The sequence below is a fragment of the Ovis canadensis genome, chromosome 14, assembly GCF_042477335.2.
Source record: "Ovis canadensis isolate MfBH-ARS-UI-01 breed Bighorn chromosome 14, ARS-UI_OviCan_v2, whole genome shotgun sequence".
Taxonomy (NCBI): Eukaryota; Metazoa; Chordata; class Mammalia; order Artiodactyla; family Bovidae; genus Ovis; species Ovis canadensis.
This window is the reverse complement of record NC_091258.1, coordinates 71273819-71410116: the sequence shown is the minus strand read 5'-3', so window position 1 is coordinate 71410116 and position 136298 is coordinate 71273819. Positions and strand designations below refer to the sequence as shown.

Here is a 136298-nt window from a genome sequence, read left to right as displayed (position 1 = left end):
GGGTGCGGGGAACTCCCCTGCCCCGACACACACACACACAGACACACAGACACACACACACACAGACACACACACACACACACACACACACGGGGCGAGGCACGGGAGCTCCAGGCTGACTTTCTTCTTCTGCCTAGTACCCCTAGCTCAGCGCCTGGAACTGCGGCAGACTGTGACAGTACGGGAGGGCCTGTGTGTCCTCCTACCCTGCAGATTTTCCCACCCCTGGGTTTCCTTTGGAAAGTTCTACATGTTTTGGTTCCGGGAAGGGGCAGATACAAAACGCGATCCCCCGGTGGCCACGAACAAGCCAGAACAGAAGCTGCATGAGGGGACGCAGGGGCGATTCTCCATCCCCGGGGAGCCCCAGGCCAGAAACTGCAGCCTGAGCATCACGGATGTCAACGCAGGGGACAGCGGGACATACTTCTTTCAAGTCGAGACACACTTCAGGACACTCCCATATCTAAACAAGATGCTCTTTCTGAACGTGACAGGTACGGTAGGGGCACTCAGGGAAAGAAAGGGGCATGGGAAACCAGGGCTGGGGTGGGGACACCACGACAAGACCCCGGGGCAGGCTAACAAGATGCCAAGGGGGCCCGCCCTATCCTCTCTGTCCTCACCAGCCCTCACCCACCAGCCCCAAGTCCTCAGCCCGGGGGCCCTGGAGCCCGGCCGCCTGGGGAACCTGACCTGCTCTGTGCCCTGGGCCTGTGAGCGGGCCACGCCCCCCATCTTCTCCTGGCCGTCAGCTGCCCCCAGCTCCCTGGGCCCCAGGACCCCCTTCTAGTCGGTGCTCACCCTCACCCCACGGCCCCAGGACCACGGCACCAGGCTCACCTGTCAGGTGAAGCTGCTCACAAGCGGGGCGATGGCAGAGCGGACCATCCTGCTCAATGTCACCTGTGAGTGAGGGGCGAGGACACCCAGGGGGCCTGAGGGTGTGCGGGCAGGGGGAGCTGGGGTGGGGCTTGACATCCGGGTCTTGCAGCTGAACAGGAACGGCCGCCCGCTTGGTTGTTTCCATGGCACCAAGGCCCGCCCACTCCCTCCCCACGAGTGTTGATCCTGCTTATCCTTCTGTCACAGACGCTCCACAGCACGTGGCCATCAGCATCTTTCAAGGAAACAGGACAGGTAGGAAGAAACCTCTTCCCTCCAGACTGGGGATGGAACCCAGGTCTCTGCCAGGACAGAGTTTCATTGGACCTCAGAGGACTTTCTGCTCAGTCCTGTTAGACTCTTTGCTACCCCATGGACTGTAGCCAACCAGGCTCCTCTGTCCATGAGATTTCCCAGGCAAGAATGCTTGGAGTAGGTTGCCATTTCCTCCTCCAGGGGATCTTCCCCACCCAGGGACTGAACCCATGACTCCTGCGTCTTCTGCAGTAGCAGGTGGATTCTTTACCACTAGTCCCACCTGGGAAGTCCCCTCAGAGGACTAAGTGGAATAGCCCAGCTATTGAGGTCAGACACGGGAGAGCTGGGGGGTGGGGTGTAGAATCCCGAAAGCTCAGCTCCCTGAAGTTAACCTTCAGCTCACCCACGGCTTTCTTTGGCTAAATTCAAAGGAAGCTGTCACATTCCTTTTGCTTTCTCTCTGACTTTTTTTTTGGCGGGGGGAGCGGGGGAGCTGGTCAGCAGTTGGCCACACAATGCACCATGCAGGATCTTAGTTCCCTGACCAGGGATCGAACCCGTGTCCCCTGCAGTGGAAGTGTGGAGTCCTAACCACTGGACCACCAAAGAAATCCCTCTCTGATGTTTTACCGCCTTCTGTTTTCTCTTCTTTGTCCCATAACTGCGTTTGCTCACTGTATCCTTGTCCACCAGGTCTTCCCTGGTGGCTCAGATGGTAAAGAACCTGCCCACAATACGGGAGACCCGGGTTCAATCCCTGGGTCAGGAAGATTCCCTGAAGGAGGGCATGGAAACCCACTCCAGTATTCTTGCCTGGAGAATCCCTTGGACAGAGGAGCCTGGAGGGCTACAGTCCATGGAGTCACAAAGAGTCGAACGTGACTGAGCGTCTCAAACACACACATCCTTGTCCTGAACCCTCTATGCCCCATCTGATGTACTGTCTGGGCAGCTCCAGGTAAACTGCTGGGGCTTCTTCTGAATTCCTGTGGTTCAGACTCTGCCAGTCCTCTCCCCAGAGCTAGTGTGGACATCGCAGGAGGAGAGAGGTGCCAGCTTTGCCCAGCCCATCTCTTTGTCTCTGCCCTTCTCTTCCCCCGAAGCCCTCAAGATTCTGCAGACCACCTCGTTCCTTCCCGTCCAGGAGGGCCAGGCGCTGCAGGTGCTCTGTGTTGCTGACAGCAACCCCCCTGCACAGCTGAGCTGGTTCCGGGGGTCTCCGGCCCTGGAGGCCACCCCCATCTCAAGCACCGGGGTCCTGGAGCTGCCTTGTGTAGGGGCAGCAGAAGAAGGAGAGTTCACCTGCCGGGCTCAGAACCCACTGGGCTCCCAAAATATCTCCCTGAGCCTCTTCGTGGTCTGTGAGTGTGGGGTCCCCTGGGGACAGGATGCTGGGGTTCCAGGGAGGGGAGGGGCACCCCTGATCCCTCCCATCTCTCCCCACAGCACCCCCACAGCTGCTGGGCCCCTCCTGCTCCCAGGAGGACGAGGGTCTGCGCTGCAGCTGCTCCTCCCGAGCCTGGCCGGCCCCCTCCCTGCGCTGGCGGCTGGGCGAGGGGCTGCTGGAGGAGAACTTCAGTAACGCCTCCCTCGAGGTCCGCTCCAGCTCCGCCAGGCCCTGGGCCAACAGCTCCCTGAGCCTCCGCGAGGGGCTCAGCTCCGGCCTGAGCCTCAGCTGTGAGGCCCTGAACGTCCACGGGGCCCGGAGCGGGTCTGTCCTGCTGCTGCCAGGTCAGGGGTCTGCCGAGGGGTGATGCCCAAGAGAAGAGGAGCCTGGGTCCTTATATGAGTCTGCTAGGGTAGCCAGAACAAAGCACCTCCAACTGGGGGCTTAAAAAGATACGCCTCCCAGTTCTGGAGGCTGGAAGCCTGGGATCGAGGTGTCAGCAGGGTTGATTTCATCGCAGGCTGTGAGATTTGTTCCAGGCCTCTCCCCCACGACTTCTGGAAGTTTTGCTGGCAACCTTTGGTGTTCCTTGGCTCGTAGGAGCATCACCCCCATCTCTGCTTTCGTGTTTGTGTCTGTGAGTGCTCAGTCGCTTCAGTCATGTTCGACTCCTTGTGACCCCATGGACTGCAGCCCGCCAGGCTCCTCTGTCCATCGGATTCTCCAGGCGAGAATACTGGAATGGGTTGCCATGCCCTCCTCCAGGGGAATCTTCCTGACCCTGGGATCGAACCCACAGCACCCCCGTGGCTGCTGAACCCCTCCTGCACTGGAGGGCAGGTTCTGCCTGGATGAGGGTCTCCTGCATTGGGGGGCAGGTTCTTTTTCATTAGCGCCACCTGGGAAGCCTCCCCACCCCCGCTTTCATGTTTACATGGCATTATTCTGCCTGCCTGTGTCTGTGTCCAAATTTCCCCTTTTTAGGACATCAGTCATATCGGATTAGCCCCTGCTGATCTCATGTTTTTTAATTAAATAATTTATCTCTGGCTGTGCTGGGTCTTCGTTGCTATGGGGGCTTTCTCTAATTGTGGAGAGCAGGGGCTACTCTTGAGTTGTGGTGCTTGCTGAGGTGGCTTCTCCTGTTGCAGAGCACGGGCTCTAGGGAGCAAGGGCTTCAGTCGTTACAGCTCTCGGGCTCTAGAGGACAGACTTAGTAGTTGTGGCGCAGGGGCTTAGCTGCTCTGAGGCATGTGAGATCTTCCTGGACCAGGGATCGATCCCACATTGGCTGGCACACTGCTTCCCACTGAGCCACCAGGGGGCCCTGCTGGGCCTTCATTTTAACTTGACTACTTCAGTAAAGGTCTCCTCTCCAAATACGGTGACATTCTGAGTGACTAGGAGTGAGGGGAATTCAACATATGAACTTGGGAGAAGGAAGCACAAGTCAACCTGAACGGCCCCAGAGGGATGGAGCTCGGAGGAGGGGCACCCCAGGGCCCCAGCTGGCATGGCTGGTGGTGGAAGATTCTCAGTCCTGAGTCCAGGGGAAGGGGCTGGCCCCAGGGTCTACAGGGCGATGGAAACGTCCAGTGACTGAGTCTTGGATGGGAAGTCAAGGGCGAGGCGGGTACACTAACAACACAGAGAGGGGTGGGCTGTTGGGAAGATGCCATGTATTGGGGTTGGAGTTTAAACAAGATTCAAATTGTCTACAGGTAAACCACAGCCCAGGGCTGGCAAGGTCCTGGGAGCAGGTGGGGGAGCTAGCGTCACAGTCCTGCTTTCTCTCTGCCTGTATCTCATCTTCAGGTGAGAGGGGGCTCCATGGTGGAGGGAGAAGCCCAGGGTGGGAAGGGCTCAGGGTCACTGAATCTCAGAAAACTGGAGCTGGAGGGCCGGGGACTGGTTGGAAAGCCCCGAGACAGAGAATGAAAGCTGAGTGATGGCGTGAATCAGCCCGTAAGCAACTGGACCAAGCCTGGAGGTTTCTTCCCCAGCCCTAGTCCAGCTCTTGGGTTGTCCACGTGGCAGCACCTGGACACTGGATCCACTGCCACCTCCTCCCTCATTCTGTGCTCTTCGTAGGGAGGAGGGGATGGTCTGCCTACCCCATGACCCAAATTAGCAGGCTGAAACGCCCGGGGCTGTTCCTTTAGAGTGAAGACCCGCAGAAAGACCCAGCCAGTGCAAAGCATGGATGATACGAACCAGGCCGTGGGCTCAGGCTCCAGGGTGAGTAATGGGGCAGGCAGTCCCATTCAGTTTATCCCTTGTGGGTGGTATCCCTGGTCCGAGCCCTTGGCATTTCCCTATTAACATCCAGCACTCCCTGGAATTCCACGTGGGGTTGTTTAAAACTACTGATTCAACTACTCTAGCACTGCTGCTTCTGATGAAATATGTAGGCAGTTTAGTTGGTTGGTTGGGGGGTATTTTGCTTGGTATGTCAGATTATCATATTCTCCTAGAGCTTTAGCCTTTTCTTCTCACGTTGATTATGGGGAAGAGAATTGGCCCAAACCTAGCCTATGTCAGACTCACTGAAGATAGGAAGTAGCTAGACAGCCTGATGCACCCCAGCGCCACAGTGCATCACTCCTGATGGGTATCTTTCAAATCTACCACCCTGTTATTTACTTTCAATTTTAATGAGACATTGTCGTGTAGTCACGAACTTGTGTCTGACTCTTTTGCGACCCCATGGACCATAGCTCGCCAGGCTCCTCTGTCCATAGGATTCTCCAGGCAAGAATACTGGAGTGGGTTGCCATTTCCCTTTCCAGAGGATCTTCCCCACCCAGGGATCAAACCCATGTCTCCTGCAGTGGCAGGCAAATTCTTTACCATTGAGTCACCAGGGAAGCCCATATAGAGGTATTAACACCATTTAAGTATGAAGTTATACAAACTTTGACAGACGCATACATCTTGTAACCATGTTCCCAGTCAAGATAGGGAACATTTCCATCAGGGCCCCCAATTCTTTTATTCCCCTTCTCATTCAACCCCACCCCTTTCCAACAGTCACTGATTTCTATCATTATTGATTGATTTTGTCCATTCTCGAGTGTCATATAAATGGAATCACGTAATGCTCACTCTCTGTATATGGCCTCTAGTGATTTATTAAAAGATGTAAAATCCTACGTGTGGATGCCCTCAATAATGGAGCATTGTCTCTCAAAATAAATCAACGAATGCAGATAGAGTTGCAGAGAGAAATAGGCACATCCACAGTTAGGGCTGATTATCTCAAAACTCCTCTCTCAGGAACTGGCAGAACAAGAAGACAGAAAATCAGGTTTTAAATTTAGTTTACATATTTCCCCCTGCAGTTTCTTCTTGGTTAATCTTGGGTAATGGAATCCTTAGTGTGTGTTCAATCCCTATCTTGTCAGAAATCATGAGATATCTTTTCTGTTATTTTACTTTCAAATTTTCAGTAACCTTCTTTTTATCTTTTTTTTGATGAGTATCTCATTGAGTCAGTATAGCATCATGGTTCAAAACATGTACTCTGGAGCTGGACTGCTTGCATTCAAATCCTATCTTATTTATAAGCTGTGTGACCTTGGACAAATGATGTCCTCTTTCTGACCTCTATTTATTTCCTGTGACATGGGAATATTATTAATATTGGGACTTCCCTGGTGGTCCAGTGGTTAAAACTTATTGTAACAAGGCAAGAATACTGGAGCAGGTAGCCATTCCCTTTTCCAGGGGATCTTCCTGACCCAGGAATCAAACCCAGGTCTCCCTCACTGCCTGCAGATTCTATACCATCTGAGCCACCAGGGAAGAGCAGAGTAGTTATGAGGCATGATTAGAAGAGTCTCTGGTGTGTATGAAGCAAGTTCTCCTGATAACCAATCAGAACCTTTCCCTCCTCTAGTAAGTCCCAAAGGCAGTTTGTTGCTGTTGTTATTACTTTATTCCCTGTTGTCTTCCCAACACCTAGAGCAACGCCTAGCTCGTAACTCACAGTAGGTGATTCCAATATTCCTGGAATAAATCATGCATTAACTATGTAGTTAAATTGCATTTGCTAATAAAAGTCGTTGTCTCTATCTTTTGATTGGTGAGGTTCATCTGTATACAGATACTTCAGTCACAGTTATTAACAGACACATTTTTTTCCTTTCTGTGTTTTGGCTATAGTAGATTTAAACTATTAACTTACTCATTTTCACCTTGCTTTTCCTTAATATGGGCAGCCTTCTCCCTATCTTCTAAAATAGCCATTTTCATGGGAATTCCCTGGTGGCCCAGTGGTTAGGATTTGGCACTTTCACTGCAGGGGGCGGGGCTGGGTTTGACCCCTGGTCAGGGGAACTCAGATCCTGCAAGCCGGGTGGCATGGCCAAAAAAATAAAGTAAAATAACAATTTTCTCGGACTTCCCAGGTGGCTTAGCCGGTAAAAAATCCACCTGCAATGTGGGAGACCCAGGTTCGGTCCCCAGTTTGGGAAGATCCCCTGGAGAAGGGAACTGCTACCCACTCTGGTATTCCAGCCTGGAGAATTCCATGGATTATAGTCCATGGGGTCGCAAAGAGTTGGACACAACTGAGCAACTCTCACTTTCCCAGGTGGCTCAGTGGTAAAGAATCTGCCTGCCAGGGCAGGAGATGCAGGTTCAATCCCTGGGTCAGGAAGATCCCCTGGAAGAGGAAAGGGCAATCCACTCTGCTATTCTTGCCTGGAAAATCCCATGGACAGAGGAGCCTGGCAGGCTACAGTTCACAGGGTCACAAAAGAATCATGACTTAGTGACTAAACGACAACAGCAACCATTTTCTCCTAATCTGAGGATGATTTGTCTGCCTCTCTTTGCTGCTGTTCGAGGGTTTCTAGTTCATGCTCCTATAGCCTGAGGGTGTTGCAGGCGGGGAGCAGATATGAGTGAGGGGATCTGGTTGCCATTTTTATTGCAGGATCTGATCTCTACTCTGTCTTCTAGAACCTGCCCACCCCCACCCTTGCTTTACGTTTCAAAATATCTCCTATCAAATTTAGACCTTGAAGTGTATTTGTCTATTAACTGCCTCGCCTAGAAAACCATAAGCAGGATTTCCCTGAGGTCCAATGCTTAAGACTCCAAGCTTTCATGGCACGGGGCATCCATTTGATCCTTGGTCAAGGAACTAAGATTTCACAAGCTGTGTGGTATGGCAAAAACAAACAAAACCACCCCCTCAAAAGAAAAACACACACACACACATAAAACAACACACTGCATAATCTGAGCGACTATGTCTCCTTTTTTCATCACTCCGCACACAGCGCTTCCTACACACACAGCCTGAACAAAGCACAGCACCCTAGCTGGAAAGAACTGGTTTCAAGTCCTGGCTCAGGGGTGCATCTATAGAGGTGTGTCTTCAGGAAAACAATGTGTATAATCTCTCTTAGCCTTAGTTTTACTATTTCTAAGACACATATGACAATAGTATTCTCTCCTAGCATTTTTAAACAATATAACGTGGTTCATGTAAACACTCACGAAGGGCTGGTCAATCTGAATTAACTATGTTTGAACAAATGAATGGGCAAATGATAAAAGTTCCATCAGTTCCAATTCCATTCCATCTTCTTTGACTCCATAGTTCTCCCAGACCCTGTTGCCTGGATCTGAATCCTTTCTCCTCCTTCCTCTCAGGAACGCCAGCCCCAGTTCTGGACAGACACCCCTGCAGACCACCCCAGCCCCGATGGGGCTGGCCCCATCTCAAGAAATGAACAAGAGCCTCACTATGCTTTCCTCCGATTTCACAAGCCGAAGCCTCAGGAACAGGAAGGCTCTCACACTGAGTACTCAGAGATCAAGATACACAAGTGAGGAATTCTTTTCTCGTGGTCTGGAGCCTGGAAGTCTGAGGTCAAGGTGTCAGCCGGCTTGGTTCCCTCCGAGCCCTCTCTCCTTGGCTTGGAGATAGTTGTCTTCCCCCCATGTCCTCATACGGCCTCCCCTTTGTGTGTTTCTGTGTCCTAATTCATTCTTCTTATAAGGACAAGAGTTTTCAGCCTGTAACACTCAGTCTCCAATCATTTAAAAACAAATGGCCTTCTTGGCGGTGGTCAGAATCCCCTGGTATGGGTGGAAGACCATACGACTTGTGACCAAAAGTTGTTGTTGGTCAGCTGCTAAAATCGTGTCCAACTCTTTGCAATTTCGTGAACTGCAACACACCAGGCTTCCCTGGCTATCTTCCCTAACTATCTTCTTGAGCTTGCTCAAACTCATGTCCATTGAGTCGTTGATGCCATCCAACCATCTCATTCTGTGTCACCCCCTTCTCCTCCTGCCCTCAATCTTTCCCAGCATCAAGATCTTTCCCAATGAGTCAGTTCTTTGCATCAAGTGGCCAAAGTATTGGAGCTTCAGCTTCAGCATCAGTCCTTCCAATGAATATTCAGGGTTGATTTCCTTTAGGATGAACTGATTTGATCTCCTTGCAGTCCAAGGGACTCTCAAGAGTCTTCTCCAGCACCACAGTTCAAAAGCATTCATTCTTCGGTGCTCTGCCTTCTTTATGATCACATCCGTACATGACTGCTGGGAAAACCACAGCTTTGACTAGACGGACCTTTGTTCAATCTGCTGCCCAGGAGTGGAGGGCTGTGACCAAAAGAACTGAGTTCACATTCATTTGTGTCACTCATCAAATGAGTCACTTTGTCTCTCTGTGCCTCACTTGACTGTTCTGTGAGCAGGGACACCATTCCTGTCTAGCTAGACTGTTGTGAAAGAGCAGTGAAAGTATACACAGAAAACAGGCAATGAAGATCCTGACACAAAGTTTTTGTGGACTCAGAACACATAATTTTTTTGCTGACAACTTCTCCTAAGGCTTGGAGGGGCCAGTCCCAGAAGTCACAGAACTGGAAATCAGGCAATGATGGCTGCTCTTACAACTTCTATTAAGCAATATATTGTAGATTCTCTTCAGTGCAATAAATGCAAGAAGCAGAAATAAGAATTAGCCGATTCATAAAAGAACTAAAACAGTCTTTATTCACAGATGATGTAATAATTGTGTGCCTAGAAATTCTAAGATTATCTGCCAAGAAACTGCTAACACCAAGCATAGAGTTTGTTTCTGTTTAGTTGCTTAGTTGTGTCTGACTCGTTTGTGTCCTAATGGACTGTAGCCTGCCAGGCTCCTCTGTCCATGGGATTTCCCAGGCAAGAGTACTGGATTGGGTTGCCATTTCCTTCTCCAGGGGATCTTACCAACTCAGGGATCAAACCTGCGTCTTCTGCATTGGCAGGCAGATTCTTTGCCACTGAGCCACCTGGGAAGCCCGGATAGAGTTCAGCCAGGTGTTAAGGTACTTATTCAAATTGCAAAGTTCCTTTGTAATTCTATGTATTGGCCAAAGGCAATTAGAAATTGAATATTTTTTTAAAGATGCAGTTTACAGTTACATGAAATGTGAAATGAATTGAAATGTATGTAAGTCCTGTATATTGAGCACCTTAAAATATTGCTTAAAGAAATGAAAGAAGACCTAAATAAATGGAGCTATGTACCATGTTCATGGATTGGAAGACTCAATATTGTTAGGAGGTCAGATGGATAAATTCAAGGCAATCTCAAATTCTGAGTGAGAGCTCTGGTAGAACTCAATGAGCTGGATTCTAAAATGTACATGGAATACATTGCATCATAGGTCATTAGAGCTGGGAAGGAGCTTAACACGATTTTACACAATCCTCTCATTCGTAGGTACCCTCAGTATTACAAAGTCCCAGGCCCTAGAGAGGGGACCACAGATACTTCGAAGAGGAATGCTTTATGTGTTCTTCATACCAAGCATAGTTTCCTGAGGATTAAATTCTATTTTCACTCTTTGCATTGTATTTAAGAGGAGCAGTTCATGGAGAAAGGAGTACAGTTGGCTTGGGGAGAAGGGAATAGAGAAGGATCTTGGAAAATGGCAGAGGGGATAAAAACACTCTGTATCTAAGGAAAGGATTGTGCATTATAAACTCAAGAGAAGACAAAGCAACCTGTTTCAGAAAAATAAAGAAAGCAAGCAATGGGAATGTCCTAAGACATTATGGAAACCGACAATAAACCCATTTAATGGGCCTCCTCTCCAGTGCCTGTCCTACTTTCCCACCGCTTCCTCCACACCCACCAGCTACACAAGAGGAACGTTCTTGCCCGTATTCAGGAGCAAGACTCTCGCCCAGTAGATTCCGATGGTTCCCACTGGTGGGTGGTTCCCAGCCTGGCAGTCCTAATTCTATGTGTCCTGAGCACCAAAGCCCCCCAGCAGAGGGGTTTGCACGAGCAAAGCCGGAGAGGCAGGGCAGAGCCTGTCATGTACTGGAACAGTGAGAGGAAGTAACTCTGGGGAAAGGCGGAAGGGCTGTGTGGCAACTAGTCACAGAGGCATGGGGGCAACTGTGGTAACCCGACAACCCCAACCCACAAAAACAATCACAGCCGCCTCCAAGGGCTCACCATATTCTAGACACTCTGCTGGGTTAAGCGCACTATCCCACTTACCTCTCGTGACCTCCCACCCTGAGGCTCCTGGCCACACCCCTCCTGCCAACTCCAAGTTTTCCAGGCTCCTGATGCCCCGCCCAGCTCCCTGCTGGAGGGTGAGGAGAAAGTCTTGGTGTGTCAAGTTCACCTTGCTCTCTCCTCTCAGGAGCAAGCAGAGTACATCCGTGTGCTTTTGGAGGAATGAAGGACAGGACAAATGAAGGAAATCTGTCTCCCCATATTTACAGGAAACATTACTAGAACTTAAGGATTCAGAAAGTTTGAAACGAGATGTCAGAAGATACATGGTACAAGTACTAAGCATGAAAAGCTGACGTCGTTATCCTAACATAAGATGGAGAAGGTTTTTTGCTGTTGACGTTCGTTTGTTTGTTTTGTTTTAGCCATGCTGTGCAGCTTGCAGGGATCTTAGTTTCCCAACCAGGGATTGAACCCTAGTCCTGGGCAATGATAGTCCTAACCACTGGACCACCAAGGAATTCCTTGGGTGAGTTTTCGATGCCAAAGGCATTAAGAAGGAGCACGTCGTGAAGAGCAAAGGTTTAATTCACTCTCCCCCTCAAATATAAAATTTTAAACATGTATGCATCTACAAATGAAGCCTCAAAATCCATAAAACAAATATTCACAGAATTACAATTCCTCTTCACAGGGAGCTCCAAACGCTGGGACACTTACTGGCTCTCCACTGGACGGTGCCTCAAGGGTGTGTGACACTGAGGGAGGATACGCAGTTGACCTCCTCGCCCCCACCTCCCATGTCCTTAGGTCCCACCCTGGCTGGACCGATCTTCACAAACACCTACAAGCTGTGACTCAGGGGGTCTGGCCAGAAGGGACTCTTTGTGGCTTTTCAGAAAATGATCCCCGAGGGGAAGGGCATTGACAGGGAGGCGGGAGGCGGGGCTCTGGCCCAACTTGGGGTGTGAATCTGTGCAAGTCTCTCGCTTTCCTTGGCCCAGCGTCCCCAGGAGTGGACGTGAGGTGGTGGGTGGGTGTCGGATCCCTCAGGGCTCTTCCGCTGCCAGCGTTCTCTGGTGTGAAGTTCCTCCTCTGACAGAGGTTCCTTCTGACCTCACCCTCGTCTTCCTGCTGGTGCCTCCTCTAGATCTCGCAACTTCCATTTCCTGCGAAATGAACCTTAAGAAAGAGGCTTGCCCTGAGGGAATCTGCCACCGCCCACTACAGACATGCTGCTACTGCCGCTGCTGGTGGCCCTGCTCTGGCGGAGGGAGGGAGCCGAGGGCCAGATGGGGCCTGAGGAGAACTACAAGCTGCAGGTGCCGGAGCTGGTGACGGTGGAGGAGGGCCTGTGTGTCCTCGTGCCCTGCTCCTTCTCCTACCCCTGGGATGTCTGGGCCATTTTTACCTCAACTCTGGGCTACTGGTTTCGGGAAGGGGCGGCGACATCCAAGGATGCTCCTGTGGCCACAAACAACCCAGACACAGAAGTGCAGGAGGAGACCCAGGGACGATTCCATCTCCTCGGGGACACCCGGGCCTACAACTGCGCCTTGGAGATCAGGGACGCCAAGAGGAGGGACAATGGTTCATACTTTTTTAGGATGGAACGAGGAAATGTGAAAAACAATTTTATGTCTAACCAGCTCTCTTTGCATGTGACAGGTAAGGTGGGCTGTGGGGGGAGGTCCAGGAGAGGTCCCAGGGAGGGTCCCAGGGCAGGGCTGGGATGGGAGCTCCTCCTGGGAGGGCATCTGGGGTAAAGTGGCAGCCCAGGGGGAGAGACTGGACCGAAGTCTGAGGCTTCTCTGGGGCCACACCCCAAACCCTCCTCCTGATCCCCTGTCTCCCCCCTCCTCTCATCAGCCCTCACCCACACACCTGACATCCTCATTTCGGGGACCTTGGTGTCTGGCCGCCCCGGGAACCTGACCTGCTCTGTGCCCTGGGCCTGTGAGCGGGGCACGCCCCCCATCTTCTCCTGGAAGGGGGCCACCGTCTCTTCCCAGGTTCTCACGACAAGTCTCTCATCGGTGCTCACCCTGACTCCACGACCCCAGGACCACGGCACCAAGCTCACCTGTCAGGTGACCTTGCCTGGAGCTGAAGTGACCACAGCGAGGGTCGTCCGCCTCAACGTGTCCTGTGAGAGCTGGGCCAGGACACCCGGGTCTCTGATGGGGTCAAAGGGCAGAGGGGAAGGGGGCACCAGGGCCTCAGACACCGGGTTCTGGAATCCAGGCTGGGAGGGGGGTAGGAGGATGCCCGCCCCCCCACCCTTTCCCCGTTTCTGCAGCTCCTGGGGACACTGGGCCCAGGTCCACCAAGGCCTCACCAGTGACGTGGATCCGCCATGTCTCTCTGTCCCAGACCCTCCACAGAACTTGACTGTGACTGTCTTCCAAGGAAACAACACAGGTAGGAAGGAGGTCCCCTCCTGGGCTGTCGGGAGAGAGGCTGCTTCCGGCTCAGGGCTGGGCTGCTCTCTGCTGGTCCCTGCCTCACTCTGGACCCACCCCAGTGACCAGAGCCTCCTAGTGGGTGAACCCAGGGGTCCCTGCCCCTCCTCTGCCCCCGTGGCCACTATGCCCAGCTGTCCCCACCTCCCCTCACTCCCCTGGGACTTGTCCACTTCCTCCTCTGCTCCCCAAGAGCAGGGCGACATCCACAGGGCAGAGCCCACCCCTCAAAGCGTCTCACCACCCACGACCTGACTCCTCCAGCTCTGCTCTTTATTTTCTCCCAATAGTTTTACATTTTAAAACATTTTTTATTTGAATACTTTTACATTTAAAATTTTATTTTTCGCTGCACTGGGTCTTCGTTGCTGCACAGGCTTTTCTCTAGTTGTGTCAAGCAGGGGCTACTCTCTGCTTTCGGTGTAGGGGTTCTCACTGCGGTGGCTTCTCTTGTTGCAGAGCATGGATTCTAGGTGTTCAGGCTGCAGTAGTTGCAGTGCGTGGGCTCAGTAGTTGCAGCTCCCGGGCTCTAGAGCACAGGCTCAGTAGTTGTAGCACATGGGCTTAGTTGCCCTGCAGCATGTGGGATCCTCCTGGACCAGGTATCAAACTTATGTTTCCTGCATTGGCAGGTGGATTCTTTACTGCTGGACCACCAGGGAAGTGCTCTCCCAATAGTTTGTAATTTACATCTATTTTGACAGGTTATGTATTGTTGTTCAGTCACTCAGTCATGTCCAACTCTTTGCAACCCCATGAACTGCAGCACGCCAGGCTTCCCTGTCCTTCACTATCTCTTGGAGTTTTTGCAAACTCATGTCTCTTGAGTCAGTGATGCCATCCAACCATCTCATCCTCTGTCGCCCCCTTCTCCTCCTGCCTTCAGTCATTCCCAGGTCTTTTCCATTGAGTCAGCTCTTTGCATCAGGTGGCAAAAGTATTGGAGCTTCAGCTTCAGCATCAGTCCTTCCAATGAATACTCAGTGTTGGTTTCCTTTAGGATTGACTGGTTTGATCTCCTTGCAGTCTACAGGATTCTCAAGAGTCTTCTCTAGCACCACAGTTCGAAAGCATCAATTCTTCAGTGCTCAGCCTTCTTTATGGTCCAACTCTCACATCTGTACATGACTAGTGGAGACACCATAGCTTTGACTATATGGACCTTTGTCAGCAAAGTGATGTCTCTGCTTTTTAATATGCTGTCTAGGCTTGTCATATGTATTTCACAGGATCAAAAATTCAAAATGTTCAGCAGAGTCTGTCCTCAGATGCCCAGTCCCCTTGTGGGAAGTTACCTGTGTCCATGAGCTGCTCTGAGCCTTGGTTTGCTTGCCTAAAGCATCTTAGGCATCCTTTGATAGCAGTAGTTCAGACATCCCTATTCTTCTTCAGGACTGTGGAGTACTTCAGTGCATGGATGAATTCTGAATCCCTGTGCATCTATCTAAAATCCACAATTTTCCTGTGGGAAATTGTGGTGTTCGTTTTATTTTACTAACTGAAACACTGCACGAGTAATCTTGTAACTATTGTAATATTCTTTTATATTCTTTCCATTATGCTTTATCACGGGATATTGAATATAGTGGGCTTCTCTGGTGGCTCAGATGGTAAAGAGTCCACCTGCAATGTGGAAGACCTGGGTTCGATCCCTGGGTTAGGAAGATGCCCTGGAGAAGGGAATGCCAATCCACTCCAGTATTCCTGCCTAGAGAATCTCCATGGACAGAGGAACCTGGTGGACTACAGTCCATGGGGTCGCAAAGAGTCAAATATGACTGAGCAACTGAGCATACATACACAGTGATTTTTACAGTGCTTAGACGGATAGGCTACCCATTCCAGTATTCTTGGGCTTCCCTGGTGGCTCAGATGGTAAGGAATCTGCCTGTGGCTCAATGGTAAGGAATCATTGACCTGGGTTCAATCCCTGGATTGGGAAGACTCCTGGAGGAGAGTATGGCAACCCACTCTGGTATTCTTGCCTGGAGAATCCCATGGACAGAGGAACCTGGTTGGCTAATCCATAGAGTTGCAAAGAGTTGGACACGACTGAAGTGACTTAGCATGTATGCATACCCACAGCTACATTTATCAGTCACATTTGCTTCTCCCACTTTCAGTTTAAAAAAACAAATGCCACTGTTTGTCCTGTGGCCCCATTTCTGAAGGCCCCCCACACCCACCCCAACCCCTTCCCTCCAGACTTGCAAGTCTGTGTGCTTTTTCCCGATATGCACAGGCCTTGGTCATCTCTGCAAGCTCTGTTCCTCCTTCCCTTAATGCCCTTCCAACCCTTCATCATCATCTCGCCATCCTTGCTTTCCTTTTTACACTTGACTGCCGATGTAGCCTTCTGCAGGATGCCCTCCTGGGCCTGACAGTAGCATTCACATTACCATACACAGGGGCCCTCGCCGCCCAGAGTCACTGCCAGCAGAAGTATTATGTGGTGTTGTGAGCCCCTGTTCCTGGGCCCGAGTTCCTCACCAGGCTGTTTCTAAGAGTGAGCATCCTTGTCTAGTTGCTATCACTAAGTCATGTCTTAACTCTTTTGTGACCCCACGGACTTTAGCCCACCAGGCTCCACTGTTCATGGGATTCTCCAGGAAAGAATACTTGAGTGGGTTGCCATTTCCTCCTCCAGGAGATCTTCCCAACCCAAGGAATGAACTCAAATCTCCAGCACTGGCAGGCAGGTTCTTTACCACTGAGCCACCAGGGAAGCCTGAGCCTCCTTGGAGACAGCTTGTTAAATCAGTAAATTGGTGTCAAGTAAAACCATGAATAAGGGACAAGAGTTTTCAGGGTCCATGTGGGTTCTAAACGAAGGGCATGTGGAATTAACAGCAGGGCTGAGAGCACTTAGGGGTGTCCTGTGTAGGCCAAGAGCCTCCCTGTTTGCTTCGTGGGGACTGGATCCACCAGGCAGAGCCCATTGGCACGGACTGAGCACACAGCAGTGCTGAGGGACCACGCTCACTCTCTCCCTCTGGATCCCTCTCACAGAGTCTGTGGTTCTCCCAGTCAGTGTCTGTGGGCCGCTCCCTCTCAGCCCTCTTCCAAGTGTATCTTCCTCTTCCTCCCAGTCTCTGGGTCTCTCTGACCCTCGGTCTCCTTTCCTCTAGCATCCATAGCCCAGGAAAACGGATCCTCTCTTTCAGTCTCGGAGGGCCAGTCCCTGCGCCTGGTCTGCGTCGTCGACAGCAACCCCCCCGCCAGGATCAGCTGGGCCCGGGGGAGCCTGACCCTCCGCGCCTCGCCGCCCAGCCACCCGGAGGTGCTGGAGCTGCCACGGGTGCTCGTGGGAGACGAAGGGGAGTTCACCTGCCGCGCTCAGCACGCCCTGGGCTCCCAGCACGTCTCCCTGAGGCTCTCGCTGCAGAGTGAGTGTCCGGGGGCGGCCTGCGGAGGCCCACACCCACCGGCAGGCCCTGAGTGCCCCCGACGACAGCTGCTGGGCGGGCAGATGGCGGGGTGGGGGGAGGCGGGCACGTGGGGTCCTCCATCCGGTGAGTGGGGGGAGCCTGGAAGGCCAGGGACCGCAGTCCACCTGGGAGCGGGAGGACGAGGCTGAGGACCAGCGGGTGACGCGGCCTCGTCCGCTCTCCCGCAGGGCGGTCAGCGCGCCCTGCAGAGGCGGTCCTGGTAGCCACCTGGGAAGCGGCTGTCAAGACTCTGCTCCTCCTCCTCTGTCTCCTGGGCCTCCTGTGAGCACTGCCCCGGGAGAGGAGGCTGAGGGGAGGGCAGGAGGCTGAAGGGAAGGAGGGTGGGCAGGGGCACCTGAGGATTCCGCTTGGGGACCGGCTTCACCGCACCGCCCCCCCGCCCCAGCCCACTGTCAGGGATGGAGGTCCCTGCTGTTCTCCAGGAGGTCTGTGGGGCCAACCGCCCTGTCCCACCCCTCCTGTCCCTGAACCACGGCTGGGGCGGGGGGTGGGTGAGTCCAATCCCCGTTGAATCCCAATCTGAAAAGACTCAAGAGCCTGGTCTGCCCTGCAGAGTGAGGCGCTGCACAAGGAAGTCAGCCAGGCCGGCAGGGGGCGTGTCAGAGGCAAAGGAAACCCCGTCTTTAACCCCTCAGGTGAGTGATGGGGCATCTCACCACCAACATCCCAGTGCACACCTCCACTGGGATGGCTCCTGGGATTGTTACACTCGGGGCGGCCAAAACTCAGCTGCTATTTTCTTCCTCAAAGCCGTTGCTCTACTGGGTTTATTGTGCCGTTGATGAGAGCCCCCATCTGAAGGCCAGAAGGGGATGGGGCGCAAGGGGGGTGAGGGGGGCGGGGTGAGAGGCAAGGCGGGGGAGGGTGCTAGGCGAAATTGCCAGCCTTTAATCCCTGCCCCCTTCTACGGATCCAACAAATCACTGAAGGCTCCCCAACCTTCCTCCTAAGCACAGCTCATCTTGAAGCCCGTCTCCTCCCCGTCGTGACCCTGGTCCTTCCAGCAGCCTCATCTCTTCCCTGAGTCACTGAACCCAAGCATCTCCTGCTTCCTCTCGCTGGGAAACACGGCCCTCGGGTCAGAGGACTCACCAGAGACGCTTCCCGTCCACTTCCCGCACAGTCGGAGCAGCTGTTTCCTCCCCACGCAGGGGACGGAGGGGCCCACACCACGGGCTGGATTCAAAGTCCTGGCGGGCTCTCCCCTGCTGACTCTCCACCCAGAGTTTCTGTTTGGGATGATGAAAGCATTCTGGAAACAATGGTGATGGTTGCACTAACATAGTGATGTACTTACTGCCACTCAGGTGTAACATGTTGTTTAGTTGCTGAGTCATGTCCATTTTCTTCAATGCCGTGGACTGCAGCCCTCCAGGCTCCTCTGTCCATGCAGGCTCCTCTGTCCACTGCAGTGAGTTGCCATGCCCTCCTCCAAGGGATCTTCCTGACCCAGAGACCCAACCCAACTCTCCTGCTTGGCAGGCAGATTCTTTACCACTGAGCCACCTGGGATTCCCCCCAAGTGTCCCCTATGCAGTCTTAAAAATAATTTTTATTCTGTGAATATTTTACAGAAATAAAGGGAATGAGGAGCACTTCTGTCATCATGGTGCTGTCATTATGTGGACCTGAATTTTAAAAAATATATTAAAAATAAAATTAGACCACATCAGCTGCTGACATGTTTAGAGGAACATCACACAAGGAAAGGAGCAGAATCCCAATGGCTGTTACAACAGAATCAGCCCTAAAGTGTTAGCCTCTCAGTCATGTCCAGCTCTTTGTGACCCCATGGACTGTAGCCAGCCACACTCCTCTGTCCATAAGGAATTACCAGGCAAGAATACTGGAGGGGGTTGCCGCTCCCTTCTCCAGGGGATCTTCCCCACCCAGGGAGTGAACCCAGGTCTCCTGCATTGCAGGTGGATTCTTTACTTTCAGAACCACCAGGAGACCCCAGAAAGATCCAGGGCAGCAAGAAAGAGTTGTGGCAAGAGTGCTGGGCACCCCAGGCAGGAAGTGATGCTGCGATGGCCCAGGGAGGTCATGTAGACAGGGAGCGTATATTTGGATCTATTGTGAAGGTCAAGCTAGTGGAGTTTCTTTTCTTTTTAAAAACCTTTACTTATTTATTTGCCTGGCCAGGTCTTAGTTGCAGCATATGGGATCTTCAGGGACGGTGTGTGACTCTTAGTTGTAGCCCATGGGATCTAGCTCCCTGACTGGGGTATCAAACCCAGGCTGCTAGTCTAGGGAGCAGGGAGTTTAGCCACTAGACCACCAGGGAAGTACCTGAGATTTTTTAGTGGAGGTGGTAAGTGAGGGAGAAAGAGGAGCTAAGATGATGCTGGAACAAAGATGTTGTTCAAATGTTTCTTCTGAACAACTGGGCAGATGGAGTTGTGTCACATGGAGGGCTTCAGAGTAGGACTTTGAAATGCCAAGTTTTTCCTGTGAAGCCCTTAGATATGCAACTATGATGCCAGGGAGAGAGCTGGACAGGAATGTCTAGAGATCAGGAGAGGGGTCCAAGATAAACACCTTCAAACGTATAGTTAGTGTAAGTTGATCACAGCCGCGGTTAAGTCAGGGGGCAGCAGGTCGGTGAGATGGTAAGATAATGGTACTTCCTCAGAAATTAAATATATTATTAGCATGATCCAGCCATTCTGCCTGTGATTATCTCCAAGGAGAATTGAGAGGATGGACTCTTGGAGACATTATTAGCACACTTGTGTTTCTCGTAGTGTGTTCACGACAGCCAGACAATGGAAGCAATCCAAGCACCCCTCAGCCGATGAATGGATCAACAACCATGGAAAATTATTCAGCCTGGAAAAGGAAGGAGTTTCTATTCATTTCTGCCTGTGCTGAGTCTTTGTTGCTGCACGTGGGCTTTCTCTGGTTGCAGCCAGCTAGGGTTACAGTCTGGTTGTGGCGTGTGGATTTGTCATTGTGGTGGCTTTTGTCCTTGTGCAGCCCAGTTTCCAGGGCAGGCAGGCAGGTAATTGTGTGGCACAGGCTTAGGTGCTCTCCAGCATGTAGGATGCTTCCTGACCGAGGCTCAAACCCGTGCCCCCTGCATCGTCAGGCGGATTCTAAACCACTGAGCTACCAGGGAAATCGAGGAGGGAATCTCTGACACATGCCACCACATGGATGAACTCTAGGGATATTATGGTACCTTCAATAACCCAGTCACAAAAAGCCAAATAGTGTATGATTCCACATCTACGAGGTATCAAAGGTGTCAATTTCCTAAAGACTGAAAATTAGAACTGGGGTGGCCAGGAGATGGTAAAAAGAGAAATAAGGATTTGTTGTTGAGAGTTGCAAGTTTCTCTATTGGAAAAGAGTAGTTTTTTTATTGGAGTGAGAGAAATCATATTCACTCAAAAAAAGACCCAGAATGCTGCCGGGACACATGGCCGTGTCACCAGCGAAAGCTGGTAAGACCCAGCAGTGCTGTGTGGGGGGAGGAAGTGAGGGCCCCGGGCGGGGGGCATCTGGCCGGCCGGGACCAGGTGAATCGTATCCCTTATGGCCTCCAGGTCACCACCCAGAGACGCTCACTGCTGGGGGGATGTGTGAATGGGTGGCTGGCTGCTGCCTTCACTCCACCCAGGAGCCCCTTCTTGTCTTCTGCTCCAGACACTCCCACAGACCGTAAAGAGCCCTGCATCTCGCAGGAATGACCACCCGAGGGTCTCCGTGAGGCTGTGACTCTCCAGGTCAAGAGTGGAGTTGAGCAGCGCCCTGGTGTAGACAGTGGAGCTCGGATGGGAGAACCTTAGGAGGGCACCTGAGTCCCAGCCCTCGGTGTCTTTACAGGTCCAAGCTCTGGTGCTGGAGGGACAAGCCCCAGATGGGGGTCAGGACAGGGGTCCCCTGCTTGTCTGCTCCTCTCTGGGCAGGTCTCCGGGGTCTCTGGGCCCAGGGGTGTCCCGGCCGCTGTGTGTGGAGCGGGAGGAGCTCCGGCTCTGAAGTTCCTCTTCTGTGAACAGTCTCTTGCTCCTCCCCAGCTCCCCTCGCGTCTCCCCGCAGCCCTACCTCCCTCTCCCTTCCCTTCTCTTTTCACACACTGGACGCCCAGACACCCTCCTGCTCAGACATGCTGCCGCTGCTGCCGCCGCTGCTATGGGCGGGTGAGTGGACGGCGGGGCGGGGGTCGGCGGGGCGGGGGCTCGGCTGATCCTCGATTCCTTGCAGGGTCCCTGGCTCAGGATCCAAATTACTGGCTGAAAGCACCGCGGTCTGTGTCGGTGCAGAAGGGCCTGTGTGTCCACGTGCCCTGCTCTGTCTCCTATCCCCAGAAAGGCTGGAACAACTCTGACCCAGAGTTCCAAAAACCGGCTGCTGGTTCCAAAAACCGGCCCGTGACTACGGAGATCTGGCAGTGGCCACAAACAACCCAGAGCATGCAGTGCTCAGTGAGACCCAGGGCCAATTCCTCCTCCTTGGAGATCCCCGGACCAAGGACTGCTCCCTGGACATCAGAGACGCCCAGAGGAGGGACACAGGAGTATACTTCTTTAGGTTGGAGAGAGGGCCTACTGTGAGATATAAATTATAAATGGCGTCCGCTCTCCATCCGTGTGACAGGTAAGGATGGAGTCAAGGGGAGGACACACATACAGGGGTCCTGAGGGTCCCCAGGGCAGGGTGGGAGGGGAACCCTGTCTTCTCATCCTGGGGGGGACCCAGGGGTACAGGATGCTGGGGAACACACTGCTCTGAGGGGCACACAGAGGTCCCCCCTGCAGTCCTGGGTCTGCGTCTCCGCCTCTCCAGCTCTGACAGACGCACCTGACGTCCACGTCCAGGGGACCCTAGCATCCGGCCGCCCCACCAACCTCACCTGTGCGGTGCCATGGGCCTGTGAGAGGGGGACGCCCCCCACCTTCTCCTGGACCAGGGTCGCCCTCACCTCCCCGCACCCCAAGAGTCCCCACTCCTCGGTGCTCACCCTCACCCCGAGGCCCCAGGACCACGGCACCAACCTCACGTGTCGTGTGACCTTCCCTGGAGCTGGTGTGAGCACAGAGGCGACCATGAGGCTCAATGTGTCCTGTGAGTGGGGAGCCAAGAACCTGAGTCATGGAGGATGCAGGGGAAAGAGATGAAGGGTCCTGGGTGGGACACTCAGGGACTCTTCTTGGAGACAAGCTGGGGTGAAGACACGGAGACTTCTGCCTCATCCCTTACTCCTGACCCCCTCCATCACAATGCAGCAGGATTTTTATTCCTTTCTCTTCCAGATGCCCCGCAGAACCTGGATATTCGGGTCTTCTGGGAAAACAGCACAGGTGTGAGATCCCTGGGCAGCATGGAGGTCAGATGGGGGGATGCTGTGAAGACTGAACAGAATCAGGCCCCTCATCACTCATCCCCTCTTGGCTCCTACGTCTCCCCTCCCCAGTCCCCCACTCTGTCCCCTGGCAGGCCTCTCTCTGAGGCCACTGTGGACTCCTAGGTGACTATTCACTGTCATCTCCCCTTGTTCCCTCTCTTCCCACCTCTCCTCACCACTCAGTTTGCCATGCCATCCTTTCCCTGATTCTCTGTCAGTTTCCTGACTGTGCCATCTCCACCTCCCAGGAGGAGACTGAGTTCCCAAGCTGGTTACCAGGCCGCTGGTCTTCCCTTGTGGCTCAGATGGTAAAGAATCCACCTGCAATGCAGGAGACCCAGGTTCGATCTGGAGAAGGGAGTGGCTACCCACTCCAGTATTCTCACCTGGAGACTTCCATGGACAGAGGAGCCTGGCAGGCTACAGTCCATGGAGTTTCAAAGAGTCAGAGATGACTGGGTGACTAACGCTAACTAACACCAGGTTCCTGCCCATTTGTGCAGGAGGGCAAGGTCAAGTTCATTCACCCTGGAGTTTTCTAGCCTCCACACTGAAGACCCTCACAAATCTCTGTCCTGAGTGTCCTCCACTTCCCCTTGGTCGGGACCCTCCAACCTGAGTAATCAGAGTCTACATCTCAGAAATTCCTTTAGACTATATCTCACCCAACCCTCCCCAAGACTTAGTTTGCAAGCTTGGCTTTCTGGAAATGCCTCATGTCTTCCCCTTCTCCACCTCCGTGACCACAGCCTCACAGCTCAGGCCTGCATTCTCTCTCTCATCTGGACTTGGAGCAGCCTCCCCTCTGGCCTGTCAGCCTCTAGTCATGCCTTGTCCAGCCTGCCATAATTGGGGCCACAGAGCGCTGTCCGCAGGCCCAGAGCTGACCCTCCTCCTTCCCTCCGTGTCTCCCTTCTCCTTCATCACCTGTGTGCAAGCCTGCATGTGGCCAGACCCACACGTGTCCATGTCCAGCCCGTGGTCACACATCAGAGGCCACCTCCTTGGATATTATCTCCCAGGTTGAGAAAACATCTTCTAACATCCATCCCCCTGTCCTGGGTTCACCTAGTCGCCTCTCCTCCCCTTGCCCCTGACCTCCGGGGTGGGGGCCTTCACCCCTACTTGCCCTTGCCTGTGATGAAATCTCAGGGCCACTGTCCTATATCTGGGAGGACAGAGAGGGGAGAAGGGCCTCTCAGCCCTGCACTTCCTGCTCTCTCTGTCTTCCCAGTCCCCAAGATCCTGGGCAATGCCACCTCCCTGAGAGTCTGGGAGGGCCAGTCCCTGCGCCTGGTCTGTGTTAGCGACAGCAACCCCCCCACCAATGTAAGCTGGTCCCGGGGGAGCCTGACCCTGAGCCCCTCCCAGCCTTTGGATACTGGGGTCCTAGAGCTGCCCCAGGTGGTCTTAGGGGATGGAGGAGAGGTCACCTGCAGAGCTCAGCACCCGAGCGGCTCCAGCCATGTGTACTGAGTTGTACTGAGTGAGTAGAAGCAAGGATGCCCCAGTTCTCTATTTTTTGGCTGCGTTGGGTTTTCACTGCTGCATAAGATCTTTCTCTGGTTGCTTTGCTCGGGCTTCTTATTGCAGTGGGTTCTCTAGTTGCGGAGCCCAGGCTCTATGCGCATGGGCTCAGTAGTTGTGGCACACGGGCTTAGTTGCTTTGCAGCAAGTGTGATCTTCCTGGACCAGGGATGGAATGGGTGTCCCCTGCATTGGCAGGTGGATTCTTAACCACTGAACCACTAGGGACATCCGGATGCTCTCTTTCAGAGCTGGGGCCGTAAGCGGGGCTAAGGTGTGAACTCACACCTCACTTCTACCTTCTTCCTCTCTTCCTCCTGTAGGTGTCTCCTCTTTCTGCCCCCAAGATTTTGGGGGAGAATCAGGGCTCCTGGCCCCTGGTCCTCACCCTGCTTAGGGGTGCCCTGATGGGAGCTGGTTTCCTTCTTACCTGTGGCCTCAGCTGGATCTACTACACCAGGTGAGAAGCACTTTCAAGGTGTCCCTGGATTTGGGGGAGGGGGAAAGGGACACCTCCTGTGGCCTTCTGTCTTGTCCTTTCCAGAGCAAACCCTCCATGAAACTGACTCCAACACATCCGGTAAAGAAACCGACAAGCTGACCTCTTATTTCTGACCTGTGTTTCCCTTACAGGTTCAGAAGGTCACGGGGGAGTGGGGCTAGGAGGTGTGAGTAAGCCTGGTCCTTCCTGGGGGTGCTCCAGAGGCCTGTGGACAAGGAAGTGCTAGAGGACCTGGCCCCAAGCCCTACCCAGGAATAACACCTCATCACATCTGGTCTCCAGGTGTCTTGCTGATAGTTCTACAGGAATGGTTGGGAAGGCAAGGAAGAAATAGATGTTCTTATTACAAAATTGAACTATGCCTCATGTAATAGGTTTTCTTCTGTGTGCTTACCTTGGAGTGGTTTTGATATGCCCATAACGCGACCCATAAAAACATAATGTGTGAAAGTGTTAGTTGCTCAGTCATGTCCGATTCTTTACAATCGAATGGGCTGTAGCCTGCCAGGCTCCTCTGTCCATGGGATTTCCCAGGCAAGAATACTGGAGTTGGTAGCCATTCCCTCCTCCAGGGGATCTTCCCAATCCAAAGATCGAACCTGGGTCTCCTGCATTGGCAGGTGGGTTCTTTACCAGCTGAACCACCAGTGAAGCCCCCTTGTTCCTGTTTTCTGATTTTTGGCCATGAGGCAAGTGAGATCTCAGCTTACTGACCAAGGATCCAACCCACACCCCCTGCACTAGAAGGTGAACTCTTAACCACTAGCCCATGAAGGAAGTCCCAAAGGAGATTTTTTTTTTAATTAGAAAAATTAACTCTTTTATGTTTAAGCATATATGAATCATTTCAGTTGCTCTTCATTATTTTATTGTAAAAACAACCTCCCCTAAGGGGGCTTCCCAGGTGGCTCAGTGGTAAAGAATCCACCTGCCAATGCAGGAGACACAGGAGACGTGGGTTCAATTCCTGGGTCAGGCAGGTCCCCTGAAGAAGGGAATAGCACCCCACTGCAGTATTTTTGCCTGGAGAATCCCATGGGTCGCAAACAGTTGGACTTGATCGAGCCACTAACACTTTCACACAAGGAAGAGTAAACATAAGAGGCTTTTCCTGTGGAGAGAACATGGAAAATGGGCCCACTGTGGCTAACAGGGACCCCAAATAAACTGGAGCCAGGCAGGCACGACAGACATAGGGTTCAGCCACGTACACTGTGTTCTTAGAAAAACCACAAACAAAAACGGTAAGAACTTCTGATTGTGCTAAGACTTTTACCAGAAAAACCACTCAGGACATGCTCTGCTGACAGCCACCATCGGAAACTACAGGTCAGCCAGCAAGGACTTGTGGCCGGTCTGCCAGGGCCAGCCAGTCTCTTTTTGCAAGTCCTATTGCTTCTATGGTTTGTGCTTTTCAAAGTCCCTCACCCCTTCACCTCCAAGGAACATACTTTGGGTTACAGCCAAAGGCCTCTTATCCCTGGTATGCAAACCTCGTGAACAATAAAGCTGCCCTTTCGCTTTAAGGTAACCTGCTTCGTTTCTCAGAGTTACTTGTAATTTAAGACGAGAGTATAGTTGCTCTGGGCTTCCCAGGTGGCTCAGTGGTAAAGAATCCATCTACTGATGCAGGACATGCGGAGATGCGGGTTTGATTCCTGTGTCAGGAAGAGGCTCTGGAGAAGGAAATGGCAAGCTGCTCCAGTATTCTTGCCTGAAGAATCCCCATGGACAGAGGAGCCTGACAGGCTACAGTTCATGGGGTCACAAAAGAGTCGAACACAACTTAGCAACTAAACAAAAACCAAATATTTTCTCTATAGTATCATTTTCCTTTTACCTGAAGGTCTTTCCCTATATTTTTGTAGTGTAGGCATGTTGGTAATGAATTCTCTCGGCCATTGTTTGCCTATCAGTTTTTGCCTAAGATACTTTTATTGGATTAGGAATTCTAGGTTAAATTTTCCTCCTTTCTGTTGTTCAAATTATTTTGGCTCGCTTAGTTTCTTATGAGAATTCTGCTGTTACTTTCATCTTTCTTTGTAGTTTACATCTTTCTCTGGCTGGTTTTAACATTTTCTCTTTTTCACTGGGTTTAAAAAAACTTGATTAAGGGAATTCTCTGGCCATCCAGTGGTTAGGACTCCCCACTTTCATTGCCAAGGGCATGGGTTCAGTCCCTAGTTGGGGAACTAAGATCCCACAAGCCATGAGGCATGGTTTAAAAATAAATTAAATAATTAAATTAATATGTGCCGTGGTGTGTAAATGTGTATGTATGTGTGTGTGAGCGAGAGGGAGACAGACAGAGATTATGCTACTTGGAGTGTGTTAAGTATCTTGAATCTGAAATTTTATACTTGTGATCAAATTTGTGAAATTAAGTCAGTTTATATATATTTGTATTATATATATTTCTATTCTTTTATATGTGTGTATATATTTCTAGTCTTCCTGTCTCTATTCTCCTATTCTCCTCTGTATCTCCAATTTTACATATGATCTCATTCTTGGTCCTGAGCATCTGTTCACCATTTCCAGTCTTTTTTCTCTATATTCTTCCGTTTGAATAGGATCTGTTCTATATCTTCAAGTTTACTGATTATTCTTCCACAATGTTGAATCAGCTCTTAGTCTCATTCGGTGAAATTCTCACCTCAGATCATTTATTTTCATCTCCAGAAGTTCATTCCTTAGTTTTTGATCTCATATTTCTTCTTTTATCATGTTAATTTTTTCCTCTATGTCCTTGAGTATGCGGATCATATTTGTAAGAAATGCTCTAATGTATCTGCTAGGTCTGTTTCCTCTGTCACGCCTCATTGAGCAATTTTTCTTTCACTAAGTGTCATATGCTCCTACTTCTTTATGTCTAGTAATTTTTCACTGATTGCTGGACATTGTCAGTTTTATGTGGTTGATGACGTGGTCTTGTATTTCTTTAAATAACACTAGTCTTTTTCTTGATGGCAGTTAAGTTGTTTGTATGTTGGGTCAATATTTTAAGGGCTTTTTAATTTTTATTGAAATAGCATTGATGTACAATATTGTGTTAGTTTCAGGGGTGCTATATAGTGATTCGACGTTTGCATACATTATGAACTGATCATCACGGTAAGTCTAGTCACCACTCGTCCCAACACAAAGTTATGAGAGTATCATTGACCATATTCCTTATGTTGTTTATTGCATCCTTATGGCTTATTGTTTTTATAAGTGGTGGTTTGCACTTAATCTCCTTTGCCTGTTTTGCCTCACCACCACCACTTCCTCCCCTCCAGCAACCACCCATTTGTTTTCTGAGCCTGTTTTCATTTTGTTTTGTGTGTATGCTTTATTTGTTAGATTCCATGTGCAGGATCATATGGTATTCGTATTTCTGTACCTGACTTATTCCACTTAGCGTAATATGCCCTGCATGCCTGTGTGCTAAGTCACTTCAGTCATGTCCAACTCTGCAGTCCTATGGATCATCACCCACCAGGCTCCTCTGTCCATGGGATTCTCCAGGCAAGAATTCTGCACTGAGTTGCCATACCTTTCTCCAGGGGATCTTCCTGACTCAGGGATCAAACCTGAGTCTCCTGCATTGCAGACAGACTGTTTACCCTCTGAGCCACCAGGGAAGCCCCCTTAATATGCTGTAGATTCATCCAAATTGTCAAAAATGGCAAGATTTCATTTTTATGTCTGAGCATATTGTAATGTCATATGCATATTATATGCTCATTCATCTATCAATGGACCATTAAGCTGCTTTCATATCTTGACTATTGTAAATAATGCTGCAGTGAACATTGGTGTGCATATATATTGTCAACTTGTTGTTTTTATTTTCTTTGAGTAAATAAATACTCCAAAGTGAAACTGCTGGATCATATGGCAATTCTATTTTTAATTTTTTGAGGGACCTCTGTACTGTTCCCATAACAGCTACACCAATTTACAGTTCTAACAACAGTGCACAAAGTTTCCCTTTTATCCACATCTTTGTTATTTGTTGTCTTTTTTATAACAGCTATTCTGACAGGTGTGAGGTGGTAGCTCATTCTGGTTTTGATGTGCTTTCCTCGAAGATGAGTGGTGCTGAGCATCTTTTCTTGTGTCTCTCGGCCATGTGTTTGTCTTCTTTGGAAAAATGTTTACTCATGTCCTCTGCCTATGTTTAGTCAGAGTGCTTTTTTTTCTTTTTGATGTTGAGTCGCATGAGGCTTTTGTGTATTTTGAATATTAACCCCTTACCGGATATACTGTTTGCAAATATCTTCTCCCATATAGTAGGCTGTGTTTTTGTTTTGTCCTTCACTGTGGAAAAGCTTTTTAGTTTCTTAGAGTTTCATTGATTTATTTTTGCTTTTGTTTCTCTTGCTTGAGGAGACAAAATGATGTCTTTAAGACCAATGTCAAAGAGACTACTGCCTATATTTTCTTCTAAGAGTTTCATGATTTCAGATCTTGCTTTTGGTATGTCTAATACAGCAGCAGGAACAGACTGAAACGCCACAGGAACATTTTCTGGTGTAGACATCACAGGTTTGATGTGTCTCGGTGGAAGTCACTTGAGAATGACACTGTGAAAGTGTGTGGGGGGTAGATATTGAGGTTTTTTAAATTTCAGGAAGGGTGAGGGCAGTGAGGTGGTTGTGGTAACTAAGTGCTTGCTTTGATATGCTCCCTCCAGCAGAGACTTGGCTGTACTGAGGTTCAGTGAGAGGAGCAGACTCCTTGTTCCTAGGTTCAGTGAGTATGAATGCACCCTTGTTGGGCAAGCATCATTTGCAAATGTGTCCAGAACCTGGGAAACATTCCTGAGGGAGCTGCAGTTCTTCAGGACTCTGGACAGCACAGATCGTGGTGACTGGGGCACAGGGGTCAGTCTGCGCCGGGGGAAGTGGAGCGCCCTCTGGGGACAGCGTTATGAACTGCAGTACAAGCGCTGTGGGTGGGAACTGACAGAGACAGGTGTATCTGAATGACACCAAGATGCCAGCTAGGGGGTGTCTAGCTTCGCAGGTGGGCTTCTCTGGTGGCTCAGACTAAAGAATCCGCCTGCAGTGCGGGAGACCTCGGTTTGATCCCTGGGTTGGGAGGATCCCCTAGAGGAGGGCATGGCAACCCAGTCCAGTATTCTTGCCTGGAGAATCCCACATGAACAGAGAAGCCTGGCAGGCTACAGTCCACGGGGTCGCAAAGAGTCGAAAACGACTGCATGACTAAGCACAACAGCTTCCCAGGTGGCGCAGTAGGTAAACAATCTGCCTGTCAATGCAGGAGATGCCAGAGACGCTAGTTCGATCCCTGGGTACGGAAGATCCCCTGGAGGAGGAAATGGCAACCCGCTTCAGTATTCTTGTCTGGAAATTCCATGGGCAGAGGAGCCTGGTGGACTACAGTCCATGGAGCCACAAAGAGTCGGATGCAACTGATCACATAGCGGGTGTCTAAGATAGCCCCTTTCCCCCAACCAAGGGTCCTCAGCACCCCCAGGGACTCAAATATAGCCAGACTCGGATTCTCCATTCACCCCTGGAATGCTTCCCTACATCCGTTTCATTCATCCATCCTGAGTCCAGTCCTCAAACCCTCACCCAGCATCCTTCCTAGGACAGAATCTTAAGCTGCCTACCCACCTACCTACACGGACACACGCATACCTACTGACCTCTCTTCTTCCTCCTTAACCTCCCCAACCCCATACCTATCCACCCACCCCTCTCTCACTTCCCCTCAGTATCTGTCTTTGCCCTTGTGACCTCAGAGGCAGACAGCAGGTGCTCAACATCTGTTGAATTCCAGAAGGAAACCAGAAGCTTGCAGAGTGTTTTTTGTTTGTTTGTTTGTTCGTAAGGAATAGGCTCAGAGACAATCTGAACATTCTTAGGCAGAGAAGACAGATACAAGGATGACTGAAAAAAGGTTCCTGCAGACTCGGGTAACCCCTCATCTGCTGTATGGCCAAGGGTGGGGGAGGGTGGCTTGGATGAGAAGGCAATTGCAAAGAAGAGTGGGGAGGTGCTCTGGTCACACGGAGGAGAGGTGGAAAGCTCAGAGGAGGTCCAAGGAATCACCAGAAATATGCGAGTTGGGGGGAAAAAAGTGTACAGGTGGGGAAATGTTGGGGCACCTTCATTGTAACTTCAGGGAAAACATTTCAGAAGAGAGGGCCTCTGAGTTGAAAACGGTGAAAAAGGGTGCCAGCCACAAGAAGAGCATTCCTGGAAGAGGGGACAGCTAGCATCATGTTTTTGAGGCAGAAACAAATTTGGTAAATGTGAGAAACAGAGGAGGTAGGTATCATTGGAGAGAATGCGGGAAATAAAGTGAAGTGGATTCAAAATGAGTTTGCAGTGTTCATTGGGGGTTACACCTGGTCAAGTTCGGTGAGTTGAGGTGATTCGTTTAGATTTTTCTCAAATAGAGTGAAATGCCATTGAAATGTTTGAGTAAGAGGGTGACTTGACCTTATCTATATTTTAACAGTAACTCTGGCTGCTGTGTTGAAATGGCATTAGGGAAGGAGCAAAAACAATGGAAGCAGAGAACCACAGTCAGTATCCAGTGATAAACCATAACGGAAAAAGAATGCACATATACGTACAATGGACTCACTTTGCCGCACAGCAGAAATTAACACGTTGTAATTCAACTATATGTCAATCATTTTTTTAAAAAAAGGAAGCAAGGAGAATCACTGATAGATTTTTGTCAAACAGATGAGTGGTAACGTGACTAGGACCTAAATAGTCATTCTCAATCAAGGGTAATTTTGTCGACAGGTGACAATGCCCGGAGACGTTTTTATTGTCGAACCTGGGATGGGAAGGAGGGGAGTAAAGAGCAGTGAGTAGAGAGGCCAGGAATGCTCCTCAATACTCTACACAACGTGTAGCGCAGCTTCTACTCACCAAGGACTATCTGACTCAAAATGTCAGTTGTGTTGTCCATTGTGTTCCCATTAGACTAGGGTAACGAGTGAAAGTGGGGATGGGGATAAGTGAGCACATTTTTTTTTAAAAAATATTTAAAAAGTTGAGGGCTTCCCTGGTGGCTCAGTGGTAAAGAATTCACTTGGCATCACAGGAGACACAGGTTCGATCCCTGGTCTGGGAAGATCCCACATGCCTTGAAGCAACTAAGACTGAGCACCAAACTACTGAGCCCGTGCTCTAGAGCCAGGAGCCACAACTGGTGAGGCCTCGGTGCCCGAGAGCCCGTGCTCTGCATCTAGAGAAGCAGCTGCACTGAGAAGCCCGCACATTGCAACTAGAGAGTAGCCCCCGCTCACTGCAGCTAGAGAAAAGCCCATGCAGCAACAAAGACCCAGTGCAGCCGAAAATAAACAAAATTATTATTTTTTTTAAAGTTGAACTGATGGGTCATGAAGATAGATTGTACATGGGGCTGAGGCAAAGACATCAGGGTGATGCTAGGATATGGGCAGATATTGGTACCAGAAACCATGACCTTTGGACCCCTGTAAAGCAGAAGAGCTCAGAGAAGCAGGCTATTGCTGAGGTTACTGGCTTATTTTAAAAGGACATGTAACTCAGAATAGTCAGATGGAAAAGGTGCACAGGGAAAAACGTATGGGGAGAGGGCTCAGGGCTTCCATGCCTTCTGTTTGGGGACAAGTACCACTCTTCCCAAGTCTTCACATATTCCCTGACCTGAAAACCTTCTGAACCCCATACTTTTTTTTTTTTTTTTTTTTTTACTGGAGGCTTTATTCCATAGGCACAGATGATTAGATAAGTGGCCATGGGGACTGATTCAATTTCTAGCTCCTCTCCCCTCCTGGGAGGTCAGAGATTGAACGCAAAATTCTAACCTTCTAGTCACAGGGTTCATTCCCCCTGCCAACCAGCCCTCATCTGTTTGTGTTTTCCAAAAGTCACCCCATTAACAAAAACTCTGGTGTGGTGGAAAGGGGTTTGTTAAGAATAACAAGACACCCATTTCTAGCTCCAAAGTGTTTTCAGAAATTGAGGACAAGAGATCAAAAAAAATTTTTTTTAACAAAAGATGCTCCTATTGCTCTTCTCACTCAGGAAATTCCAAGGGTTTGGGGAACTGTGGGCCAGGAAACATGAACAAAGACCAAAATATGTATTTACTGCAAGTCACAATATCACACACAGCAAAGGTTTCTAAGGTCATGGAGGAAATGGGACATCTTGGGAGAGCGATCCTGATGCATTCTAAGATTTAGGAGTCAGGGGAAGAGGCAGAACTATGAAAGATGAGGAAGAGTGTCTAGAAAGGTTGGAGGAAAACCAGGAAAGTATGGACCTGGGCTCGATCCCAGGGTCGGGAAGATCCCCCTGGAGAAGGGAATGGTGCCCCACTCCAGTATTCTTGCCAGGAGAATTCCATGGACAGAGGGGCATACATTCCACAGGGTCACAAAGAGGGAGACACGACTGAGCAACCAATACAGCAACAACGGTGTCTTCTGCAGCCCAGCTCCTGCAGGTGCCTTCAGAGGCCAGACTGAACCAGCGCTTCAAGAAGCAGGCGGGCAGGGGCCGACCGAGCACATCAAATGCTGCTGGGTGGGCAGCATCCAAGTGAGATGAGAACATAATTTACCTAGGGCTTTTAAGCGTTTGAGGTCTTCGGCGATCTTGACAGGAAGAGTTTGAGTGACATGAGGATGGAGGCAAGATGGGACCAGGAAAAGGAGGATGGGCAGGAAAGAAAGGGCAGGTCCTGTGACTGGAAATACTTTTCCTGTGATGAGAAGAGTGGACCCTCAGCGTTTCCAGGAAAGCGGAGGAGGGGAGCTGATGGTCTCAGGACCGCCTCCAGGAACCTCTTGGCAGCTGCCTGCGGAAGGGGATGGATTGGTCCGCAAGCAGGGTCACTGAAGGGTCCTCTGGCCCCTCTCAGTTTCCACCTGCCTCTGCCCACCTGGCTATGGATGTAAAGCTGCCCAGATGATCTCACCTGGTACAGGAGGCCTCACCTCCACATCTCAGGGATCAGCGCTGAGGTTCGAAGGCATATCTAACCCCGCAGTGGCTCATGTTCATTGACAGGAGAATGGGAGACCTCTGGGTTGGTTCAGAGGAACAGGGTAGCCACAGGTTGGTATCTTTTTGGCCCCAGGGTAGCAGAGGGTCCTCTCTCTCTCCCTTTTTGGGCTGACGGAGCAGCATGGAAGAATGCGGAGAAAGCCACGGAAGGCCTGAGATGTTGCCACCCTCCTGGTTCCTGCTCCTGTTAGCCTCAGAGAGGCATGCAGATGCTCCAAGGTGGGGGCAAGACTGGATCTAAACTTTGAAGGTGGGGAACTTCAGTTCTCGGCTCCTTCAGGGCAAGCCCCCAGCAGGATCCAGGCTTCTTCTCTCCTTTTCACTCCACCCTCTGGGAGGCCCTTCTGCCTTTGTCCCTGGACGCAAGGGCATCCCCAAGAGAAAGCTCAGGATGGGCAGTGGGGACCTGGAAGGAGATGAAGAGGAGGGTGGATGTTATGAGCTGAATTGCGCTCCCTCGGCCTCCAAGTTCATTTGTTGACGCCTTAACCCCCAGTGTCTCAGAATATACAATTGGAGATAGAATCTTTAAAGAACTAATTCAGTTGAAATGAGGTCACAGGGTAGAGTCCCAGTCCAATATGACTGCTGTCCTTATGAAGGACACACACACACAAGCCAGACCAGCTGAAGACTCGGAGAGAAGACGGCCGTCTCCAAGTCAAGGAAAGAGACCTTGGAAGAAATCAACCCTACTGACACCTTGACCTTGAACTTGCAGCCTCCAGAACAGTGAGGAAGTACATCTCTCTTGTTTAAGCCACTCATTCTGTGTGGTTTTATGACGGCAGATTAACACAGCAGATCCAAAGACAGGGATAGCTACATGTCACTCCCTCCAGGAAGCCCCTCCTGACTCCGCCAGGAGGAAGTGAACACCCTTTCCCCAGGGCCAGGCGGGGACATCTGTCTTAGTGTATGGGGCGGGGCATTTATGAACACTTCAGCCTTTTCCGTTTCTAAGGCTCTTTACCAAGCTGGGATCCCCCGAGGTCAGACACTGTCTGATTTACCTATGTGTCTTCCCCCTCCCCCATTCACAGCAGGACACTTGCCACATACAAGGTCCCAGGGAGTGGAGGTCAAGAGGGCAAACTTGGCATTTCTATGTGACCAAAACAGAGAATCAATTTCAAGGTGAAGGGAACAATAGTCAAGATCTGGGGCAGTTACACTGACTCACTGCACAGCTCCCATGCCTCTTACACTGCCAGAGATGCCACCATCGGCATCACCCTGGCTGGGGTGGTGGTTTAGTCTCTAAGTCAAATTTGACTTTTGTCGTCCCATGGGCTATAGCCCTCCAGGCTCCTCTGTCCAGGGAATTCTCCAGGCAAGAATACTGGAGTGGGTTGCCGTTTCCTTTTCCAGGGGATCTTCCCAACACAGGGATTGAACCTGAGTCTCCTGCCTTGCAGGCAGATTCTTTACCACTGAGCCGTTAGGGATCCTGAGTTTTTTTCACAGCAGGTGTTACAAATGTATGTCATCCAACTGTGGGACAGAAGGGGAGATTGGGAAGCAGACAGAGATCTTGGGAGACAGGCTCCAGTGAGCCCATCAGGGAGGGTGAAGGGGTAGGGACAGAGACCAGCCTGGGATTGCCAGATGTAGCCAAGAAAAATGCAAAGTGCTCAGTTAAAGGTGAATTTCAGATCTAAACAGTGAATAATTTTAGTAGAAGCATATCTCATGCATGGGCTTCCCCGGTAGCTCAGCAATAAAGAATCTGCCTGCAATGCAGGAGACATAAGAGTCTCGGGGTTTGATCCCTGGGTCAGGAAGATCCTCTGGAGGAGGGCATGGCAACCCACTCCAGTGTTCTTGCCTGGGAAATCTCACGGATGGAGGAGCCTGGTGGGCCACAGTCCATAGGGTCACAAAGAGTCAGGCACGACTGAAGCGACTGAGCACGCACGCATGAATATCTCATGCTTATACTTCTAAGACATACTTATACTAAAAAAATATATATTATTAATCTGAAAGCCAATTTTAACTGGGCATCCTGCCTTTTATCTGGCAAGACCAGCCCTGCACCACCACCACCTTCTGCCCCAGAAATCCACTGCAGTCACCAGGGGCCCCTGGAAGGGCTTAGTGGGGACTTTCACTTCTGCTTCCGTAACGACTCAGGGTCCAGTGGGAGAGCCCCCAGCCTCCACCCACCCAAAGCCAGGCCCCAAGGTTAGACACATGCCCTCCAGCCCCTCCCCCAGAGATGACTGGGAAAGGCGACCAGCTCAGGGAGCCCAGACACCAGGTGAGCTCCCCAGAGTGAATTCAAGTGGGTGCCAGGTGGCGGTGGGGAGAGTCCAGAAAAGGAAAAAGAGTCGTGTGGGTCTGTGCACCAGAAGCGCATTTCATGCATCAGTCCCCCAGGGCTCAGCTTCCGCCTTCTGCCCTTACCCACTGCCCGTCAAAGCATCTGGGGAATGAGTGTGTCCCAGGAAGGTCCAAGTGCCTGAGATGTTCCTGCCACTGTTCTTGGCCATGCTGTGGGGCGGTGAGTGGAAGGGGGTGGCCAGGAGGGGCCCGGGGGCTGGGGGGGGTGGTCTGGGCTGGGCTTGCAGCTTGAACCTCTGTCTCCCTCATAGGGTCTCAGGCTCTGGACTCATTCAAGCTGCAGATGCAGGAGTTTGTGATGGTGCAAGAAGGCCTGTGCGTGGTGGTGCCCTGCTCTGTCTTCTACCCCTCCAGAGGATGGAGTTCCACCACCCCAGCTTACGGCTTCTGGTTCAGAGACAAGACCCCCAAGCCTAGTCTGCCAGTGGCCACCAACAAGCCAGGTCAGGACGTGGACACAGACACCCAGGGCCGATTCCAGCTCCTTGGCGATCCCAATCAGAGCTGCTCCTTGCTCATCAGAGAGGCACACCTGGAGGACAGCGCACTGTACTTCTTCCGGTTTGAGAGAGGCGATTATGTGAAATATAATTTCATGGAATACAAGTTCTATCTGGAGGTGACAGGTATGGAACTGGCTCGAACTGGAAGGGGGCGCGGTGGGGGGGACCTCTCCCCCACCTTCTCATACTGGGGAGGGGCTGTAGAGAACAGACCATACGTGGCTTCCCAAGGGTACCCCCCAATCCGGGGCTGGCATCCCACCCTCTCTCGGTCCATCCCAGCCCTGACACTGAAGCCGGAGATCTACGTCCCTGAGGTCTTGCAGCCCGGGCACCAGGTGACGCTCTTCTGTGCGTTTAACTGGATCTTTGACGAATGTCCAGTCCCTACTCTCTCTTGGATCGGGAACACCGTCTCCCCCCACAAGGCCAGCCCGAGAACTTCCTACTTCTCAGAGCTCACCTTCACACCCAGACCCCAGGACCACAACACTGAGCTCACCTGCAGAGTGGACTTCTTCGGAGAGGGTGTGAGCGCGGAGAACACCGTCCGACTTAGCGTGGCCTGTGAGTCTGAGGGCGGGAAGGACGGTGCGCTCCAGGCTCGGGGGATGGGGAGGTGGAGAGAGGCGGCCGGGCGATGACCGATGACCGATGACCGAAAGCTCTCGGCAGCCCGCGGGGCAGGAAGGCGCGGAGTCTCGCGATGCTGGGCTCGGCCCTAGGAAGGGAACGCGGCTGCCATGTGGTCCTCTGTCCGCAAGCGCATCTTGGGCACTCATGCGTCGCCTGTCTTCCCGGGGGACTGTCACGCTTTCTTTTCCCTGATGGGGTGTTCTCTGGCGGTGGGGAATGTATCATTCCTCCCCAAAGCCGGGCTTCCCTGATAGCTCGGCTGGTAAAGAACCCACCTGCAATGCAGGAGACCCCGGTTGGATTCCTGGGTCCGGAGGACCCGCTGGAGAAGGGATAGGCTACCCACGCCAGTATTCCTGGGCTTCCCTTGTGGTTCAGCTGGGATAGAATCCGCCTGCGATACGAGAGTCCTGGGTTTGATCCCTGGGTTGGGAAGATTCTCCAGAGAAGGGAAAGGCTACCCACTCCAGTATTGTGGCCTGGAGATTTCCGCGGACTATACAGTCCGTGGGATCGCAAAGAGTCGGACACGACTGAACGACTTTCACTTTCCCCAAAGCCAACTCCCAATCCTGTTAACAGATGCCCCCAAAGACCTGGTTATCAGCGTCTCCCACACGGATGAGCCAGGTACTGAGGGCCACTTGGGGGTGCAGGAGGGCGGGGGGAGTGGCGTTTCCCCCTGCGGTCCTTCTCTTGCTGTCTCTCTTTCTCTCTCTGCAGCTCTGGAGCCCGGGGGAGAGAGCCCACACCTGGAAGTCCAGAAAGGCCAGTCCCTGCGGCTGCTCTGTACTGCGGACAGTTTGCCGCTGGCCACACTGAGCTGGACCCTGCAGGACAGAGTCCTCTCTTGGTCCCACCCCTTGGGCTCCACAGCTCTGGAGCTGGCGCTGCCCAGGGTGAAAGCCGAGGATGCGGGTCGCTATGCCTGCCGGGCTGAGAACAGGCTTGGCTTCCTGAGCCGCAGCCTGGACCTCTCAGTGCAGTGTGAGTGTGATCAGCAGGGGCCTGGGTTGGGGGCCAGGGAGGAGGCAGGGGGGCTGGGGGGAGAGTCCCAGGGCTCCATGGGGACCTGGAGCCCCAGGCCAACTTAAGATTCTGCTTCCAGCTCTGATCGGAGGAGCCGGGTGGGGGGCTAGTGGAGGGGGTGGGATTTTCCCCACACCACCAAGCAATTCTCCCACATCAGCAGGCTGTCTTACAGCTCAGCTCGGTTCTGATCCTGTCTACCCGGAGAGAGCATCAGTCAGATCCCCGAAGGTTAAGGGATGGGGCCCACCAAACTGGCCCCGCCCCCACCTCAGCTGCCAGCGACAAGTCCAGAGTGTCATTTGTGCTTCTGACCCACCAGTAATTGGGGATTCCCATGATCTCCTCCTTGGGTTCCATGAATTTGCTTGAGCTGCTCAGAGAAATAGTTTGCTCACTAGATTACTGGTTTATTATAACAGACTAACTCAGGAACAGCCAGATGGAAGCGATGCTTAGGGCAAGGTATGGGGAAGGGGCACCTACCCTCCATGCCCTCTTCCTGGGCACCACGTTCCCCAAATTTCCATCTGTTCACCCCATTTGGGGAGGTGGTTATGGAGGCTTCGTTACATTTGCGACCCCATGGACTGTAGCCCTCCAGGCTCCTCTGTCCCTCGGATTTCCCAGGCAAGAATACTAGGGTGAGTTGCCACTTCCTTCTCCAGGGGATCTTCCCCACCCAGGGATTGAACTTGGGTCTCCTGCATTAGCAGACAGATTCTGTACCACTGAGTCACCTGGGAAGCCCCTGGTACATAGTCACTTTTGATTAAATCAGCCATTAGTGATTAAACTCAATCTCCAATCTCCTTTCTTTCCCCTCCTCAGAGGTCAGGGGGTGGGACTGGAAGTTTCAACCCTCAAACCACATGGCCGGTCCCCCCCACCCCCACCCCGCAACAAGCCCTCAGCCTTGGGCACTTCCAAAAGTGGCTTCAATAATGGTATACTCAGGGATGGTGGAAAGGGGTTTGTTATTTAACAAGACACCTTTATCATGCTTACCATTCAGGAAATCCAGGAGTTTCAGAAGCTCTGTTTGTGGAGTAGGGACGAAGACCAAAGACCTATTTCTATTACATAGCATGGGTTCCTCTTCAGAGAATCACTCAGAGGGTGATTTAACCCTCCTCCCCCTCCGAGCCCTTCATCCCTGGGGACATTCACTTGGCCCAGAAGGAAACCCCTGCCTGTTTACAGCCAAGCCCCCCGTTTCTGTTTCAGATGCCCCGGAGAACCTGAAAGTGATGGTCTCGAAAGCAAACCGCACAGGTAAGGAAGGGCATCAGAGCCAGGCTTCTGGGTGCCACACTGCTGCATGGACGTCTGGCATATCAACAGGCAGATGGGTTCCTGTGCCCTCCTCTCTTCATCCATCCTGCCTCTTCTCTCCCTAGCCCTGGAAAACTTGGAGAGTGGCGCATCTCTTCAGGTCCTGGAGGGCCAAAGCCTGCGTCTCCTCTGTGTCGCTCACAGCAACCCCCCCGCCCGGTTGAGCTGGGCCCGACAGGGACGGACTGTGAGCCCCTCCCAGCCCTCAGATCCCGGGGTCCTGGAGCTGCCTCAGATACAAACAGAGCTTGAAGGGGAGTTCACCTGCCTGGCTCAGAACCTGCTAGGCTCCCAAAATATCTCCCTGAGCCTCTCCGTGGTTTGTGAGTGTGGGGTCCCCTGGGGACAGGAGGCCGGGGTTCCAGAGAGGGGAGGGGCGCCCCTGATCCCTCCCATCTCTCCCCACAGCCCCCCCGCAGCTGCTAGGCCCCTCCTGCTCCCAGGAGGACGAGGGTCTGCGCTGCAGCTGCTCCTCCCGAGCCCGGCCGGCCCCCTCCCTGCGCTGGCGGCTCGGGGAGGGCCTGCTGGAGGGGGAGTTCAGCAACGCCTCCTTTGAGGTCGCCTCCAGCTCTTCGGGGCCCTGGGCCAACAGTTCGCTGAGCCTCCGCGAGGGGCTCAGCTCCGGCCTCAGACTCAGCTGCGAGGCCCTGAACGGCCACGGGGCCCAGAGCGGGTCTGTCCTGCTGCTGCCAGGTCAGGGGTCAACTGGACGCCCCCGTGGAGGCGGGGGTTGAAAGGGACCAGGGCTGGGCCTTGCGGTTGGATCAGGAGCTGGGGGAGGGCGGGGACACGCCGGCGCGTTAGCCCTTCAGTCCTGTCCGACTCTTTGCAGCCCCATGGAATGTATAGCCCACCAGGCTCCTCTGTCCATGGGATTCTCCAGGCATGAATACTGGAGTAGGTTGCCATTTCCTTCTCCAGGGGATCTTCCCCACCCAGAGATCGAACCCAGGTCTCCCGCATTGCAGACGGATTCTTTACCGTCTGAGCCACCAAGGAAGCCCCTTGGGATGCAGAGGGGAAGTTTAAATCGGGAAGCCTGATATCTGGGCTTGAGGTGTAGTGGAATTTCCAAGAAGTCGATGGGAAGGGGCTGCAGGGGAAAACCTCTGGCATGGGAGCCGGAAGACTGAGCGCCTAGTGGCGGGCGGACGTGAGGACCCACGTGAATGGGACGGGCTCAGAGACGGCTGACCGTTTCCGCGCAGATGAGAAGGGACTCGCCTCCGGGGCCTTCTCCAGCGGAATCTCTCTAGGGATTGGCGTCACCACTCTCCTCTTCCTCTGCTTCATCCTGATCTTGTGAGTTAGGAGCGAGGCGGGCAGCGAGGGATGGGGCGTGAAATCTGGGGCACCCTGGCAAAGGGGGCGGGACCCGGGCGCACACCAAGGAGGCAGTGGGGTGTTTCCTCAGAGTGAGGACTCTGAGGAAGAAATGGACCCAGGGAGAGGTCCCGGCCCCGGCCCCGGCCCCCGGAGAGGCTCCGCGGTCCAGGTTCTCACGCAGGAGCACGATCCTGGATTACATCAACGTGATCCCTAAGGCCGGCCCCCTGGTGAGTGCTCCCAAGCCGCTGCCTCTTGTTCCCCTTCTCTGACTCCCATATGCGCTCCTCTCCAGCCCCGTCCCCGATTTTCCTCACAGTGGAAAAGGCCCGGGTGTTGGATTCAAACCCTGATTCTGACACATAACTTCTAGGAGACCTTGACCATATCCTTCCTTCCTGCTGAGCCTCTGTTGCTTCCTCCTTGAGAGCCGGTTTGAGGATTACAACACATGTTATTGCTTGATAGATGGCAATAACTATTTCACTATCACCACTACCAACGACATGACTAAGTATAATTAATGATGCCACAATGATTAATATCACTGAGGGTCCGTATGTCCTAGTGATGAATAAGGGCAGGGCTTTGAAGTCAGGCTGCTGGGGTTCCTTTCTGCTTTCCATGCTGTGTGTTCTGGGATGAGTCACTTAACTTCTCTGTGCCTCGATTTAACTGTAAAAAGGGGATAATAGTAGTACAGACCATGTAGGCTCATTCTGGGTATTTGATAGACTCATTTTCTACCCATAAAACATTGAGTACCAGGCACCTAATAATAAGTGTTGGTTTAAATGCTGGATATTTTCAGGAGTGAACATGTAGATGCTGATGACTCCAAAATTTACATTTCCCAGACTCATTCCTCAACTCTAGACTCACAGCCAACTCTCTAAGCTGCGTCTCTATTCGGATGTCCAACAGTCATCTCAGACTTTGCCTATCCAGAATCAAACCTGTGACTAAGTACCACTTAAATCCCTTCTCCTCCACCCTCTGCATCTCAGCAAAGAGCCCACATTGGCCCAATTGCTCAAGCCTCCATCCTTAAAGTCACTTCTTGCTCTTCTCTATTTTATCCTCCCACAATCAATCCATCAGCACATTTCTTCCCAAATCCATCCAAACCACTTCTCCCCACCTCGGTTGGATAGAGCTTAGGGACCAAGAAAAAAAAAGCGGCCAATTTCAAATGGTCACCTACACGGGGTGTTACGACTGTAGAGATAGAGGACAGGTTAGTAGTTGTGAGGGGTCCAGGATGGGAGGAGATGAGAAGGGAGGTTATGGATATGGGAGGGAGATGGATGTGATGATGGAGCGCTTCAGTGTTTTGTGGTGGTCCTCACACCAACCTACCTGCATTAGTCAGTTCACTAGGGCAGCCATAGCAAAGAGCACAGGCTGGAGGCTTAAACAACAGACTTCTGTTTATAGTTTGTTCCTGTCCCGAGACAAGAGGTGAGCTCAGGGAGGGCAGAGTCATTGTTTCACTGCCTGATGTAACCCCAGTTCCTTAATTAGTACCTGGCACTGGGCAGGTGCTCAAGTATTTTTTGAATGAAGGAAGGCAGGATGGTTGGTTTTTTCTTTACCCCCCTTATGCTCAGAAACAGAAAGCCAAACCAAGCAGTCCTTCCCAGCCTCCTCCTCCAGATGGTCACTCCCCGGAAGCCAGAAAGAACCAAAAGGAGCTCCATCTCGTCTCCCACAACTGTCCAGGACCCAAGTCATCCCCACAAGCCTCAGAAGCAGAGAACAACCAAGAGGAGCTCCATTACGCTGTCCTCAACTTCCCAGGCCTCAGACCATGGGAGACCCAGAGACCGGAGGGCACGCACCCAGAGTACGCTGAAATCCAGTTCCACTGAGGGTCGGCTGGGCCGGAGGACTCAGATGCAGGCCAGGGAGAGAGGCAGAGCAATTGGGACGAGAACAGAGTGTGGTCTGTCTGTCTCTCTCTTTTTAATCCTCTGAGGATGGGTCATCCCATCCCAGACCCTGGAGCAGCTTGATGAATGTCTCCAGACTTGTTCAGTAGCTCAGTCGTATCGGACTCTTTGCGACCCCATGGACTGTAGCCCTCCAGGCTTCCTTGTCCTTCACCATCTCCTGGAGTTTTCTCGGACTCATGTCCACTGAGTCGGTGATGCCATCCAATCATCTCATCCTCTGTTGCCCCCTTCTCCTCCTGCCCTCACTTCTCCAAATACACTCTTCTGAGCAAGGAAAAGATTCTTCTCGGAGAAGCCCAGGCCCCACCCCAGCTGATTACTCACAGTCTGTTTCTCAACGGTTTGGGGGTGGGGGGGTGGGGGGCGGTTTAGACAGGATTAAGCACGCCTGTTTGTGAGGTCGCCGAGACAACCTCACGGGTCAAGTCTGGGCCGCTGTCGGCTTTGATGGCACCTGTGAGCCGAGAGTGTTTTTTACATTTTAAATGGTTCAGGGGTTAAAAAAAAAAAAATCAAAAGAAGGATGTTTTATGATGCATGGAAATAACTTGAGATTCAAATTTCAGTGTCCCTAAATAAAGCTTTATTGAAGCGCAGTCATGCCCTTTTTTTTTTTTTTTTCTGTATTGCCTATGACTGATTTCAGGAAGAATGGAGTTGTTGCCTTGCTAAGCCTAAGAAAGCTAGCCTTCAATTAGGAAAAGTTTGTTGTTTAGTTGCTTTCCTGGTTCTTCTGCTTCTTCTTTTGGAATGGTAGGCACCTTTAAACAAATTTTTTTTTTAATTACAGTATAGTTGGTTTACAATGTTGTGTTAGTTTCAAGTGTAGATCACAGTGATTCAGTTATATATATATATGGAAAAGAATATGAAAAAGAATACATATACGTATGAGTCACTGTTGTACAGCAGAAATTAAACACAACATTATAAATGAACTCTATTTGAATAAAATAAAAAAAGACTTTCTAAAGACAATAAGAGGACTTGGAGTAAGTAAACTTTTATATGACATCTATAAGGTCAAGTTCATGTAGCCCTTCAAGTAAGCATGATTATAACCTATAGAAAATAAACTCCTCCAACATATAGTATGATTCTAGTGTTAAGTTTTTAGTGAGTTTTCAGTAAATAACTGATGAAAACTTTTTTAAAAAAGGTTATTATGACAAAGAGGCAGCACAAGAGAATGTGGAGGAATGATAAAAACACGCTGGATCTTGTTAGCCGTGACAGTTACACTGCTCTACACATCTGTCAAAACTCGGAACTGCACACCAAAACGAATGAATTTTACTGTACTTGAAAGAAGGTAAATAATACAAATGCAAAATATTTTGAGTACTTTTTAAAAGATTGTGAGAATTTAAATGATTTAATGCAAGTACCTCAGTGATCTCCCTTTCTGGGGCCCTTCACCTCCAGACTCCCACTGCCACTTTAGCAGACTTTTCTAGCAAACCCTGACTACCAAGCAATCTAAAAAGCAATCGTGGAGATTTATCTGGTGGTCCAGTGGCTAAGCCTCCACCCTCCCAGTGCAAGGGGCCTAGGTTCCATCCCTGGTCAGAGAACTAGAACCCACATGCTGCACCAAAGATCCCAAACACCACAACTAAGACTCAGCACAGCCAAATAATTTTTCAAAAGAACAATATTTAAAAATCTTAAGGGGAAAAAAAAGCAATCATGAGAGCCACGTAAACCCAGGGGCACTCATTCCAGCACAGACTTCAGCCCACAAATCTGACCCCTTAAACTCAGTCTCACTCCAGTAACCCCTTGCCAAAGCATCCCGACCATTTCTGAGGATAGTGGAAAACCCCAAGACCGGAAGGGCTCCTAAGTTGGAGGCGTTGAACGAGTGGGTAAGGCTCAAGGGAGAGAAGGTGCCCTGCAGGGAGGGAGACGGAAGGAATTTAAGGGAATCCTTGAGTCCTGTGGTCTAGGAAGGCTCTGAAGATGGAATCTTGGGACTTTGACAGTCGGAGGCCTGTAGGGGGCAGTGGAAGGAAGAGATTCGTCCTAAGACTGGCTGCGTGCTTAGTTGCTCAGTCCTGTCCTTAGTTGCTCAATCCTGTCCGACTCTTTGCGACCCCAAGCACTAGCCCGCCAGGCTCCACTGTCCACGGAATTTTTCAGGCAAGAATACTGGAGTGGGTTGCCATTTTCTCCTCCAGGGGATCTTCTGGAGCCAGGGATTGAATCCATGGCTCCTGTGTTGGCAAGTGGATTCCTAACCCACTTAAGCCATCAGGAGAGTCCAATGAGCTTCCCTAGAGGACCAAGACTTCCCTCAGCCTGGGGACCCCTCTCCCTTTCTAGCTTCGCTCAGCATCTTCTGGTCTAGGCTGCCACCGCGCCGAGAAGCAGACAAGGGACACCGCTATAAGACCAGGGCAAAACCTTCAGTTACAGCCCAGGCGCTGAAAGGAAACAGTCAATCAGAGGGCGAGAGAGAGACTTGTGCTCAGAAACGTAGCCAACCAAAGAATGAGGGTGCTTTGCCAACTAAGGTCCCTAGTCAAGGCTATGGTTTTTCCAGTAGTCATGTATGGATGTGAGAGTTGGACTGTGAAGAAGGCTGAGCGCCGAAGAACTGATGCTTTTGAACTGTGGTGTTGGAGAAGACTCTTGAGGGTCCCTTGGACTGCAAGGAGATCCAGCCAGTCCATTCTGAAGGAGATCAGTCCTGGGATTTCTTTGGAAGGAATGATGCTGAAGCTGAAACTCCAGTACTTTGGCCACCTCATGCGAAGAGTTGACTCATTGGAAAAGACTCTGATGCTGGGAGGGATTGGGGGCAGGAGGAGAAGGGGACGACAGAGGATGAGATGGCTGGATGGCATCACGGACTCGATGGACGTGAGTCTGAGTGAACTCCGGGAATTGGTGATGGACAGGGAGGCCTGGTGTGCTGCGATTCATGGGGTCGCAAAGAGTCGGACACGACTGAGCGACTGAACTGAACTGAACCTTTCTGGGATGCTAGCCTCGCATTGCTTCCGAGCCCCACCTGGATCTGACAGCAGGACGGAGGGGGCCCGGAAGCAATGCGAGTTCACCCGCCAATCAGAGCTGAGGATGGCGCCTCGCGCTGTCGTGCGTAACAAGGAGTGGGCGGAGCTCAGGCCGATGACTGCCCTTTCCCCCAACAAATCGGAAACGTCCTTCCCACCCGATGCAGGAGTTGATTGGTCACTTTTCAGAACTTGCCTGTCAATTTTGGAAGCTGGGCGAAGCATATTTCCTTAAAGGACTCAAAAGCCAGCCTCCGCTCTCCTAGCTCCGGGGGGAGGGCCTTAAAGGGCCAGATACTTGGTAAGATTGCCCGGAGAACTATCAATAACCTCAGATATGCGGATGACACCACCCTTATGGCAGAAAGTGAAGAACTAAAGAGCCTCTTGATGAAAGTGAAAGAAGAGAGTGAAAAAGTTGGCTTAAAGCTCAACATTCAGAAATCTAAGATCATGGCATCTGGTCCCATCACTTCATGGCAAATAGATGGAGAAACAGTGGAAACAGTGGTAGACTTTATTTTCTTGGGCTCCAAAATCACTGCAGATGGTGACTGCAGCCATAAAATTAAAAGACGCCTACTCCTTGGTAGAAAAGTTATGACCAACATGCTGCTGCTGCTAAGTTGCTTCAGTCGTGTCCAGCTCTGTGCAACCCTAGACGGCAGCCCACCAGGCTTCCCCGTCCCTGGGATTCTCCAGGCAAGAATACTGAAGTGGGTTGCCATTTCCTCCTCCAGTGCATAAAAGTAAAAGGTGAAAGTGAAGTCGCTCAGTCGTGTCTGACTCCTAGCGACCCAATGGACTTGCAGCCTACCAGGCTCTTCTGTCCATGGGATTTTCCAGGCAAGAGTACTGGAGTGGGTTGCCATTGCCTTCTCCGTATGACTAACATAGACAGCATATTAAAAAGCAGAGACATTACTTTGCCAACAAAGGTCCGTCTAGTCAAGGCTATGGTTTTTCCAGTAGTCATGTACGGATGTGAAAGTTGGACTATAAAGAAAGCTCAACGCTGAAGAATTGATGCTTTTGAACTATGGTGTTGGAAAAGACTCTTGAGAGTCCCTTGGACTGCAAGGAGATCCAACCAGTCAATCCTAAAGGAAATTAGTCCTGAATAGTCATTGGAAGGACTGATGTTGAAGCTCCAATACTTTGGCCACCTGATGTGAAGAGTTGACTCATTTGAAAAGACCCTGATGCTGGAAAAGATTGAAGGCAGGAGGAGAAGTGGATGACAGAGGATGAGGTGGTTGGATGGCATCACGGATTCAATGGACATGAGTTTGAGTAAACTCCAGGAGTTGGTGATGGACAGGGAGGCCTGGCGTGCTGTGGTCCATGGGGTCGAGAAGAGTTGGAAACGACTGAGGGAATGAACTGACTGACTTGGTAAGTGACAAGGTCAGACCCTGATCGCAGAAATAGGAGGACCTGTTACGGAACAAAACCAGAAGCAGTGCTGTTACGCTGGGACTGAGTTTCATGTTTCGGAAAAACAGACTTAGCCTGTTCTAGGGCAAGAGCTAGTAAGAAGCAGAGTGAGGATTCAAACCGTCATTTCGAAGCCCTGTTCAACAAAAGCTTCTTCTTTGGGATAGACTGTAACCGGATTAATGAGACCTGAATGCTAATCATAGCTGCCAGAAAAGCCAGCTTTCTTGATAAAATCTTTTCAATTCCAGCCACCTGGCCTTTGCTCGCACCATTTTTTCTACGTCCATTCATCCTAGACCTAGCCCAAAGGCCCCTCCTGTAAAAACAAGCAAACAAAAAACCCTCCGCTACCTTCTTCTCCAGCCTCTAGCAGGAGAGCAACTGTTCTCCTGGCCCCGGACTTGACCCTCCACCTCTTGGCCTCCAGGCTACATTTAACCCACTTCCAGCTCTCATTGTCCTGTCCCTCCCAGTGTCCCAATCACCCCAGAATGCTACCATGGATTTCACCCCCTCAAACCTCGAAAGCCCTTGAAGAGCAGCTATTGGTTCTGCATCTACTCTGAGTCCCCAGCATGGTGCAGAGTTAGCTCAAGAGAACTTGGAAAGTGAGTTACTCTCCAATTTCTCATCCTCCTTAAAGCGGGATGTTCTGAGCTTTTATAAGAAAATTCATGTTGAAAGGCGTCACTCAGGTTGAAAACTTTGCATCATCCTTGATTCCCCATTCCTCACCTCCAGCAGCCCTACAGCAAATCCTGATGGTTCTCCTTCCAAAATACATTGTAAATACACTCACATCTTCCCATTCCCATTAACCGCACCTTCCTTGGGGTGGTCACCACCCTTGCCTATAGGATGACAGCATTCTCCCTAGGCTTCCTGCTTCCAGTCTTATGCCCCACCACAATCCATTCCCCAAACTGCAGGCAAAGAGCTCTTCTTAAAACATAAATTATGTCACACCTCTGCCTGCAAACGTTCAAAGTCATCTCAATGTTCCAGAATTAAAATTTTAAAAATTCCATAGTCTTCAATGCAGCCTATAAGATATTATACAATCTAGCTTCTACTTGTGTCTCCATTGAAAGCAGACTCTGGATGTAGGGTTCAAGTCCCAGTTGTGCTATTCACCTGATCTGTGACCTTAAGTAACTTACTTAGCCTCTCTGAGGCCCAGTTTGAACCTCTGTGAAATGAGGACTAATAAGTTGGAATTATTAATTAAAATAGACCTCTGTGTTATTACTTCCCTGGTAGCAGCTCGGACAGTAAAGCGTCTACCTACAATGCAGGAGACCCAGGTTCAATCCCTGGATTGGGAAGATCCTCTGGAGAAGGAAATGGCAACCCACTCCAGTACTCTTGCCTGGAAAATCCCATGGACAGAGGAGTGTGGTAGGCTACAGTCCATGGGGTCCCAAAGAGCTGGACACAACTAAGCGACTTCACTTTCACTTTCTGTTTCATTAAAAGGAAAAAACTGACTAGTAGTCCTCCAAGCTGTCAAAGTTGGGGAAAACATGGCTGCAAATCAGAGGCGACTGAGATATGATGATTCAGTGAGACCTTGCACTGGATTCTGGAACAGAAGAAAAGAGATATTCGTGTGAAAACTGGGGAAATCCAAGTCTGGAGTTTTAGTTAAGAGTCATATAAGGGAACTTCCCTTGTGGTCCTGTGGCTAGGACTCAATTCCCAATGTAGGGGACCCTGGTTCCATCCCTGGTCAGGGAACTAGATCCCTAAGACCCAGCGCAGTCTAATAAATAACTAAAATAAATATTTTTTAAAAGAGCTATGCTGATTTCTTAGCTGTAACAAATGTTCCACGACCAGGTAAGGAAATAACAAGAATGGAAGCAGGGTGAGTTACAAAGTTATCTTTGTAACTTTTCTGTAAATGTGAAGGTATTCCAAAATTTTAAAAAAATATTTTTTAAAAAATAGACCTGTTCATCTCCTAGCTTATTGCTTCCCAGTCCCTCAAACAATATGTTTGTTTCACCCTGAAGGACCTTTGCACCTGCTGGTCTCTCTACCAGGAATACTCAGCTCCCCGGTTGGCTGGTTCCATCCCACAAGTAGTCTTCTCTAACTATCTTAACTAAAATAATCCCCTGCGCCTTTGTATCCCTTGTCCTGTCTTTACACTTTCAAAGCCGTCTTTCATGTAGGAAATGTACTATCTGTGCCTTGCGTGTTGCTCACCTTGCCTGTAAGTTTCATAAGTGTGCATCTATTTTGTCGGGCGCCCAACGTGGTGCCCAGAGTATTGCAGGCACTGGATAATATTTCTTAGATAAATAGATACAAGCATCCCATTGCTTCTCAATAAAATACTACCATGGTCATCAGCAATAACAATAAGAAACCCTCATTGGTTGAGATGAATTTTAGTCCAGATCGCATGTTGACTACTTTATACATGCGATATAGCCTTTAAACCTCACGAGATCCTAGAAGGTAATATTAACCCTGTTTCTCAAAAAACAGCGACTAGAAAGGTTTACGCTCACAAAACAAGTCAGAGACAGAGCTTAGAATGAAATCCAGCCTCGAAGATTCGTAGCCCAGCTACTAACCCCTCCGCCCCGGGAGCATCCAATGTTCAGATTCCTTTTAAAGCCCCTTTAGTCCTAGAGAACACCACTGGCCCCACCCCGACTCCCTCCAGGAATACAGATGAAGATAGAGGAGGCTAGAGTCTTCTAGACCTGAGGAAGGAAGAGGCTGGGGGCCTGCACTTCTAGGTCTGAGGGAGGAGTGGGCTCGGGGCCGCAGTCTTTGATCTCGGGGAGGTGGGAGCTGCGACCTGAGACACGTGTACAACCCAACCCTCGCACGCTTCCGCGCCGCTCAGCACGACCCACGTGACCCGCTCCGGCGCACCTCGCAAGCCGCGCCCCTGAAGTCACGCCCCGTCCCCCGCACGCCCCGCAAGCCACGCCCCTTCCCAACAAAGTCCCGCCCACCTTCTCCCAGACCCTTCCCCTCTCTCTGAGCGATGGAGAAATCGAGGCGAAGGTGCTAGAAAAGACTTGAAACACCCCCTTAAAGATGGAACAGCAAAAGGAAGAGACTGAGCCTGAGGGGTGAGAGACACGAGACTCCCCGCGGGAAGGACAGTGACCCAGAATGAGGAGGGACAGAGAAAATCGGAGAGAGAGTTGAGCAGATCCAGAGAGGGTAGCGGGGGTGGGGCGGGGAAAGCCTCTGGTATCATCACATAGAAACAGAATCTTTGAGGATCTTAGCGACAGAGCTGAGCGAGATACTGAGAAATAGGGAGAGAGCTAGAAGCAGATATTAATGGAAGAGAAGTTTCTAGCGGGAACCAGGAGAATTGAAGATACTAATAATTGTCTGAGGAAATAATAATAATAATTGACCCCAGGCACTGAACACTTCCCAAACCCAGCCCTTTCAGAGGCACCTTTGATACCACCAGAAGCTCTCTCTTAGTGTGAAAACTTAAGGTTCGGAAGGGGGAAATGATTCGCCCAGACACAGGGGTGAGGAGGGCAGCCTCGAATGGGAACCAGGCTCGGTGGGACGCTGAAGCTCCAGCTGAGCTGTCTGCCTGTCGGTAAAGAGAGACAGGAAGGAACAGAAAAAGAGAGAAAGTAAGGGGCCAGGAATCAGAGGCAAACGGTCCTGAGGGTGAGAAATGAAAGCCTGGGAGAAGGCAGGAAGCAGCGAGGCTGCGGAAAGGAAAAGCATGTGTAGACTGGGGACATCCCCTGCCTGACCTGTCCTCTGGTCGTTCTAGGAACAATCTGCCGTCCCCCGGGACTGGGTCGTGGCCGCCTCCATCTTTCCCAGCTCTGCCCACTTCTTTCCTGGGTACCCCAGATCCAGCCCACCTGGGGCTCCCCAAGAGCCTGGCCTCTGTGACTGTCCCCGTCCGCCTGGATGCCCTCTCCTACCTCCTGCACAGCGCCCTGATGGGGGCCTACTCACTTCAGCAGTCCTTGCCCTCCTGCCCCTGTGTCCCCCAGGCGTGCTGCACCCCGCCGGGCATTGCCAAGAGGCCACCCAAGGGACGTGGGGGCTGGGACGTCCTGCGCAGGCCAGACCGGGGCCACCGGAGATGGGGACTTGGGAGGGCTCAACAGGCAGAGAAGGGCTGGGCCAGGGGCCGTGGGGCTGGCCCCAAGACCCCGCCGATGATGCCGTCATCACCAGCACCGCCTGCCCAGGATGGGAAGGACACCCAGGGTCCGGAGCCACCCGTGGAGCCGCCACCTGCTGAGGACTGGGAGGCCGAGTACTAAGACCCTGAGGATCCCGCACCCCAGATTCTGGAGGGAGCCGTGGAGGTCACCAGGAGAGTTTTCTTGGAGCCCGGGGTGACCCCAGCCCTGCCAGAGATACCCAGGGAACATCACCCTCCCATCCCTCTTCCCTGAAAACCACAGCCTCAGGAGGGGCTCCTGACTTCGGATCCCAAGCCAGGGAAACAACCCTGAACCTCATGCCCAAACCCAAGCTCCTTCCCATCTCTGACAGCATCCCTAACTACAGTGCCAACCTGCGCTTCTCTCCCAACGCCCAGGGACATCTCCAGTCCCCTTCCTAACCCCAAAGCCATTCCCGCCAGCCCCACCCCATGGCCCCAGCCATTCATCCCCTTTTCTGCTCCCGTCTCTGCCCTGACCCACCCTCGTAGGCTCGTTCCCAGCTCCCTCGTCCCCTTCTTTCTAAAGGCCGGCCTAGCCGTCATCCTTCATTTCACTGAAGCTCCAGCCCCCAGTGCAGCCGTGTCCTCCACCCCAGCCAGCCCCGCTTCATCCTCAACCCCCTTCCTGTCCCAAGCCCCCAGGTGACATGCCCTGTGACCCCACTTGCAGAAAACCCTGTTGTCCCAACATATCCAGGCAACTGCAGCTTGGGGTAAGGGGACTGGCTTACACAATAAATGGCTGAGTGTCCCTATATCTTGTGTCTGTGTGTGCTTACGCAGCTCGGGCTAACCCCGTGGGTGCTGGGAGCCAGGCTGGTGAAAGGCTGCCAGGGTGGCTGGGAGGGTCACGGAGAGAGGCCAGTGGGGCCAGGGGCTGCGGAGAGGCAGGGCCTGGATTCCTGCCTCAGCGAATTCCATCTGGGGGCCTCTGCCCGCTGGAAGCTGCTGGGCTGCGGGGCCATTGTGTGGGGAGGCTTAAGGGATTTGACGGGACCCAGGGAGCCGAGAGGCCAGTGACCTGGCCGGGCTCAGTCTGCTCAGAGTGGCCGAGGCAGACGGAGGGCTCAGGGCAAAATCTGCTGCTCAGGTAGGGACCAGGTGTGGCCCCCTCCTCCCCCCAAACGTAGGTGGCCGGGACTGCTTTCTCTCCCCGGGACTTGGTGGGGTCCTAGCCTAGCCCCCTGCTACCTCGGATCTGGGGGTCCAGGCCCCAGCCCTCTCCTTACCCCCAGAGAGTTGGTGCTCCAAGGGGCAGGGAGTGTCCAGCCCCTTCCCAGTTTAGGACCGGGATGTCTAGGCCCCCAGTCTTGGTCTCCCCTAGGACACAAAGGTCTAGGTCCTCAAGCTCTCCTCCCCCAGAGCCAGGGGTCCAGGTGCCCAGTTCTTTGCTCCCACTGGGACCTGATGTCCCAGCCCCCACCCCCTCTCCCCACCCTAGGATTTGGAAGTCTAGGTCCCCAGGTCGTCCTCCTTCAAACCAGGACTCAGATCCCCCAGCCCTCACCTCCCCCAGGACCCGGGAGTCCAGCTCGTGACCCCCTTTCTCCCCTCGCCCACAGGTCACCATGTACAGCTTCATGGGAGGCGGCCTCTTCTGTGCCTGGGTGGGGACCATCCTCCTGGTGGTGGCCACCGCGACAGACCACTGGATGCAGTACCGGCTGTCGGGGGCCTTCGCCCACCAGGGCCTGTGGCGATACTGCCTGGGCACCAAGTGCTACTTGCAGACGGAGAGCATTGGTGAGGCTCCGGAACGGGGTCTGGGCTCTGCTTGGGACCAGAGCCTCCCGCAGGGCAGAACCTTATAGCAGAAGGGCTCCCTCCCCCCCGTTTTGCAGATGGAGAACCTTGTGGTTCAGTGAGGGAAAGTGTCCAGCCCAAGGTCACACAGCAGGGAAGGGACAGAGTTGGGAGCCCAGTATTTTTTTCTGGTACAATTACAGGATGTACTGATTAAGAAGTTAAGGAGAGAGGTGACGTTTTCTGGCATGAAATAGAGGTCAGGTAACAGCAGTTGGGGCTGGGGCTGACAAAAGAGCATTTTCTAAATATCTATTATGTGTCAAGAACTCTTTTCAGTACTAAGAGGATGCAGAAGCAATATAGACCCTAAATTTGCTGTGCTAGATGAGGTCTTTTTAAATATTTGTTGTGAGCCAAGCCATGTAATACATATGTGTATATATATGTGTGTGTGTATATATATGTGTATATAGATGTATAGCGTATATGTTGCTGCTAAGTCGCTTCAGCCCTGTCTGACTCTTTGTGACCCTATTGTCTGTAGCCCACCAGGCTCCTCGTCCATGGGATTTCCCAGGAAGAATACTGGTGTGGGTTGCCATGCCCTCCTCCAGGGAATCTTCCCAAGCCAGAGATAGAACCTGCATTTCTTATGTCTCCTGCACTGGCAGCAGGTTCTTCACCACTAGTGGCACCTGGGAAGCCCATAGAGTGTATGCGTTACACTCTATATTGTAAAAATGGCATAAAAACAGTTCTTACAGTAGATGGACTAATGTGCACGCATGCTCAGTTGCTCAGTCGGGTCCAACTCTTTGCTACCCCATGGACCATAGCCCACCAGGCTCCTCTGTCCGTGAGATTTCCCCGGCAAGAATACTGGGGTGGGTAGCCATTCCTTTCTCCAGGGGATCTTCCTGCCTCATGGACTGAACCCAGTCTCAAGCACTGCAGGCAGATTTTTCACTATCTGAGCCACTTACAACCTATGTTATATAATATAAATTATTATAATGAGCTATGTATCTCTGTGTACCTCTTTCCCTATCTCTATATATTTGTATGTATGTACAGTCATCCCTCAGTCCCTCAGCATACTCAGAGAATTGTTTCCAGGACCCATAGTGGATACCCAAGCCCCTGGATGCTCAGGTCACATAGTCAGCTTTCTGTATCGGCTGTTCCGCAGCCATGGGTCCATAGCCACAATTCTGCATCCATGGATTCAACCCCAGATCGTATAGTACTGTGTGTATTTATTGGAAAAAAAAATCTGTGTGTAAGTGGACCTGCACAGTTCAAACCTGTGCTATTCAAGGGTCAAGTGTATATATACGCATATATATGGAAGTTGTGAGTGCTCAGTCATGTTCAGCTCTTTAGAACCCCATGGACTGCAGCCCACCAGGTTCCTCTGTCCATGGGATTCTCCAGGCAAGAATAGTGCAGTGGGTTGCCATTGCCTTCTCCAGGGGATGTTCCCAACCCAGGGATTGAACCTGCATCTCTTGCATCTCCTGCCTTGGCAGGCTGACTCTCTACCACTGGGCCACCTGGGAATCTCATACCTGGAGAGAGAGAGACATAGAGATACATACTATATTACCTCACACATATTATGTAATATGTTATGCAATATATTAATGATATACAGTGTATCACATGCTCTATATGTATCCAGTGATAACGGTAATAATAATAATAATAACTGGCACGTATTGTTCCTCTGCCTTACATGCTATACTAAGTACTTTGCCTGGATTAACTCCCTTAGTTGTCCCAACAACACTAAGAAGGCAGTTCCTTTGTGTCTGTGAATAAGACAGAATACATGACCTTGAAAAACCAATTCTTTTGCAAGGGGAGGGGGTTGGGAGGAGGAGCCCACCTTGCCTGAGCCCTGTAATGTGACAGGCTTGTGACAGGAGATTTCGTCTACCCCATCTCACCAAACCTGAGCAGTAAACTGAGGAGGGGGGAGCGGAAAAGCTTGCCCTGGGCTACGGGTTTCAGAACCCCATCTGCCAATCATGTATCTTTTCAGGATCCCATGTATCTCATGGGAGGTGGCTCATGGGAAATGCATCTCATGGGGAAAGGCTCATGTATCTTTTTCGTGTCCGGCTGCACCCACTGTCATGCTTCTGCCACTCCTCCTGACTCAGACTGGGAACCACCCCACCTGACCCCCCGCCCTGGGACGGTCCGAGTTTCTTCTCTGTCTTATCTTTGCTGGGAATGGGAAAGAGGGAGGCTGGATGGAGGTCTTCAAGTTCATTTGACATCTTCACGACCCCGAGACTGAGGGTCTCAGGAACGACCTCACCCTGATAGAGTTTTGAGTATTTGTCCAAACAACTGGTTTAACTTGTTCATTCATTGTACGACTGATGTAATCCAATCACCAAAATTAGAGCAGGAGTCCTGAGCTTGCTTCTCCAGGGCTAAACCCAACCTTGGATGTGTATTCATAACATTTTTAAAGTTTCCAAAGTCGTCGTCATTGTTCAGTCACTAAGTTGTGTCTGACTCTTTGTGATCCCATGGACTGCAGCACACCAGGCTTCCTTGTCCTTCACTGTCTCCTGGAGTTTGCTCAGATTCATGTCCACTGAGTCAGTGCAGGGACGCTATATAACCATCTCATCCTCTGCCACCCCCTTCTTTTGCCTTCAGTCTTTCCCAGCCTCAGGGTCTTTTCCAGTGAGTTGGCTTTTCGCATCAGGTGGCCAAAGTATTAGAGTTTCAGCTTTGGCATCAGTCCTTCCAGTGAATATTCAGGGTTGATTTCCTTTAGGACTGACTGGTTTAATCTCCTTGCAGTCTCAAGAGTCTTCTCTAACACCACAATTCAGAGGCATCAATTCTTCAGCGCTCAACCTTCTTTATGGTCCAGTTCTCATATCCATATACGGCTATCCGTATCCATAGCTTTGACTATACAGACCTTTGTCGGCAAAGAGATGTCTTTATTTTATAATACACCAGTGTTAAAAAATCTGGAGGTTTTACATTAAAATCTGGACTTCTAGCTCTTGTTGAAAATTCCGGTTTTTCAAGCCTTCTCTGGGTTCATGGTCAGCTGGGTATGACCAGCAGGTGACCCCAAGTAGTTAAAACTGAGAGTTTTGAGCTTGACTTTCAACTCTAGTCTCTCTGCTAATGGTGGGACCTTGGGCAAAACACTGAATCTCTCTGAGCCTCTATTCCTTCCTTTACTTGAAAAAAATGGGCAGGAAAACACAGCATAGGACTCTTGGAAGGAATAAATAGGGTTATACAGGAAAAGAGAACCTGGGCCATACTTGATAGTTACCAAGTGGAAGTTGAGATCATGAAGACTGTTCTCAGGGATCTTCATTCATTCAACATGTTTATTGAACACCTACTACATGCCAGGCACTAGATGCTGGGGATACAGCAGTGAATGAGAAAGCCAGACCCTTGTCCCTACAGAACTGAAAACTCAGTGCAGAGAGTTAGACATCATAAACAAGTTAGAAATAAACAAGTGGGACGTTTTTAGATATGGGCAAGTTGTATGAAGGAAGGGAAAGGGAGCATGAGGCAGAGGGTAGACAGTGAGTAGCAGGGGGATATGGGAAATTGGTATTCATTCATTTACTCATTCATTCATCCAACAAACATTTCTCCAGACTCCTGTTCAAACAAGCCTCTGCTGGGCATGTTTGTGATGGAGAATCAACCAGGTACTTGCCCTCAGGGAGCAATCAGGCTGGAGAGGGAGAAAGACAAAGAGTCTCAAACCAGAGGAGGGAGTGCTGATGGTGCCTGAGGGGTGAGGGAGTGCTTCCTAGAGGAGGGGATCTGGGAGGTGGGCTTTGGAGGATGCATAGGAGTTTGCCAGGTGAAGAGGGGGGCGGGTGTTTGAAGAGCAGTGAAGGAAGAGCTGGGTCGGGGATATGGAGAGGGGGAAGGCATTCCTGCCCCCAGAGGTAGCAGCCTTTCCTCTGAGGGCAGGGGCAGCACAGCAGTGACCGTGGGGTGCTCTTACAGCATACTGGAATGCCACCCGGGCCTTCATGATCCTGTCCTCCCTCTGTGCCACCTCCGGCATCATCATGGGCATCGTGGCCTTTGCTCAGCAGCCCACCTTCACCCGCCTCTCCCGGCCCTTCTCCGCAGGCATCATGTTTTTCGCCTCCAGTGAGTGAACCGCACCCTACACCTACCCCTCTCCCCGACTCCCTGCTCAGCTCCAACCGCACCCATGCCACCCCCAATGCTGCGTCCATTCCCCACTGCTCCTCGCTCTCAACTCCACCTGCACCGGAATCCCACCTCCACTCCCAACAACAACTTCATGACTATTTCTAACGCTCGTTGATTCCTATACCACCTAAATGTACTGCCATTCCATTCTGGCACTCGTCACCTGGAGCAGGCATCAGACCCCACAGGCTTAAAGACACAGTTCCCAATAAGACTGCCCCTACTTCAGCTGCAAGTGAGGTCCCCAGCCCACTTGCACTTTTGATCTATCAGCTACAGATTCAGGGGTTCCCAGGATCCACTCAGGCTCAAAAATTTGCTGGAACAACCCAGGAAAAGCATAATACTTAAACATTTCAGTTTTATTACCAAGAATACAGCTCAAGACCAGCCAACTAAAGAAATGCATAGGGTGAGGCTGGAGAGAGTCCTGAACACACAGTTCCCATGCCCTCTCTCTAGAGTTGGGGCTCATCACCCTACCCTCCAACCCCAGCACATCCATATGTTTGCCAACCAGGAAGCCCCAGTGAGCAGCAGTGGCCTGCGTTTCTTTTGGTTTCATTACAAGGACGTGAATGATTGCATCATGGGCCACCTGACTGAGCTCAATCTCCAGCTCCTTTCTCCTCCCCAGAGGTTGCAGTGATCCCAGGTGGCTCCGTCTCAACCCTCCATCATACGGTTGGTCTTTCTGGTGACCAGCTCGCACCCTGAGTCATCTCTGCTCGTCAATATAAACTCAGGTGTGATTCGAGAGGCTCAAGAGAAACAAAGACACTCCTATTACTCAGAAACTTCCAAGGATTTAAGAGTTTCCCTCCCAGGAACCAGAGACGAAGACCAGTCAGACTCTTTATGACACAACATGACCCCACCCAATCCCTGCCCTTAACCCTACTCCCCATTCATTTTTACTCCTACTTTCAACTCAGCCACCATCCTCACCCTTATCCCTCTCTGCATCCATACCCCCTTCTCAATCTCATTCCAACTCCCGTCTCTAAAAGCAAAAAGTTATGTCCAACTCTTTGTGACTCCATGGAACTGTAGCCCACCAGGCTCGTCTGTCCATGGGATTCTCCTGGCAAGAATACTGGAGTGGGTAGCCATTCGCTCCTCCAGGGGATCTTCCTGACCCAGGAATCAAACCTGGGTGTCCTGCATGGCAGGCAGATTCTTTATCTTCTGAGTCACCAGGGAAGCCCCATCTCTAAACCCAACTCCATTCCCACGCACATCCCCATCCCCCGCCCTCTCTCTCCAGCCTTTTTCGTCCTGCTGGCCTTGGCCATTTACACTGGAGTCACCGTCAGCTTTCTGGGTCGCCGCTTTGGGGACTGGCGCTTTTCCTGGTCCTACATCCTGGGCTGGGTAGCCCTGCTCATGACCTTCTTTGCAGGTACCGGGTTTGGGGGTGGGAAGGTCAGTGTCTGTGTCCCAGCTGGCAGCACCCAGGAGGCTGAAATGATGGGGAGTCCCAGATGAGGCGCCCAACTTTGAGCCAGAAGGCAGACTCCAATCCCTGCAGACAATCAGGGAGAAAGGGAATACTGTGTTGGGATCTTGGGCTGGCTGAGGGGGATGGAGGGATGGGAGGGCTTGAGGGCGGGGTCCACTGGGGTCTCTTCTCGTGCAGGAATTTTCTACATGTGTGCCTACCGGATGCATGAATGTCGGCGCCTGTCCACTCCCCGCTGAGCCCAAATGTGTGCCCCGACTGCACCTGGAAGTAGAAGTCTGGTCACTGAAGAGGAGGGGAAGGGCCTAGAGGCCTGAAATCCTGGTTCCTAGGGGGCGTGAGGGGGCTTGGTCCCGGACCCTGGGTGGAGGCCCCTGACTCCTGTCCCAAGGGGAAGGGAGCAAGACTGGGGCCTGGGGGAGGCAGTTGAGAAGACCTACGACCCCACCCACCAAGGGGTTGTTAGAGAAATGGGATATCCATTAGAGCGGCTTTCTGGAGTCTAATAAAACTGGTTGAAACTACTGAAGTGTGGTCCCTGAGGGCTTGGGGTAGAGAGAAAGAGGGGTGATTGTGGTGAATGGGGCAGGGGTGATTGCATTATAGTAGCCCAAGCTGTTCAGTTCCTGTAGGGGTGGGCACCAGAATAAACCACACAGGCCCTTGCTACTGGGTTCCACTTCTTTAATTTTTTGGCCACACCAGGCAGCTTGTAGGAGCTTCCCAGGTGGCATTAGTGGGAAAGAACCCACCTGCCAATGCAGGAGACCTAGGAGACGCAGGTTTGATCCCTGGGTTGGGAAGATCCCCTGGAGGAGGGCATGGCAACCCATGCCAGTATTCTTGTTTGGAAAATCCCACAGACAGAGGAGTCTGGTGTGCTACAGTCCATAGGGTCATAAAGAGTGGGACATGACTGAAATGACTTAGCACACAGGCATGAGGGCAGCTTGTGGGTCTTAGTTCCCCAACCAGGCATGGAACCCAGGTCCCCTGCAGTGGAAGCGTGGAGTTCTAACCACAGGGTGACTGCCAGGGAATTTCCTAGGCTCACAACTGCTAGGAAGCTGATGTGTGTAAATCCAATTCTTTTTTTTTTTTTTTTTTGGCTGCACCAGGTCTTAGTTGCGGCATTCTGGGTCTAGTTCCCTCCCCAGGGATGGAACCTGGGCTCCCTGCATTGGGAGCATGGAATCTTCGCCACTGGACCACTAGAGAGGTCCCTGTATGTTCTGATGTGTGTGTGTGTGTTTTCCCCACATCACCAAGCAATTAATTCAATTCAGATACAATCTACCTGAAGAAACTGACAGATCACACAGGTTAAAGACAGCCCTGTAAGACCACCCCCAACTGCAGATGGCAGTCACACGTCCAGGTTGCCACCTGTGCTTCTGAAGGACTAGCAATAGATGAGAGGTCCCCACAGCCCCCTGATAGGGTTCGATTCATTTGCAGCTCACAGAACTCAGAGAAACATTGTACTTACTAGGTCACCAGTGTGTTATAAAAGAATCTAACTCAGAACATCCGGATGGAAGGGATGCCCAGGGCAATGTAAGCGGGAAGGGGCCCGAAATGTCCATGCTCTCTCCAAATAAGTCATTCTTCCCACCAAAATCACAAGTTCACCAACCTCAGAAGCTCTCTGAACCCTCTCCTTTTGGGTTGTTATGGAGGCTTCATTATACAATTATGACTGAGAACATCATTGGCCATTGGTGACTGAGTTCAATCTCCAACTTCTCTTTCCTCCCAGGAGGTCAGGCGTTGGGACTGCAAGTTCTGGCCCTCTAACGGAGTGCTTGGTCCCCCTGGCAACCAGCCCCCTCCCTTTGGTTAAGGAGGGGTGGTTCCAAAGTCAGCACATTAATATAACATGAGACACCTTGATTGCCCTCACAACTTAGGAAATTTTAGACTTTAAACATCTGGATGCCAGAAAATTGAAAGTGAAGGTGTTAGTCGCTCAGTGGTATTCGACTCTTTGTCACCCCATGGACTGTAGCTCACCAGACTCCTCTGTCCATGGGATTTCCCAGGCAAGAATACTGGAGTGGGTAGCCATTTGCTTCTCCAGGGAATCTTCCCAACCCAGAGGCTGAACCCAGGTCTCCCGCATTGCAGGCAGATTCTTTACCATCTGAGCCACCAGAACTTACCTCTGTTTTCTGGATGCCAGAAGAGGGGACAAAGACCCCACTTATATATACTTTATATACTTATAAATCACAATATCACAAGAGGATAATAGGATAAATGACAACAGCTGTGGGACTTTCCTGGTGGTGCAGTGGTTAAGACTCTGAGCTTCCAATGCAGGGGGCCTGAGTTCAATCCCTGGGGGAACTAAGATCCCACATGCTGCATAGCATAGCCAAAAAAAAAAAAAAAAACTGTGAAAAAAACAATTTCCTTGCCTACTCATGCCATCTCCAGTTGGTTCTCCCAACTTTCCGTCTCTCCCTGGATGAGCCCCTCCAAGAATAAACACTAGAAGTCTGACCTGCACCTCCTCCTGCAGCTGCCTTTTCATCCATCTTTCATGACATTGACCTTAATCTTCTCTTCATTCACTCATTCGTTAGTTCACTCAACAAACTCATGCCTACTGCCATGAGATTTACTAATGCTTATCATAAAACAATAAGACTGTTTAGAAAGCTAGTTCCAATAACAAGAATATTTATTGCAGCCTATGTTAGGAACTGTTATATTAATAGAGGCTTACTCTCTAGACATATTTATTAGGCCCTCCTCAAATAACAATAATACTGTATTTATAGAGGCTTCCTCTAGTAATTATAGCAATTGAAGTCTTCCTCTTTTCCTCTTTAGAATATATGCCGCCAAAGCAAGCACAAAGTCTTCTTTAGTTATAATTTATTGAAGCCTATTTAAGTAGAAATATTTACTGAGACTTACTCCAGGAATTTATAGGGGCTGAAAGCTATGGTTTTTCCAATAGTTGTGTACGGATGTGAGAGCTGGACCAGAAAGAAAACTAAGCACTGAAGAATTGATGCTTTCCAACTGTGGTGCTGGAGAAGGCTCTTGAGAGTCCCTTGGACTGCAAGATCAAACCAGTCCATCCTAAAGGAAATCAACCCTGAATATTCATTCAAAAGACTGATGATGAAGCTGAAGCTCCAATACTCTGGCCACCTAATTCTAAGAGCTGACTTATTGGAAAAGATCCTGATGCTGGGAAAGATTGAGAGCGAAAGGAGAAGGGGGGCAACAGTGGATGAGATGGTTAGATGGCATCACTGACTCAAAGGACATGAGTTTGAATAAACTCTGGGAGTTGGCGATGGACAGGGAAGCCTGGGGTGCAGCAGCTCATGGGGTCGCAAAGAGCTGGACATGAGTTAGCAACTGAACAACGATGACTCTAGTAATAACAATAATGTTATAACTTCAGACTTACAGCTCCAACTACTACTTGCTCAACATTCCCACTTGAAGAAGCATCTCAATTTTCACATGTTGGTCTAAAGCTGAGCTCCTGATCTCTCTCACACCCCACATCTGCTCCTACCAACATCTCCCCAAACGAGTGCAGGCTCAGTACACATGGACTTAATTGCTCCGTGACACGTGGGATCTTCCCAGACCAGGGATTGAACTCACATCCCCCACACTGGCAGGTGGATTCCCATTCACTGTGCCACCGGGGAAGTCCTATTTTTAGTCTTTTGAGGAACCTCCATACTGTTCTCCATAGTGGGTGTACCAATTTACATTCCCACCAACAGCGTAAGAGGGTTCCTTTTTCTCTGCACCTTCTGCAGCTTTTGTTTTTAGACTTTTAAAGGAATTTTTATTAAAACATGATTCATATCTTGTCCCCGTTGTGCTCTAAGTCCTCCAGTGGCTTGGACCTGGAGGTAGGATGAAGGTAAAAATGGAGGAGTGTGTGGATTGAGGTAGGAATTCCTGGGGTTGGGGAGAGGAATGAAGAAGGAAGTAGGGGTGGAACCGGTGTAGGTATAGAAATGAGAAGAGGGTTAAATGGATTTGGGTTTGGGGATGGGGTTGAGATTGGCGTTGGGTTTGAGATTAAGAAAGTGGTTAGATGGGAGGAGAGGGTTGGGGTTAAACTCAGGGGTTTAATATGGGTTGTGTTTGGGCATCAGGTTGAATGTAGAGTTGGGTTTGGGAACAGGAATGGGGTTATGTTTGGGGTTTGAGATGGGAGATTGAATTTGGGGTTGGAGTGGAAATTTGGGGTTGAAACTGGGGTTAAGGATGGGATTGAGGGAATTTCCTGGTGGTCCAGTGGTTAGGATTCAGGGACCTGGGTTCAGTCCCTGGTCAGGGAACTAAGATCCTGCAACCCTCAGGGTGCAGCCAAAAAGAAAAGATGAGTTTGGGATTGGGTTTGGGAATGAGAATGGTGTTGGAGGATAGGAATGGGGCTCAAAATGGGATTGGAGCTGTGGTCAGGATGAGGTTGGGCTTGGGATGGGGTCGAGATCACAGAGGAGGACATTTCCCTGGTGGTCCAGTGGTTAGGACTCTACTCTCACTGCCAGGGGCCCGGGTTCAGTCCCTGATTGGGGAACTAAGGTCCCACACACCATTTAGTGAGGCCAAAAGAGAAAATAGGAGAGAGGTGGTGGGGAGAAAAAGGAAAAACAGAAGATCACAGATGGGTTCCGAGCATGTGATCATCACATGCCCTCAGCCCAGACTTCCTGAAGCCTGTCCAGCTGCTCCTCACAGCAGCCGGGTCCATCACCGCTTTCGAGATGGTGCCCCAGCTGTCCATGACCAGGATCTCCTTCCAGGAGCCTGTCCTCCCAAGCGTGTTCTCATGAGTGACCAGTTGCCCAGGTGGTGAGGATCTAGATGGGGGGCAAACTCTGCAAACTGGAGTCTCCAGCCAAGGAAGAGGACTGGCCTCCTGCAGCCACTCTCGTTCTCCCCTTCGCCGGCTGTCCTGGGACTGTCGGCTCAGTTCCTCTTTGGGACAGCAGTCCTGTTCCAGGTCACTCCTGCTTCACAGAGATAGGGTTAGGGTCTGCGCCTCCCCGCTGGGCCGTGACACCTTCCCCTTGTGCCTGAGGTGGGGCCCAGAGCCTGACGCTGGTTGAGGTGAGGAGAGCCGGAAAGTCTTGCCCTGACATCCTTTACCCATCCCCCCTCTCCCCCTGACCACAGAAACCCCGATCCCGGCGATGAAGCCCACCAGGCTGAACGCCTTACCCTCGGCCGAGCTGTTTGTGAACTCATTTGTACCAGGATGTGGGCACGTCTTCCCCTCTGCAAACTTTCAGAACTGTGGTCACTATCTACCTTCCCCCCGGCACAAGCTCCAAGCAAGGAGCCGGGAGTCTGAGTTCAGCACCTGGAGTCTAGGCTTCTAGCACCTTCCTCATGCAGCACCCAGCATCCTTGCCAACTGCCCCCTCTCTTTTTTCAGAGACCCTAGAATTAGGGGCCCCCACCTCCCAGAACGGAAAATTGCAGAATTACAGGAAAGCATGATGCATTCCCCCACTGTCTCCCTCTAGTCACACCTCCCCTCCCATCTAACTCACACCCCAGCCTCACTCACCGCATGCCCCCTCTGCTCACTCCTCTACCCACCTCCCATCTCTTTCTCTCACCTTTTCCAGGAAGCCCCTCTGGTGCGGAGGCCCCCAAGGGCAGCATATAGAGAGGCTTCTGTGGAGACAGACAAGTTCCAAACCAGTGACAATGTGACATCTTCAGGGCCAACCCCCGCCGCCACCGTCCAGGGTGAGGGAAACCTCAGAGAGGGGCGGGGTTGGGGGGACGGGTGTCGATGCAAGCCAGGAAGGCAGGGTGTGTCACACAGAGCAGCTGCCCTGGACAGGCTGAGACCAAACGGGGCCTGACGTTGAGGAGCAAAGACCACCCCCCAGCCTCCCCTAGCGCTTGCTGGTTTCTCTTTCTTGAGACCAGAGGACCCAGGAATCTGGGGCGGAGGGGGAACAGACTTCCTCCTCTTTCAGAGACCCAGGAGGCTAGATCACCAGCCTCGTCCTTGCCACCCAGGACCCAGGAACCCAGACTTCACCCCCATGGAGCCCTGCCGGTCCCTGGCCCTCCTCACCAGCTCCCTGGGCCTGGTGTCCCTCTTAGTGGCTCTGAGCACGAATTTCTGGTTTGCAGCCCAGGGGCCCAAGTCTTCATCTCACTCAGGCCTCTGGCCCAGCAAGGATCAAGTCTCAGTAGCAGGTAAGGGCTGGGGGTGTGGTCTTGGTGCGGGGAAAAGCCTGCGGGGACGGGCAGTCAGAGGTCCCATTTCCGAGCAGGCTACATCCATGTGACGCAGAGCTTCTGCATCCTGGCCGTCCTGTGGGGCCTGATCTCCACGGCCTTTCTGGTCATGTCTTGCATCCCTTCGCTGTCTGCCCCCGGACGCGGCCCCATTGTCTCCACCTTCATGGCCTTTGCTGGAGGTGAGGACTCAGTGCTGGGCTTGGGGGCGGGGAGGAGGGGTGCTGAGGAGGGGGAGCTGCTGCAGGGGGGCTGACCCGACCCTCATGTCTCCATCCCCAGCCCTGTCCCTGATAGTGGCCATGACGGTCTACACCATTGAGCGGTGGAACCAGCCTGGAAACCCCCAGGTCCAGAGCTTCTTCGCATGGTCCTTCTACCTGGGCTGGGTTTCAACACTCCTCTTTCTCTGTACAGGTGATTGTGATTGCTGCCTGGGGAGTTCTGGGGCTGGCTTGAGGGGCTGGCTGGGAGGGTGGGGGCTGGCTGGGGGCTCTGAGGGAGCAGGAGAGGAGCAAGTATCTAACTTTTCTCTGCTACCCCAGGTGGCCTGAGTCTGGGCGCTCACTGCACGACCCACCGGCCTGGCTATGAGGCCATGTGAACCGCAGGATGGCCTTAGAGCTCTGTTCTCTGAAGGCATCATCAGGAATCCTGAAAGCAACAGCTGGCTCTCCTTCCAGCCAGCCTGCCCTGACTCCCAGCCTCCACAAGCTTCTTCCTTTGTAGCTTCATTCATTCAACAAAAATTTGCCGGGATCTGGTTATTCAAAGGATCATGCAGCTACGACATAAACTGATGACATGCCAGCTCCATGGTGGGTGACGCTGGGCACCCAGAGGGGAGTCAGTCCTGCCACCCGCCCTGCCCTTCAGGAGCGCCTACCCAGTGTGGGGACCAGTCTAGGCTCAGACATGGCCTTAGGGCCCTTGTTGTCTCTCTTCTTTGTCCTTCCATCTCTTTTCTTCCCTGTGTCTTTTTTTTTTTTTTTTTCCTTTTTGGCTGCATGGCGTGCAAACTTCCGGGACCAGGGATTGAACCTGCTCCCCCTGGAGCGGAAGCACAGAGTCTTAACCCCTGGGCCAACAGGGAAGTCTTCCTTGTACCTTCCTCCTTTTAGTTCTTGTCTTTTGGCTCCCTCTCTGATTTAGTCACCCTGGCGTTCATCCTTAGTCCTTGTTCATTTCATTAATAAATTCACTCCTTCGGCTGGCTTTTCCTGAGCACATCCTTTCTGCTGGGCCTTCCACCGTAGATGCCGAGGTGACTCAGACTGGGCCCTGCCTGCCAGGGGCTCCAAGTCCCAAGGGGGCAGGCAGAGCCCAGGGCTGGTATTGCAGGAGGACTGGCTGTGTCTGGGGGAGAGGTGGGATGTGGGGGTGAGCTTTCTGGGGAGAATGTGTTTAGGAACTTCTCCAGGGATGAGGAAAGGTAATGCAGGCAGAGGGACCCCAAAGTGGAGGCATGGAGAGGCTGGGAGTTCTCACAAGATGGGGAACAGCACTTTGTGGTCCACTGTCGAATGTGAGAGGGTGACAGGAAATGAGGATGGGTGAGAAGTAGTACCTCTAACCCCACAATTGACTCTCTTGAGGGTGATGGGGAGCTAAGGGTGGAGCAGGGGAGGGACAGCATCTGGTTTGGGTGCCAGAAAGCCCTCCACTCTGCACCCTCTGGAGGCCAGAAGGGGAGAGAAAAAAGACTGCAATCCAACAGGAGGGACACGAGACATTACAAGGTTGCACTGGGGCCAGGGCATGAGAAGGAAAGGAGGAGCCAGAAAGATTCAGGGCGGGGGGAGGGACTTCCCTGGTGGAGAAGTGGACAGGAATCCGCCTGCCAGTATAAGGGACACAGGTTCGATCCCTGGTCCAGGAAGATTCTACGTGCCTTGGAGCGACTGGGCCCATGAGCCACAAGTACTGAGCCTGCACGCTGTAACTACTGAAGCCCTTGTGCTTAGAATCTGCGCTCTGCTACAAGAGAAGTCACCACAATGAGAAGCCAGGACACTGCATCAAAGAGTAGCCCCTGCTCGTGGCAACTAGAGAAAGACTGAGTACAGCAACAAAGATCCAGTGCAACAGAGAAGTAAATAAATAAATAAAATTATTTTTTAAAAAATAGATTCGGAGGCAGGGCAGGAGGAACTGGACTCAGGGATCCAAGGACTTTGTAGGGCAAGGAGCAGGAAGGGAATAAGGATAGTGCCCAAGGGTGTGGTCCAACTAACTAGGTGGGATGCCAGAGGCCTCCCTGGATTGGTGGAAGATGCTGAGCTCAAATGGGCTTCCCAGGTTGCTCAGTGGTTAAAAAAAAAAAAAAAAAATCTGCCTGCCAGTGCAGGACATGCAGGAAACTCTGGTTCTTTCCCTGGGTGGGGAAGATCCCACTGGAGGAGGAAATGGCAACCCACTCCAGTATTCTTGCCTGGAAAGTCCCACGGACAGAGGAGCCTGATGGGCTACAGTCCACGCGCTCAGAGAGAGTCAGATATGACTGAGCCACAGCATGGTCACACGCCAAGCTCAGTGGGGATGTGGTTGAGGGTCAGGGTCTGAGAGATGGTCAGAAGCAGATGAGGACCCAGACTGGAGATAGGGTTTGGGATGCTCTCAGAGCATCAGACATCCCTGGAGCTCACCTGGTAAGAAGATGCAGAATGGAGTTCTCCAGGAGAACTGGCCCTGAGAAGCAGACGGAGGAGGAGGGGCAGGAGGCTGCCTGGGGGCTTGGGAGGGCACAAAGAACTGAGGACCAGGAGAGCTTATGGGGGTCAAGAGAAGGGAAGTTTCTAGAAGGACATGGGTTACCGTGTCAAGGCCCTCAGACTCCCTCGGACTTGCCACCTAACACTGACTCTGTCACTTTGCCAGAAGAGCTGCTCCTGTGTGTGTGTGTGTGTATAGCTGGGTGAGTGGTTATCTCTTTAAATGGCTGCTAGGAGAGGGGGGGTTCTGGAATTCTGCCGCATAGAGACATAGTCTCCCTTCTCTCACACCTCTGGGCCCTGTCCAAGGGCCCCGGGAGAGCTGGGGGTGAGTCATTTAGGTGAGTGTGCACAGAGGTGGGGTGTTAGGAAGGCACAACCACTAGAGAACAGAGGTCTCTGGACAGAAGGGAGGTTCCTAAGCTGTGGTGCCTGAGGGGAAGGTGGTCAGTCTTAGGTCTGGGTGGGGCCTGCGAGGGGTCCCCAGAATGAGAAGCCCCAGGCAGGGGTGGAGGAGTAGCCATCCGATGGCTATTCCGTAGCATGATAAGGAGGGACATGCAGGAGGGGGTCCCAGGGACCTGGCAGTGAGCAGGGCATGGGTCAGTCTTGCAGGCGTGATCCTTGGCAGCAGTCCCCTGGCATGGGGGTGAAGCGGAGCCTTCAGAGCGGGGGCACCATGCTGGGCTTCTTGGCCAACTCCTTCATCGTTCTGTCCACTGCCTCCAACTACTGGATCCGCTACTCCGGGGGCCACAGTGGCCTTTGGCAGGAGTGTAACAAGGGCGTCTGCTCCAACATCCCTTGCGATAGTGAGGCCCGGAGGCCCAGCTGTCAGACCCCCGCCCCCCTACCCCGCCACCCCCCCCACCCCCGTGAACAGACAGCCCCCAGCACTGACCGCAGCTGTCCCCTCACCTGACACCACATCCTGCAGCACCCCCACCCCCCTGCTCTTTCCACTTCGGCTCCTCCGTGACCGAGGCCACCACGAACTCCCACTTTGGGACCTGCTTCTCTGTTGCAACATTAACCTCCCCTCATGATGTAACTTCCGAGTCACCATCCAAACCCCTGACTCGGCTCCCAGCCCGGAACCGGCGGTTGGGGGTGATGGGCAGGAGCGGCGCCAGCGGAGGTTGTTGACACGGTCCTTTCTCCCCAGACACGATGGCGGTGACCGGGGCGTGCATCGTGCTGGCGGCGGGCTGCGGCATCATGGGCTTGGTGATGGGGCTGCGGCTTCTGTGCAGTGAGGGCTACTCCCGGGGTCAGACCACGTGTGCCGTCTTCTTTATCTCGGGTGAGATGGCATAGGGTGGGCCTGGAAGAGAAAGCCCAGGAGCAGGGCAGGGCTCCGGAGGACAGGCTTCGAGGGGGAGGGGCCAAGGGCGGGGGCGGGATGAAGGGGGCCGGAGGGTGGGCGAGAAGGGCGTGGCCAGGGCGGTGGGCGCGGTCAGGGTGGGGCCTGGGTGCCCCCCCGGCCACGCTCACCTAGCGGCGGGGTGGGGCCCAGGCCTGCTTCTGCTGATCGCCCTGACAGTCTACACAGTGAAGAATGCATGGAAAGACGACGTCTTCTATTCCTGGTCCTATTTTTTGGGGTGGCTGGCTTTACCCTTCTGTATTATCGCGGGTAACCTGGACAGCGGAAGAGGGTGGAGAGGAGACTTCCCCGAGGGCCCCGCCCCGCTTCTTGCAGAGTCTTCCCAGCTGCCCTCCCAGGGACTTCCTAACACCCTCCACTCTGGGCCCTTGGAGTCCCAAACCCCAGTCCCCGGGGTCCTCCTGGTCATCTGCGCCAGGACCCACCCTGCTCCACCCGCCCTCCGTTCCCCTTTCTGCCAGGCTTCTGCTTTCTGCTGGCGGACATGATCATGCAGAGCACGGATGCCATCAGTGGATTCCCCGTGTGCTTATGACCGCAGCTGCCTGGGGACAGAATAAAGGATCGGCTCCCACTGCCAGCCGGCCTCACATGACTTTCTGGGGGACCCGAGGATGCGCACACGGGGGTACTTGGAGGCTCGGGGAGGAAGTAAGGACGCGAACCTACAGGGAAAGTGGAGACTTGGGGGACGCAGAGAGATTCCGACGTGGGTAGGACCAAGGACATGGGTTTTGATGGGAACAGGGACACGGGGGTTGTGGAATCAGGAGGGGACAAGGGGGCGCGTGGAGAGGAGGTAGGGACGCAGACTTGCGGGGAAAGTGGAGGCGGGGGCGGGGGAGGACGGAACGGAGGGAACGCAGAGGTGCGATCGTGGAGGGGATGAGGAAAGGAGCGCGGAGAGATTGGAGGAGCCTGCAGACTCAGAGGCTCGGGGACACGAGCACTTCCGCTCTCACCACTCTAGAGAGGGAGAATAAGAGGTGGGGACCTCAGGGAGGGGCCGACCCCCGAGGTCTTCGGGGGAAAAAAGTTTGGGGCAGCTCCCTCCCCCACAAGACCTTTACCCCAGTTCCCGGCCACGCCCCCTTCCTGAAGCTCCTGTCCCTTCCCCTCCGGGTTCCGCCTCCCTCCTCAGGAGCCGCTCCCCATTGGCCCACGTCTGCTGGAGACTCTGCCTCCCGGCCTCCCGATTGGTCCTCTGTCGGGGCGAGGAGGCGGGCGCCGCTGCGGTTGGCGGCGCGTGGCGCAGGCGCAGAGGAGGGCAGAGGGGGCGGGGCGAGCGGTCAGGGAGGCAGAAGGTGAGTTCGGACCCGGCGGGTCGCCGTGGAGGGAAGATGGCGGAGCTGCGCGCGCTCGTGGCTGTCAAGAGGGTCATCGACTTCGCGGTGAAGGTGACCGCCCCCCCCTCCTCTCCCTCGTCCCTGAACCCTGCGGTCGTGTACTTCCGGGGTCACGAGCGCCCACCGTATGAGGGTCTTCTGGTACCTCCCGTGTCTGCCGCTCTCCCAAACGTCCGAGTCACATCTGAGGGCGGAGATCACCGAACGGAGAGGTTCTTAGGTTCCCGTCCTGGTTCATTTAAACCCAGCCCTTCTGGGGTCATGACTCCGTCCCCCTTCCGCCACTTCTATACTCAGTGTCTTGAGAACTGCGTGTGGGCCGAGCTACCGTCTCTGTTTCTTACCTGCTGGAAGAGCCGTGGCCCCTAACGCACGAAGAAACTGAGTCACAGAGAGGCCACTCGGCTGAGAAGGGGCTGAGCCGGGATTCCTAGCCAGGTCCCGCTGACTCCTCACCCCAATTAGTGCCTTTGAACACGAGCCAGGATTTCACTCACTCGGCTGCGTTGCACACTCAAAGGGGTTGGACACAGGCAGTGTGCTATAATGGAAGTCCTCTGGGAACCCAGAAGCTATCCAGCCCCAGGGCGAGCGAGGAGGCTGTAGCTCGGAAGGAGAAAGGTTTGCTAAAGATGAAAGCCAGTCTGACAAGCTGATGGAAATAGCTTACAGCCTCCACGAGATGGGGTAGAGGGCAGGGTCCCTGAGGACCAGGCTTGTCCCCAGGGAAGCTGGTCTGGACAGAGGTAAATCAGACAGACTCCCTCAGACAAAAGCCACTTTGTCTCAATAGTTGGCTTGAACCAGACTGAAGGCAGTGACTGTCCATCCATGTTTGTCCCCACCTCCCCACTCCCGTCAGTACACCTCTGTGTCCCCAGCATTGCCCAACACAGGGCCTGGAAGCCTGTCTGCGCATGAAAACTTCTGTGATTGTTGACAGCTCACATTAAGTGGGTCCTTGCTGTGCACTAGGCAGGGAGATGAATTGATTCAGTCCTTTCAATACCGTCTAGATATGAATCCCACTGGACAGGTGAGGACACTGAGGCCCATGGAGGTTCTGTTGGTTGTCGGATCACCCGGCAGGTCAGCAGCAGTCAGGATCTAAAGGTAGCCAGAGCCTCCTCTCATTTCTACCTGACAACCATTTGGCCTAATGACAGCTCTGGCACCATGTGACAGGGGAGTTGCCTCCAACATTTGGGGGGCAAGCTTATTTTGGGGTCCTGCCACCCAGTTCTCCTGTTTGCTCCCCCCTCTGTCCCTTTGGGCTCCCATAGCCTCCCTCAGCGCTAGTCCTAGTCGCTGGCCTAAGATACCTGTCTCATCCATCAGACAGGCTCACATTTGACTCAGCTCTAGGTCTCAGCTTGGGCTTCCCTGGTGGCTCAGAAGGTGAAGAATCTGTCTGCAGTGCTAGAGACCCGGGTTCGATCGCTGAGTTGGGAAGATCCCCTGGAGAAGGGAATGGCTACCCACTCCAGTATTCTTGCCTGGAGAACTCCATGGACAGAGGAGCCTGGCAGGCTCCAGTCCATGGGGTTGCAAAGAGTCGGACACGACTGAGTGACTAATGTTTTCTTTGGTCCCAGCACAGGACCTGACACCAGGACATGGCGGCCTCTGGTGTTTGTGCCGAATGCCGAAGTGTAAATTCCTCATATGAATTTCTGTCCTTCCCACCCCGTCCCCCCCACCAAGTGTTGGCGCTGCCTGCCCCTCCCACAGTGCCCCAGGGTGTCTCCCTGGATGTGTTTGTTAATGTTCCTTGTTCAGAAAAAAAGTGATTTAAACAGTGCCAACTCCCTAATCACCCAGCCAAACCTGGAGCACCACCCCAGCTTCCTTCCTTCACCTCCGCAGTCTGTCAGTTCTCAGCCCGGTGCCTTCTGCTCTCTCCATCTCTCTGCCCTGCTCCCTCTTCTCCGGCGGTTCAGGCCTCCTCTTCTACCTGAACCCTCAGTGTCGTCTCCTCCCCAGTTCCCCAGTCTCTCCCCTCCAGTTCATCCCTTCCCAACCTCGGAGTTGGAGGGGGCTTCCTACACCCAGGGCTGACCCTGTGCCCCCACCATCATCCCAGTTTTCCCAAGCTCCCGGAGGACAAAGTCCCAGTCCCTTAGCCTGGGGCTCAGGCCTCTCAGTAGTCCAGCCCTGGCTCCCTGGCCTTCCATCACCCCTCCTTGGTGCCTCCGCGGCTCCAAGCTGCTCAGACTTTCCCAACAGACCAGACTGCTGGTTGCCTTGCGCCTTTGCCCCTGCTGTGCCTTCTGCCTGGGTGCCTTTCCAGCTCCACCCTCCCACCTCTGCTTCTTATCCCTCCCTTGTCCTGCCTAATTCCCATCTCATCTATTGCAATAGGGCTAAGGGATTCTATGATGTCACCACCTCCCGGAAATCCCCCCTCCCCCACCGCCTCATCCCTTTAGGCTACTCTGATGTGTCCTTGGGCCCTCCCGCAGCCCCTTGGGCTTGGTCTCAGCCCTTCCCACACTGGATTAATTAAGATCCTCTGTTTGCCCAGATGTCCACACCCCGCCCCCAGATTGGCAGCTTTTTTTTGGTGGGGGGGGCGGGGCGTGTGCAAGGCCTGACACACTCTGTGTTCCCAGCATTGCCCTAGCCTCTGAGGCCTTCCGTGGTCACCTGCTCGGCCTCTCTGTGCCTCCGGTGCCCCATCTAGCAAGTGGGGATGGCAGTGGCAGTAACCAGCCTCCTGGGCTCTTTGGATGGTTAAACGAGTTTAGGCTTATAAAGCCCTTGGAAGCTTTGCCTGCCTGTTTCTGTTGAGGGTTAATTTGTTGCACCTTAAAGAGAAAGCCTGGATGCTTCACTGAATCATCTCCCTCAATTTATAAAAACATCTTTATTCAGAAAAAGAAAAAAAGACCATACTGAGTTTGCAGGCCAACCATTGTTTCCCGACTTAAGTAATTTAAGTAAGCAGTGTTTCTGAAGCCTGGAAACAACTCAAGCTTCAAAGGTCTTCCCTGGAGATGAGCTGGCACAGGTCCCCGCTACCAGAGAACTCACATCTATTTCTCCCTGGGAGTTGGGAGTCCGGGGCTGGGCATCCTGCCAGGGCTGGAACAGGCTGGGGCGCTCCCTTGGCCCCCACTGACTCCCCCCAGTGAGGCCTTGTACTGATTTGGGGGGCCACTTTCCTGTTTATAAAGGGGAGGCTCCTATGTTGAATTTTTTTTTTTTTTTTTTAATGAAAGAAAGGGCTTTGGTGTTTTAGTTTCCATACTGTTTAGTAAGTGACTGATCAGCGGACAGGTGCCCTTGTGAGCAGGCTGTCATTTAGTCATCCGACAAATACTTACAATGCATTCACCATGTGCCAGGCACGTGCTAGGCGCAGGGGATATGGTCATGACCAAAATGCACATAAATTCCTGTCTTCGTGGAGTTGACATTTTGCTGGAGAGAAGACAGGTCTGACATATGTCATGTGGCTGGGGGTTGGCCATTGTGACAGGAAGAGAAAGATGAGACGGAGAGTTGAGAGGGTTGCAGTTTGAGGAAGATGGCCAGGGAAGGCAGAAGGAGGTGAGGGATGGAGCCAACGGCATGTCTGGAGAAATCTTGTGTGATCCACCCAGTAGAGGTTCTAGTAGGAAAAGAAGAACAACACATGGACTCAGTGCATGGTGTTTGCTCCATGGCTTTTTCTGTAAAGTTAATTGATTAAGTTCTAGATTCTGTGCCCTATTGTTGGTGCCAAGATGACTTTTCCAAAACTGGGATAGGGTTGTTCTTTTTCTCTTTCTCCCCCTCCTCCTTTTATTTTATTTTTTTTATTTTATTTATTTTTTTTTCCCCTCCGCCTTTTAATGTTACCAGTCCCTGAGGCACAGGCAGACTGGGAGACCCCTCCCCAAATCCCACACTCCCATCTCAGTTCTGTCCTGTGAATGGGAGGAACAGCCACACCTCCGCCAGGCCCAGAGAAACCGGTGCAGGGAAATAGTAAGAGAGAATCCCAGTGCCCCCCATTGGGCCATGCTGTCACCCTGGATCTGCTCTGTTCAAGGAAAAGAGAGAGGGAGGTCCTGAGGGAGGTTATGTAGGCTCCCAAGCCAAGCTCCCCTGGGCATCTCTCTCTCAGGCTGGAGCCCAATTCAGTGTCCCCCTCTCTGCTAACGTACCCACTGGAAACCCGAGAGTCCACCCGGCTCTTCCCTCTCACCACTCCCCTCCTCCACCCCGGCACTCCGTCAGTTTCACCTCCAAAGACCTCCAGTGCATCCAGTTCCCCATCACCGCTGTCACGGCTGTCCAAAGCAGTCATTTCTGATTTCGGTGACCGACAGCCATCCAGTCCCCACTTCCGCTCTTGCCATTTTTCCAGTTTTCTCCACCAAGAATCCAGAATGACCTGGTGCAAACTTAAGTTGGATGCACTCACCTCTTATGCTGTTCTTTGGATCAAGGCCCAGCTCCCTGGCGGGGCCTGCTGGGCCCTGGACAGTCATATTCCTTTCCTGTTGCTCCTGAAACTAGTTACCATAAACTTGTGTGACTCCCAACAACCCAGATTCCTTCTCTTCCAGGTCTGGAGGTCAGATGTCTGCAGTGAGTGTACTGGATTAAGTTCAAGGTGTCAGCAGGGCTGTGTGCCTTCCAGAGGCTCCAGGAGAGAATCTGTCTCTTGCCTTTGCCAGCTCCTAGAGGCCCCCTGCATCCCTTGGCTTGTGGCCCCTTCCTCTGTCTTCAGTTGGTAGCATAGCATTTTCAGTCTCTCTTGGACCCTGACACTCTCTCCCCTCCCTCTTTCACTTATAAGGAATGCTGTGACTCATTTGAGCCCACCTGGTTCATACCAAGTAACCTCTCTCAGAATCCTGAATGTAAGCACTTTTGCATAAGTCCCTTTTACCACGTAGGCTACAGTCACCATGCAGGCGACAGTCACAGGGTTAGGATGTGGGCATCTTGAGGATCATGCCGGTTCAGCCCTTGCCAGCCTCTGCAACAGCACACTGCATTCCTCTGGCCACAGCAGCTCCCTGGGACTCCTCAAACCCCAGGGCCTTTGCACGTGCTCCTCCCACCCCTGACACTTTCCCACACACTTTACCCCTCAATGCCAGTTCCCCTTCAGGTTCGGCTCAACTGCCACTGCCTCAGGGAATCCTCCCCTGATAGCCTCCAACATCAGCCTGGGCAGGGCCCCCCTCGTCCTGTCTTACAGCTCCCTGACTCCTCCTCTAGGATTGTCAGGTGGTACAGAAGGAGACTAGAGTGCTTGGGGCCCAGGGCACTGCCGACTGACCACATGACTGTGGGACAGTTACTTCCATATGGGGCCTTCCCTGGTGGCTCAGGGTAAAGAATCCGCCTGCCAAGCAGGAGACACAGGTTCAATCCCTGGATCGGGAAGATTCCCTGGAGAAGGAAACGGCAACCTCCTCCAGTATTCTTGCCTGGAGAATCCCACGGACAAAGGAGCCTGGCGGGCTACAGGCCATAGGGTCGCAAAGAGTCGGACAAGACCGAAGCGATTTAGCAGGCACGCACGTGGTCCCCGTCCAGCCTGGGTGGAGCTTGGGGTCTCAGCCCCTGCCTCCTCACCTGCTTCCCTCTGACCTTGCCCCTTCCCCTCCTGGCTGAGCAGATCCGGGTGAAGCCTGACAAGACGGGTGTGGTCACGGATGGCGTGAAGCATTCCATGAACCCCTTCTGTGAAATCGCAGTGGAGGAGGCCGTGCGGCTCAAGGAGAAGAAGCTAGTGAAGGAAATCATTGCCGTCAGCTGCGGGCCTGCCCAGTGCCAGGTGCTCTGGGCCTAGGGAGGGGCTGGGGCCCCACGTCCTGCGTCAGAGGGAGGAGGGGCCGGGGGCTGGACCCCTGGGTCTGAGGGAGGAGGGGCTGGGGGCCTGTGCTCCTGGGTCCCCTTCGGGCTAGAAGCCAAGTCAAGCCCCTTCTTTGCCCGGCAGGAGACAATCCGCACCGCTCTGGCCATGGGTGCAGACCGGGGCATCCATGTGGAGGTGCCCGCTGCAGAAGCGAATCACCTGGGTCCCCTGCAGGTGGCTCGCGTCCTGGCCAAGCTGGCAGAGAAGGAGAAGGTGGACCTGGTGCTGCTGGGAAAGCAGGTAGGTGGCAGAATCATGATTCAAACTGGCTGAAGCCAGAAAGCAAACTTATTAGTTCATGTGAGGAAGCTTCAGGCACAGCTTATTCTAGGTCCCACATGCTATAATCTGTAACTCTGTGTTAGCTTTGCTCTCTGTAGCTCCAGGCTCACATCCCAGCAGCCTGAGAACCCCAGCAGAAAGGCAGGAACCTCTATTACAAGGAGTCCAGCAAAACTTTCAGAGCTGACTCTTCATTGGTCTAGCTGGAGTCACGTGCCCATCCTTGAACTAATCACTGGGGTTGGAGATAAAGCGTTCCCACTGGCCCAGATGCCATCCATGTGGTTGCTCTGTGTGACCAGAACAGGTGTGCCTAGAGTGACACCACTGGAATATTTAGAGAAGGGGCAAAGACATACCAGGGCCCCTCATGTGCTCCTCAAAAACTAACTGCCTCTCTCGGGGCCTGAGTGAGGGGAAGGGAGCATTGTGGACCAGGAGTCAGCAAATTGGTCCATGGCCACCACTGATTTTATAAATAAAGTTTTACTGAAATGCTACCACATGTGTTTATGTAGACACCTATTGTCTCTGGGTGCTTATGCTCTATAGGGGCAAAGCTGAGTGATCCTAAGAGTGTTTATATTTTTTACCTGGCCTGTTATAGAAACGTTTGCCAGCCTCCTTTCTAGAACAAAAGCCCAAATGTTACCTGAGAAACCCCATCATTGTACAATCTTCTCTCTTCTCCACTCAGGCCATCGATGATGACTGTAACCAGACAGGGCAGATGACAGCCGGATTTCTGGACTGGCCACAGGTAAGGCCAGAGTGCGGACCATCTGCTGAAGGCCAGGCCTGGGGGCTCAGAACACAGCCACCCGATCTCTGCCCTTCTGGAGGGAGGCAGGTGTGAAGCTGGACACCTGCTCCAGTGGGCAGAAGTGGGGTCGCATATGCAAGACTCCAGGCCTCCTCTGGGCCTTCATGTGCCCCTTCCCCATCCTGCTGCTCCTCAGCCACACCCAGCTTAGCCCTACCCCAGGGCCTTTGCACCTGCTGTTCTCTCAGCCTGGAACGGGGTTCTCTCAGATCACCTGAAGGCTTTTGACTTACCTCCAGATTTCTCCTCAGGTTTCACCTCTTCAGAGAGGCCTACTTGCTCACAATCTATGAAATATGTCCCCTCTCCAACCCCATGAGCCCCATTCCTGCCTAACTGAAATGCAAATGACAGGAGTCATTTAAAATTTTTCACAGCCGCTTTCCAGAAGTAAAAAAGGCCAAATTTATTTCAATGTTATTTTAGTTCATGTATCAAAAATATTATTTTAACATGTCACAGAGAAAAAATATTGGGCTATTTTACATTCTTTTGGTTTTGGTATGAGGTTTTTGAAATCCAGTGTGTATTTTATATTTACAGAGTATTTCAATTCAGATGCTCAGTTTCTATCAGAAATATTCAGATTCCTAAAACTCAGTGTTGAAAGAGTAGATTCATACGCCCAAGTTGTTGCAAACAGGCTTAAATAATGATCAAATATCCGGCACATATATAAAGTGTACAATTAAGTGAACTTTGGTACATGTTACACATATATTACACACCCGTGAAACCATCCCCACAGTTATGATCATGGATCTTGCTTATTGGTTTTAAAATTTAAATTAACGAAATAAAATGAAAAATTCCATCCACACCTCAGTGGAACTAACCACATTTCACGTGCTCAGAAGCCACCTGTGGCCAGTGGCCACTGTGTGTTTACTTGGTTACCAGTGGTCTTCACTGCAGGATAAATGGCCCCAAAGCCGGAACCTTATCAGTTATGTTCATGGTGTATCTCCAAGAGCAGGCTCGTGGGACATTCCGGGTGAGACCTGAAAGATTTGTCCAGTGAATAAGTGACACAATAGAGAGAACAGATTGGTAGGACAGAGGGCGTAGGTCACATCTGGAAATGGTGATTCAGGACCGAAGGACCCAAGAGCCTTGGGCCAGAGGGTGGGCACTATGTGAAGAAGGTGGGGCCCCAGAGGATGTTTTGAGGATCGAGGTACGCTTGAGCTTCTGTTGTCAAGAGGCCTCAAAGGAGCTCTTGGGGACAGAAAGATGGGTAAATGAGACCATGACACGAGCCTTGAACCAGCCTAGACGTGTTTTTGAGCCTCTCTCTCTCTGCCTCAGTTTTCCTCATCTGTAAAGTGGGATAATAGCACTTCCCTCATAGAGTTCCTAGGAGGATCTGATGATTTGATACATTTCAGTCATTTGGAACAGTGTCCCATACTCAACATGTGTTCGTTATTGAGAAAGGGAGATCCAGTGGGTAGGTTTAGGATATTAGGAACTATACCCTGAGTCCCATGAAAGACACCCTCCCCTGGATTTTTGAGATCCCTCTCTGTGACTTCCTTAGTTAACCTCCCCTGTGTCCCCCCACGCTGTCCCTCCCCAGGGCACATTCGCCTCCCAGGTGACACTGGAAGGGGACAAGATCAAAGTAGAGCGAGAGATTGATGGGGGCCTGGAGACTCTGCGCTTGAAGTTGCCTGCTGTGGTGACTGCTGACCTGCGGCTCAATGAGCCCCGCTATGCAACATTGCCCAATATCATGGTGAGTACTTAGCAGAGGGGCCACTGGGGGGCTGGGAAGGGGCGGGTGCTGCAGGCCCCATGCCTTACTGGTGGTCAGGTGGGAGGAGAGCAGACCCAAAGGACGTCTCCAAAGTCAGTTCAGTTCAGTTCAGTTCAGTCGCTCAGTCGTGTCCGACTCTGCAACCCCATAAATTGCAGCACGCCGGGCCTCCCTGTCCATCACCGACTCCCAGAGTTCACTCAAACTCAACCATCGAGTCGGTGATGCCATCCAGTCATCTCATCCTCTGTCGTCCCCTTCTCCTCCTGCCCCCAATCCCTCCCAGCATCAGAGTCTTTTCCAAAGCTCTTCGCATGAGGTGGCCAAAGTACTGGAGTTTCAGCTTTAGCATCATTCCTTCCACAGAACACCCAGGACTGATCTCCTTTAGGATGGACTGGTTGGATCTCCTTGCAGTCCAAGGGACTCTCAAGAGTCTTTTCTAACACCACAGTTCAAAAGCATCAATTCTTCGGTGCTCAGCTTTCTTCACAGTCCAACTCTCACATCCAAACATGACTACTTGAAAAACCATAGCCTTGACTAGACTGACCTTTGTTGGCAAAGTAATGTCTCTGCAATCTTGATTCCAGCTTGTGCTTCTTCCAGCCCAGCATTTCTCATGATGTACTCTGCATATAAGTTAAATAAGCAGGGTGACAATATACAGCCTTGACATACTCCTTTTCCTATTTGGAACCAGTCTGTTGTTCCATATCCAGTTCTAACTGTTGCTTCCTGACCTGTATGCAGGTTTCTTAAGAGGCAAGTCAGGTGGTCTGGTATTCCCATCTCTTTCAGAATTTTCCATAGTTTTTTGTGATCCACACAGTCAAAGGCTTTGGCATAGTCAATAAAGCGGAAATAGATGTTTTTCTGGAACTCTCTTGGAGAAGGCAATGGCACCCCACTCCAGTACTCTTGCCTGGAAAATCCCATGGACGGAGGAGGCTGGTACGCTGCAGTCCATGGGCTTGCGAAGAGTCGGACACGACTGAGCGACTTCCCTTTCACTTTTCACTTTCATGCATTGGAGAAGGAAATGGCAACCCACTCCAGTGTTCTTGCCTGGAGAATCCCAGGGACGGGGGAGCCTGGTGGGCTGCCGTCTCTGGGGTCGCACAGAGTCGGACACGACTGAAGCGACTTAGCAGCAGCAGCAGTAGCAGGTGGAACTCTCTTGCTTTTTCGGTGATCCAGCGGGTGTTGGCAATTTGATCTCTGGTTCCTCTGCCTTTTCTAAAACCAGCTTGAACATCTAGAAGTTCACGGTTCACGTATTGCTGAAGCCTGACTTGGAGAATTTTGAGCATTACTTTACTAGTGTGTGGGATGAGTGCAATTGTGTGGTAGTTTGAGCATTCTTTGGCATTGCCTTTCTTTGGGATTGGAATGAAAACGGACCTTTTCCAGTCCTGTGGCCACTGCTGAGTTTTCCAAATTTGCTGGCATATTGAGTGCAGCACTTTCACAGAATCATCTTTCAGGATTTGAAATAGCTCTACTGGAATTCCATCACCTCCACTAGCTTTGTTCATAGTGTTGCTTTCTAAGGCCCACTTGACTTCACATTCCAGGATGTCTGGCTCTAGGTGAGTGATTACACCATCGTGATTATCTTGGTCATGAAGATCTTTTTGGTATAGTTCTTCTGTGTTTTCTTGCCACCTCTTCTTAATATCTTCTGCTTCTGTTAGGTCCATACCATTTCTGTCCTTTATCGAGCCCATCTTTGCATGAAATGTTCCCTTAGTATCTCTAATTTTCTTAAAGAGATCTCTAGTCTTTCCCATTCTGTTGTTTTCCTCTATTTCTTTGCCTTGATCACTGAGGAAGGCTTTCTTATCTCTCCTTGCTATTCTTTGGAACTCTGAATTCAGAAGCTTATATCTTTCCATTTCTCCTTTGCTTTTCGCCTCTCTTCTTTTCACAGCTATTTGTAAGGCCTCCTCAGACAGCCATTTTGCTTTTTTGCATTTCTTTTCCATGGGGATGGTCTTGATCCCTGTCTTCTGTACAGTGTCACGAACCTCAATCCATAGTTCATCGGGCACTCTTATCTATCAGATCTAGTCCCTTAAATCTATTTCCCACTTCTACTGTATAATCATAAGGAATTTGATTTAGGTCATACCTGAATGGTCTAGTGGTTTTCCCTACTTTCTTCAATTTAAGTCTGAATTTGGCAATGAGGAGTTCATGATCTGAGCCACAGTCAGCTCCTAGTCTTGTTTTTGCTGACTGTATAGAGCTTCTCCACCTTTGGCTGCAAAGAATATAATCAGTCCGATTTTGGTATTGACCATCTGGTGATGTCCATGTGTAGAGTCTTCTCTTGTGTTGTTGGAAGAGGGTGTTTGCTATGACCAGTGCGTTCTCTTGGCAAAACTCTATTAGCCTTTGCCCTGCTTCATTCCGCATTCCAAGGCCAAATTTGCCTGCTACCCCAGGTGTTTCTTGACTTCTACTTTTGCATTCCAGTCCCCTATAATGAAAAGGACATCTTTTTTGGGTGTTAGTTCTAAAAGGTCTTGTAGGTCTTCACAGAACCATTCAACTTCAGCTTCTTCAGTGTTACTGGTTGGGGCATAGACTTGGATAACTGTGATACTGAATGGTTTGCCTTGGAAATGAACAGAGATCATTCTGTAGTTTTCGAGATTGCATCCAAGTACTGCATTTTGGACTCTTTTGTTGACCATGATGGCTACTCCATTTCTTCTAAGGGATTCCTGCCCTTAGACAGAGGGTTCACTGAATCATTTCTGCCAATAGTGAGAGTTCCGGGAGAGGGTGCTGTTTTGGCGAATGGAGCAGGTTTTTGGTCACCTCAGCCAGCAGAAAGGCTTCACTGGCCAATAGGAAGGTTTACCCGTCATTCCAACATATAGGAAAAGTTGATTGTGTAATCTTAGCCAATTAGATCATCTTGGTTCATCAGGGAGGGTTCCGCTGGTAATCATTACCAACAGGAAAGAATCATTTAGGCCTAACTAGGAAAAGTTCATGGGGTCTCTTGGCAAACATGGTGAAATCACTGTTCATCTAGATTCTAGCATGTGGAGAACATTGTGGGCCATCTCAGCCAATAGGGTGCATTCAGTGAACCATCTCAGCCAATAGGGAGAGTTCATTGTGTTTTCTCAGCCAAACCATTCTCCTGTCTGTCATTTATCCAACAAGGAAGGTTCATTGACTCATCATAGCCAATAGGTGAGTTCAGTGAGTTATCTCAGCCAATAGGAAGGTATCAGTGTGTCATCCCAGCCAATAGAGAGTGTTTAGTAGGTCATTTCATTTAACAGGGAGGGTTCACTGAGTCATCCCAACAAGGGGAGTACAATCGGTCATCTTGGCCAAAGGTCCATTGAGTTATTATTGCTAGAGGATGACTTTTCCCACCCTTTCCAGCCAGTGAAGGACTTCCCATGGTGGTTAACTAAAAGGGGGCTTCCACAATAGGAGGGCTCCCCAGGGCACCCCAGCCAGCAGGAGTTGTCCGCACCAAGTGTGGCCCTGTAAGAGGTCACATGTGCCCTGGCCAGTGGGCAGATCCAGAGGGTTCAGCCGATGGGAGTGGTTCTGCAGGTGTGGCACACATGCAAAGGGGCTGCAAGAGGGTGGGCAGGGGCTGGGGCAGCCCTGTGAAATCATGGCCTCCTGAGTGCAGAAAGCCAAGAAGAAGAAGATCGAGGTGATGAAGGCAGGGGACCTGGGCGTGGACCTGACCTCCAAGCTCTCCGTGATTAGCGTGGAAGACCCGCCCGAGCGCACGGCTGGTGTCAAGGTGGAGACCACAGAGGACCTGGTGGCCAAACTGAAGGAGATTGGGCGCATCTGAGCCCCTTCCCTGAAACCCAGCAATAAAACCATGACTCCTCCGACGTCTGTCTCCATTAACTCATTCCCCGGGAATCCCTTCTTTGATTCATTCAATGAACATTTATTCAAGTCTCCCATGTGCCAGGTCCTGTGCTGGGCAACACTGGGGACCCAAGTGAGTTTTGTCAGGCCCCTGCCTTTGAGGAGCTTCCGTGTTGAAGGAGGGACAGACATGGGTGCCTGGCCTTTGCTGAGACTTGGGTCACAAGAGGGAATGATGCCGGAAGCTCTGGTCCTGGTTGGGCAGACAGGCAAGCAACAGACAATCCAGACCTAGGGTGGGGATGAAGAGCTGAGCCCTGGAGTCAGAGACGGTGATTTTAGAGCCTCACTCTCATACTTACCAGTTGTGAGATCTTGAGTGAGTTACTTCCTGTCTCTGATGTTCAGTTTCCTCATTTGGACAATCAAAACAGGAAGAGCTTGGTACAGTGGTTAAGGGCCTGGTTAACCCAGGTTCAGCTCCCAGCCTGCCCAGTCCCTGGCTCTGGGAGGACCTTTGGCAGACTCCTATTCTCTGAGCCTGGGCTTCTTCCTCCATCAAGTGGAGTCAGTAATGATACCTGTTTTCTGCTTGTTTGTTATGATATAAGGTGCGTGCTAAGTCGCTTCAGTATTGTCTGACTCTTTGCAACACCATGGACTGTAGCCTGCCAGTCTCTTCTGTCCATGGGATTTCCCAGGCAAGAATACTAGAGTAGGTTGCCATGCCCTCCTCCAGGGGATCTCGAACCAGGGATTGAACCCGTCTCCTGCATTGCAGGCGGATTCTTTGCCACTGAGACACCAGGAAAAACCATCGCAGCGTAACCTCTCTAAAACTTGGTGGCATAAACCTACAATTACTTTGCTCATAAATCTGAAGTTTCGGCAGGGTTTGGCAGGGACAGCTTGCCTCTTCACGCAGCATCTGTTTGGGTGGCTCTAATGGGAAGTCCTAGATGCCCCAGTCACGTGCCTGGAGCTGTTGACTTGAGCTGGCTGTTGGCCACGATACCTCTCTGGGGGGGTGATTGAGCTTCCTCTCAGCATGGCAGCTGACTCCCAAGAGGGAGTGCCCCACAGTACAGAGAGTGGACAGTGCCATTCTCTCAAGGCCTAGATACAGAAACGCACAGGGCCACTTGTGCTGTACCCTCTCTTGGTCCAACAGTCCCAGAGCCCACCCAGATCCAAGGAAAGGGGGCATAGACTCTATTTCTTAACAGAAGAAGTGTGGCATTTTTTGCCATTTTGAAGCTACAAAACCTACCCCATGGGATTTTGGAGGGTTAATTACAATAGCACCATACCATGATGTGCAGAAACCATACCTGATGTGCAGAAAATGCTCACTCTGTATTATGACCATTATTATCATTAGCATGGGATTGGGGGGAAGCTCTCAGGAGGAGTGAGCAGCCTGACTGTCACAGACTAAGCTCTTCCCTCTGCTTGGGCAATCTCCAGCAGGTCCCTTCACATCTCTGAGCCACAGTATCCTGGTTCATAAACACTCAGCTCATAGAGCGATTAGAAGGGGCTCTAGCCGGTAATGCCGGAGAAGCATTTTGCACAGTTCCTGGCCCATGATAAGTGGGTAATTATTATTTTGGTTCCTAATAAGGTGAGACTTGAGGGACAAGTTGTGGTTTAGCTAGGTGGGAGGGGATGGGGGACTGAGCCAGAACATTCCAGGCAGAGGAAACTGTCCAGGCCATGGCTGGGAGGGAAGAGATGGGCTGAAGAATGGCGGAGTGTTCAAAGAGTAAGTGCTGGAGGGGAAAAGGAGTGGGTGGCTCTATGTGATGCAGGCCCTGGATGTTTGGATGAGGAGCTTGGTTGTCTTCCTAGGGCAGGTGCTGGGGAGCTGTAGGAGGGCTGTGAGGGTTGGCCGAGGGGCGGGGGGGGGGGGGCGGGGGAGCAGCTCTGGGGTTAGAAAGACTCCACCATCTGGGGATCCATGGGCTGGAGGGAGGAGGCTAAGCAAGGGGATAGAGAGAGGAGTCAGGGCCTGTGCTGGGGTCATGCCAGTAGAAAGAGAGGAAGGGATGGAGCAGAGAGATTCAGGGGGCCAAGGGGGTGGTATGGAATCTGGAGATTGACAGCAGTGAGGGGAAGAGAGGCAGGAGGAAGGCTTCCAGCATCCCTCTAGAAGGTGGAGCTGAATGGAGACGGAGAACGCCTGAGGGTGGGGTTAGAGGAAAGATCCTAAGTTTAGTGGGACAGAGAGTGTGACTAGGGGTCTAGGGGTCAAGGAGACACAGCTCTGGGTGGGTCTCCGGAGATTTGATTGGGTGGGAAACAGCCACTCAAAACAGCCCTGAGGGCAAAAAGGGACCATGGAGAGCAGAGGAGGAGCAGGATCAGACCAGGGGTATTTGAGGCCTGGCAGGACAGAGTGGACTGGAGGCCAGGAGGCTGCGGGGGAAGAAGACCACAGCCATTAAGAGGGGGACTCTCTGAAAGCACACCTCACCCTCCTCCATGCAGTCTTCCTGGCTTCACCTCCCCTACTCCTCTCCACAAGCTTGCTACTAAGTTACCAGCTGGGATTCCACTCTCACCATCTACCCTGCCCCAACCCCCCGAGGCCCCGCAAGTGGGGAGTGCAGGGGTCAGGTTAGGCACCCCGCCCCAAGCTGGGACTAGTTGATGAGGACAAATTGGGTGGGGTCGGTGGCTCAGCCACCAGATCTGGGTGGGGGATCCTGGCACCTCCCACTACATCTGTCTTTCTTCCCCGCCCAGGAAGCTACCAGTCCTGTCAGACTTGTCCAGCCCCAGAGGGATCAGTGTAGGCCCTGGGTCTTGCTCCAGTATCCTCGTGGGTGCGGCCAGCACCATGGACACCTCACGGGCTCTGCAGCTCCTCCTGCTCCTGGGTAAGCCCCCAGCTCAGCCGGTTCCCCACCAGCCCCCTTTTCTGCAGCCCAGCAACACCCTCCCTTTCTCTCCTCTGCAGCCTCCGGAGCAGAGGTCCTTGCCTTCCAAGCCTCTTCTGAAATTCAGAGAACCAGTCTCTCCTCAGACCCAGAAAGCTCTTCCCAGGGCCCGGGTGCGAAAGTTCCTTCCATCAATCTCCCCAGCTGGAAATTCCCAGATCAGACGACAGGCTCAAAAGTCTCCACAGATACCTCACTTTCCGAATGGTCTCCCAAGGGGCTGAATTTGAACGATTCCTTTGAGTCCAATATTTCTGCTCAGAGCGAAAACCTGAATCTGGAACCCTTCTCTGGAATCCCTAGTTCCAATGTATCTCCTGACACTTCGGGTTTGCAAGTTGCTGCCCCAAGCCGGGAGCCTTCCTTGTCTGTTAAAACCCCAGCTTCGGGCATTTTTGCTCACTTCCCTGATACTAAAGTCTCTGTGGAGGCCCCAGCTTCAAAATACTCCCCTAAGGATGGGGATCTTGAGTTCTCTGCCCAGAGCCTGGGTTCTAAAGTGTCCTCAGAGGCCCATGTGGGGACAAGCTTCCCCCCTCAGGCGGGGGAGCCTCTTGCAGTCTTGGTGGGGACCACCATCCAGCTCCGGCTGGTTCCAGTCCCCAGCCCTGGCCCCTCACCCCCTCTGGTGGTTTGGCGCCGAGGTTCCAAGGTGTTAGCAGCGGGGGGCCTGGGGGCAGGGGCCCCTCTGACTAGCCTGGACCCCACTTACCGAGACCGCCTACGATTTGACCAGGCCCAAGGGGGCCTGGAGCTCACCTCTGCTCAGCTGAAGGATGCTGGGGTCTACACAGCGGAGGTCATCCGGGCTGGGGTCTCCCGGCAGATCCGGGAGTTCACGGTGGGCGTATATGGTAAGTGGGCTCTGAACTCCAGATTGCTGACTGCAGGGGCCTGCTGGTGGGCAGGTTACCACTGTTCTGCAGCTGTGTCCTCCGTAGAGAAGGGGTTCCTAGACAAGGGAGAGGACTCCTGGGCTAGGAAGAGGCAGAAGAGGAGCTGGGGGTCAAGGCCGATGCTTGAGGGAAGCTGGACCTGGGGACCAAAACTCCTGGGGGCACTGACTCCTGAGTCCCGGAGAGGAGAGAGTTGGGCACTTAGTCTGTGAGAAGAGGATTCCTGGGGCTAAGAGGAGGGCTTAGACGGGGACTCAGCTGGGCCAGGTCCTGGGTGTAAGAGGTGGCAGGGACCCGGTCTTGGACCTAAGGGCCCCAGGGGCTGAGAGCCTAGTCCTGAGCCCGTGCCCCCTCCCCAGAGCCCCTGCCCAAGCTGTCCATGCAGCCCAAGGCTCCGGAGACCCAGGAAGGAGCAGCGGAGCTCCGGCTGCGCTGCATGGGGTGGGGACCGGGTCGCGGGGAGCTGAGCTGGACACGAGACGGACGTGCCCTGGATACAGTGGAGTCTGCGGGAGCAGAGCCACTGCGGATCCGCGCAGAGGGTGACCAGCTTCTCATCGCGCGTCCGGTGCGCAGCGACCACGCCCGGTACACCTGCCGCGTGAACAGCCCCTTCGGCCACACAGAGGCCACGGCCGACGTCAGTGTTTTCTGTGAGTAGGGGGACGCCTCCAGTCGGGGACACGGATCTGAGGGCTTAGGCTCCTGGAGTCCCTAGGGAGGATGTCCCGTCTTCGGAAATCCTGGAGCGGCCCCAGATGACCCTGACCTTCTCGGTTTCAACCCCCTTCCTCTGCCTAGATGGCCCGGATCTGCCGGTCATCACTGTGTCCTCTAACCGAGATGCCAACCCCGCCCAGTATGTCACCGCGGGCAGCAACGTGACCCTGAGCTGCACCGCCGCCTCGCGGCCACCCGCCGACATCACCTGGAGTCTGGCCGACCCCACCGAAGCCGCTGTGCCCGCCGGCCCGCGCCTCCTGCTGCCCGCGGTCCAGCCCGGCCACGCCGGCGCCTACGCCTGTATCGCCAGGAACCCGCGCACCAGCAGCCGCCGCCGCTCGCTGCTGAACCTCACAGTGGCGGGTGAGCAAGGCTGGGCAGGATGCGGGGGCGGGGATGCCCGGGAGAAGGGGCGGTACCAACGAGCGGCTGGGACTCGTGAAGGGGCGGGGCCGGCAGGGAGGGGCGGAGATCTCTGTAGAGGAACAGGGGTGCCCAGGAGAAGGAGAGGAGAAAGGATGGCGAGGAGAAGGGCCTGGGTCATTACCGAGAGGGCGGAGACTTCTGGGCAAGGGGCAATCTCTACAAATCAAGCAGCGGATGTAAATCGCAAAAGACCCTGATGCTGGGAGAGGTTGAAGGTAGGAAGAGAAGGGAGCAACAGAGGATGAGATGGTTGGATGGCATCACCGACTCAATGGACATGAGTCCATTTGAACAAACTCCGGGAGATAGTGAAGGACAGGAAAGCCTGGTGAGCCGCGGTCCATGGGCCCGCAAAGAGTCGGACACGACTGAGCGACTGAACAACAAAGTAAATGACAAAAAGTAGTACTCTTGCCTGGAAAATCCCATGGACGGAGGAGCCTGGTAGGCTGCAGTCCATGGGGTCGCTAAGAGTCTGACACGACTGAGCGACTTCACTTTCACTTTTCACTTTAGTGCATTGGAGAAGGAAATGGCAGCCCACTCCAGTGTTCTTGCCTGGAGAATCCCAGGGACAGGCAAGCCTGGTGGGCTGCCGTCTATGGGGTCGCACAGTCAGACACAACTGAAGCAACTTAGTAGCAGCACCAGCAGGAGATAGGAAAGGGCCTAAGTTGCTTGGGCCAGTAACTGGGATCAGGAAAAGAAGTTACCTGGGAAAGGGGACGGAGTCACAAGAGGAAGGGGCGAATTCATTCTAGAAAGGGACAGGATCATTTTAGAAAAGGGGCAGGGCCCAGTAGGAAGGGCAGGGGTGACAACAAAAGGGAAGGGTCAAAGAGGGGGCCCGAGACCCTGGTGGAAGGGGTGGAGCTAGAAAAGGGGGCGGGGCTACGAGCGGAAGGAAAAGAATCAGAGTGGCAAGATGAAGCTTCCTTAGGAAATCCGGGACCGGTAGTGGGGCTAACCACTTAGCCCTGGAGTTGCCGGAAAGCCAGAGGGGTTTACAGGAGAATGGGCGGGGTCAGTGCCTACTGGGCGGGGTCAGGTGAAGAAGAGGAGTGAAGGGGCTGGGGGCAGAACGGACACAGAGCCGACTGACCCCTTGATCTCTCCCTTTCCTCCATAGATCTGCCCCCTGGGTCCCCTCAGTGCTCAGTCGAAGGGGGTCCTGGGGATCGCAGCCTCCGCTTCCGATGCTCGTGGCCCGGCGGGGCCCCTGCCGCCTCCCTGAAGTTCCAGGGTCTCCCGGAAGGCGTCCAGGAGGGACTGGCGTCCTCTGTGCTCCAGGCAGTGGTCCCCGCCCACCCCCGGCTCAGCGGCGTCTCCGTCACCTGCCTTGCTCGCCACCTGGTGACCACGCGCACGTGCACTGTCACCCCGGGTGAGAGCCTGTGGGATTGCCTTACTGTTTCCCCCGAGGAGGAGCGGGTACTGCTTTGGTCCTTCAGGACTCGAGGGAGGGGGATTTCCTCTGTTTTTAACCCTACAGATGTTCGGAGGTTTTCTCTATACCTCAAGCAGGGGCCGGTCCAAAATTTCTTTCCTGGACCCACCAAGAGAACTGACACTTTCCCACGTGTTCAGAGCAACAAATGGTTGAGAATAGTATGACCTGGTCTGTTGCACGTACTTCATAAGTCCTCGTTAAGAAAGACGAATGAATGAGGGAGAGAGTGAAAGGGCAGATCTTCCTCTTGTGGCTAAGGTACCCTATTAGATTCACCAAAAGGCGCAGGACTCCTTCTTTGACTTTCTTACTCGGGTTTCTTCCGCCTGCAGAGGCCCCCCGAAAGGTCCTGCTTCACCCGATCGTAGAGGAGACACGGTCCGGAGAGGCAGAGGTAGCGCTGCAGGCGTCTGGCTGTCCCCCACCTTCCCGAGCATCCTGGGCCCGGGAAGGGCGGCCCCTGGCCCCAGGAGGCGCGGGACGCCTGCGGCTCACCGAGGATGGGCGGAGACTTCTCATTGGCAACTTCAGCCTGGATCGGGACCTGGGAAATTACTCCGTGTTGTGCAGTGGGGCGCTGGGTGCTGGGGCCGACAAGATCACCCTCATTGGTGAGTCCCACCTTTTCCCAGAACCTCTCTTCTCCCAAACCCAGGAGACTGGGATTCCAGCCAGTTCCTCCCTCAGACCTAGGGCTCCAGACCCCCAGTCCCTCCTCCCTCAGACACACAAATCTTGGTCCTGGGCCTCCTCCAACCCCAGACCCTAGGATTCCCACCCCCATTTCCCTGATCCCTCAGGGAATCATGGACCCCAGTCACTTCTTCCAGGGAACCCTCAGACCCTTGCTTCTTCAGACCCAAGAGTCCAGGCCCCCAGTCTCTTCCTTTCTCAGATCCAGGAGTTGGGGTCTCCAGACCCTCTGCTTCTAGGACTTAGGAGTCCAGGTCTGTGACCCCTGTTCCTCTCCCTCTTGGACCGGTGGATCCAGCTTCCACCTTGACCCCCCTCACCCCCCCAGGACCATCCATCTCCTCGTGGAGGCTGCAGAGAACCCGGGACGCAGCAGTGCTGACTTGGGATGTGGAGCGCGGGGCCCTGATCAGCCGTTTCCAGATCCAGGCACAGGTGGAGGGCCCTGACCCGGGCAGAGCCATCGCCTCGGACTGGGTCTCCCTGCTCATCCTGGGGCCTCGGGAGCGTTCAGCTGTGGTACCCCTCCCTCTTCAGAATCCCAGGACCTGGGTCTTTCGTATCCTGCCCACCCTGGGGGGCCAGCCAGGGATGCCCTCCCAAAGCCAGATCTACCAGGCCGGTGAGTTGGAGCCTTTCTCCTGGACTTCCCCATCTCAAGTCTCTTTAAGTTGGATCTTCCTTCTTTCTTTGCGTTAGTTTCCTGGGGTTGCCGTAATTAGGTACCTTGAATTGTGTGGCTGGAAACAACAGCAATGTATTCTCTGCCAACTCTGGAAGCCAGGAGTCTGTGCAGGGTCAGGCTGCCTCTGAGATTGTTGAGTTGTTTTTCTTTTTCCTGTACTGTGTTCCTTGCGGTGCACAGGCTTCTCTTGTGGAACCTGGGCTCTAGAGCGTGTGCGCTTTTCTTTAGTTGTGACCCACAGAGCTTAGCTGCCTGTGGCCTGTAGAATCTTATCTCCTCTGACCAGGGATCGAACCGCACATCCGATCTGAATAAGGCAGATTCTTTTTTTAAATTAATTCTAAAATTTTGACTGCACTGGGGCTTCATTGAAGCCCACAGGCTTAGTTGCCCCAAAGCACGTTGTATCTTAGTTCCCCAGTGAGGGAGCAAACCCACATCCCATGCATTGGAAGGCAGATTCTTAACCGCAGGACCCCAGGGAAGTCCCTGCCTCTGAGATTCTACGAAGAATCCTCACTTGCCTCCTTCTAGCTTCTGATATGGAGAAGGCAATGGCACCCCACTCCAGTACTCTTACCTGGAAAATCCCATGGACGGAGGAGGCTGGTGGGCTGCAGTCCATGGTGTCACTAAGAGTTGGACACCACTGAGCGACTTCACTTTCACTTTTCACTTTCATGCATTGGAGAAGGAAATAGCAACCCACTCCAGTATTCTTGCCTGGAGAATCCCAGGGATGGGGGAGCCTGGTGGGCTGCTGTCTCTGTGGTCACACAGAGTTGGACACGACTGAAGCGACTTAGCAGCAGCAGCAGCAGCAGCTTCTGATAAAGCGAAAGTGAAAGTCCCTCAGTCATGTCCGACCCTTTGCGACCCCATGGACTATATACTTCATGGAATTTTCCAGGCCAGAATACTGGAGTGGGTACCGTTCCCTTCGCCAGGGGATCTTCCCAACCCAGAGATCAGACCCAGGTCTCCCGTATTGCAGGCAGATTCTTTACCAGCTGAGCCACCAGGGACCCTCTATCTTCTGATAGTGACTGTTAATCCTTGACATTACTCCAGCCTCTGCTTCTAGCCTCTCACAGTCTCTTCCTCCTCCCTGTATGTGTCTCTGTCTTCCTGTAAGGACACAAGTCATATCCGATGAGGACCCACCCTCATGATCTCATCTTGACTTGATTGGTTGAATTGTGCTCCCCCATGCAAAAGATACAGTAGCCCCTTTATCCTCAGTTTTTATTTCCAAAGTTTCAGTTACCAGGGGTCAGCTGTGGTCTTAAAATATTCAATGGAAAATCTCAGAAATAAATGATTCATACTAGGTTTCTCAAGAGGCAGGTCAGGTAGTCTGGTATTCCCATCTCTTTCAGAATTTTCCACAGTTTATTGTGATCCACACAGTCAAAGGCTTTGGCATAGTCAATAAAGCAGAAATAGATGTTTTTCTGGAACTCTCTTGCTTTTTCCATGATCCAGCGGGTGTTGGCAATTTGATCTCTGGTTCCTCTGCCTTTTCTAAAACCAGCTTGAGCATCTTGAAGTTCATGGTTCACGTATTGCTGAAGCCTGGCTTGGAGAATTTTGAGCATTACTTTACTATTGTATGAGATGAGTGCAATTGTGCGGTAGTTTGAGCATTCTTTGGCATTCCCTTTCTTTGGGATTGGAATGAAAATGGGCCTTTTCCAGTCCTGTGGCCACTGCTGAGTTTTCCAAATTTGCTGGCATATTGAGTGCAGCACTTTCACAGAATCATCTTTCAGGATTTGAAATAGCTCTACTGGAATTCCATCACCTCCACTAGCTTTGTTCATAGTGATGCTTTCTAAGGCCCACTAGACTTCACATTCCAGAATGTCTGGCTCTAGGTGAGTGATCACACCTTCGTGATTATCTTGGTCGTGAAGATCTTTTTTGTACAGTTCTTCTGTGTATTCTTGCCACCTCTTCTTAATATTTTCTGCTTCTATTAGGTCCATACCATTTCTGTCCTTTATCGAGCCCATCTTTGCATGAAATGTTCCCTTAGTATCTCTAATTTTCTTAAAGAGATATCTAGTCTTTCCCATTCTGTTGTTTTCCTTTATTTCTTTGCCTTGATCACTGAGGAAGGCTTTCTTATCTCTCCTTGCTATTCTTTGGAACTCTGAATTCAGATGTTTATATCTTTCCTTTTCTCCTTTGCTTTTCTCTTCTCTTCTTTTCACAGCTATTTGTAAGGCCTCCCCAGACAGCCATTTTGCTTTTTTGCATTTCTTTCCATGGGGATGGTCTTGATCCCTGTCTCCTGTACAGTGTCACGAACCTCAATCCATAGTTCATCAGGCACTCTGTCTGTCAGATCTAGTCCCTTAAATCTATTTCCCACTTCTACTGTATAATCATAAGGAATTTGATTTAGGTCATACCTGAATGGTCTAGTGGTTTTCCCTACTTTCTTCAATTTAAGTCTGAATTTGGCAATAAGGAGTTCATGATCTGAGCCACAGTCAGCTCCCAGTCTTGTTTTTGCTGACTGTATAGAGCTTCTTCATCTTTGGCTGCAAAGAATATAATCAGTCGGATTTCGGTGTTGACCATCTGGTGATGTCCATGTGTAGAGTCTTCTCTTGTGTTGTTGGAAGAGGGTGTTTGCTATGACCAGTGCGTTCTCTTGGCAAAACTCTATTAGCCTTTGCCCTGCTTCATTCCGCATTGCAAGGCCAAATTTGCCTGTTACCCCAGGTGTTTCTTGGATTCTGAAAGAGATGGGAATACCAGACCACCTGACCTGCCTCTTGAGAAACCTATATGCAGGTCAGGAAGCAACAGTTAGAACTGGACGTGGAACAACAGACTGGTTCCAAATAAGAAAAGGAGTACATCAAGGCTATATATTATCACCCTGCTTATTTAACTTATATGCTGAGTACATCATGAGAAACACCGAGCTGGATGAAGCACAAGTTGGAATCAAGATTGCCGGGAGAAATATCAATGACCTCAGATATGCAGATGATACCACCCTTATGGCAGAAAGTGAAGAGGAACTAAAAAACCTCTTGATGAAAGTGAAAGAAGAGAGTGAAAAAGTTGGCTTCAAGCTCAACATTCAGAAAATGAAGATCATGGCATCTGGTCCCATCACTTTATTGGAAATAGATGGGGAAATAGTGGAAACAGTGTCAGACTTTATCTTTTTGGGCTCCAAAATTACTGCAGATGGTGACTGCAGCCATGAAATTAAAAGACACTTACTCCTTGGAAGGAAAGTTATGACCAACCTAGATAGCATATTGAAAAGCAGAAACATTACTTTGCCAACAAAGGTCCGTCTAGTCAAGGCTATGCTTTTTCCAGTAGTCATGTATGGATTTGGGAGTTGGACTGTGAAGAAAGCTGAGCACCAAAGAATTGATGCTTTTGAACTGTGGTGTTGGAGAAGACTCTTGAGAGTCCCTTGGACTGCAAGGAGATCCAACCAGTCCATTCTAAAGATCAGTCCTGGGTGTTCTTTGGGAGGACTGATGGTAAAGCTGAAGCTCCAATATTTTGGCCACTTCAAGCTAAGAGTTGACTCACTGGAAAAGACTTTACTGGGAGGGATTGGGGGCAGGAGAAGAAGGGGACAACAGAGGATGAGATGGCTGGATGGCATCACCGACTTGATGGACATGAGTTTGAGTGAACTCCGGGAGGGGATGATGGACAGGGAGGCCTGGCGTGCTGCAGCAATTCATGGGGTCGCAAAAAGTTGGACACAACTGAGTGACTGAACTGAACTGAACTGAAGTTTGAAATTGCGTGCCTGAGTAGCGCGATGAGATCTCACACCGTCCACTCCATCTCACCTGGGAAGTGAGTCGTCCCTTTGTCCAGCTTATCCTGCCTGTTAGTTACTTTGAAACTGTCTCAGTTGTCAGATCAGCTGTCAAGGTATGTCAGGGCTTGTGTTCAGGAAACCCTTGTTTCACTTATTAATGACCCCAAAGGGCCAGAGTAGTGATGCTGGGAAAAATGTAGATACATAGCTGTGTGACCTTATTTGGAAATGAAGTCTTTGCATATTCAAGATGTTGACTTGATTACATCTGCAAAGACTGTATTTCCAAGTAAAGTCACGTTCACGGGGACTATTATCTTTTGGGGGAGGAGACAATTAGTAACACTCTCCAACTTCCTTTTCAAAATTTTTATTGATTTAGTTAGCTGCATCAGTCTTAGTTGCAACACACGGGACCTTCTTTGCATTGCGCAGGATCTTTCATGGCAGTGCGCAGACTCTCTAGCTGTGAAGCGTGGGGGTTTCAGTAGTTGCGAATACTCTGAGCTTCTAAGTACTGGATGCGTCCTTCCTTAGCTCTCTTCTCCACCTATATTTCTCCCCAGTGTGGCCTTTCCACTCTCACTGCCTTAAATATCATCAATACTCAGATGAGGCTCAAATATCTGATCTCCAGCCCAGACCTCTGAACTGCAGACTTGAAAAGCCACCTCCCTACTTGTCATCTTCACTTTGAATGTCCAACTGACATTTCAGACTTTACATGTCCAAAATAAACCTCTTGATGTTTCTCCAAACTATACCCTGCCCACCCAGCTCCTGTCAACTCTCCAGTCTTTCTGTCCTGGAAAATGGTACCACCCACATGCTGACATCACCTGTAATATCCCAAATATCTCCAGAGTCCCATCACTTCCTTCCAAAATGCTTTTTTTTTTTTTGAGTTTTAAATTTTTTATTTTTTAAACCATGAAAGTATGATAATACCTTTACAGGAGACTTTGAAAATACAGAACAAAGTTACACGTAGTTCAACTGTATATTGCAATTATTTTCTAAGTAGATAAATTAAGATATTTAGCTGGACTTTCAATATCACACTCAAAAATTAATAGAATGTATAGACAGAAAAGTAGAAGGATATAGTAGATCTGAAAAGCACTATGAGCCAATCCAACATAATTAAAATTTATACAATTTTCACACAAGAGCAGGGTACAAATTCTATTCCAAAATGCTTTCTTAATCATCTGCTTCTTTCCATCTTCACTTCTACACTCTGGTCAGGCACCACAGTCCTCTCTTTCCTGGACTGCAGTAGCCATTTTCTTGGTGTCTTTATGCCCCCTCTTGCCAGCCTACAGTCCATCCTCCAAGTAGATGCCAAAGTTATGCAAATCAAACCATGTTGCTGCTGCCTTGCTTAAAAGCCTTTCATGCCCAGGCTCTGGCCCCTCTTAATCCCTCTAACCTCAACCCTTACCTCTTCCACCTTCATTCCATATCCTCCACCCACACTGGCCTTCATTGAACACAGATAACTCTTTCCTGCTTCTGAGTCTGCATTTTCTGTTCCCTCTGCTTGGAACACCCTTGTCCCCCTGTTTAGCATGCCTGGCTCCCTATTCCCCAGGTCTTTGCTCAAATGTTACTTCCTCGAGGACCTTCCCTCACCAGCTTTTCTAAATGTCACCTCCTGTTCCATTAGTTCTATCTTTTGTTGTTGTTCAGTGGCTAAGTCGTGTCTGACGCAACAGCATGGACTACAGCATGCCAGACTCCCGTCCTTCACTATCCCCAGGAGTTTGCTCAAGTTCATGTCCATTGTATTGGTAGATGCCATCCATCCATCTCATCCTCTGCCACCCCCTTCTCCTTTTGCCTTCAATCTTTCCCAGTATCAGGGTCTTTCCCGATGAGTAGGCTCTTCGCATCAGGTGGCCAAAGGATTAGCACTTTAGTTTCAGCAGCAGTCCTTCCAATGCATATTCAGTGTTGATTTCCTTTAGAATTGACTGGTTTGATCTCCTTGAAGTGCAAGGGACTCTCAAGAGTCTTCTCTAGCACAATTTAGAAGCATCAATCCTTTGGCGCTCAGCCTTCTTTCTGGTCCAGTTCTCACATCTGTACATGACAACTAGAAAAACCAGAGCTTTGACTGTAGGGACCTTTGCCAGCAAAATGATGTGTCTGCTTTTGCTCCGGAAAGCAGAGACATCAAAAGCAATTTTCTCTCATAGCACATTTATTTTTTCTTCTGAACACAATCTGTAATTATGTTATCTATTGACACATTTGTTTCTGATTTCCCTCCTAATATTAATATCAACCCACAGGAAAGCGGGTTTCTTGGTTTGCTCACCAATGGATCTTCACCACCTGACAGAATGCCAGACACACTACAGTCATTCAGGAAACGTTTAGTGAACTGAGGGTGTAAGGGGTCTTAGATTCCTGGGTTCTGACGAGCGGAGGGTTGAGGCAGAAGGCTCAGGAAACAGGTCCAGCTTTGGTTCCTTTCCCCTTACTCCCTTTCTCTTGGTTTCTTCCAGGTCCCACCCTGGGCCCCGGGGCCATCGCTGGCATCGTTCTGGGGTCCCTACTAGGCCTGGCGCTCCTGGCAGCTCTTCTCCTCCTGTGCATCTGCTGTCTGTGCCGCTTTCGAAGTAAGTGGGGAACCCACCCCTGAAAAGAGTCCCACTGGTTCAGCCTCTGAACCAATCAGCAGCAGTTACCTCCAGTCCATTTAATCCACCTTCAGCCCAGCTTCCTTTGCCATTGACTGAATGGGCATGTGGGCACACCAATCAAGTGTTCCTATTTCTCTTCCTCTTCCCTTGCCCAGGAGAGGTGCATAAGAAAAAGAAGCAACCCGGCACATGGACCCCTGTAGTCCCCCAACCGGAAAAGAAGGTGCAGGGCTTGACCCCAGTGCACACCCCACAGCCTCTGCCCCTCAAAGTACCACTGGAGAACCCTAGCCCAATCAGGGCCCACCCAGTGAGTATGGGTGCCCCAGGGTCCTAGAATGGGGGTGGAAATTTTTGTGTTTTAGTCAGGTGGAGGAGATGGTCAGAATTCTCTTCCTCCAGCTTTTTTTGTTGGTTCAGAAAGTTGATAGATTTTCCCTCTCTCTCTCTCTCTTTTTTTTTTTTTTTTGATACACAGAAGTTGGACAGGACTTTCCATTATATATATATATATGCATGAAATTCCAATTTTCCCAAAATGCCTTCATTCATTTCCATAAAAATTGGGAAACTTCCATTTTCTCTCTGAAGTGGGATAGAACATCTCTTCCCCATAAAATTTGAGTTGTTGCATGCCTTATTTCTCCCAAGGGTGACTAGACCTTTTTCCCCCCTTGCAAATGTTGGGAACTCAGCTAATTTTGGAATGGTGCGAGCTAGCGCTGGGAAAGGGTGAGTTATGTCACATCCAGGGTAACTTTTGTGGTTGTTCCCCGTCCCTCTTCTTTCTTCTAGGCCACCGGCATGCCTCCAGGTGGGGACCCCAAAACCGTTCGGACGGCTACACAGGTGTGAGCTGGCCGAGTGGCTCGCTCTGTGCAGGACTTTGGGGGCGGGACTTCCTGTTTCGCCTTCGTAGCAGTCAGGGACTTCCTGTCCCACTATGATTGATGGTTTGACCTGGAAAGTGGGACTTCCCGTCTCCCTCTCTCAGCGCCCAGGAAGATTCTCCCTGTATTCATGCAACTAAGGAGATGGGACTCCACGGCTGGGAGGGACTCCTGCTAACCGAACAGTGTGGTTTGTACATCCTTCAAGCGGGCAAGGGTCTGTGGCGGCCGGGCAGGGCGTGCTGTGCAGCTGGGAGCTGGAGAGGGTGCCCTGCCTCATTCTCTGGAAAGGTCTTCCTATATCGATGTTTGCCTCCTCCAGGCTACGCCCCATCCAGTTCCCAGAATCTTCATCTCAAATCAGATCACATACCTCTTCTCTTTAAGCCCTTCTAGGGCTGCCCATTGCCCTTCAGATATTGTCCAAGCTCCTCATTGGGACCTTTGAAGCCTAGCGGTTTGGCCTCTGTTGGCCTCTCTAACCTCTCGTTCCAGAAATTTCACCCCTGCTTCTCTTCTTCATACTTTAGTTTGCCTCCAGGCCTTTGTTCTAGAGTTTACTGCACCTGGAGCAGGATTCTTTGCTCTGCATCATTAATATTTCAAGTATAAAGGGAAATGTTATCATCTTAGAGGACCCTTCTCTAACCCATGACCCAAACCTGTCTTGGCTATGAATTAGGTCCTAGAGGCTCTGAACTTCCTGCTTCTTGTATGTAAATATGTAATTACTTGTTTAACCTCTGACTTCCTCTCTGAACTGAGAGTTACACAAAGGTAGAGACCATGTCGTTATCACCAGCATTTAACACAGAGTTTGGCACAAAAACATCCATAAGTATTTGTCATCTGATCAACTGTCTGGGGCCAGTGAAATTCAGGGCTTGTTGCTGCTCTCCCCAGCAGGATGACTTCCTTTTCCAATTGAGTTTCTCACTGGAAATGGAAAGAGTGCATCAATGAAGATTATTTTGGCTATAAGTAATAAAGTAAATGAGGGAAAGAAATATGGAGGTAGGTAGTTTCAGTGTGGCTCAACAACTTAGTGACACCATCAAGTATTTGGTTTCTTTGGGTCCTTCTGCTTTGCCACCCTCAGTGTGTTAGCATATTGTCTCAAGTAACAAGATGGCTGCTGCAGCTCCAGGCATCACATCTTCACACAACTGTATCTAATGACAAAAGGAAGGGAGCAGGGTTCCTTTCCTCACATGAATGAGGCGAAAATTTCCTGGAAGCCTGATAGCAAACTTCCCTTAAGTCTCATTGACCAAGCCATATCACTGTGAGGGAGGCTGGGAAACCAAATGTCTCAGTCTGTGTCATGGAAGGTGGGCAAAGATGAAATTGTAAACAAATAAATTAAAGCATAGGCAACAATATCTGTCTCAGGGGAAGAAAGGATGTGAGCCATTCTGGCTAAAGTTTGGTGTGAAAGAGGCCTTTGGAAAATAGAGACCTTGGATCTTTTTAGAAAGGTGATGGCTGGAGTCCTGGAACCTCTACATCTCTTCTATGTCAGTGAGAATTTTCATTTCTTTTGTAATCACTAGAAATTGAAAACCTAACTTGAGTTGGTTTAAACATACATTGGACTTTATTGCTTATGTAAGTGAAGGTAGGCACCAGGTAAATTTTGATCCAGTTGTTCAAATGATGTCATCAAGGACTCAGTTTCTCTAGACTTTCCACTCTGCATTCCATGGTGTTTCTATCACTCGCAGGCTCCATGTATTGTCTTCCCCACCAGTGCTATCCCCATAGACCCAAGATCTCTCCATGTGATGGAGAATGGACATCTGCAGATCTTGACTTCATACCATTGAGCCACATTATCCCAACAGAAGAGCAGCTCTTCCTGGGAAATCCACACTGCTCTGGTGTTCCTTCTCTCATTAGCCTGGCTGGGCCATGTGCCACCTCTGAACCAGTCACAGTGGGAAACGGGCTATGCCGAGTAGCTTCAGCCAATCAGGGGCCACCTCTGTAAATAGGTCAATTCCACATCTACCAAAGAGAAAGGGGAGGGCAGAAGTGACGCTGGGGAGGCACCACCAATGACCAGGAGTCTGCACTCCACTCACCCATATGCTTACTGACGGTGACACTAGTAGGCGGAGACTTTGGAAAAAGGCGTTTATTGGTGTGGCGGTCTCAACACTCCCCATGAATCGGAACACACGGCCCCCAGGGCCCCCCCGCCCCCCTCCCTGGCACCCTCCCCCTCCCCTCCCTGTCCCCTGGACCCTGGGAATGGAAGACAATGTGGGATGGGGCCCCCATCTGAGGTACAGTCACTGCCCCTTGCCCCCCCTGCCCCTGCTCTGCCCTCTCTCGTCCTCCCAAGCTCCTGCTGGGTGGTATAGTTTGGGGTGGGTGTTTATAAGAGGGTCTCCCGGGAGCTGGAGTTGGTAACATCTTGGTCTGGGCTGGGGACGTTTGTGTGATGCCCCTCTCTTCCCCCACGTTGTGGGATGTGGTGTGCCAGCGTGGGGTATGCCTACAATCCAAGCTGAAGTTACAGCCTCGGAGTGCCTTTCTGACATAATTGCTCATCCTCGGGGGAACCACAGCTGGTCACCGGCTACAGGACAGCTGGAGCCAGGGGGCTATTGCTGGTCACAGTCGCTGGTGTGTGTGTGTGTGTGTCTGAGTGTGTGTGAGGGTGGTCAGGTCAGCCTTTGGGAGGGTCAGTTGGTGGAGAGGCCAGGCAGTGGTGGACGAGCAAGCTCACACCTGTGGGCCGACCGTAGGGGCGCTGCAGGCGGCCGAAGGGAGTGGGGGAGGGCTAGGGCAAAGCACTGAGACAGGCAGGTGACAGCAGGCACCGGCCTGACAGTTGGATGGAAGCACCGATCGGCCCGGGAGAGGGCCAGAAAGTCCAGGGCGGGGAGGGACAGGGAAAGCGGGAAGGTCTCAGGCCGCTGAGCCGGTGATGGGGCCTCTGGCTCCAGGCAGGTGGTTGGTTGACAGCAGGGAGGCCCAGAGCCAAAGTGGAGATCCCGCACCTGCTCGCAGAGGTTGAGTGACAGCTTGCCAGGCAAGTCTGATGCCCCTCCCACTTCCAACCTGCCCGGGAGACAGCCTTTCAGCAGGGAGGGGAGGGGGCGGGGTACGTGCATATACTGGGAAAGCGGGAGCCTGGAAAACCTCCCCTCACAGCTTCCAGCACGAAGACCCCATACCTACCTCCAGCCAGAGGTGAGAGACAGCGGGGATGGGGGCAGTGGATGTCGGGGAGGGGGGGTGCCCAGGAGGGAAGAGTGCTGAGCCCCCTTCCCCACCCACCCACCCCTCATCCATACACACACACACACACACATGCTCACACCTACCACACACGCGCGATCCAGTTGACAGCCTGAGCTAAGAGAGGGGTGTGGGGGTGGCCAGGGGTGGGTCAATTGGAAAGGTGAACGGTGGCGAGAATGGCTGTAGAAAGATGCATAATTTTGCGTTATCCCTCACAGTGATGGGTTCTCTATAGATCTTCCCTCCTCCTCTTCCTTTTCCTCTTCTTCCTCAGCGGCCGAGAGCTCCTCCGCCCCTCGAGACCCACGGCGCTTGCTCCCCCTGCTCCTCTCGCTCTCGGCCTCAGCCCCCCCTCGCAGGGGGACACCAGCGGCACTGAGTTCTTCCTACATCCTCCACCACAGCCAGCCCAGGGCAGAGAGGAGGGTTAGGGGCCCTGGGGGCCTCGGGGCCGAGTTTTCCAGGGATCCTGGGCCTGGGGAAAGAGAGAGGGGTCAAGGGAGGAGGCCTGGAGTGGGAAGACCCCATGCGTGTGTCTCCTGGGTGTCTTGCTTCTGAGGGTCTTGTCTGAGGCCGCCTCCTAAGGGCCTTTCTGGGTTTTCACTCAGGGACCCTGCCCACACCACACTCTTAATCTAATCATCTGGCTCATCTCTGTCCCCGCACCCGCTCCCCCAGCCCACCCCGCTGCAAAGCTCTTTGGTAGATCTTGGCAGGGCTGGATTCTTTTGACCTTTCAGGTCTCATTTCAAAGGTTGCTTCCTCCAGGAAGCCTTCTCTGATGCGTATGTCTACTGCTACCATCCCCAATTCTATTGTTTATTTTCTTGATAGTCCTTATCAATATGCAAAATTGTTTTTTGCTTATGTATTTGTTGACTTTTCATTTTATTTGTGTACTTTGTTGCTTTACTACTACTGCTACTAGCTGTACCAGTCCCTAGACAAAAGTGAAAGTGTTAGTCGCTCAGTTGTGTCCGACTCTTTGCTATCCCATGGACTGCAGCCCTCCAGGCTCCTCTGTACATGGGATTTCCTAGCCAAGAACACTGGAGTGGGTAGCCATTCCCTTCTCCAGGGGAATCTTCCCAACCCAGGGATCGAACCCAGGTCTCCTGCATTGCAGGCATATTCTTTATCGTCTGAGCCACCAGACCTTGCCTCTTTTGTGCCTTGCAGTGTCCCCAGCATCCAATTCCCTCCCTTAGTGGGTTCTCAATGAACACCGGTCTTGGGCTCTTTCCTAAGCTCGGGGTCAGTCGAGGGGCGGTTCTGCATCTCTACCTCCCTGGCCACGCCCATTCAGGTCGGCCCCGCCCAAGCCCCGGCCCCGCCCCTTCCGCTCCTCGGGGGACGCACGCAGGAGCCGCATGGAGGCGCTGGATGTTCCCAGCCGGTTGGCTGCGCGGCACGTGTAGTTGCCGTAATGCCGGGCGCTCACGTTGGCGAAGAGAAGCATTGAGCGGGTGCGCTCCGTCTGTACCTTCAGGCCCTCGGCCGTGCCACTGCTCAGCCTGCCGGGGATCCGGGTCAGGGACCAGACCGCAGGACCCTGGGCCGGGACCCCCTCCGGACAAAAAGCCCAGCCCCCTGACTATTAGACTCCCCGATTCCCTGTAGATCCTACATTCTGTCCCCCATCCCAGCGACCCCGAGCCTCTGGTTCTAACTGCCTGTGGAACCCGGGCCACTCCCACCGACGCCCCTCTCCAGGCACCCAGACCCTCACCTCCAACCTCTAGGGATCCCCAGGCCCTGCTAAACCTCAGATCCAGTGGTCCCCTAACCCTAAAGCTGGTGGGGTACCCTAAAACCCTGATGCTGACAAGTCTCAGCATCACCCCCACCCCAGACCTTCTTCCTGAATAGTAGGAGGAGGCCAGGTTCCATCATTCATTATCCCAGGACCTAAATTTCCAGTAAGCCACTGCAGTTGCCCTGGGGCCCAGAGGACCCCAACACCTAGAACCCGGACACCACCCCCACCACCCCCTAGTTCCCAGGACCCAGAACTCTGCTCCCTCTGCCCCCTCCCCGAGTCCCAAAGGACCGAGGACCCCCACCCCCACCCCCGCCACACCACCACCACCGCGGCCCGCCCCGGTGCCATCCTCACAGTCTGTCATCCTTGTACCACTGGAAATCCGCCGGAGGCACCGCCATGGCTTCGCAGCGGAGGAGGGCGGCCCGGCCCACGGCCGTGCGGGCGCTGGTCACGTCGGTGATGGTTGGAGGATCTGGCGAGGGACAGGGTCAGCGAATTTTCCCTGCTCGTGCGGACGAAAGGGTCTCACCCCCCAGCCCCTCCTTCCTCCTTCCTGGGAGTTCTCGAGCCCCCGCCTCTTGGACCCCTTCCTCCCGCAGACCCTCCCCCTTCCTCCTGTCGCAGGGACCCAGGGCCCGCCCCACTTCTGTGCCCCGTGCCGGCGGGGTGGAGGGGGAGCAGGGGGTGGGGGGGCGGCTCACAGTTGACTGTGACCAGCACGCGGCGGCTATCCGGTGCAGAGTTAACCCCGTTGTGAGTCACGCACTCGTATTCCCCAGCCTGGCCCCGCTGGATGTCGGAAATCTCCAGGATCTCGCCTTCGGAGGTGAAGCCGTCTGTGGGGGGAGGGGAGGGGAGGGGGCGGGGCCGGACACAAACACTTAACACGGGACAACACGGGCACAACACGGACAAACATCAGCGGGGCGGACAGGCGCAGGGCCTGGAGTGCCGGGGTCAGTGCGGGGTGGGGGTTGCTGCGGTGGGACAGGGACTGAGGAGCTGGGACTTAGTAACTAGAACCCAGTGGGGAGGGTGCCAGGAGCTCCTGGGGCTCAGAAAGATCCAGAAAACAGCCCTGGCGAGGGAGGATCCAGGATTCTGGGGTCTAGCCCTTGGGGCCCAGGGAATCAGGAGCTGGTGACTGCAATCAGCAATCCAGGTATTGGGTGTCTTAGAACAGCGCGCCTGCTCAGAAGACCCTTTGGGACTCACAGCATTCGGGGATCCAGGAACTCAAGACCAGAACTGTGGGGCTCAGATGAAGTGGCAGGGGAGGATCCAGGGATCCGAGACCTAGTTATTGCGTTCTGGGGCCCCAAGAAATCTAGGGGCTGGCATATTTGGTCTCCCAAGACCCAGTGAGTGAGGATCTAGGGGTCTGGGAAATGGTGGTGGAAATCCAAGTAAAGGGGACAGTGTGCAATGTGTAGGATCTGGAATTTCCCATTCAGATCCCTCTGTTTGGGGGCCGCCATGCTTCTCAGCTCTACCTTGGGATCACTTGAAGGGCTTGTTAGGACAGATTGTGGTGGTGATAGGGGGAGGGGTGGTTCTGACTCATGCCTTTCTGGCAAGTCTCCAGGTGATGCTCCTGCTGTGAGTCTGGGGACCATACTAAGAGAACCGCTGGCCTGAGGCATCCGGCAGAGATTCAGTAATGTGAACAGGAGACGGGAATGTGGGCAGGGGCTGTGGCGCTAACCTGACTCCGGTCATCTAGTGGATGGGAGTCTGAGTCCAGGAGAATCCTGTGAGCTGGTAGGGAAGAGACTGGGGCTGCTGGAGTCGGGGATGGGGGGCAAGCTGGGATCTAGCAGGTGGGTGGAGGAAACAGCCCCAGCCTGGGAGGGCACGTGGGTAGGCCCTAAGGCTCTGGGGTCCGTTGGAGAAATAACAGGACCAAGTAGGAGGGGTAAATCTGGTCATGACAAAGCTTCTGGGGGAATCAAAGGAGGTGGGAGTGGGAGGTTCTGGGTATCTAGCTAGGAACATGAGGAGCTTTGGGCCCAGCCTGTGGAGTGGGGGAAAGGACTTTCAGCCAGGGGTGGGGTCCTCACCTCGGAGCTGCCTCCAGGTGACCGTGGGCTCCGGCCGCCCCACAGCCAGGCAAAGCAGGTTCACGTTGCTCCCCTCATTCACTGTCACGGGCGAAGAGATATTCACGATGCGGGCAGGGACTGCAGACCGGAGGGAAGGTCAGTGAGAGGCCCTGTGGGTTCCCAGGACCCAGGATCTAGGCCTGGTCCCTCCTCCCTCAGACCAGGAGTCCAGACCCCTAGCCCCTCCTCCCTCAGACCCAGGGGTTCAGCTGATATTCCTGACTCTCTGTAAGAATTCCTGTTTCCTCTCCCCTCTGGATCTGGCCCCTTCTCCAGTCGCTGGTCTTGTGTCTTCCTCACTTTCTCAGTCTCTCTCCACCTTCCTTCTCACGTGGTTTCTATCTTCTATCTTTGGGTCTGAATTCCTCCCTTCCCATCTCTATTTGTATTGATTAGTACTATTATTCTCAGCTAATTTGTTTAGCTAATGCTTGTATGGTGCCTACTGAGTGTAAGCTTACCCTGTTTTAAGTATTTCACAAAAATGAACCCATGAAACCCTCACTACTCCCCTCTGGGTGCATGCATTCTTGCTCAGTCGCTTCAGTCCTGTCTGACTCTTTGTGACCCCGTGGACTGTAGCCTGCCAGGCTCCTCTGCCCATGGAATTGTCCAGGCAAGAATGCTGGAGTAGGTTGCCATGCCCTCCTCCAGGGGATCTTCCTGACCCAGGGATCGAACTCGACTCCCTCATCGCAGGCGAATTCTTTACCAACTGAGCCACCAGGGAAGCGAGATGTTGCTCTGTTCATCAATTCTAACACATGGGGGCGTTCCCCGCCTCGACCCCGCCCCCTATGAACATTTCTCCAATCAGGGTGGCCTTATGAAGGACTCCAGTGTTTAACTGGCAGGTTACCCTCCCACCCCGTTTCTAGCAAGCAGAATAAAGTAAAGGTGTCCCTTCCAACGGATGACGTCTTGAATTTGATATATGACAGCGTCATCTCGGTTTTGCAGATGAGGAGTCTGAACGTCCGTCTCGCTTTGGGTGCCTCAGCCCTGGGTGGCAGCGGCAAGGTTGGAACCGGAGGATTTGGCTCCCAGGTCAGGGCTTGTCAAGAGCAGGGCTGAGCCGTCCCTGGCTTCCTGTCTCTCCACGTGCTCGCTGCCTTCCAGACCACCTCTGATGCCATGGGTCTCTCCAGCCTCCCGTCCCCCGCCATGGGTCTCTCCACCCCCACCTCTCCCGCTCTGAGCATCCAGCCTCCGCACGTGCTGTTCTGTTTCCTGAAGGTCTCAGCTCAGACGTGATGTCTGGGAAACTGCCTCTCCTCGGAAAGACACCTCCAGAAGGGCAGGGCCAGCCTGCCTGGCTCCTCTCTGTCCCTGGCCTGTGGAGCAGTGCCTGCACGCAGCAGGTGCTCAAGAAACAGGGCTGAGCCAACGAACGCGGGGTTTTCCTTCAAGTGCCCCCTGGCCCGCGTATCTCTCCTGCCCTGGAGGCTGTCTCTGACTTTCTCTCCCTCTGCCTGGCTGGAATCCGTGAGGGCAGGGAGTGTGTCTGTCTTCCCTGGATGTCCCTGGGATTGACGAGGACACGAGTGTCCCCTCTCCCCAGCGCCCATCCCCGGCTCCCCCTCCCCCGCCAGGGCCCCGGCGGAAGGCTCACCGTGGACGATGAGGTAGACCTGAGTGGTGTACGGCTGGTGGCGGGTCTGGAAGGAGCAGGTGTAGAGGCCCTCGTCGCCCAGCCCCACCTGGGTGATGAGGATGGAGAACTCCTCGGGAGTGTTGGTGAGCAGCCGCACCCTCGGGTCACTGGTCCAGCGGTCGTTGCCCGCATACAGGATGTTGGAGCGGTTCAGCCAGGCTACTCGGGTCACATGCTCATCAATGAAGCAGCTGGAGGGGAGGACGAGGGGAGGGCAGTTCTTCTCTCCCTCATCCCCGCCTGGCCCTCCAGGGTCCCCCCTGTCAAGGGGGCTTGGAGGTGGAGAGAGGAAGGCTCGCTGCATCTCCAGTTCCCACAGCAGTCCTGGGAGGCAGCTGTGACTGCGCCCACTTTACAGGTGGGCAAACAGCCTCAGAGAGGGATAGTTGTGAGCCCAAGTGCACAATGGGATGACAGCTGATGTTTACTGAGTGACTGCTGTGTGTCAGAGACCCAAAAAGAGGGGGACAGACACCCCGGGGGAGAGGGACAGAGATACAGAATGACAAGGGACCCAGAGAGAGGTGGACAGACACTCAGAGAGAGCGACAGAGATGGGGGGACAGACCCACAGGAGGGCAGAGAGCTGGGGGAGGGTAACACCAGTTCTGATTAAACGGTCAGTGGGCTAAGCTCTCTAAGCTCAGCGTGTGTTGTTGTTGTTTAGTTCCTAAGTGGTGTCTGACTTTTTCGTGACTTTATGGACTGCAGCCTGCCAGTCTCTTCCATCCGTGGAATTTCCCAGGTAAGAATACTGGAGCAGGTTGCCATTCCCTTCTCCAGGGGATCTTCCAGACCCAGGGATTGAACCCGGGTCTCCTGAATTGGCAGGTGGTTTCTTTACCACTGAGCCACCAGGGAAGCCCCCGGGGTGTATGTACAGACTCATGCATCCTCCAACAACCCAGGTGGTGGTCACCGCTCCTCCACCCATTTGACAGATGGGCACACTGAGGCCCAGGGTGGAGCCGGGCCCAGAGTCTGGGCCCTGATGGCCTCTGTCCCGATGAGGGGGGAGGTATGGGTGGAGCCTGTGGGTCAGGACAGTTCCCCTCTAAGGAGGGCGAAGGGGCAGCACTTCTGCGTCCCCCTACCTGAGTGTGGCGTTGTCGCCTTCACACACCGTGTAGTTGTCAGCAGGAGAGCTGAACTCCAGACTCTGAGACAGCAGTCCTGCGGAAGGGAGGGTAGCTCAGCTGGGCAGGACCGTGCACATGTGTACACACACACACACACACACCCTGGCAGACACACACTTCCCACACCCACTGGCACACACATTCATTGATGTTTCCAGAGACACTCACCACAGACACACACAACGTACCTTCCCACATGCCCATGCTGACCCAGACAGGCTGGGACACACAAACCTACACACCTCCCAAGGCACTGGGACAACACAATCACAGCACATAAACACATGTATATGCACACAGACACACGTACATCAAAGCTCAAGTATACACTCACAGATGCTGTGTACAGATGTGTGCACACACAGAGACACATGCACACTCATAAACACAGAAATGCACATGTGCAGGTAGAGACACACAAAGCTGTGCACACACACAGAGACATGTGTAAACACGGCACACACATACATGTTCAAGTGAACACACAGATTCAAAAGTACACACACACACATATCCACATACACAGAGGCACATACATATTCACAGACCCACAAGTACACACTCATGTACACAGATGTATGTACAGATGTAACAGACAGGTACACACATATACACACATTAACTCAGAAATACACGGAAAGACAGGCTGCAGGCAGACACTCAACACCCACACATGTGCACACAGACACCCAGACACACAAACGCCAGCACACACACAAACACGGGTGTGTGCGAATATCCACGGACGCACATCTATCACAGACACCCAGGACGCCCTCTGGCGTGGTGTAGCGATCCCCGTGTGCACACAGACTGCCCCGTGTGCCTGGGCCCAGCGGGGCACTCTGGCAGGCGCATGCCCACTCCTGCCTGCCCGCTCCAGTGCCCCGGCGCTTGGCAGAACCCCCACCCCCACCCATTCATCTCTCCGTGGACTGTGGCCAGAGGCTGGACCAGGGCCAGGGAGTGGGGGCTGGGCCCGCGGAGGCAGCGGATGGAGACAGCACCAGGCGGGGGAGAGGAAGAGGCCGGGTGACCTTGGACGCCAGGGGAGGCTCTGCCCAGCTCAGGGCTGCCCCGGCACCTGCCCCGGAATGAGGAACTGATTAATCTGATGAATTAATTGCCTGCACCACCCCGATGACTCCCGGAGGCCCTCTCCATCTGCAGCCCCTCTGGACGCAGCTGGGGCAGAGCCAGGGCGGTGGGCTTACCAGGCCCCAGGATTTGGGGCCCGGATCCCGCAGCCCTCACCCCCAGCTCACCCGCGCTGGAGCTGCTCTGGTCATTTGGTGAGCCCTGGAGAGAGGGAAGGGACTCGCCAGCCTTGAGCCTGGCGGAGAGGATGTGCCAGGACAGCCCTAGGAAGAGGAAGGGGCAGCCAGGGGACAGACACACACACACACACAGTCATCAGGGCCCAGGAAAGAGTCAGCCCCAGGGACAGGAAAAAGTCCCACCCACGACAAGCGGGTCCGCCGAGGGACAGAGGCATACGCACTTGGGCTGAGGCACACAGCCCGGGACACACCCCCGGGAGAAGGTCAGTTAGAAGAGACAGCCCTTTCCCGGAAGCACGCCAGTCGGCCAGCAGCCACAACACCCTGACCAGCCCCCCCAGACATAACCAGATGCACACGGTTACACACATGTAGCCCAGCACACACAGGTGCCAAGTCTACACACAGTTACAGCCCTGCCCAAAGACTCTCTCTCTCTCTCACACTCACACACACACACACACACACACACACACACACAGAGGCTTCATCGGTCACAGTGACCTCCCAGCTGGAGGGCTATGCTCATCCCCACCCCCGACCCCGGACAGTCGTGCATGAAGCTACAGCCTGAAACAGCGACACACGGACGGAGGCTTTCAAATACAAAGCAACTGCCCTGGGCCAAGAGTTGGGCACATGCAGCCATGCTGTCACCTACAATCAGATCACACACAGCCATGCACACACACACACGCATATGCACACCCCATAGATCTGTCACACTCCTGGGCACACACATCCCAGACCAAGCTTGCGCCATTTCAGCACCGTTGACATCGGGGGCCGGATGATTCTTCATCATGGGGCCGTCCTATGCAGTGTAGAATGTTTGAGAGCATCCCGGCTTTGACCCCCCCAGATGCCAGGAGCTCCCTCACCCTAACCAAAAATGCCGGCGTCGTTAGATGCCTCCTGGGAGCCAAAATCACCCTGCCCTCCCCGCCCGCCACTTCCCCAGCCCTCTGATAGCAACTGTCCCAGGTTCAAGGAGGCCTGCCCCAGGCCGGGGGATTGAAGAAGGAGCTGTCCAAGGTGCCCCCAAAGCCTCAGGGTAGAACCAAGGGCTCCTGAGCTCAGCCTCGGGCCCTGGGGTAGGGTGCGGACCTCACAGGAGAGGGCAGGATCTTAATCACATGTCCCAGGAGACAGAGAAACAGACAGACACACACACACTGTTTGCCAGAGGGATCTTTCCAACACTCAGAGGGCCTCCAGGACAAAGTCCCCACCCCTCAGCCTGGCATCCAGGGCCCTGACATCTCTGTCTCCTGCCTCCCCTCCCCTAGTGCGACCCAAGTCTGCATTCCCCATTTTTCTTCCCCCTCTCTCCCTCCCACTATTCCCAATCAAAACGCTTCTCCTTCTCCAGGCACCTGGTATATGGGGCCTCTCGGAGGAGAGACGGCCCATCCGAGCCCACACAGCCTCTCGCTCTTTTCCCAGGGCTCCGTTTATCAGAGGCGTCTGCCTCCCCCACCTGCTCCTCCAGGGCAAGGCCCGGCTCAGACCATCTGCGTCCCCAGCACGCCCAGCTGGGCCCTGGCTGAGGGCGGTCTCAGGACATGAGTGATGAAGTTATCTCAAGTGGGTCTTGTATGCCTGGTCTGTGTGTCTATAAATTTGGATGTCTGCCTGTCTGGCTCTTGCAGTTCCCAGACTCCAGGCTCAGGAGGACCCTGTGTGCTGTGTGACCTTGAGTAAGTCCCTTCCCCTCTCTGCGTGTCAGTAAATGGAGGAGAGGGTCAGGTGAGCCATCCCACCACCCTGTCTGTCGCTGGGCCCGGCCCCACCATCTGTCTGAGTCCCATTCACTGTCCCTCCCTCTTAGTCTCAATCACTTGGACTGTCTCGCTCTGCTTTCCTCACCAGATGGGAGCCTCTCAGGGTGGGGCCTGGGCTCCTCACCTGCAGCATCACCCTATGCACAGTCTGACCCATAGGCGGCCTCAAGACATGTTTAATAGCTAAATAAATAAGCCAGTGCACATGAGGTCCCCTCTGTAGGAATTCTGCTTGGAAAACACTGAATCCCTACTCTTTCTAGTCCTCTTTTGTTTTCCCACAATGCCTGCACTACCTACCTTAGAGCTCAGATCACACTGTGGTGACTGTCTGTGTCTCTCTCCCCTATCAGACTATAAGTTTCTTGGGGGCAGAGCCTGAGTCTGACTCAGGTTTGTGTCCCCAGGATCTCCCAGCACCAGGCCTGGCCTGGAAGGCCTTGGGAAAAATTTGTTGAATGAGTGAACGTAAATGGATGCCTGCAACATGCTGTGCCAACTCTTGAACTCTTATGCATTCTTCAAAACCCCAGCTCAAATGCCCCCTCCTCCAGAAGTACATCCCTGACTATACAAGGTGGACAGTTCCCACTGTCTCTATTGAGTACCCTCTGACTCAGCTGTTACAGCATCCAGGTGTTTTCCCTTCCTGACCAGGAGTTCTCTGAAGGCCTCCCCCAAACTGGACTTAGAGAACTGTTGGTAGGGGGGCTGGATATCTCTAGAGATTGGATAAGAAAGCCCTGAGGAGCCTGGGCTGATAGACCAAATGTCTGTCCCATCATTTCCTGACTGGATGACCCCCGGCCAGTCTGAGCCTCAGTTTCCTCAACTGTAGAAAGGAGAAAAATGGTATTTCTTCCCTCAGCAGACTTTTTGTCAGGGATTCCATGAGAACATGCAAGCAAAATGTTTAACTCAGCGCTTAGCAGGCAGAAATGCTTGCTGCTCTTAACAGCACCTTCTTTTTAAAGAAACATCTACTGCTATCCCAGGTTCGGTGTCAGTCCCCTGGGGGTGGGGGAAGGGCAGGGCGGTTCTGGGTTGTAGGTTGCTCTATGCCCAGCACCCACCCCTGAGTCCGGGACTCAGCGTCTGCTCTGCTACTACTAAGCAAGCATAACCAGCCTGCTAAATGAATGGACTGGGGAGCCTGGCTGCCTAGGTTCAAATCCCAGCTGCACCACCTAGCTGCACAAGTTACTTCCTATACCAGGGACTCAGTTTTCCCACCTCTAAATGGGGCCCATCAGGGGACCATCATCATGCCTCACTCACTGGCTTGAGGGGGAGAGGATGAAAGGTCACCCAAGCAGGTTTCTGCTAGTTAAGCACCCGCAAACAGCTCTACTTGTGTTGGCTGGTGGGATGGTTATGGGGCAGGGAGCAGCCTGGCAGTGGATCCAATTGTGATGGGAGGGACCATGTGGGTCTCTGCCATTCCAGACAGGTGACTCTCATGTGCTGTGCTGTGCTGTGCTAGGTCGCTTCAGTCATGTCCAACTCTTTGCAACCCTAGGGACTGTAGCCCGCCAGGCTCCTCTGTCCATGGGATTCTCCAGGCAAGAATACTGCAGTGGATAGCCATGCCTTCCTCCAGGGAATCTTCCTGAACCAGGGATTGAACCAGTGTTTCTTAAGTCTCCTGCATTGGCAGGTGGGTTCTTTACCCACTGAGCCACCTGGGAAGCCCAAGAAAAGGCTAGTCTAACTGCCACTGAAGAGCCCCCAGACCCCTCTCCCTCTTGGCTGACCTCCCAAATCTTCCTTATCACTGATGTCCAGTGTCTTTAGGCTGAGCCTAGAGCCCTGGAACTTTCCATGTGCTGGCCGTTTCTTTCCACTGGTCCCTTGTGGCTCAGCTGGTAAAGAATCCGCCTGCAATGCAGGAGACCTGGGTTCGAACCCTGGGTTGGGAAGATTCCCTAGAGAACGGAAAGGCTATCCACTCCAGTATTCTGGCCTGGAGAATTCCATGGACTATATAGTCCATGGGGTCACAAAGAATCGGACACAACTGAGCGACTTTCACTTTCACTTTCCCACTGCAGGGCCTTTGCTTCTGCTGTTCCCAAGGAATCTTTCCAAGGCTGACTCCTCCCCTCCTTTCAGTCTGAACTCCACTCAGCGGCTCAGATGTTACCTGAGCTCCCAAGGCCAACTCGTCTGCCTGCCGAGTCATGCTCATTTCCTCTGTGCTCATCACTCTCTAAAATCACCTGTTTACTTTGTAGGTTTGGTTTTAGTTGGTGGATCTCTCTCCATCCCACTAGGATGTACGCTCCAGGAGGTCAGGGACTCCACTGCTGTGTTTATAGATCCCCAGTGTATAGAGCAGTGTCTGTGTACCTAGTAAATATGTGTTAAATGAGCTAACAAGGCAGCGCCCACAGTCTAGACAAACTGGGTGCTTGGGGGACCCCCTAGAGAAGGGTCCGCAGCCTGTGTTCACCCTTCCCCTGCTTCATTTAATACGGCAAAGGAACCACCCCCAAATCACCAGCTGCAGCTACTTTTCTAAGTGGATGTGTGTGTATGTTGGCATAAAGAATTTAGAGGGGAAAAAAGTAAAGACAGAGCAATATCTACAGATGCCAGGGAGGTAGAGGTGAGTGGAAAAAAGCCAGTTGCAGAGAAATGGCTTTACTTTGTTTCTATCTTGGGAGAAACATCAACAAACTAACCAATCCTTTACAGACGCTGAACTCCGCCTGTCTGACCGTGCAAGTGAGAGGCTACTGGGGAGGCTGAGGACCCTGGCTCTCTCTTGAGACTGGAACATGGCGGGGTGGGGACGTGGCGGGGTTTGCTTTTATGCATTCTTGTAGTGGATGGCTCACTGGTATGCTCTCCTCCTGTAATCTGGAAACCATCAAATGAATAAAAGAGAGGAGGAGATGCAATCTGGCGTGACTTCCACCGGCTTTTTCTCAGCCTCAGCCGTCAAGCAGTGGTGGGTAGGTGGGGCTGTCTTTCCAACCCTCTAATCCTGTCTCAGCTCACCTGCCAGCCACTCTGCCCTCTGTCCCTCTGGTCGAAGTCCCTGGTAGGGAACAAATGGCCCAGAGGTGGGAATGGACTTGACCTAGGTCACAGACCATCTCCTGGTTCCACTGAGCTCCCAGCCCTGCACGTGTGAACAACAGTTATTTCTAGGGTTCTGAAGAGTCAAAGTAGAAGGCAAATGGAAAGTGATCTTGAGAGTAAAGGAAAAGAGAGAGGAAAATGGAGAGGTGAAGGGAGAAGGTCAGAGACATTTCAAAGGACAAGGAGGAGAATGAGTGACCCGGGATGGGACATGAGTTCCCAGAAGTGGATGAGGATCAAGGCACCATGTGAGGGGCTGGAAAGAGACAGAGAGAGACACACAGGGTGTGACGGGGACAAGCAGTTCCAGAGGCCGAGCGGGCCAGGTGTGGAATTGCGCTGAACCCAGCAGCGATGGAGAGCCAGCGACCCAGCCACGGAGACCAACAGGATGTCACCCCAAGCCAGGAAGCCTCCAGAAATGGCCGAGACGTGAGAGAGACCGAGAGAGACAAGCGACAGAGACAGAGACACAGACAGGCAGGCAGAAAGTCAGACAGGGATTCAGACGGGCCAGGTGGGAGGGGCACCCAGACGCTTTGCACCAGGGAGGGGGTGATCCCCGCCACCCGCCCCGCCCCGCCCCAGCCGCCAGCATCCCGTGTGACTCCGGCTGTCTGCAGGTGCGGCTCCGGGTCGGACGGGGTGACGGGTGTTTATGTGGCTGTGCCTGACGGGCGTTGTGTGGGTGGGAGCCGGAGAGCCGCTGTCTCGCAGCTGTCTCGCGGAGACTGTCGGAGGTTCTAGGATGTTCCCGACTGTGTGTCCTGCCTCTGTGATTCTGGGGCAGGGCAGGGCCTGAGGGTGATTCTCCAGAAGCACTAAATGAACCCCGGGCCCTGCCTCCAGCCTCCTAGCTCTCCCCTCCCCTCCTTAGGGGGTCATCTCTTGGACCACCCCCAGGTCGCCTGCCTGCTGGGAGATACAAGGTCCAGCTATACATCTTCTAAACAGAGACTGCCAAGTTCACCACCCCCCAGCCTCTCCCCTACCATTCTTCCCTTCCAGCTCTACAAAAGACCAGCCCCCAGCCCGCCCCCGCTCCCCGCCCCCCGCCTCGCCTCAACTAGGAAGACTGATACTAACCCTTGACCCCGGGTTAACCCTTCCCTTCCCGCGGTCCTCAGTCACCCTCTGTCCTGCCCCAAACCCAAATATTCAGCCAGGGCTTTCCACATCTGGAGTCCCCAGCTCAGCACCCCAACTTCTTGGATCTCCAGCCCCATCTCCCCTTACACATAAATGTAACCCTCCAAATACTAACACTTTCTCCCAACCTAGACGACCCAGCTGGGGAATTTCTGTCCTTTCCCAGCTGAGAGACCAGCCCCACCCCCTTCTTTTGCCGCCCGGGACGGAGGTCTCTGGACACCCCTGCCCCCATCTCTTACTGACCCTGGGAACCTGGGAAGACATCATCCCCTCAACCTTCCCCCTGAAACGCCGACCCTAGCCCGCAGGCCGGGACCCCCAGGGGACCCTCGCAGGCAGAGATGAAGACCCCCGACGGGGCATCTCTCTGCCTACCCCCCACCAACTCAGTTCAGAGATCCTGCCCGGGGACCCTTACTTAGCGTCAGATTTCCCCACCACGATCCCGAGCCGCAGACTCCCGCCCCCAGGCCGGGACCAGGTGTCCGCGACCCTCTCGCCGACCGGGAGAAGCAGACCTCCGCCCCTAGGCCCAGGCTCGGGCCCCAGGACGCGGACCCCTGCCCCCGGGCATGGAGCCAGACGTCTGAGGACCCCTCTCCCAGCCAGAGGATGCTGCCCCCGCCCCCCCGGCCCAGACCTCGGCGTCCGGGGGCCTCCTCCTCCCCGCCCGGGGATGCTCTATCCCCCGCCCCCAATCCCCGCCCGGGACCCTGAAGTCCCGGTCGAGCCCCCCGCCCCCGGCGCTGCGGTACCTCGGCTGATGACGGCCAGGCCGGCCAGGGCGGCGGCGGCGAGAAGCCGGAGCCGGGCCCCGGGCGCGGGGGGGGGCATCGCGGCAGCGGCGGCGCGAAGGGGGAGGGGAAAGGGGGGGCCGGTCCGGGGCGCGCGAGGCCTGGGGGGAGAGGGGGAAGGGGGAGGGGGACCCCGCCTGCGGCTGCACCGGCCCGGGGGGCGGCGGGGGCGGGGGGAGGGGGCTGGGGGGGCGCGACGAGGCGGCCGGAGCTGCTGCAGACCCGGGGAGGGGGCGGCGCTGACGGGCAGGAAGGCCGACCAATCAGGGCAGGCGGGGGGCCGGGGAGGCGGGGCCGAGGGGGGGCGTTTGTTGGAGGGAGAGGCCTTTGTTACTGCGGCCCGGCCCCTACCCCCTCCAGCCCCGGCCGTCCCCGCGGCTTCCCCGCCTCGGATCCCTAGGACCCCGGGCCGGGACACTCTCCCTGGAGGCTACCTTCCTCCTGCTTCAGGCCCCAGCCTCCTCCTCCCGCAGACCCAGAAATCCCGGCTCCCCAGAACCTGGAGACTGGTCCCCCGGTCCTCGCTGCCCCTAGACCCAGGAACCAGAGTCCCCAGTGCCCTCCAGCACCCAGACCCAGGAATTCTGGTCCCCAGCCTCCTTCTCCCATAGCCCCAGGAGTCCGGGCTCCCAGCACCCCCAGACCCTGGAGTCTGGTTCCCCAGTCCTCACTGCCCCCCATAGCCAGGAACCAGAGCCCCCCAAAGCCCTCTCCAACCCAGACCCAGAAATCCTGGCCCCAGCCCCAGGAGTGCCAGCACCCAACCCCTCCAGACCCAGGAGTCTGCTCCCCCAGTCTCCCTTCCCCTAGACCCAGGACCCAGAGTCCCCAGTGCCCTCCCCCACCCAGATCCAGGAATCCTGATCCCCAGCCCCCTTGTCTCCTAGCCCCTCAGCAGTCCGGGCTCCCAGGCCCCTCAGACCCTGGAATCTGGTCCCCTAGTCATCAGGGCCCCCAGGCCCAGGAATTGGACGCCCAGTCCCCGTCTTCTTGTGGGACAGAGTTCTGCTTCTCTGTCTACTTTCATGAATAACAGTGACTCTGGGGTGAAATCTCCTTTGGTTCCCCACCCTTCTCCCCATCCCTCATTTCCAGGATAACAAGGGAATGGGGAGAGACTGGGGGACCTGACCTTGGGAGGTGGTGATTCAGGGTTTAGGGATGAAAAAGCCTCACTGCTCATTTCTTCACTTCCTTGTCAGTATGACCTTGGACCAGTCCCTTCTCTTCCCAGAATCTCGGTGTCTTCCCTGTGAGATGGAATCATCTCTATATCTCAAGGTTACTGAGAAGAATGAGAGAGATCCTGGGAGGTGCCAGCTCTCCCTGGTGCCCCAACAGCCTGTAGTTAGTGCTTTCCTCCTGGTTCCACTATGCATCCATTTACTAGGTGCAGCCCTCTGTCCTGTCCACCAGATGAGGTGTCCTGGTCCCTGTCCTCCCAGAGGCTTTGAGGCAAGAGAACCACCCCTGAGCCTACTGCCTGTCTGGGACACTTGGAGGCAGGAGTTACTGAAGTCACCCTCTAGGGGCCATTTTACCGCAAAAGCAGGAAAAGTGAAAGTGTAAATCGCTCAGTCGTGTCCAATCCCAGTTCTCCAGGCAAGAATACTGGAGTGGGTTGCCATTCTCTTCTCCCAGGAACCTTCCAGTCCTCTGTTCCTCCCTGATCCCCCCACATCCACTCTGTTTGCAGAAGCAGCTGGCTCGGCCTCCAAAATGGATCTCTGCTGTGTCCTCTTCTCCCCACTCTGCCCTGCTCTGAGCTGTCACCTCTCCCCTGGATGGCTGCTCTGATGGCAGCAGCCAATGCCCTGGTCTCCTGGCCTCCACCTCGGTCTCCACCCTCAGATCAACAAGCACAGAACACGCAAACCGCCTGATGCTACCGCCCTGCCTCACTCGCTCACTCAGCTCCAACTGCTCTGCCATCCATTCTGCTGCTTGAACAAGCCCAACCATCTCCTACCAACCCCAGGGCCTTTGCACTTGCTGTTTCCTCTGCTGAAAGGCTCTTCTCATCAAATTGGCACAAGACTCTTTCTTATCATTCAGGTCTCACCCTTAAGAAGCCTTGGTTGATCCTGCTATCCAAAGTAACCCTTGCTCCCAATGCAACCACTCTCTGCCACACCGGTTTTGTTTTTCTCCCTGGCCTTTGCCATTCCTTTATGCCGTGTGTTCACTTGTTATTTCCAGTCACTTCCCTTCCTCACTCCCGTCTCCCAGTTCCAGAATGTAAGCTTTGCTAAGGCAGGGTTTTGTGGTTTTGTTTGTTTCATTGAGGTATAGTTGATTTACAATATCATATTAGTTTCAAGAGTACAACATAGTGATTCAAAGTTTTTATAGATTATATCCATTTAAAGTTATAAAATATTGGTTATATTCCCTGTGCTGAACAATATAATCTTGTGGCTTATTTCTTTTATACACAGTAATTTATATCTCTTAATCCTCCACCCCATCTTGCCTCTCCCCTCTTCCCTCCCCTACTTCCCACAAGAAACCACTAGAGAACCACTTGTTTTCTATATCTGTGAGTCTGTTTCTGTTTTGTTATACTCATCTGTTTGTTTTATTTTTTAGGCTTCACATGTACAATATTTGTCTTTCTCTGTCTGACTTATTTTGCTAAGTGCAATACCCTCCAGGTCCATCCATGTTGTTGCAATAGGCAAACCTTCATTCTTTCTTTATGGCTGAGTAGTATTCATATATATATATATGGTTGTTCTGTCTTTACTTTTTTGAGGCATCTCCAGACTTCCCAAGGTGGCTGCCCCAGTTTACATTCCGCCCGCAATAGTGTGAAAGTGTTCTCTTTTCTCCCCACCGTCTTCAGCATTTATTATTTGTAGATTTTTAAAAAAAATGATGGTCGTTCTGACTACTGACTTTTGTTATTATTCATGGAGTGCCACTCTTGTGCTAGGGGTTTCACAGTTAAGACATGAAGCTCCCTGAAGATGATGCTTAGAAGGCCCAGGGATATCGAAGATGCTCCATTTCAGCCCTAACAAGCGAAATAAAAATTATGATGGCCTCAGGTACCACCTTTTCATCCATCAAATGGGCAAAGTTCAAAGGACCCAGGAACACACCAGGTTGGCGATGACAGTTGTTGACAGGAGTGAAATCAGTCCCCTTTCTATGGAGGGCAAGTTGGCATTACCCTTGAAAACTGTGTACATGACCCCTTGACCTTGAAAGTCCACTTCCAGAATTTTCCCCTGCAAAAGTATTCTTATAAACGCCCAGCAGCTAAGGGACTGAATCATCAATGTAGTGTTGTCTGCAGTGCTCAGAGGACAAACTAAATCCTCCATGAGAGACTGGTTTGATACATTACTGCATTGATGGGCAGCTGTTAAAAGACTGAGGTTGATGACCCAGACTATGTAGAATTCTGTAAGGAAAGGGAAACAAAGTACATGATTCGAAAATGTAACACACAAAAGTTTGTATGTGTATCCTATTCTTCTAGAATAGGCCATTTTTTTAAGTTGGTTTTTTTTTTAATGTGGATCATTTTTAAAAAGTCTTTATTGAATTTGTTACAATATTGCTTCTGTTGTTTTTTATGTTTTGTTTTTTTGGGCCATGAGGCATGTGGGATTTTAGCTCCCTGACCAGGGATCAAACCTGAGTCCCCTGCATGGGAAGGAGAAGTCTTAACCACTGGCCTAGCAGGGAGGAAGTCCCTAGAATATAGGCTCTCTTAATCTTGGTATCACTGATATTTGGTGGCTGGGTGAGTCTTTGTGATGGGGGCAGGGTGTTGAGCAGCATGTAGGTACCCCACCCTCTAGATGTAGGTAACACGCCTTCTGCCGAAGTCCTGACAACCCAGAGAAGGGTAACCTGGCTCCCAGTTGAGATCCATCCCTCTGGGAGGAAACACCAGGCACCAGAACAACCTTTGTCTATGGCGGGGGCAGGGATGGATAGGGTTGGGGGCAGGGCTGCACTCCAGATGAAGAGAAGGGGCCCTGATGGGGGCTGCTCCCAGGGCAGCCAGGAGAAGGCAGATGCCTCTCAGGCTACAAGCCCCTGGGAAGGATCCTCCCCTTTTCTGAACCTGAGCATCCTCATCCTCAAGGGTAAGGGTGGGGGACCAGCTCCCATCTCACAAGACTGCTGTGTGACGGCAGGGAGGCTTCTGAACCTCTCTGGCCCTCAGTTCACTCCTCTGGGAAAGGGGCGCAGTGACGGGCACAGGGCTGCTGGGTTGAATGCATGACGGCTGAGGGCGTGGAAGGCACTCTGCCCTCGTTGGCATCATTGTCACAGTTGCTGCCATCACCTCCTGAAGGGACAGAGGAGGTTCATGCAAACCTGCCTCCCCATGTTCTCCTCTTTCTCTCCCTCCAGGCATCTCCCCTTCATCCTTCTGTCTCTGGTTTATGTCCCTGTCTCCGCCTCCTTGTCTTCCTCCACCACGATCACCATCCAGCTCTCTCTCTCCTCCTCCCCTTCTGTCTCTCCCTCACTGTTTCTCAGTCCTTCCTTCTGTCACTCATCTAGCAAATGTTTTCTCAAGCCCCCGGGTGCCACACTCTGTGCTGAGCACTGCAGGGACCTGGAGATGAGACAGACCTCTCCCAGTCCAGACGGGGACCCGAATCAACCCGGGGCATGGCAGGGCATTGCTGGGGCTCAGAGGTGGGCACTGAACAGCCTACACCACCAAGACCCATTATCCCTCAGAGAAAGATGCTCTAGTCCCCATCTGGGCTGACTCATCTGCATCTCCTGCACTCCCAGCTGGCCTCAGGACAGGTGTGCAGTGAAGGGTTAACTCAGCAGGCCTGAATTGTCCAAACTCTGCCCACCCCGAACAGAGGACTGGCTCTTTATTGGCTCCTAGGAGGGAACCTCTAAGCCCTTGGAATGTCTGGATAGGAGTATCTTTGTTTATCTGGGGACCTCAGGTCACACCAGATATTCTGTGCTAGCAGTGTGATTTATGGAGGACACCTTGGGTCATGTGCTATCAGCTTGACCTCCTGGGAAGGGTGGTGATGCTGGAAACTAAGGGCTACATAACCAACCTCCAAGAAAACCCTGAACATCAAGGCTCAGGTGAGCCCCTGGTTGATGACACTCTGTGCCTTTTGTCACATATTGCTGCTGGGAGATCACGCAGACTCCCAACTCTGCTGGGACAGGACCACTGGGGGCTCCTGCCTCTTTGGGACTCTGCCTTGTGTGTTATTTTTCCCGCGGTTAGTTTTCATCTCTATCTTTTGGCTTCAATAAACCATAGCTATGAGTATAACAGCTTTGCCAAATCCTTTCAGTGCATCTTGAAACCCAGTGAACATCAGCAAATGTCTGCTCAGAAGGTGGTGAGCGGTAGGCTCCTGGGGGCCCTCTTCATGGCCCCCCCAAGCCATGAACTTCATGACTACACTTCAAGCTTCTAACTTTTTTTTTTTTTTTAAAAACATTTATTTGGCTGCTCAGGGTCTTAGTTGCAGCATGTGGGATCTAGTTCCCTGACCAGGGACTGAACCTGGTCCCCCCTGCATTGGGAGTGTGGAGTCCTAGCCACTGGATCACCAGGGCAGTCTAAGCACTTGATTCTTATCCTGGTTCAGAGAGGCTGTGCCTGGCCCCATGGCACCCAGCGTGGGACTGGAGCCCTGTCTGTCTGACCCCTTAGCATCCTCTCCTGTCTCTCCCTTGACTTTGGAGGAAGAGGTCCACCTCGTAGCCTCTTCTTGGAAGATGATCCACTTTCCAACCTTGTCTGGATTCATGGAGCTGCTGCGGCCCTCCTCACCATGCCACCCACTCATGGGAACATCCCACTTTTCCTGAACTTGATCTCCATGTCTCCACGATGCCCTAACTGGTGGGGTATGGGGTCTGTGAAGTCCAGCTCAAGGGTGTTGCCACGTATGTTCTTAAGATGAGAAAAACAACTTTTGAGGAAAACAATTTTGTTTTCCCCAGCTGCCGCCTGGCCATTTTACCGTTATGATAACCCTGCTCACATCCGGAGTCTGAACGTTAGATAAGGACTTGAGTGTAGGCTGCTCGCGGTAAGTTCACGCTTTGTTTTTCCCTGGACACCTTTTAAAATAACCACATAGAGTCGGGCCAGAACCAATTAGTGACCTAGTGTCCTGGCCCCAATCGTCTTGGGAGTAACAGGCGCTCCTACCTTGCCATCTGGGGCTCGCAGGTGCCCTGGGACGGAGACTGCCCCGTCCCGGCTCAACCGCGCCCCCTCACGTCTGGGATCTGTAAGTTACCATAAATCCTGAGTCGCTACTCGCTGCGTGCAGGTGATACTGAAACCGCCCCTTCCCCAAAGTGGGAGCTGGATGCTGAGCGAGCCGCCTGCCAGCCCAGCGTGTCTGTGGCTCCTGCCTCCTCTTTCAGCAAGTCACAAGCTGCGTATGCTCAGCGCAATACCCCAGCTTTGGCTTCTGCACCCCGTTGTTCCTAGAGGGTGGGCGGAGTCAGCCAGGCCTCAGCCTCTTTTGATTCTCCCAAGAGTGGATTGGGTGAAGGTGGAGGCCTGTGTGCAGGGAGCCTCACACAGGCCCAGGTGGTGGCACTTTGCCTGGCTCATTTCTCCCTGTCGACTGCCCCCTGCCAAGACACGCTGCTTGCCTTGCCCCGGCTGGAGCGCACCAGCCCCCAGCGCCGCGCTTTTACGACGATCCTGTCGCTTCCCGTGGCTGGACGGCCATCACCTTTCCCGGGGCCAGTGGCAGGACCTGGATCTGAACCATCTCCGTGTCCCCACTCCAGGGCCTGGCGCACGGGAGGCCTCCAGCGACGTTTGCGGAAGCACGAGTGAATGACCTCCTGAATCTCCACCTGAAGCTGGTCCACATCCCACCAGCCCCGAGCTTCTTCCTGGCGTCTGGGGCTTCTGTTTGCGCTTTGCAGGTGTTGGCATTCTGGAGGCAGGCGGTGGGTTTAGAGAAAGGGAGTCCCACCCCTCCACGTCTGTGCTTCTGATCAAATTGACAAATGAGAGGCCCACCTATGGCTTCTCTTGGGCTTGCATTGTTGTTTTTTTAATGTATTTATATTTAATTTTATTAATGATTGTTATTTGGTCGAGTAGCATGTGAGATCTTAGTTCCCTGAGGAGGGATCAAACCAGTGCCCCTGGCAGTGGAAGCCCAGAATCTTAACCACTGAACAGCCAAGGAAGTCCCCACGCTGGTTTTTTGATTGCTAACATATTTGGATCCAGAATCCAGAAATGTCTCTCTGAAACCTGGATCTCTGGATTCCTCTGAGGGGAAAAAAAAATCAGAAGATCTGGCGACAGAGATGTCATTCCTGCTCTGTGTGGGAGGATGGGGGGAGGCATGGGACGGAGATGTCTGCTGCCAAGCGCCCCTTTGGGCAGAGAGCACCCCCTTGCCTGCCCGCTGCATGCCCCCTCCCCCCGCCCCCCACAGGGCCCCAGGCACTGGTTTTGTTTGTTTTGTTACCTGTCTGGTTCTTGTGGCCTTGAGTTTGCCACCTCTGCGCTGGAGCCTCATTAGCTCAAGGGAAAGTGACCAGCGAGTGGGACAGCTGCTCCGGAGCCCCAGGGCCCTGGGACCCAGGCGTCCTGAGCAGGGCACGGTCTTGCTGTGTGGCCTGGGGAGCTGTGAGTCTGTTTCCCCATCTGCTGTGTAGGGGGTGGGGAGGATCCCCAGTGTCCCTGCAGAGAGAGACCTTTAGGGTCTCACTTCTGCGGATCTCTGTGTCTCTGCAGAATCCTGGGGCTGGACTTGGTTGCGGTGGTCACTGTCAGTCTGGCCTACAGGGTGGCATGTGGTTGCTGCCACAGTAACGGTCCAGGGCTCCAGTGTTTCGCCTGTGCTCCTGGGTGCACCCTGGGTGACAGAGGCTGGCCCAGACCTTGTTCCTCCAGGGCAGGGAGAAGGCTTGTCCCCAGGGCCTGACTGGAGGCCTCAGGCATGTCTGTCCAGTGAACGCAAGTGCGGAGTGGGGCCTCTGCTCACAGGACCTGAGATGCAGCCGCTGCTCCTGCCCTGCGGCTGCTGGGTCTTGGCAGCTGTGAGCCATGTTCTTCATCTGCCCTGGAGTCTGTACTTCCTCGGTCTTCTTTCTCTCTCACGAGCTAGACTGTGCGAGAACCAGATCCTGGGTTCCCTCTGCTGTGGGCAAGCCCGTTCCCCTCTTGACGTCTCCCACAAACAGAGGGACCCAACTGGCTCCTTGAAGCCTCCTTCATGGGCTGAACTGAGTCCCTTCTCCCCACCCTGCTCGGTACGTTGAAGCAGTAACCCTCAGCGCCTCAGAGTTGCTTTTGGAGACAGGGCCTTTAAAGAGATAATTAAGGTAAAATGAGGCCACACGGGTGGGCCCTCGTCCAGTAGGACTGGTGTCCTCATTAAGAGGAGATTAGGACACACACATGCACAGAGAGATGGCCACGTGAGCACGCAGAGGGGAAGATGGCTGTCTGCAAGCCAGGAGAGAGGCCTCAGGAGGACTCGGCTCTGCCCACGCCTTGATCTTGGACTCATGGGTTCCAGGATGGTGAAAAAAATTTTTCTGTTGTTTAAGCTCACCAGGCTGTGGTGCTTTGTTCTGGCCGTGCAAGCAGGCTCACACTCCACTTCTAGATTTTACTGTCCTTTCCTGGCAAGGTGGTGGCTGCTAGTGGGTGAGCCTACCTCCTCCACGGGTCTGGGGCTGGGCTGGCACCCTCTAGGGTCATCACCATCTGTGGCACAGAGGGGCTCAGCTGCTGGAAGGGGACCTCGGCTTGAAGAAGCAGACAGATGCTCAGACAAGGCTGAGCCCTGGCTATCCCTGCTGGTGCCCACACATCAAAATGAGCTGGCCTGTTCTCCCTGAGTGTAGACCCTCTGGGCTCTGGTGCTAGCGATGTGGTTTCCAACTCCAGGGGTCCTGGAAGTCCTTGTTTCTAACCAGCGCCCTCCAGGGGCCTCCGAGTGCAGCAGCCCAGCCCAGGGACTTACCTGCTACAGAAGCGGGCGAGGGTTCAGCTGCAGACTCCTGGGGTATTTTCGGCTCCTCCAGCATCTCTGGTTTCTCAGGGATCAGGGCCTCACTGGCCTTAGGAATGTGACTCTCCTCCCACCACTTAAGCATCTTCATTCTAAGGCAGTGAGCCCCAAGGTTAATGCTGTGCTGAGTACCCACTGGTTCCCAGAAGGAGGCCTGGGCTGGGGTTAGAGGACCATGTTTCCCTCTGTTTGCTGGTTCTGTGACCGGCACTCTCCTCCCCTCGTCGAATGGGGATACAAGTTCCTATTTGCTTAGCCTGGACCCTCTTACCAGCCTTCTTGATGGGCTCTTTCCCTCCAGCCCCCCTGCCTCCCCTGCCTCTCCCCTCCATCACCCTTCCACAGCACCCTGCCTGCAAAGACCAAAACCTAGATTGATGCCACCATCTGCTTTTTCTTTCCTATGACCACTGCTGGGAGGAAATATCACAGGGCAATGGCGCCTGGTGCCAATAACAGTGAATAGTCTCCAGTCATTGCTGGGCCTTTACAGCTGCTTACCAAGTGTTTTCCTTGTCCTTATACAGACCCCAACTATTCTCAGTGGCTGTTCTAACCACACCTAACACCATCACTCCTCTCAATTCTCTACTCCTCATTCTGGCTTCCATCCACATCATTTCCAGCAGATGGCTTTGCGATATTCCTTCTCCCTAACAAGGAGCCATTGAGTAGAAGGCTACCCAATCAAAATGTCACCTCAAAATGAACAAGAAAAGAAGAGCTGCTCTTGGGTCTCAAGAGTAAGGACAACTGGTTGGCTTAGACAATGTCATTTCAGTGGCGTGGTGCTGGAGAGCAGATTGAAGTGGATTCAAGAATGTAGGAGTGATGAGAATCAGGAAGTGGGTGTAAGCTAGTCTCTCTTTCAAAAAAAAAAGAAAAACACTGGATGGTCCTTAGAAGGAGCTTGTGGGGCTGAGGTGGGAGAGATTTGGACATGCTTATATAATTCAGAGAAAGAGCCAACGAAGGAAGAGTGATTGAGTGTTTGAGAGACAGAAGGCATGATCAATGGAGTGTGCAGGAGATGGATTCCCAAGGCAGAGGAGGGAGTGCTAACCTTGGACAGGAAGAGAGATGCCTTTCTCTGAAAAAGGCGAGGAGTAAATCATCAGTGCCGATGGTAATAACGCCATAGGTTTGGGGAGTTGCTTTTTTCCTGTGAAGTTAGGGAAACCTTATAGCTAAGAGTGAGAAGGGAGGAGATAAGAAACTTAGGCGGAGGAAGGGAATCCTTTGTAGTACTGACAAAGAAAGGGCTGACTCGAGGTAGGCTGAGGGATTTCTGGGCTGTACTGATGCTCCCTCCCGGGGGATAAAGGAGATACTGAAGGGGCAGGCTTCCCTTAGTATCTCACTTGTGCAGGATGCTCTAACCTAGCACTTGTTTACTTTGCTTACAAAATACAGGAGACAGGGTAAGAGGGGGAAAAAAGAGAGAGAGAAGGAGGATTAAGGCATATTAAATGAGAACCCTGGGACTGCTCTGGTGGTTCAGTGGTTAAGAATCTTCTCTGCAGTGCAGGGGATGCAGATTCAATCCCTGATGTGGGAACATAAGATCCCACATGCTGTGGAGAAATTTAGTCCGTATCCTGCAACTGCCGAGCCTGAGCCAGTAGCTTCCATGGAGAGTCTGTATGCCTCAATAAAAGACCCTGCATACTGCAACAAAGATCTGACACCATCAAATAGATAAATAAATATGTATATATTTAAAACCCCCAAAACAAAATGAGAACCCCAATCTGAAAGGAAATGCCAGAGGCAATCTGTGAAAGATGTTTGAGAATTTTCTAAAATTGATAAAAGACACCAAAGCAAACTTGGACTGCAAGGAGATCGAACCAGTCAATCCTAAGGGTAATCAACCCTGACTATTCCTTGGAAGGACTGAAATGCTGCAGCTGAGGCTTCAATAGTTAGGCCACCTGACGCGAAGAGCCAACTCACTGGAAAAGACCCTGATGCTGGGAAAAATTGAAAGCAAAAGGAGAAAGGGGCAGCAGAGGATGAGGTGGTTAGATAGCATCAAGAAGACTTGGACATGATTTAGCCACTGAACAACAACAACTTGAAAACCCCAGAGTTCCCCAAAATTAACTTTTATATTTAGCATCAGCATTTTATATTTAACATGTTTGGTTGCCTTATGACCATCAGAATTTTTCCATGCCTGCCTGTCTGTAGTTTGTTTTCTGATATTTGTGGCTTGCCTCAGCACACACACATACACACACACACATATATATATAGTTATTGTTTACTCGCTCAGTCGTGTCTGACTCTTTTGTGACCCATGGAATGTAGCCCACAAGGCTCCTCTGTCCATGGGATTTCCCAGACAAGAATATTGGAGTGGTTGCCATTTCCTTCTCCAGGGGATCTTCCCGACCCAGGGATTAAACCCATGTCTCCTGCATTGCAGGCAGATTCTTTACCACTGAGCCACCTGGGAAGCCTATGTATATATATACCTGTACAATATATTGTATTTATATAAACGCTGCATTCAACAAGTGTAGAATGCATACTCTATTCAAGTCCACATGGAATATTTATTTATAAACACTAAGCAAAAATTCTGCCACAAAGAAATAAAGAACTGAAATCATGCATAGCATATTCTTTGAACTTACTGGATTTAAATAGAAATAAAGAAAAGAGGATTATTAGAAAATAGTGATGTGTCTTAAAAAAAAACCTCATGGGTGAAAAAAATGTTAACAGAAATTAGAGGTATTTAACTAATTTAAAATAAAAGACTTTCTATTAAAATTTGTGAGACCCAGCTAAAGTCATGCATAGAGGGAAATTTATAGCCTTTAAATGGAAAACGGGAAAAGAAGATGGCTGATGTAAGCGTCTGTATCAAGAGGGAGGACGAAGCTGGAAGAATCATAAGGAAGGAAATAAAGTGAATGAAATGCTTTACATGCAGTAATGTAGTAAATTAGTACTACAAGTGCTACAAATGTAGTGCTTTATTGTAAAGCACATTTGCATACGTAAACGTGGCAGACTTTGGGGAGAGCTCGCTCGTGGGTTTTAATTTGATACTCACGCAAGGAGGACGAGGAAGAAGAAGAATAGAGCTGTCGCAATGGATCCATACACAACGCCCTGGATCAGCCCTTTCACCAGTGCATTAGAAACTGAATTCTTATCTGGAATCAAAGAGAAGTGAGAGCAATGTTTCTCCTACGGCTATAAGGTCTGAGCCTTACTCTTTCTGCTGGCTCTGTGAAAAAAGTTCAGTCGTGTCTAACTCTTTGCAACCCCATGGACTGTAGCCCGCTAGGCTCCTCTGTCCATGGGATTCTCCAGGCAAGAATACTGGAGTGGGTTGCTACATCCTTCTCCAGGGGATCTTCCCGACCCAGGGATCGAATCTGGGCAGATTCTTTACCAACTGAGCCACCAGGGAAGCCCTGTACCCGACCTCATTGTGGTCCAGGTGTTGTTGTTCTAGCCCAGTCACCAGACTCCTGCACACTTACCTGGTGGTATCAGGAAGATGCTTGAGGTATGGATTCCGTGTTGGTTCCTCCCCTCACAGTGGAGGCCCGTGACTATTTCTGGCTCCCCGAGGAGGCTGATGGTGCTGTTGGCCCAAGGGGCAGCTATGTTGGAAGTCACCTGGAAGTTTTTATGCATGCTGTTCAGATCCACAGGATCACCTCCCATCAACCACCGCACGGAGGGCGTGGGGGTCCCACGGAAGGAACAGCTGCACTGCAGAGTCTTCTCCAAGGAACAAGAAAAGTAGAGCAGCCTGGCCGGTGCTGTGGAAAAGGAGGGCCTGGAGTCGGCGAGCATCCTGACTTCGTCTCCGCCTCCTCCAGGACTCAGCCCTCTCCTTGTCTGTGACTCCCATGGGGCTCCAGAAAGGCTTTCTGGAAGCCCAGGAAGCCCCGAGGGACTGTGACTCAGACTAGTTCCTCTTTCATCCTCTTTCCTCATCCACTTCACACCCGAGCTCAGTGCTTACCTCTGGCCTTACAGCTCCAGAATCTAGGGGGAGGTGTGACTGCTCCCCAGACCACTCCTGTCCCCCAGCCCAGGACACGTGTCTTTCTCTTGGGTCCGCATCCCTCCCAGGCTCTGAATCGTCCCGCATCCACCAGCACTCACAGGCCACCTGGAGCCTGACCATGCTACTTCCGGGCAGGTGGGCCAGGCAGAAGTTCAGATGACACCTGAGGGTGGGGCAGCGGTCCTTAGGTTTCAGGGTGAAGTGCAGCACAAGGGAGGAGGGGTATGGGGAGGAGGAGTTGCTGGAGCCGTCTGTGCATGCGGACACGTTGGGCCCTTTCCAGGAGATGAAGAGGGCTTTGGTTTCTTTGCAGGCGCCTCTGAAGCTACAGGCCAAGGTCGCAGGTCCCCCAGCTGCCAGAGTCCCTGGGACGTGGAGCTCTGGTTTCTGGGTCAGATCTGGAAGAGAGAGACAGGTTGGACCCCAAACTTGGACACAAGGGGCCCTCGTGGACACCTCAGTGATGTGCAGTGTTCCAGGTGGCAAAGCGGCAAATCCCATTAGCTGATTTGGTGAAAAGTGAAAGTTGCCCAGTCGTGTCTGACTCCTTGCCACTCCCATGGACTGTAGCCTGTCAGGCTTCTCTGGGATTTCCCAAGCAAGAATACTGGAGTGGGTAGCCATTCCCTTCTCCCCGGGATCTTCCCGAACTAGGGGTCGAACCCAGGTCTCCTGCATTACGGGCAGATTCTTTACTATCTGGGCCACCAGGGAAGCTGATTTGGTTCCGCTCCCCTAATCTGACAACCCCCTAGAAGCTGGGATTGTGATTACTGGGTGGCTTTTCATAAGTTTATTTCCCTTCTCTACACGGAAGGGGCACACTTCAGTGTCTAGGTGAGCAAACTGAAGAGAGTTGCTTCAGGTGGCAGAGTTTGAACCAGAACCCTGACTTTTCAAGACTGAGGATGAGCAAATTTTCTGAGAATCTACATTGTCTCTGAGAGGAGCCCAACATGCTATAGTCTATGGGGTTGCAAAGACTCGGACACAAAACTTAGCAACTGAGCAGCAACAACATGATTCTCTACCTGTCTCCCAGCCTAGACTCTTTCAGGCCAGCTCCTACTCTGTCTCCTCCCCCTCCAATCCATCTCTCCCCTTAGGCTCTGCCCCTTCCATGATGATCTAGGATCATTTATGCCTCCAACTCTTACTGGCTAGATGCTATGGACAAGTCACTAACCCCCATTTTGCCATTCCTATTTGGGGAGCAGAAGGTCTTATCAGTTGTATCTGTCACATTGTATTATGGTTGTAAGAATGAAATACCTAAGGTTTTGTAAAGCCTGGCACCAGGTGAAACAAAAACCACGCACGAACCAGAACGCAGTCTGGAGTTCCTTCTTTTTAAGCCATCCACTGCATGAGATTGAACTTCACCTGAGACCAAGATTTCGATACTGTCCCTCAGGAAAGCACTCCTGTGTTCTCCTAGATTGGCACAGAGTGGTGTGTCCTATTGTCTCTTTTGAGTATGCTGTGGATCAGGTGGGTACATTCTGGCTCTTCAATACTCCAAACAGCGTGAGGTGTGTCCTGGGTGTTATTTCAGAGGGCAGCACTGCGTTGATTTGTAGCTACAGAGGAGCTGATACTTTTACTGAGCCGGGTGCACAGGGTCGTGGAGCTGCTTGGGGATTCTTCAGGAAATTCAAATATGCAAGAGACGGCAGACTCTGGCGGAGCCACCGGCTCTCTTCCACCGATATCGTCTCAACTTCCAATGACTTGTGAGAAATTAACCCTGTGCGGAGAGATTCAAGTTGAAAAATAGACTCATCTCATCCACTAGTTCTGGAGAAGGAAATGGCAACCCACTCCAAATCCCACAGACATGGGATTGCAAAGAGTTGGACACAACTTAGCAGCTTCACCATCCACTAGCATCTTGTGAGTGCTAAGTTGCTTTGTCGTGTCCAGCTCTTTGCGACCCCATGGACTGTAGCCCACCAGTCTCCTCTGTCCATGGGATTTCCCAGGCAAGAATACTGGAGTGGGTTGCCATGCCCTCCTCCAGGGGATCTCCTCCATCTAGGGATCAAACCCATGTCTCCTGCATTGGCAGGCAGATTTTTTTTTTACCACTAGAGCCACCTGGGAAACCCCTCTAGTACCCTACCTGTGCATTAAAGGATCAATCTCATCCTAGCAAGGGTTGGCTCTTGCCCAGCTTCTGCGAGGAAAGCGCTGAGCTCTGGTAATGTTCTGTCTGGTGATGACCAGTGTCTTGGTTTACATGGGGCCTGGGGCCACACCAGACAGTTATGCTAACAGAATGATTTACAAGGGAGCCTTGGGCTATGCAGAATCAATTTGACCTCTGGCGGGGCTGGAGATGAAGCTCAGCCAAGGGGATGGTCAGCCATGTTTACGTGCTGAGCCCCAGTAAAAACCCTGGACACCAAGTTTCAGCGTTTCCCTGCTTGGAAATACCCTGCTTGTTGCCACACTTTGAACAACAAGGAGAAGACAACTGGAAGCTGGCTCCTGGTCTGTCCTACATCCTGCCCTGGATGTTCTGCCCTCTGCCGATTTTTACATTTTTTTTAATTAGGTTTTTTTTTTTTTTTTTGGCTGCTTGGCATGTGGGATCCTAGTTCCCTGACCAGGGATCGAACTCTAGCTCCCTGCAAAGGAAGCTCAGACTCTCAACCACTCTTAGCCAGGGAAGTCCCCACCTCTGCTGATTTTAATCTCTGTCCTTTTGCTATAATAAGCTGTAACCATGAATATAACAGTTATGCTGAATTCTGCAAGACCTTGTGAGTTATTGAGCCTGAGGGTGGTCTTGGGGATCCTGTACCATCCCAATCTAGTCTTCTGTGTTTACAATTTCTCTTGGTTTGGTAGCAACTATATCTCGTATCCTTGGTCACATCGCATCATTTCTATATCTTGGTTTTTTGATTAGAAAAGAGAGTAAAATAATACCAAGTGCTGCAATGTTGTGAGAATTAAAGATATTAGCTACAGAGGCATGTGGCACTCCTCTGTAGCCATAATTGCAGGCTATAACATAGCCATTGACTCTCTGAACAATTATTTCTTCCCCTTTCTTCCCTGTTTCCTAGGTGACTGCTCTGTCATGTACAAAATGGATGGACTGGTAAATGCCACGGTTCTTGAGACCACTTCTAGGAATGACATCTAAAATGATGGTCGTGATGCCAACTTGCGTAAGTTTCTCTGTTTTGTTTGCTGCACTGTGTGGCTTGCGGGATCTTAGTTCCTGGACCAGGGAAGGAACCCATGACCCCTGCAGTGGGAGCCTGAAGTCCTAACCACTGGACCGCCAGGCAAGTCCCTCTATGTGAGTTTTTATAGATTTCCAAATACCTACACAGGAATCAGTTTAAGCCATTCTAGATTCCCTGGTGGCTCAGATGGTAAAGTGTCTGCCTACAATGCAGGAGACCTGGGTTCAGTCCCTGGGTCAGGAAGATCTCCTGGAGAAGGAAATGGCAACCCACTCCAGTATTCGTGCCTGGAAAAGCCCATGGATGGAGGAGCCTGGTAGGCTACAGTCAGTGGGGTCGCAGAGTTGGACGTGACTGAACAACTTCACTCATATTAGTTTTGCTACTCCCCTAGACATGTGAGGAAACTGAGGCTCCAGAGAGAGTAAGGGCCCTGCCTGAGGTTATAGAATCGAAGCCTCAGGCCTGGACCCAGGCTTTCTACTTGCAAAGTCCAGTCTCCAGGTCGGGGGATCTTGACCTACTTGGCCGCCATGCTTTCCTCTTCGGTAAGATTAGACTTAATGACATCCACCAAACAGCTGATGATGTTGAGAGAACAGATGTGGATACATTTATCATTTGGGTTCTAGAGTTACTGGGGCACACCATTAAAATGGAAGTAGGTGGGACTTCCCTGGTGGTCCAGCGGTTAAGAGTCTGTGCAGGGGGTGCTGGTTCAATCCCTGGTCAGGGAAATAAGATTCCACACGCTGCGTGGCCAAAAAAAAAAAGAGGAACTAGGAGTCAGAAAACGTGGACGCTCCACTAGTTAAATTTCTAGTGACTTGGGGCCAGTTGCTTAGTCTCCCAAAGCCTGTTTCCTCATCTGTGAAATGGGGATTATAATTCCTCAGGGTAGAGAAAATGGAACACGTGGTGAGTCACAGTGGCCTCCCCAGCATATGCACATGGAAGGTGTCTGTTATGTATGATTTTTCATGCACTTAATTCTTTAGGTCCCCACCTCTTCACCTTACCCCAGTCCAGCCCAGCTTCCACCACCCCCCGCCCACACCCACCCCAGCCCTTCCTGGGCTTTCTCAAACACCCCCACCCTGCCTCTCATTCCACTTACCCAGCCATAATGGTGGTGGTACCATCAACACCAACAGGATGGCACAGACACGAGAGGTTCAGGACCTAACATGCTGCCAAATGTTGGCCTCAGACCCACACCTCCCGGAGGGCAGGATCTGGAATGAATGAGGAGAGGGGCAGCAGTATAAATGCACTGTTTACTAGGGCCTCGTGAATCTGCAATCATCCTTGAAGTTTGTCCATTGTGTTAGGGGCCTCAGGGGACCGGAGGCTGGACAGCTTCTAGGACAGGGACAGGGACGGGTCCCCATGACTCTCTGTGGAGTCCCAAGACCACATCCGCTTTCTTTTCTTTCCTCTAGTCTTCACTCCCAGCCCCTTAGCCCTTTAAAGGGTCTCACAGGCCAGGCTGAAGAGCTTGGGCTTTTTCCCAAGTCTATGGGGAAGTCATGAAAATCATGGAAAGGTTTTGAATCATGGAGTAGGGGGCAGGTATGGGAGTTATTACTATAAAGGTCTCTCTGGGGACTTCCCTGGTGGGGAATTCACCTGCCAATGCAGGGGACATAGGTTCAGTTCCTGGTCTGGGAAGATTTCACATGCCTTGGAGCAAGTAAGCCTGTATTCCACAACTACTGAACCTGCATTCTAGGGCTTGCCGTGCCCAAAGCCTGTGCTCCATAACAAGAGAAGTCACCGGAGTGAGAAGCCCTCGCACCACAATGAAGAGTAGCCCCTGCTCGCTGCGACTAGAGAAAGTTTGCTCACAGCAACAGAGACTCAGGGCAGCCAAAAATAAAGAAGTAAATAAGGAACTCCTGGGAGCAGGCAATTAAAAAAAAAAAGGGCTCTCTGGTCTTCATTGAGGACGAAGCAATAGCTCAAGAGAATGATGATGTGAGCTGAGCTGGCCCTGTGCCTACGGGGGATGGAGAGGATGGGGTGTATTTAAGAGATATTTCAGCCATAAAAGACATTCTTATGACCGGCAAGATAAATTCCAAATTCCCTTGCCTTGCATTCAGGCTGTCCGTGACTTGAGCTTGCACTTCCCCTTTCTCTGCTGCCCACCTTCCCGTCACACTTTGCCAGCCCAAGAGCTACATATATGTACAGCACACCTAGTCCATACAGTCCCACCTCTGGGTGTTTCCTTGGGCCACCTCCCTTCTCATGGCTGCTGCTGCTGCTGCTAAGTCGCTTCAGTCGTGTCCGACTCTGTGCGACCCCATAGATGGCAGCCCACCAGGCTCCTCTGTCTCTGGAATTCTCCAGGCAAGAACACTGGAGTGGGTTGCCATTTTCTTCTCCAATGTATGAAAGTGAAAAGTGAAAGTGAAGTCGCTCAGTTGTGTCTGACTCTTCACGATCCCATGGACTGCAGCCCACCAGGCTCCTCCATCCATGGGATTTTCCAGGCAAGAGTACTGAGTGGGGTGCCATCGCCTTCTCATGGTATCCTCCTGCAACTCTCCTCTCTGCCCATGTAACTTCCTCCTGGGAGCCTTCCTGGATCCCCACAAGCACAAAAAAGTCTCCGTTTTCATACTTCAGCACCTCCATACATTCACCTCTTTTAGGGGAATGTCTCAGGCAGAACCCCAGAGTCGTCTGCTATCTACCCGCCTGGGAAAGACTAGAGATCTCTTCAAGAAAATCAGAGATACCAAGGGAACTTTCCATGCAAAGATGAGCACAATAAAGGACAGAAATTACCTAGACCTAACAGAAGCAGATGATATTAAGAAGAGGTGGCAAGAATACACAGAAGAAGAACTATACAAAAAAGATCTTCCTTACCCAGATGAAGATGGTGTGATCACTCACCTAGAGCCAGACATTCTGGACTGTGAAGTCAAGTGGACCTTAGGACGCATCACTAGGAACAAAGCTAGTGGAGGTGATGGAATTCCAGCTGAGCTATTTCAAATCCTCAAAGATGATGCTGTGAAAGTGCTGCACTCTACATGCCAGCAAATTTGGAAAACTCAGCAGTGGTCACAGGACTGGAAAAGATCAGTTTTCATTCCAATCACAAAGGTAATGCCAAAGAATGTTCAAACTACCGCACAATTGCACTCATCTCACATGCTAGCAAAGTAATGCTCAAAATTCTCCAAGGCAGGCTTCAACAGTATGTGAACCATGAACCTCCAGATGTTCAAGCTGGATTTAGAGAAGGCAGAAGAACCAGAGATCAAATTGCCAACATCTGCTGGATCATAGAAAAAGCAAGAGAGTTCCAGAAAAACATCTGCTTTTGCTTTATTGACTATGCCAAAGTCTTTGACTGCGTGGATCACAACAAACTGTGGAAAATTCTGAAAGAATACCAGACCACCTGACCTGCCTCTTGAGAAATCTGTATGCAGGTCAAGAAGCAACAGTTAGAACTGGACATGGACCAACAGACTGGTTCCAAACAGGGAAAGGAGTACATCAAGGCTGTATATTGTCACCCTGCTTATTTAACTTATATGCAGAGTACATCAAGCAAAATGCTGGGCTGGACGAAGCACAAGATGGAATCAAGATTGCTGGGAGAAATATTAATAACCTCAGATATGCAGATGACACCACGCTTTTGGCAGAAAATGAAGAGGAACTAAAGAGCTTCTTGATGAAAGTGAAAGAGGAGAGTGAAAAAGTTGGCTTAAAACTCAACATTCAGAAAACTAAGATCATGGCATCCAGTCCCATCAATTCATGGCAAATAGATGGGGAAACAGTGGAAACATTGGCTGACTTTATTTTTGGGGCACCAGAATCACTGCAGATGGTGATGGCAGCCATGAAATTAAAAGACGTTTGCTCTGTGGTAGAAAAACTATGACCAAGCTAGACAGCATATTAACAAGCAGAGACATTACTTTACCAACAAAGGTCCATCTAGTCAAAGCTATGGTTTTTCCGGTAGTCACGTATGGATGTGAGAGTTGGGCTAT

General features: G+C 52.3%; 9 protein-coding genes, 3 long non-coding RNA genes and 1 pseudogene across 31 annotated transcripts in view; 9 read left to right on the top strand and 4 right to left on the bottom strand.

The window, feature by feature from the left end:
* LOC138419173 (sialic acid-binding Ig-like lectin 5) overlaps positions 1-10631 on the top strand; it is a 10775-nt gene extending 144 nt beyond the window's left edge. Inside the window, exons 2-9 of one of the 3 annotated variants that reach the window (XM_069551568.1) lie at positions 214-497; positions 824-908; positions 1093-1140; positions 2247-2504; positions 2590-2874; positions 4252-4345; positions 4693-4768; positions 8195-10631. In XM_069551568.1, coding sequence (XP_069407669.1) covers positions 875-908; positions 1093-1140; positions 2247-2504; positions 2590-2874; positions 4252-4345; positions 4693-4768; positions 8195-8374 — 975 coding nt within the window. In that variant the 5' untranslated portion in view covers positions 214-497; positions 824-874 and the 3' untranslated portion in view covers positions 8375-10631. Of the gene's footprint in view, positions 1-137; positions 498-788; positions 909-1092; positions 1141-2246; positions 2505-2589; positions 2875-4251; positions 4346-4692; positions 4769-8194 lie in introns of those variants that run through there. The other 2 variants (XM_069551567.1, XM_069551569.1) reach the window with 2 other exon arrangements.
* Positions 10632-20350: 9719 nt separating this feature from the next.
* LOC138419602 (sialic acid-binding Ig-like lectin 8) lies at positions 20351-25838 on the top strand (annotated as a pseudogene).
* A 6422-nt stretch (positions 25839-32260) lies between these two features.
* On the bottom strand, positions 32261-39892 carry LOC138419196 (uncharacterized). The gene is made up of 4 exons (XR_011248866.1): positions 38863-39892; positions 36692-36910; positions 33271-33746; positions 32261-33131 (listed from the first exon to the last, which is right to left on the bottom strand). It is a non-coding gene; the product is annotated as an uncharacterized lncRNA (long non-coding RNA).
* SIGLEC10 (sialic acid binding Ig like lectin 10) lies at positions 35523-43066 on the top strand. 15 transcript variants are annotated; one of them, XM_069551447.1, is made up of 12 exons: positions 35524-35603; positions 35715-35846; positions 35938-36312; positions 36472-36756; positions 37408-37455; positions 37549-37812; positions 39082-39129; positions 39255-39512; positions 39598-39882; positions 40398-40491; positions 40604-40745; positions 42126-43066. In XM_069551447.1, exons 2-12 carry the CDS (start codon positions 35810-35812, stop codon positions 42384-42386), a joined length of 2097 nt encoding a protein of 698 aa, XP_069407548.1. In that variant the 5' UTR covers positions 35524-35603; positions 35715-35809; the 3' UTR covers positions 42387-43066. The 15 variants fall into 15 exon arrangements, with proteins under 15 accessions (XP_069407558.1, XP_069407548.1, XP_069407554.1 ...); XM_069551448.1 differs by having other exon boundaries at positions 35569-35603; positions 35766-35846; XM_069551449.1 differs by having other exon boundaries at positions 35573-35603; positions 35766-35846; positions 42159-43066.
* Positions 43067-49911: 6845 nt separating this feature from the next.
* On the top strand, positions 49912-51868 carry C14H19orf84 (chromosome 14 C19orf84 homolog). Its single transcript, XM_069551608.1, has 2 exons — positions 49912-50025; positions 50703-51868. Exons 1-2 carry the CDS (start codon positions 49991-49993, stop codon positions 51205-51207), a joined length of 540 nt encoding a protein of 179 aa, XP_069407709.1. The 5' UTR covers positions 49912-49990; the 3' UTR covers positions 51208-51868.
* Positions 51869-52681: 813 nt separating this feature from the next.
* LIM2 (lens intrinsic membrane protein 2) lies at positions 52682-59078 on the top strand. The gene is made up of 4 exons (XM_069551610.1): positions 52682-52856; positions 56877-57026; positions 58360-58494; positions 58732-59078. Exons 1-4 carry the CDS (start codon positions 52682-52684, stop codon positions 58791-58793), a joined length of 522 nt encoding a protein of 173 aa, XP_069407711.1. The 3' UTR covers positions 58794-59078.
* Positions 57436-58836, bottom strand: LOC138419197 (uncharacterized). Its single transcript, XR_011248867.1, has 2 exons — positions 58755-58836; positions 57436-58617 (listed from the first exon to the last, which is right to left on the bottom strand). It is a non-coding gene; the product is annotated as an uncharacterized lncRNA (long non-coding RNA).
* A 2344-nt stretch (positions 59079-61422) lies between the features above and the next one.
* Positions 61423-64495, bottom strand: LOC138419195 (uncharacterized). The gene is made up of 2 exons (XR_011248864.1): positions 64170-64495; positions 61423-63554 (listed from the first exon to the last, which is right to left on the bottom strand). It is a non-coding gene; the product is annotated as an uncharacterized lncRNA (long non-coding RNA).
* NKG7 (natural killer cell granule protein 7) lies at positions 64179-66021 on the top strand. Its single transcript, XM_069551611.1, has 4 exons — positions 64179-64764; positions 64842-64988; positions 65089-65223; positions 65352-66021. The coding sequence occupies exons 1-4, from the start codon at positions 64608-64610 to the stop codon at positions 65408-65410; spliced, it is 498 nt and encodes a 165-aa protein (XP_069407712.1). The 5' UTR covers positions 64179-64607; the 3' UTR covers positions 65411-66021.
* Positions 66022-66682: 661 nt separating this feature from the next.
* Positions 66683-69484, top strand: CLDND2 (claudin domain containing 2). Of its 2 annotated transcripts, none has more exons than XM_069551606.1 (4): positions 66683-66898; positions 68125-68329; positions 68683-68820; positions 69034-69484. In XM_069551606.1, exons 2-4 carry the CDS (start codon positions 68161-68163, stop codon positions 69390-69392), a joined length of 666 nt encoding a protein of 221 aa, XP_069407707.1. In that variant the 5' UTR covers positions 66683-66898; positions 68125-68160; the 3' UTR covers positions 69393-69484. The 2 variants fall into 2 exon arrangements, with proteins under 2 accessions (XP_069407707.1, XP_069407708.1); XM_069551607.1 differs by lacking the exon at positions 66683-66898 and having other exon boundaries at positions 68133-68329; positions 69034-69153; positions 69366-69484.
* Positions 69379-82858, top strand: ETFB (electron transfer flavoprotein subunit beta). 3 transcript variants are annotated; one of them, XM_069551605.1, is made up of 7 exons: positions 69379-69555; positions 74807-75765; positions 75871-76029; positions 76192-76350; positions 77090-77152; positions 78795-78953; positions 82645-82858. In XM_069551605.1, exons 3-7 carry the CDS (start codon positions 75925-75927, stop codon positions 82813-82815), a joined length of 657 nt encoding a protein of 218 aa, XP_069407706.1. In that variant the 5' UTR covers positions 69379-69555; positions 74807-75765; positions 75871-75924; the 3' UTR covers positions 82816-82858. The 3 variants fall into 3 exon arrangements, with proteins under 3 accessions (XP_069407706.1, XP_069407705.1, XP_069407704.1); XM_069551604.1 differs by lacking the exon at positions 69379-69555 and adding an exon at positions 70046-70301; XM_069551603.1 differs by lacking the exons at positions 69379-69555; positions 74807-75765 and adding an exon at positions 70052-70301.
* Positions 82859-85590: 2732 nt separating this feature from the next.
* Positions 85591-99696, top strand: VSIG10L (V-set and immunoglobulin domain containing 10 like). Its single transcript, XM_069551435.1, has 10 exons — positions 85591-85720; positions 85801-86634; positions 87036-87329; positions 87478-87762; positions 88955-89209; positions 89608-89886; positions 90297-90590; positions 96978-97091; positions 97271-97425; positions 97911-99696. The coding sequence occupies exons 1-10, from the start codon at positions 85681-85683 to the stop codon at positions 97968-97970; spliced, it is 2610 nt and encodes an 869-aa protein (XP_069407536.1). The 5' UTR covers positions 85591-85680; the 3' UTR covers positions 97971-99696.
* A 431-nt stretch (positions 99697-100127) lies between these two features.
* Positions 100128-116076, bottom strand: IGLON5 (IgLON family member 5). The gene is made up of 8 exons (XM_069551602.1): positions 115976-116076; positions 107873-107951; positions 106737-106969; positions 105083-105202; positions 103724-103858; positions 103374-103494; positions 102617-102771; positions 100128-101732 (listed from the first exon to the last, which is right to left on the bottom strand). Exons 1-8 carry the CDS (start codon positions 116052-116054, stop codon positions 101644-101646), a joined length of 1011 nt encoding a protein of 336 aa, XP_069407703.1. The 5' UTR covers positions 116055-116076; the 3' UTR covers positions 100128-101643.
* Between the last annotated feature and the right edge of the window lie 20222 nt (positions 116077-136298).

Excerpts from the sequence above, each read along its gene's own strand:
- SIGLEC10 (XM_069551442.1), top strand. The coding sequence starts at position 35,810 with ATGTTCCTGCCACTGTTCTTGGCCATGCTGTGGGGCG. Across the intron at positions 35,847-35,937 it reads CTTGGCCATGCTGTGGGGCG|GGTCTCAGGCTCTGGACTCA; the intron begins GTGAGTGGAAGG and ends TCTCCCTCATAG. Across the intron at positions 39,130-39,254 it reads CTCGAAAGCAAACCGCACAG|CCCTGGAAAACTTGGAGAGT; the intron begins GTAAGGAAGGGC and ends TTCTCTCCCTAG.
- C14H19orf84 (XM_069551608.1), top strand. The coding sequence starts at position 49,991 with ATGGAACAGCAAAAGGAAGAGACTGAGCCTGAGGG. Across the intron at positions 50,026-50,702 it reads GAAGAGACTGAGCCTGAGGG|GAACAATCTGCCGTCCCCCG; the intron begins GTGAGAGACACG and ends TGGTCGTTCTAG.
- LIM2 (XM_069551610.1), top strand. The coding sequence starts at position 52,682 with ATGTACAGCTTCATGGGAGGCGGCCTCTTCTGTGCCTGGGTGGGGACC. Across the intron at positions 57,027-58,359 it reads CATCATGTTTTTCGCCTCCA|CCTTTTTCGTCCTGCTGGCC; the intron begins GTGAGTGAACCG and ends CTCTCTCTCCAG. Across the intron at positions 58,495-58,731 it reads GCTCATGACCTTCTTTGCAG|GAATTTTCTACATGTGTGCC; the intron begins GTACCGGGTTTG and ends CTTCTCGTGCAG.
- NKG7 (XM_069551611.1), top strand. The coding sequence starts at position 64,608 with ATGGAGCCCTGCCGGTCCCTGGCCCTCCTCACCAGCTCCCTGGGCCTG. Across the intron at positions 64,765-64,841 it reads GGATCAAGTCTCAGTAGCAG|GCTACATCCATGTGACGCAG; the intron begins GTAAGGGCTGGG and ends ATTTCCGAGCAG. Across the intron at positions 64,989-65,088 it reads CTTCATGGCCTTTGCTGGAG|CCCTGTCCCTGATAGTGGCC; the intron begins GTGAGGACTCAG and ends CTCCATCCCCAG.
- CLDND2 (XM_069551606.1), top strand. The coding sequence starts at position 68,161 with ATGGGGGTGAAGCGGAGCCTTCAGAGCGGGGGCACCATGCTGGGCTTC. Across the intron at positions 68,330-68,682 it reads CTCCAACATCCCTTGCGATA|ACACGATGGCGGTGACCGGG; the intron begins GTGAGGCCCGGA and ends CTTTCTCCCCAG. Across the intron at positions 68,821-69,033 it reads TGCCGTCTTCTTTATCTCGG|GCCTGCTTCTGCTGATCGCC; the intron begins GTGAGATGGCAT and ends GGTGGGGCCCAG.
- ETFB (XM_069551603.1), top strand. The coding sequence starts at position 70,245 with ATGGCGGAGCTGCGCGCGCTCGTGGCTGTCAAGAGGGTCATCGACTTC. Across the intron at positions 70,302-75,870 it reads TCATCGACTTCGCGGTGAAG|ATCCGGGTGAAGCCTGACAA; the intron begins GTGACCGCCCCC and ends CTGGCTGAGCAG. Across the intron at positions 77,153-78,794 it reads GATTTCTGGACTGGCCACAG|GGCACATTCGCCTCCCAGGT; the intron begins GTAAGGCCAGAG and ends GTCCCTCCCCAG.
- VSIG10L (XM_069551435.1), top strand. The coding sequence starts at position 85,681 with ATGGACACCTCACGGGCTCTGCAGCTCCTCCTGCTCCTGG. Across the intron at positions 85,721-85,800 it reads GCAGCTCCTCCTGCTCCTGG|CCTCCGGAGCAGAGGTCCTT; the intron begins GTAAGCCCCCAG and ends TCTCCTCTGCAG. Across the intron at positions 86,635-87,035 it reads GTTCACGGTGGGCGTATATG|AGCCCCTGCCCAAGCTGTCC; the intron begins GTAAGTGGGCTC and ends CCCCCTCCCCAG.
- IGLON5 (XM_069551602.1), bottom strand. The coding sequence starts at position 116,054 with ATGCCCCCCCCCGCGCCCGGGGCCCGGCTCCGGCTTCTCGCCGCCGCC. Across the intron at positions 103,495-103,723 it reads CGTGCTGGTCACAGTCAACT|ATCCTCCAACCATCACCGAC; the intron begins GTGAGCCGCCCC and ends GTCCCTCGCCAG. Across the intron at positions 102,772-103,373 it reads TGGTACAAGGATGACAGACT|GCTGAGCAGTGGCACGGCCG; the intron begins GTGAGGATGGCA and ends GATCCCCGGCAG.